Consider the following 131,730-nt stretch of genomic DNA (forward strand, 5'->3'; position numbering starts at 1 on the left):
AGTTCAGGTGGGTACCATTGCCATCATAAAAGAACAAGGGAAGCATTCATTGCAAGTCCCGGTACCTCTTTTTCTAGAAATATAGCGCTGATTAGCATATCCCAAAGAAATGTATTTTCCTGAACTTTCTCTTTGCACATTGTCAAAGCACTAAAAGTAACATCCGAAGCAGACATAATCCATCAGAGGTAATATAGCTGTACACATGGTTAGAACCATAGAATCATAGAGTTGGAAGAGACCACAAGGGCCATCGAGTCCAACCCCCTGCCAAGCAGGAAACAATTAAACCGTTGGTTTAAATTCTAGCTTGGCCCCTTCTAGGATTTAGAATTCTAATCTGGTAAAATATAATGATGTGTACAGGATTATATCCAATGTTTGTCATACTCACCCACCAAGATTAATGAACTCATTAATTAGGCTAATCAATTTCAGTGAGTCTGCTCAGAATAGAACTTGGTTAGATGATATTGTTGCCTCAAAGAACAGGCTGAGGAATCAGGGTGCTGAATTTAAGAAGGTTTGGCTTTGTAAACTTGACTGGATGAGAGACGTTGACTAGGGGGACACTAAATGAAAATTATAGCTGGCTACCCACCTGGCTTTTCATAATGCCTAGATCTGGTAGAACTTACCTGTGCCCTAATATCATTGTGCTCTTCATCTCACAGCCCCAGTCACTGTTCTTTTTATCTACCTGGAAAGTAACTTCTGCAGCAGAAAGCCTTTGAGATTAATGGATGCTCCCCATGCATTTCAGATCCTCAAATGTTCTCCAAATCCTTGTCTGTGGACCATGGCTTTACTCAAACTACTTGGGAAAGATAGTGGATTTTATACACAGTAATTTTAGTGCTGATACCCAGATATGTCATGAGTACGTTTTTTGACTATGCAAAATGGCTTTCTCTAGATCTGGCCTGTTGTTGTTCTTGTTTATTGAATTTATATACCGCCCTATACCTGGAGGTCTCAGGATGGACACTCAAATGGATTTTGATGGTTGGTGGCTATTTCCACCCACTTTGAGTGCATGCTCACCTCCCTAGATGGAAGTGAAGAGACTTCTTTTTTTGGAGCCTTGAATTGGGCTGTATTCTGGGAAACCTACTTTGGAGTTTGGAGAGAAGGTTGCTATAGGTTTTTAGTGGGCAGAAGCAATTCCTAGGAAATTTGGGTACAAGACTGATTGCCCACAGGCCAGCACTACCTGTGTGCAGCGGCAGAGCATATGCCCAGGGCAGGCGTGCTCCCAAGGGGGGCATGGTACACAGGGTGCCCTCCTGGGTGCAGGATGGTCGCTCGGGTGCCCAGAGCGGCGCACGCACCCTGCAGCCGGGGCGGAGCGAGCCACCCATGGCCGACATTTGGTGCGCCGCCAGCCCGCAACTTCCAAGCCTTCCCCAAGCTGTCAAAATGAAGGGGGAAGGGAGGAATGCCGCCAACAAAGCAGTGCAGCTCCCCCCCCCCTTATCCCGACAGCTTGGGGTAGGCTTGGGAGTCGCAGGCGGCGCGCAAAATGTCACCCCCCTCAGTGAGGGCACCCAGGGCAGCCCGCCCCCACCGGCCCCTTCCTACGCCCCTGCCTGTATGTTTGCTTGCCATCTGTTCAACCTGTACATTTCGGAATCATTTATTACAAAAGTTAAGGGACGCAGGTGGCGCTGTGGGTTAAGCCGATCAGAAGGTCGGCGGTTCGAATCCCCGCAACGGGGTGAGCTCCCGTTGCTCGGTCCCTGCTCCTGCCCACCTAGCAGTTCGAAAGCACGTCAAAGTGCAAGTAGATAAATAGGTACCACTCCAGTGGGAAGGTAAACGGCATTTCCGTGCGCTGCTCTGGTTTGCCAGAAGCGGCTTAGTCATGCTGGCCACATGACCCGGAAGCTGTACGCTGGCTCCCTCGGCCAATAAAGCGAGATGAGTGCCGCAACCCCAGAGTTGGCCACGACTGGACCTAATGGTCAGGGGTCCCTTTACCTTTACCTATTACAAACATTACTGTGATCTCCAGTACACTTTCTTCGCAAAGTAACTGAGCCTATGGAGCTGTACATGCTTCTTCCTACTGCTAAGAGAAGCAGTAAGACCAGTGATTTCCTCGTGTAAACAATGACAAAAAAATTCTAGTTTGAACAATTTCATTTTTAATAGAAGAAACAAAGTGACCACTTTTGTAAATAATTTATTTCTTAATATATTAGCCATTAAATAGCATAGTATACAGGAAAAGGTATCAGTTACACCATATTTGTTCATAGCTATACAGAAGGAAATCACAAAACATAAAAAGTGCTGACAAAATAAATCTTTGGTAGATAAGTCTAGTTAAAAACGCAAATTGTACATCAACAGTAGATACTATTTTCCCCCTTTACTATAAAATTAGGCAGGACATTTTAGAAATATTACTACATGAAAACTTTCACCACCCTAAAATTAAGTGCCTGCCTTTTTCTTTTGTATCAGTACAATGTTCTACTCAAGGAATGAATAAATCTTCATTTGTTTGGGGTATTTGGGAAAGCTTATACATGCTAGGAATGATTGCCAAAATGAAGAGTCCCAGCACAAAACATAGATTGTTAGTTTGGTATCTAATTAAAAAATGATTTTAAGCCGTGAACATGGGTAGATTTATCATGAGGTAGCATCAGAACTACTCCATCACTTCTTCACATTTTAAGTAGCTTTCCTGAAAAAGAACGAGACTATCAAATATAATAGTACGTTTTCATACATAAGGTCTTCATACTTAAAAAGCTACGGCAGATTGTAGACAACTGTTTTCTACCATAATGCGAAAAATGTTTCAGGCTCATTTCAATCCCCAAGGATTTCCCCCTTAGTTCCTAAGCAGTTATTAAGGTCTTAAGCAGAATTTCTCACCACCCGTTTCCCAGAAATAAGTCCCACTGAATTTGCTTCTAGACATGGTTAGGATTTCAGCCTTAGTGTCTCACTAAGCTAGGGTTGCCAGGTGGCTGGAATTTCACAGACACAGCCAGAATACTGCAGCTGGAACACTAAGCCCAGTGGGACTTACTTCCACGTAAATATGTATGTTGTTTAAAAGGGCCAATCAATGGGTTCCCAGGCAAGTCAGAATCATGTCATAGCTTATCTAAGGTCTTGCAAGAACTGAGTGGCCGAGTGCTTCTTAAGATGTCCTAGTCTGTAGTCTTTCCACTGTGTGGTCATTATGCAATGAAAGAACTCTGTCAGTCCAGATCCCTAGAAGTGTGGGGTTGCTTTTTTAAGTAACTGCTACTGTTGAATTATTGAATTCTAATAATTTTATTCCCACCTGCAATTATTTAAAACATACCATTTAAAAATGTTTGGCGCTAGTGGGGAAGAGGCAGACCTAAAGCAGTATAATTACCACAGCGCTATCATTTAATTTAATCTCACAGCAGTCCTGTGATATCGGTTAAAACGAGCCATTTGCTAGAAGCCAAATATGACTTAATGGCTGAGCCGAAATGGGGGCTTTGATGTCCAAAGCGCAGCAGCTTCGCCACTTTGCAGTTGCAGCAAAGTACAATATTTATTGGTCTGTTCCTTGAAGCTCACTTAGAAAGCAGAATTTCAGTCAAGAGACTTCAAGTGCCGTTTAACCCAGGCAAATGGAAAGCAATGACCTCAGGACTCCATCTTGTCTCCCATGCTTTTTAACGTTTGCATGAAACATTTGCTGAGAGAAGACGTTTAAAGGTTTGGGGCTACAGTGTCACTGGTGTGCAGATGCCACCCAGATCTACCCTTCTTTTCCTCCTACCGAGACCACATAACACCAGTCCTGAAAGACCTACATTGGCTCTCAGTGTGTTTCTGAGCACAATTCAAAGTGTTGGTGCTGACATTCAAAGCCCTAAATGGCCTTGGCCCAGTATACCTGAAGGAGCGTCTCCACTCCCATCATTCAGCCTGAACTCTGAGGTCCAGCTCCGAGGGCCTTCTGGCGGTTCCCTCCCTGCGAGAAGTGAGGTTACAGGGAACCAGGCAGAGGGCCTTCTCGGTAGTGGCACTTGCTCTGTGGAACACCCTCCAATCAGAAGTCAAGGAAATAAATAAATACCTTACTTTAAAAAGACAGCTGAAGGCAGCCCTGTTTAGGGAAGTTTTTAATGTTTAATGCTGTATTGTGTTTTTAATATTCAGTTGGGAGCCACCCAGAGAGGTTGGGGAAACCCAGCCAGATGGGCAGGGTATAAATAATAAATTATCATTATTACTACAGTTTTACCTTGGGTTAAGAACTTAATTCGTTCTGGAGGTCCATTTTTAACCTGAAACTGTTCTTAACGTGAGGTACCACTTTAGCTAATGGGGCCTCCCGCTGCCACCGCGCCGCTGCACAGTGATTTCTGTTCTCATCCTGAAGCAGAGTTCTTAACCCGAGGTACTATTTCTGGATTAGCGGAGTCTGTAACCTGAAGCCTCTGTAACCTGAAGCATCTGTAACCCGAGGTACCACTGTACTGATCCCAGGGGGACTGTAGAAGTCCTCAGTGGGTACCTGCAAATGGTTTTGAGGTGGAGGAACATGAAGAAGCTGAGGCTTTGACCACCTATGGCACAGGAAGCCAGCCAATCTGGATGGGGATATGCAAGTGGTTTTGGATGGTTTGCATTCTCCTTGAAAGAGCAAGTTTGCAGTTTGGGGGGGGTGTTTCCTCCTGCAAACAGAGCTGTCTATGGAGGCACAGGTGACACAGTCAGTGACTGGGATGCCTCAAACCAGCTCCAGCTGCTCTGCCAGCTACGAACCTCCAGAGGAAAAAATATCTTCCCTCACTTGTTTACGTCCTGGTTACAGACTAGCCCACTGTAATGCATTCTATATGAGGCTGTCTTTCAAAATGGTTTGGAAACTTCAACACAGAGAATGCAATTGCCTGTTGAGGGGCAAGTGTTTGGAACACGTAGCAATTAGACTGGTCTTTAATTATATAAGGTCTTTCATTACATTTAGACTGTTTCTGTTTTTGATTCTAATCTGATCTGAATTGCCGTGCTGAGCCGTTATCCTGTTTTTAAACTGCTTTTCTTTTTCTTCAAAGTTTTGTAATGAAAGGGCTTTACGTTTTATGATTTCGAATGTTTCTGTAAGCCTCCTCAGAAGAGCTTTGCTCTTGAAATGCTGTATATGAATACAGGAAACAAATGAATGAATACTGATTTTCCCCTAATAAGCTTTAAAACTTTACAAATGTTTGTTAAGAAGGTGAGCATCTTCCTAAGATGAACAGTTTTTTAAAAAAACACACAATAAAAAATAAACCTGGATAATAGATAAATAAATAGATTTAAAAGGCCGGCGACAGCCACATTTATAATCAATAGTCCCCAGAACACTTTACAGTGTGCAAAGTGCTTTACATGAGGTATGTACACAGGGAGAGTGTGTGAAGCCAGTGAAAGGAAGGAAAGAGGAGAATTATTTCTTTATCAAAAAGATGTATGAAAATAATATTATATGATGCTATGTAAAATATAACAAGTGTAATTCAGGGTTTTTTGAGAACATTCGGACGTCTATTTTAGGTCCTTTTAAATTTCTTGCATTCTTTTTCATTTATTTTTTTGCTGTATGGGATGGGATATAAATTGTAATATAGTATATTGCTGTATAATTTTGTGAAATATGTTTAATAAATATTTTTTTAAAAAAATTAAAAAGGATGGAAAGAGGAGAAACATCCCAAAGCTTCAACTTATCCAGAAGCAGGCAGGTGTAACAAAATAAACATTTTAAAAGATGTTTTAAAAATAATAATAATGGGGAAACACTATTAGTGGCTAGTGTTTTTCCCCCCAAGTGGCAGATTCTCCTTGATAGTATCTTCAGGATAATTAAGGGCTGAGTGGCAACTTTTCTAAAAATAATAATAATAATGAAAGATGCTGTTAAAATTAAATGAAAGACTTCTATTTCATTGACTTGGCTGGAGGAGTTAACACTTTAGTCCAATCATTCTCGAAGTGTGCATAGGGACACACACAAGTATGCCGCCCGAAATCACACAATGACATCCTCAGAGGTTTCTGTGTGGGCTCAAAATGCTCTCACACAGAGAAGAAGGCTGCTAGTTGCGTCTCTTGCATGATTTACTGCTCCCAGCTTTGCCTTCTTCCAACCTGCCTCCTGGGGAAGCGGGATATTAACTCCACGGTGCCCCTTCTGCAGATGGGATTGGATCATCCAGCCCATTCTTCTCAGCGCAGGCAAACACTCTCAGAAGGGGCTGCCCCTTGCAACTGAAAAGACGATCGATCGGCTGGCTGCTCAAATTGGCTATTCATGCAGAAACACTGAGGGCAGGGGAGATCCTCCATAGGCAGGCAATTCAAACTTCCACTCCAAAAAGTTAACCTTTTTCGTTGTAAGAGTGAAGCCAGATTAGATGTTATGTTACTTTATTCACATGATTACTGCTTGTGTATTTATTTGTATACAGTGGTACCTCGGGATGCGAACGGGATCTGTTCTGGAGCCCCGTTCACATCCCGAAGCGAACGTAACTCGTGTCTGCGGATCACGTTTTGGCGCTTCTGTGCATGCATGTGACGTCATTTTGATGGTCTATGCATGCGTGCACGGCGAAACCTGGAAGTAATGTGCTCCCTTACTTCCGGGTCGCCGTGGAGTGCAACCCGAAAATGCTTAACCCGAAGCGTATTCATCCTGAGGTACGACTGTACAGTGGTACCTTGGTTCTCAAACACCTTGCTACTCAAACAATTTGGAACCCAAACACCACAAACCCGGAAGTGTTCCGGTTTGTAGGCTTTTTCCGGAAGCCGAACGTGCTCTGTTTTGAGTATTATGCTTCCGATTGGAGTGTTACAGTGAGGTCTGTCTGTTTTTGCTATTTATTATGCGTTTTGTTTTTGCGGCTCTTTTTGTGTGTGACTGTGTAGAACCCAGTTCAGCTATTGATTGATTGATAGTGTGACTGCAGTACATTGTTTATTGCTTTCATTTTATGGATCAATGGTCTCGGTAGATAGTAAAATTCATGTTAAATTGCTTGTTTTAGGGGTTGTTTATAAAAGTCTGGAACGAATTAATCCATTTTGCATTACTTTCTATGGGAAAGCGTGCCTTGGTTTTGGAACGCTCTGGTTTTGGAACGGACTTCTGGAACAGATTAAGTTTGAGAGCCAAGGTACCACTGTACAAGTAAGAACCACGGTGGGCTGCAGTGGACTGCTAGCATTAACCCTTTGCCGCCACTGCTGTCTCAGTCCAGATTGGGGAGGAGGGCACCCCTAAAGCTGCTATTTGCCCCCAGAAAATAACCTGCTTTCTGAGAGCCTTCTTCCTGATTTAAGAGCTCTCCCCCAATGCCACTCTTCCAATCTGGTTCAGGGTATCCAATGCTGCTGTTTTAGTAAATAAAACAGAAAGCACTCCTCATATGTCACATCTAGTCTGGCCCTGAATTGTTCAACTAGTTTTAATCCATAAAAGGGTGCCTTGGGTTGCAATCCTAACCGTACAAGCCTGGGAGTAAGCCCCATTGAATTCAGTAGGACTTACCTCAGACCAGACATGCTTAGGATTGTTCTGTAAATCAACAAAAGTTTGGGGAATAGTGCCTTTGATGAATGTCTGAGAAGTAGGTGAAATATAATGTAGTCTTATTTCTCTTTCATTGTAAATAATCCAAATACAGTAGCAACCTGCTGCCTTATAAAAAGCAGTGGAACGGGTATCTTTCAATTAAACTGTGTTTCCCATTAGGAAACACTTCTTGGGCAATTTGATTAGTTCCACTTGTTAAATTTAAATTGTGTGTGTTTAAAATCCATTTCCGTCTTCCCACTGACTATAGCCAAATTTTAAACCCCCCCCCCAAAAAAAATCTACAAAACCAGAGTAAATAGCTGCTGTTCCTAAAAAATAATCAAATTTGAATGTGCGTCTTTTAAGATTCAAATGTCTGAAAAATTAAATAAGCAACCCTAGTTTATTTCTTCTGGCAATTTTGAATCAAACTGCAGCAGGTGTACTGGGCATGATTCATCCTCTCTTGGCTCATGTGTTTTCACTCTGAAAATATACCAAATATTTTTTGGTTTGATTTTCCAGTTGCTGCAAAGCAGAAAGAAAAAACTGGAAATGAGATGCAGACATAAGAGCAATGACGATGATTCATAACTTGCATGGCTGATGAAGGCAACAAAAATGAGTTAGCAGGGGGCTTAGGTACTGTTTTCACCTGAGGCAAAAAGATTTTTGAAAAATACGACAACCTCTGCTCCAGGGCTCAGTTTTCAGACCAAGACTGAAGGCAGGGATATGGTGCTCTATCTGGAGTCTGCTGCTGAAAGCAACTACATTTTAATGTTAGGATGGCCTTGACTTTTAAAACAATTTAAACTGAAGGTAAATTGAATCTTCAGTATACATTACTCAGAAGTTAAGAAATGGGCTTGCAGCCCTTCCTTCCACAAGCCTCCAAAAATGTGTGACATGAAGATTTTCCTCATACAGCTTTTCTCTGCAGTGGCCCAACTCATGTGTTTCTTTCCTTTTAGGAAAGGTAAGAGGAGATCATATCATAGCTGTCAACTTACAGATTTGAAAATAAGGGACCAGCAGCTTCGAAAATACGGGATCAGCAGCCAAAATAAGGGATTTTCCGGGCACAGGTATGTTCAACTTCTGAGCCCTTCCGAGCCAAAGCCAGAAAGCCCAGCCAGCAGCCAAACGAAGCCTCATCAATAAGGGACAGCAGCGGAACATGGCGCTGGGATAAGGGACTGTCCCACCAAATGAGGGACGCTTGACAGCTATGGATCACATGCAGCCCTCATGCCACACATTGCAGGAAACAAGGTAGAGAGGACTCACTCCACCACGGAAAAGGACTCCACAGCCCAATAACTGTATGAACTAGGTCTAGAAGTTACGTTGCTGCTCAGTCACCAGCTATTGGCTCCAATAACTCTCACCAATGTGTCATGGGTAGTTTTCTGTGGCCCATATCAAAGATACTTGGCCTTGAGATCAAAGCACTTTGTGGCAAGTAGAGTTGTTGGAATCCTGATCAACTTCCAGAGATTTGATATCCCTCTTTTTAAGTACTGAAAATTAGCATCTCCCAAAGAAACTGCTACACAAAATACATTCGTTAAAAGAGCAAAAGATATATATATAAATACTGTACATAGGCAGACAACCCACAACTTGTATAAAGAAGGGAAACTATCAAATTACTACCAGGAGGGCTACAGCCCCGACAAACAGCAGGTCACGGAGATGAGGCCTCTGACCAACACTCTGGGGCATTGCTGCTTGTGTTGGGAGAAGGGACCTCAGAGTCTTCAATGAGAGTCAAGTCTTCCATGCTTTCCAAACTTGGACTTGGCTGGAACAGTCCCAGTATCCTTCCCCGTGGATTTATCCCTGGCTGCTGCAGGCCTTGTTCCCCGAGCACCTTGACAAGGAAGTTGATGTACCTCATGGCTAAGCGGAGGGTCTCGTTCTTGCTGAGCTTTTTGTCCGGAGGGTGGGTGGGAATGAGCTTCCTCAGCTTGGCAAATGCGCTGTTGACGTTCTGCTGCCTCCACCTCTCCCTGCTGTTGGTGAAGATCTTTCTGGTCATTCTCAAGAACCGGCAGAACTAGAGGAAGAGAAAAGTAGAAAGGTCATCATGAAAGGACTAGCTGAACTGCAGACAGAGGATAGAAGTAAACATCTTTTTAAAAACCCTTCAATAAAGGTAAAGGTACCCCTGACCATTGGTGGCGCTGTGGGTTAAACCACAGAGCCTAGGACTTGCCGATCAGAAGGTTGGCGGTTTGAATCCCCACGACGGGGTGAGCTCCCGTTGCTCGGTCCCTGCTCCTGCCAACCTAGCAGTTCAAAAGCACGTCAAAGTGCAAGTAGATAAATAGGTACCGCTCCGACGGGAAGGTAAACGGCGTTTCCGTGCACTGCTGTGGTTCACCAGAAGCGGCTTAGTCATGCTGGCCACATGACCCGGAAGCTGTACGCCGGTTCCCTCAGCCAATAAAGCAAGATGAGCGCCACAACCCCAGAGTCGGCCACGACTGGACCTAATGGTCAGGGGTCCCTTTACCTTTACCCCTGACCATTAGGTCCAGTCGCAGACAACTCTGGGGTTGCAGTGCTCATCTCACTCTATAAGCTGAGGGAGCTGGGATTTGTCCACAGACAGCTTCCGGGTCATGTGGCCAGCATGACTGAGCTGCTTCTGGCGAACCAGAGCAGCACACAGAAACGCTGTTTACCTTCCCACCAGAGCGGTACCTATTTATCTACTTGCACTTTGACGTGCTTTTAAACTGCTAGGTTGGCAGGAGTTGGGACCAAGCAACAGGAGCTCACCCTGTTGCGGGGATTCGAACCGCCAACCTTCTGATCGGCAAGCCCTAGGCTCTGTTGTTTAGACCACAGCACCACCCGTGTCCCTAAAGCCTTCAATAAGATAGCTCAAACCTAGAGTCCAACTGCAAACCCAGTGCCTCTCTATTTCATTTCTGCTTTGTACGGGCCTGAAATGTTCCAGTAGACCAAAGGTCACTAGCGCCCCATTAGCTGATCACTCCAAGGGGAGCAGCAATATTTGTGAAAGGATAGCCAGAGTTGCCCTCTTCCTTTCTTTTGGTCTCTGCTTTTGTCAGCACAAGCTCTGTGAGCAAATAGCGACCTTTGTGGGTTTCTCCGTTAGATGGCATGCTTCAAAATGCATCCTTGTCTCTCTGACATTTGTACAATATCAGCAAACAGAGGCCCCCATCCACCCAAGGAATCCTTTTCAAATAGCTGACAGACTCCCAGTTTGTAGGTGGGGCATTTATTTATTTACAACCTCCCAACATGCAGCCCAATCCTAAGTATGTTTACTCAGAAATTCCACCATGTTCAGTTGTGGTTAAGTTAAGTGTCATGGGATTATTGCTCTTGTCTGTTTGCTTCACCTTAAAATGTCTTCTTAGCCCTACCTCAGGGAGCTGTGTTTTGAATCCTTTTGCCTCAGACCCTCATGCCTAAGTGTCCCTGTTTCCCAGGGACAGTCCCAGATTTACAGAAGCCATCCCAGTTTCTAATTTGATCCCAGAATGTCCCGCTTTCCCTTAGGATGTCCCTATTTTCATTGGAGAAATGTTGGAGGGAATGGAGTTATGTGACCTCCGAGCCAAGGAGATAAGTAACTATACAACCTTTAGAAGACATCTGAAGGCAGCCCTGCACAGTGGTACCTCTTGATACAAATGCTTCTGCTTGCACATGTGTTGGGTTATGAGCTACGCTAACCCAGAAGTAGTTGCTCCCAGATGCGAACTTTGCCCCAGGATGCGAGCAGAAATCGCATGCCAGAGGTGTGTGCGCAGCGGGAGGCACCCTTTCACTAATGGTGCCTCATGTTAAGAACAGTTTCAGGATAAGAACAGACCTCCAGAACGAATTAAGTTTGTAACCAGAGGTACCACTGTTCAGAGAATTTTTTAAAAAAAATAATCGTGTTTTATTATGTTTTTATAGATGCTGGAAGCTGCCCAGTGTGGCTGGGGCAACCCAGTCAGATGGGCAAGATATAAAAATTATTGTTGTTGTTACTACTATTGAATAGGACGTCCCTATTTTCAGCAGAGAAATGTTGGAGGGTCTGTTGTCAAGGTTAGCTTTGCAAACAGAAATCTCTTGAGTAAATATTCCATAATAATGCAATAAAAGCAGATCCACATCCGGGATCCAAAGTGGCCTGATTCAGATTCCCTACTTTGAGTCTTATTTGAAGCTGCTCTGTTACATATGGGCACTTTTAAATGTCCAAACATCATGAAAATGTGAGATTTAGGGTTTTCTTGTCTGTTAGGTGCAAGGATGGTCCATTCAGACAAAAAAGCTTTCATGTTTATGACTGAAATTGCTTCACAAACCATTATGTGAATGGTGTCAGAGAATGAACCCCAAAGAAAGGATCTGATATATATTTGTTGAAGTAAGTCTGGCTTTATATAATGTCTTCTCAGCCAGTAGGGTTTATTGGCGTAGTAAAAAATGTGGATAAAAATGATTATGACCACACCAGAATATAGAAATTATACAGCTGTACATTGTTGTCCAGGGTGTGTATACTCATATCACTGCTGTATGCAGTCAAACATATTTCATAGTGCTTCAAAGACTTGTAAGACCTATTTGACCAAAGTCAACAATAGGACAAAGATGTGAAAGATCATTACCTTCACCTCTTTGAAACTTCACACAGAATGAAGTCTGAGCAAACAAGTTAGAATCGAGAGCAGCACCTCAGAAGCCCCACCAAATACCCAAATGAACATGATGAACAAAGCTCACCCAAAGGCTACTACCATACAAAAGATTAACCAATGCAGGGAGCTACAAATGAAGATCTGTTTCTCAATAGCCAAGGCTTTGGGCAGCATCACTTAGTGAATCTATTCAGGCTGCTTAAGCATCACCAGCCGCAGCAGTTCCTCGCACAAAAGCTGCATTTCTGGTGCATCTATTACGCAAGAAATGGCCGCTCAAGCAGCAGTAACTCTCATAGGCTAGCAGAGAACCTCTGTAGAATCCAGTGGGAATGAGGGCTTACGAACAAGTAAAATTTAAAGAGATTCAGACCTCCAGGGTATATAAATAGCTTAGATTTGTATCTGGCCTGTATCGTGCATTTGCCTGCTCACCATGTTATGATGGCAGAATCTAGGGGTGCACGGATGACTAAGGCATAGCAGGTCAATTGCCCAGACAGACCTTCCATATCACCCCAACAATAGGCTTCTCAGTAGTGTCCGTTCACACATCGAGTGCAGCAACTATTGGGTGTATGGTCTAATCAAGGACAGATAGATCAAGCTGACGTATATGTACGTGTCAGCTCGCCTTTAGCATCCCCATCGTTGAACTTTGAAAAGAAGAAAATATTAGGGCCCCGATCCAGCTCTATAGCTACTGGCTATAGAGATAGAATTATAGAATTGTCAAGTTGGAAGGGACCCCAAAGGTCATCTCCCAAAACAACAACAACAAGATGGGCCAAGATACTTTATGTCCAAGTGTATTTATTTTATTTAACAGAATTTGTATCCCGCTTAATTACAGTGGTACCTCAGGTTAAGTACTTAATTCGTTCCGGAGGTCCATACTGAACCTGAAACTGTTCTTAACCTGAAGCACCACTTTAGCTAATGGGGCCTCCCGCTGCTGCCGCGCCACCGCCACCACGCAATTTCTGGTCTCATCCTGAAGCAAAGTTCTTAACCTGAAGCACTATTTCTGGGTTAGTGGAGTCTGTAACCTGAAGCGTATGTAACCCGAGGTACCACTGTATAAATAAATCTCTAAGAGTATGGTGAACAGAGGACTGTGTACAATGATCTCTCTCTCTCTCTCGCTCTCTCTCTCACACACACACCACTCCATATGTATTAGGAAATAGAAGATATCCAGCTCCAAGGACCTTCTGGCGATTCCCTTACTGTGAGATGTGAGGTTACAGGGAACCAGGCAGAGGGCCTTCTCGGTAGTGGCGCCTGCCCTGTGGAACGCCCTCCCTTCAGATGTCAAAGAAATGAACAACTATCTGACTTTTAGAAGACATCTGAAGGCAGCCCTGTTTAGGGAAGTTTTTAATGTTTGATGTTTTATGCTGTTTTTAATATTCTGTTGGGAGCAGCCCAGAGTGGCTGGGGAAACCCAGCCGGATGGGCGGGGTATAAATAAATACAGTGGTACCTCTGTTTGCAAACACTTCTGGTTGTGCCCCCTTCGGGTAACAAGCTCCGCTAACCCGGACGTACGTGCTCCTGGAAGCGAACTTTGCCCCCTGGATGTGAGAGGAAATTGCACGTGTGCCATTAGCGAAAGCACGCCTCAGGTTGAGAATGGTTTCCGGTTACAAACGGACCTCCGGAACGGATTAAGTTTGTAACCGGAGGTACCACTGTAAATTATTATTATTATTATTATTATTATTATTATTATTATTATTATTATTATTATTACCATCCACAAAGAGTCATTTAGACAAGGGTCTAGTAGGTATTGGACAAGGGACGAGGGAGAAGTAGGTATTGGAACAAAGAAACAGCCCCATTTAAGGTCTTATCTCATGGGAGATGAAGATTCCTGATGGATGCTACACTTTTGCTGCTGGGATCTTGCAACAGAAAGCAGTATATAGACATGAGCCCTCATCTGGCTGGGACTGGGAGTTTGACTCCCTGAAAGGAAGCAAGTAACCTACTCCAAGACACTGGTTTTCCCCTGGTGGCTTGGGACCCACCACTGGTGGCAGCAGCAGCAGTACTACCAGCATACAAATATAAAGGAAATTGTTCCAAACTGCATGTTTGGTTAAAGGGGGTGGTGGGTCCCAGGTCAGAAAATGTTGCTGCTCTTTCTCAGAGTCCAAATCTCCACCGCTTCAGAAATATTCACTAGTTGCAACTTGCCTTTGGAATTCAAAAGTAACACAGAAACTTAGGCTCCAAAATAAATGGCCGGTGGAAGCCCAGGATATTTTGCTATCTGAAGCAGAACTCAAATGGCTGCCCTCCCTTCCCAACTAGGCAAACGAAGCAATAAGGAATATGGTTCGTTCCAAGTGCAATGTGTTTCGAGGGTGTGTGAAACTTCGTCCTCAGTGGTACTGCAAATATAGAAGCAAATGGGATAGAGAGTTTAAAATAGAATAAAGTTTGGTTCCCTCTCACAATCTCATATTAAGTGAATAAAAGTTACCAATTACAGATAGGTAGCCGTGTTGGTCTGCCATAGTCAAAACAAAAAAAATTCCTTCCAGTAGCACCTTAAAGACCAACTAAGTTAGTTCTTGGTATGAGCTTTCGTGTGCATGCACACTTCTTCAGATATCTGAAGAAGTGTGCATGCACAAAAATGTTACCAAGTTAGTTTGTGGTGGGAAATTACAGGAACTTAGAATGTGTAGATATATGTATGTATTAGTATAGCCAACAAAATTCAAATTAAAGACAGATTCCCAAAAAAATGAGATAACCCCTCAGAACGGAAAAATGCCCAAACGCCTAATTAGTAAGACTCAAAATGTATCCTAAAGGTCTCTTTTAAAATGTATGAAGAAATATCTTACAAATGTAAGAAAGTAAACAAAGTTTCTAGCTGAAATTCTCTAAGTGGATACTCCCAGGCATGGCCAAACTTGTCCTTCCAGCTGTTTTTGGACTACAACTCCCATCATCCCTAGCTAACAGTGGTCAGGGATGATGGGAATTGTAGCCCCAAAACAGCTGGAGGGCCGAGTTTGGCCATTCCTACTAGTCACAGCCTTCCCCCACCTGGTTCTCTCCAAATGTTTTTGACTACAATTCCCATCAGCCCCTGCTTAGTGCTGTCTGGGGCTGAAGGATGCTGCTCAGCATCCAAAATGAGACTTTTAATATCAACTGGAGCTAATTGCCTCCCTAAGCAGCCCAGTATTATCAAGGAAGCAGGCAGAATCCGAGACCAGGGAGAAGAGTCATTGGAAGAAGACTGGAAGAAATTTAAAGTTTATTTACAGAAACATTGTAAAATTAAGGAATGTTAGAAGGATGTTGGAATGAAGTCATGTGGTTTTAGCAGAAATGTTATAAAGGATTAAGAAAAAATAGACTGTTAATTGGTGAAAGGAGGGAAAGTAAAGTTACATTATATTAAGATAAATTATAGGACAAAAACTGGGAAAGATGGAAAGGATGGAAAGAAAAAAGGGAGGTGTGAGGAGGTCAAGGAAACAAGCAAATGGAAGATAAGTTGTGGGAAGGTCTGTTGTGTTTTTTTTTTAATTGTTTCTATTTTTCTGTTTTTTTCTCTCTTTTATTTTTTATTATTGTGATGTGTTGTCCTGTTTTTGTGTAATTTGGTGTTTTATTTTTTTCTTTCTGCAACCTTTAAAACTTTAATAAATATTATTTTTTTAAAAAAAAAGTATTATCAAGGAAGCAGAATTTTGGAGGCCTTTAACAACTGCAATGCTTAAGACTGATAGAGTCGGCTCTTAACCCCTTAACAACATACATGTTCCTGGTTCTAAATAAGTTGGGAGTGGGCTGGAAAATCTCGAGTGGTTTTTTCCACCCCCATTGTGATCGGTAAAAGAAAATGGAGTAGTCCCATCTGAGCCACTCTGAGCTCCCCCTGGACAAACAGCACAATACAGATGTGATAATAAATAAATACTACCTCATTTTTAAAATAAACAAAGCCCTGTGTGGTGCAGACAATGGCATTTATTCTTTTCCACAGCAGAAAGACATTTAATCCACTAGCAGCAAGGCATGGACGTATTATTATGAGTTGTGTGTTTCTTAGCCAAGGAATCAATGAAGCAGACTTCCCCACTTAGTTCTGTGAAGGAAACCAGCACCCTAAAAAACCTAGAGCTCTACAAAAAAAAAACAACAGCCCCAGCAATGCAGCTGATGTGGTTCTAGCATTATCCGGGCGCCATTTTGAGCGAGGGAGCCGGAATGAGATTTTCCAAGCACGAAGGGATAAACTGCCCAACTTCTTTTGTTCTGTGTACTCACACCAAACCTACAGTCGTGCAACCACAAAAAAAAAATGGTTTCAGAAGATTATCTATGCTAGGGGTCAGCAATTTTTTTCAGCAGGGGGCCGGTCCACTGTCCCTCAGACCTTGTGGGGGGCCGGACTATATTTTGGGGGGGAAATATGAACAAATTCCTATGCCCCACAAATAACCCCCGAGATGCATTTTAAATAAAACCACACATTCTACTCATGTAAAAACACGCTGATTCCTGGACCATCCATGGGCTGGATTTAGAAGGTGATTTGGCCGGATCCGGCCCCCGGTCCTTAGTTTGCCTACTCATGATATATGGCATATGGATTTGCTCAACAATGGAAATGTGGGTCCATGGTGGGAATGGAGGCGTGTGAGAAAATATTTCTACCCTGCTTCACCTTCATTTTCAAAGCAGCCTACAACAACAACAACAAGAACAGCAACAACTAAACCCCTTACACAATTAAATCAGCCCCCGTTTGTTAAAGCAACAATAGAAACAGCAATTTAATATGGACTGCCTAGCTAAAACAAAACAAAAATGAAAGCCTTCCGTGACATACAGTCAGCGCTCCTAGACAGCACCATCACAGAAAATGGATGCTGTTTTCAAAGGTAGCACTTGACTTCTAGGTGCTCAAAGCTTGCTCACCTAGCCAAACATTCACTTTTTAAAGCCATGCTCTCGAATCTCAGATGCCTGAGAATTGATTGCAATTTTTCAGTAGCACACATAGAAAATGCACACTGCATATGGTCAGAGGCACTTTTCTGTTATTTTCCTGTTCCACTGAGTCAATTTGGAAAAGAGGTAATGGGCTGAAGAGGAATTGAGGGTTGTATCCAGTGCAGACACACTGAAGTAAATAGCTATGACTAACTTAATTTCAGTGAATCTACTCTAAGCAGAGCTGGACAGAACCCAAAGCTTTTCTTGAATTTTCGCAGCCCAATAAGCAGCGGCATTTCAATATTATTGTTGGTTTTGTGGATCCTTTAAAAGAATTATAATAAATAATATTTTTTTCAGGCAGATTGAAGTTTCTGGCCACTTGAACAACAAAATAAATGTATTCTTTTTTACTGAATCTGCATGTATTAGATCACTGCTGCAATATAATTAATGTATGCAAGCCCAAAAGATTAAAAAATTACACTATTTTGTTTATTTATTTATTAAAAAACAAAAGAAGTTTTCAAATGCACATAGGGCTAGTTTTGTCCATTTTAATTTGAGTAGTAGAGGAAAACAAAAGTACTGAGACGCAATTTTTTAGTATTGGTGCATACAATTCCTAGATGCAGTGGTCCCAGCTCAGAGGCTTCGATAACCATGCAAGTACTGCACTATTCACATGGAGTTCCCTTATGAGCAGAGGGTACCTCATTCACTTCAGTCGGTTGTGCGTAAGAACCCTTGTGGAATTTTGAATCAGGGTGATTATGCAGCAATTAAGCGCCACGGAAATTAATGGGCCTGCATTCTAAGTAATACATCGGTTTCGCTAATGAAGTCTGTTTTTATGTAAGAATTACCCCAAACACAGCAATTAGAAGGGGGGCCAAATAAACAACCTAAGATTAGTACCCCCAATTAAAAGCGCATTTAGGAAAAGGCATTGCCAAGAGTCATTTCCCCCCCCCCCCGAAATAAAGGTTGTCCCCTGATTTAATTCATTTTTTAAATATTCTCTCTCTCTCTCTCTCTCTCTCTCTCTCTCTCTCTGTGTGTGTGTGTGTGTGTGTGTGTGTAAAATCTAAGAGAGAAATAGCCAGAAAATATAAGGAAGGAAAGACAGACAGACAGACAGACAGACAGACAGAAAGCAGTTTTTTAAAGGAAAAAATTGCAGCTGCTGGGGAGGGGGGAGCAGTGGCGTAGCATGGGGGTGCAGGGGGGGCCGCCCTCACCGGGCGCAACATCTGGGGGTTAGGGAGCACAAATCCATGGGTTAGGGGGCGCAAATCCACGGATTAGGGGGTGCAAATTACTTGCCTTGCCCCGGGTGCTGACAACCCACGCTACGCCACTGGGGGGGAGGCACCTAGATCAGAACCACAGAACCCTTTCCCATCTCGTGTTTTTGCTAATCTAAAAGCCCCCCCCCCGAAGCTGCTATTAAGTTCAGGAGGCAAATAAAATTGTGCTAGGGAGGACTAAGCCTACCTTCACAGCACCTGTCTCAGACTGCATTGGGGGATCCCCAGTGGTTGCATTTGGCCTTAAAAAAAGGTACAGTACAGTAATAATGATATCCCACCGTCATATCCAGTTTAGGGTGAAATGAAATGAGACAACGGGGGATGTGCAAATAGCTCTTTGGACTCTGTGAACTTTTACGAACAGCTGTGGCACGAGGGGGGGTGTGTGCATCCAGATATAGGGCCACAACGGGGCAGAGACTGTTCATTGCTTCCCCCTCCACTGCATACAAAACTCCCCTTCCTATTGAGCTGCTATTTGCCCTGCAAGGAAAAAAGCACACATTTTCCTAACAAGCCAAATAACAGCTTGGGAGGTGGTGGCTATAAGGAACAGGGCAAGTTAACCCCCTCCCTCCCCGCACTGCTACATTCTCAAACGGATTGCCCGACCCCCTTGCTGCCAATATTTGCAAAGGTTTGCAGTTCTATTTTTCATTATTCTTATTTTATCGCCGAAAAGGATAACCACCTAAAATTTGGGAACCATGCAGATCCAGAATTAAATAACCACCCCCCAAGTCATCAAAGGAAAATAAGATCTAAATCACATGGGATGCTTGCTGTATAGTGTTAATTATATTTAATATTTATAAGCTGGTTTTCTATGTGTGTGCACACACAGGCTCGAGTATAAAGAGTTTTCTCTCTGCCCATATCCAGTTTGGCCTTTCTGATGAGAGAGGGCCAGTTCTGAGATTTTTCAGCCAAAAGGTGTTGGCAAATTCTAGCTATATCAAAGTACCTTTTTAAGGTTGGAAGAAATAAGTATGTGCTTAAATTTCTCCTGCTGATGTCAACAGTATTCAAAGGTGTTTCTCCTTATCTGGATTTTGCCCCACATCATAAAAACGTACATATATTATGGAACTCAAATCTGTATATAATAAGGTACTGCCCGTGCTTTTTGGGGGGTAAAAAATAAAAAATGAGGTGCCTTGATAAATGTGCTGTGGGTGCCAGCCCATAATAGCTGCCATGGGCAGGGAAAATAAGAGGTACTCTGTATTGGAAAGTAGGATCACAAAAAAAGCACTGGGTATTGCAATATGACCACAGAGAATTACATTTTGAGCTGATGTTTTCCACTGGACACTGTATTTATTTTAAGTGGGATGAAAGTCCAAGGACTCTGCTGTTGCTGTTGTTATTATCTTTTAAACGGTGTTTAGGAAAGAATCTACAAAGATAGCTAAATAGTTCATATATGTATGCACATGCAAAGAACTTGCAACCCAGGCAAGGAATTCCTAGCTGTCACTGTCATATGCACTCAAAGGGGAGGAAATTCAACAAGACCTGCAACCTGCTCCCAAACGCTTTATATGGAAATGCCATCAGAAGTCATTTAAATGGAAACATACCCACAGATTTCGGTAGGATAGTTCCATGTAGTATATGCTTAAGACAAGGAATGCAAAGCTACAGATCTGCCTCTTGGGGCACTGAGTGAATCTGTATTTATTAAACACTATAAAAATATTCCACAAGACACATAATGAGCTAGCTACCTTGCATGCTAAAGCATAAGAATCTGTTACCTGAATATTCCAAAAATAAATACGACAGAAACTGTTGAGGCTGCTGTGGTTTTAAAAAGTGGCCCTATCATGTTGTATACATCGCATGTAATGGCATGTAGAATGCAAAGGAAGTCTCAAAGTGTCCGGTTTAGTGGCATTTTCCACCTAGGGGTGTACGTGATTTTAACACACCACATGGTTTTAAATGCTAAACTCTTGAAAGCTTCCAGAATTTCACTCGGTTGTTGATATTCCCTGTTTCTTCACAATTGTCATTGTTATTATTATGCATTAAATTTGTATACTATCCTATACCAGAAGGTCTCAGGGCAGTTCACAACATAGAAACACAAAACACAAAATAAAAACAAAAAATGAGGACAACCCAATAATACCCCCTCCCCGCTGAATTCCATACAATCTCAGCTGTGGAATGTTATTCAGATGGACAAAATGAGAACAGCTCCACTGCCGGTCTCTTAACCGTAATGCTTATGCCACAATGTCAGCAGCATGCTTATGCCACAATGTCAGCAGCAATGTGGGAAAGAGTAGAGGATACAACCGTCACACTCCAGGTCTGAATTTAGTCACCTGTGAAAGAGCAGCCCTTTCCAGACATAGCCGGAGCCATGTGCCGCCACCACCTAATGAGTGTCAAAAGGAAGCTGTCAAGATTCTTACTCCTTCCCCAGCACAAAATTCAGCGCGGATGTCTAAAAAGGCATTCCAGGAAAACCACCCAGCAATGCCCACAAAGCCTTTTGGTTTTGGGAAAAGTGGGAATGTATGCACATTTGGGAAAGTTGCAGAAAGACTAAAATGCTTTAAAAATAATAAAAAAAAATAAATCTAAGAGAGGAAAAACCACACACACATAATAAGCAAAGTAACTTACCTTTTCCAAAGCTGATCTTGCAGAAGTCTTCGCCTGCAGCCCAAGTTCGCTCTGGCTGCTCCCGGTACTTTGCACTCCCAGCTCTGAGACGCAAGAGCTGCTCTCTCTCCTGACAATCCAGCCAATTGCCGGTCCCTGCCTGCTGCCTCCTTTATAGAATGCCACATCCTTTGTCTGGCGCGTGTCACCACTAGTGCTAGCGATCCAGGGAGCTTATTCCGTATCTCCTGGGAGATCCTTTTCATGCTGCAGCTACTTGCTCTTCCTAGAATTCTAGCCCATGCTAGAATAGGTGGACAAGACAGCTTTGGAGCTTTGTTCTGAAATGCCAAGATGTTTGGATTCAAATGCTAAGGGGGAAAAACACACCAGACAGGCTATTTTTGCAAAAGGCTGTAAGTGGCAACGTGATGCTTTCTATGTGTTGTTGGACTCCCATCAGCCCCCAGCCAGCATGACCAATGGTCAGGGATGATGGATGTTGGGGGGCACCATCTTGCCTACCCCAGCCATAGCCTAACGAACTCTGCAGGGTTTTATAGAAGCTGAGCTTCGTTTAAGTCTGGGCTTAGGAATCAGGCAGTGGGGGGCAGGGGGCTCAGACCTGGAATTGATTTCCAAGTGCCTGGAGTGTTAGCATGGCAAAGGAAGCACCTCTGAGCATGTGCAGAGTGTCCAGCAACCCCCAGCATCATTGTACGCCTGGCCTTTTGAGCGGGGAGAAGCTTGGAGACCAGTAAGGGCAGCTTGGAGTCACGCTCAGAAACCTGGCAATGCTCTTTTTAGAAACTAAACACAGGAATACAACACTTGTGGGAAAACACTGGTGTGGAAAATGCCTCGTGGGATGTCATTTTTTAAAAGGCAACAGGAATGGTTGTCGAAAAAAGCAAAACAAAGGAGACGCACACTACTCTGGAGACCCGCGGAGGCTGTTTGTAATCACAATGTTTTTCCGTGTATCGTTCAGTGATGTGTGCACCAAATATTTCACGTAACTGCAGCCCAGGGACACACGTACATAGGTATGCAGCTACGAACAGGGGAAGGGCTGCAGGTCTGTTCAAGCTCAGACCTTGTGTGGGGTAACTCCAGTTTCAAACCCTGGCACCCACATTTAAATGGGTTTGTGGGGGGGTCTAGGTATTCCTCTGGTCACAAACCCTCAACAACATGGGTAGGCAAATTAACGCCCGGGGGCCGGATCTGGCCCAATCACCTTCTAAATCTGGCCTGTGGACGGTCCAGGAATCAGCGTGTTTTTACATGAGTAGAATGTGTCCTTTTATTTAAAATGCATCTCTGGGTTATTTGTGGGTCCTGCTTGAAGTTTTTACATGAGTAGAATGTGTCCTTTTATTTAAAATGCATCTCTGGGTTATTTATGGGGCATAGGAATTCGTTCATTTTTTCCCCCTTCAAAATATAGTCTGGCCTCCCACAAGGTCTGAGGGACAGAGGACCACCCTTCTGCTGAAAAGGTTTGCTGACTCCTGCTCAAGAGCTTCTGCCACCTAGAGCGTAACTGAACGAGATGCACCGATTCCCTGACCTCCGGCTTATAGTATGGCAACTTCAAAATGTTCAGTCAATTACGACCGTCACACAACAACTCAGATGATAGCCACAACCCACCCTTGGTGACTGGCCTTTAGTCTACAGGGTTTAGATGTTGGTTGCAGCAAAGCATGAGAGGAGAAGGAACTTCCCTCCTCTCAGCCATCCTCTGTATTGTATTACTATGCTGTGGTGTTCAATGCTTGTAAAGGTAAAGGGACCATTAGATCCAGTTGTGACTGACTCTGGGGCTGAGGCGCTCATCTCACTTCACTGGCCGAAGGAGCCGGCGTACAGCTTCCGGGTCATGTGGCCAGCATGACTAAGCCGCTTCTGGCGAACCAGAGCAGCGCACGGAAACTCTATTTACCTTCCCGCCGGAGTGGTACCTATTTATCTACTTGCACTTTGACGTGCTTTCGAACTGCTAGGTTGGCAGGAGCAGGAACCGAGGAACGGGAGCTCACCCCGTTGCGGGAATTTGAACCACCGACCTTCTGATTGGCGAGTCCTAGGCTCTGTGGTTTAACCCACAGCGCCACCCGCATCCCTCAATGCTTGTAGAAGGGTGCTAATAGTTTTGTAAATAAGTCCAATAGGTAGACTGATACCTTGGATAAGGTCTGTTCTGAAGTGCCTTGAGGCAGACCTTCTCAACTGGCACACTCAGTTGAGTGAGCTTTGTCCTGCTACAATAGCTATAAAATTAACACAGGGTCCCTAAGTCTGGATGCTGGACTTAGAAATAATTTGCTTGGTTTATTCAAAAGGTGGTTGTTCCTCACCTGGCTAATGAACAAGGTGGTGAATTTGTTACCACAGTTGGTGGCCAGACAATGGAGGCTGGCCGGCACATGAGGGCAAATGGTGCATGCCTCACCAACCTCTCTGCTCTCAGGCAGCCCCCACCTGCTTGTCTTCTTACTTAAACCCAGATGAGGGGAAGTCGCTGGCTGTCAGTCTCAGTATTTCGCTGTACGGAAGCATACCCTCCAACATGCCTCAGATGACAATATGAAGATTTCTCACCCTCCCCAACTGCCCCTCCTCAATCTCCCATTTTTTGTCTTTCCCCCAGAGCATTTCCTATCAGAAACAGGGCAAGTGCCACCACCGCTTCACCAAAAGGTAAAAAAAAAGATAAAGGGCCCCTGGGCGGTTACATCCAGTCAAAGGCAACTATGGGGTTGCAGCGCTCATCTCGCTTTCAGGCCGAGGGGGCTGGCATTTGCCCACAGACAGCTTTCCATGTCATGTGGCCAGCATGACTAAACCGCTTCTGGCACAACACAACATCATGATGGAAACCAGAGCGCACAGAAATGCCGTTTACCTTCCCGTGACAGCGGTACCTATTTATCTACCGTACTTGCAGTGATGTGCTTTCGAACAGCTAGGTTGGCAGGAGCTGGGACAGAGCAATGGGAGCTCACTCCATCGCGGGGATTTGAACTGCCAACCTTCTGATCGGCGAGCCCAAGAGGCTCAGTGGTTTAGCGCCACTCTCATCCCTACACCGCTTCACCAATGGGACACAGCACACATGCCTTCCACCATCGTGAGAAAACCCCTTAACCTCAATTTTATTATTCTTTGGTAGATATACAAAAAGAAAAACACACACCCATAAATAAATTTTAGAAAGGGTCAAGATTAGACACGCCATTTTTTTTTTAATAAAGAAACTCCCCCTTTCTTCTCATCCAGGATGGTCCTGCTCTCTGCCTGCTCCCCAGAGGTGGCACGTCACATGGGGCTGAGCCTCAGGGTCAGCAGCCCCTCGTCTGTTTTGCTTGCTCTCCAGGAGTTGCTACAAGCTGCCCAAGGAAGGAGGCCGACAGCAGTCGCCATGGAGTGGCCTTGAAAATGATTCTCCCTTGCCACCACAGCTACTTGGGACAAGGGCCGGCTCATCTTCCTTCACAAGCTCAACAGCAGCAACACTGGAGGGGAGGGGACATTCTAGGATCAAATCAGAAGCCGGGATGGCTTTCGTAATTTCAGGACTGTCCCTGGAAAATCAGGACACTTGGAGGGAGGAGAGCAAAACTAGAATTAGCTGGCTCTGCCTGTCATTGGCCCCTGGCTCTAACCTGCTGTGGGTCTCCCAGTCTTAGCAGCTACAGTACCAGTCTCAAAGAACCCACAAGACGTAACCTGTTATGTACTGAAGTTCTCACCCTGGGCCAGCAGGGGGATACTGTAGATAGTTTTCACTCAGGTCCACATATGCAAATAAGGGATTGAAAGTGACATTCAGTGATTGGATAGTTACAGAAAGTGGTTACTGTTGCGTTGTAGTGGAGCTCTATAGAAGCAGGCTGGCTGAACCCTTCAGTTCAGTTCTGTTCTGGCCTGTGAATAAACAAGAGCTGTTTGAAGAATCGCTGTGTCGTCTGATATGTTCACCCACAACTTAACATAACCGGCTGTACTTTTGAATAAATAAGGTCTTGTCTTAGACTCTGTGAAAGGATTCTGTGGAACTGTAACAACCCTTCATGTGGATTATTGGACTCTATGAACAGACAGGTGGAATAGACACTTATACATGTATGGACCTTACGCATGAACTGACTAGACAATGAACTGGTCCACTGGGTCTTCTGCTTTTTTCGCTGAACTTTATGAGACTTCCGTTGAAATTTACAATTTGACACAATGGATAGTATACCTTATTTATTCAAAAGTACAGCCGGTTACGTCTCGTGTGTTTATTGAGTATGTTTCACGTAACCACAGGTTTGTTGTTGTTGTTTTACCAGTCTCAAAGGGCACCAGCCACCACTGCAGTTCCAGGTGCATGGCAGACTTCGCTGCCTCTGCTCCTTGCAACCCCCTGGCTTTTCTGACATGGGGCGGGAGGGGTGCAAATGAGCTGGCTCCCTCCTCTTGCTCCTTGAGCTGATGCTCATTGCGCAGAAACCAGCATGGAGATAAATAGCTAAATAAATAGATGTGATTGAACACGTTTGTATGCCTCTCTTCAGTTGGGGGGGGGGGGGGAGCCTGACACAGCTTACAAATATCAATAAGAAAACAGTCCCTGCTTTTCCCGCTTATAACCCATAAGACTTGGCGCAGAAGAAAAGAGGATGGGGAGAGAGGTGGTCAGACCCTGGATCTGAGTTACGGAGTGATTGTAACTCCAGCTGGAATGGAAAGAGGTCAAGGATAAGAGGAGCTGGAGGCTGCTGGTCTCTCTGCTGAGCTGATGGGGAGGCCCTGCATGCAGCCCAATCTCTCCTTCTTCTGCTGTAGCCTGACAGAGTGGCTGCTGTTACCTCTCCACACCGAACGGCTGCAAATGAAGCTGCTGCTCAAGGCACAACAGCAGAGGTCAGCTGAAAAGCAGGCTACCCCAGTGGCATATCGTGGATTGCCAGTGCCCGGAGCTGCATGAAGGGGATAGGAGGGAGGGAGAGGTCGCTTCCTGGTTATGGAGAAGCTGTTTTCAATGACACCCAGCAATGGAAGTGCCCAGCGGTACTGAGGCAGCACCAGGTGTTGAAATTTTGCTCCCCTAAAGTTTTTGTGCCCGGGGCAGCTGCCCCTGTGGCCCACCACCACGCTATGCCACTGGGGTACCCTATCTGATACTAAGCAGCTTGACACCTATTATTACTCCTACTCCTACTTCTCCTTCTTTGGCTGTCTTGCTTTTAATGCCCTTTTTTGTAGCCAAGCCTGCACACCTGGATTGGTCCATGGTCCACTTGACTGTTAGAATTCCTTCTCCATTATTGTAGTCATGGGATTTTTGTCTTTCACACGTTTTGACTCCACAGAGTGGGAAGTGATGGAGACAGGATGTTTGTGTTACTGTGTTCCGTGAAGTGGGACTATTGTCCTTTGTTTTTTTCTCTTTGCTTTCTGATGCTAGAGAGAGAGGGAGCGATGTTGCAGTGCTCTGTGTGTGTTTATATGTAAATAAAGTAGATTAGCCAAATTGCTGAGTTGCTGAGGTCTGTTATGCAAGCTGCGAAGACTCTGCAGATCCCTAAGTGTGCTGGTGTCTGTTGGCATCAGTCTCTGTGATGTTCGGGCTGAAGAAAGGTTTTGAAGCTTCCGAACGATCGACCAGAAGGGAGAGAACATGCCAATCGAACATGTGTCTCTGCTAGGGTCCTACTCGAGTGTAGGGCAAGCTCCTGACACTGACATCAATTGATCAACCTTTGATTTTCAGTCCTGAGCAGGCAGCAGAAGCACGGCTTACCGAGCCCCTGACAAGCTGCAAGACCTGGGTGGCAAGCCACATTCAGCTTGATGAATGACAAGTTGTGGCAGGCCGGCCCTGTGGTATGAAACAACTAGTCCTTAAGGTTCATTTCATCTGATCCTGACTCCCTTTTCACTATCATAAGTGCCCAGAAGATATCAGAGGCTTGGAAACTCAGGAAAAGTGCAGGAGAAGTTGAACCTGGCTTAGTTAGCATGTCCCAGAAACACAAACTATATTGTACTGCCTGGAAGCCCACACCTTACCATGATGTGCATACCAGACACACATTAAAACATGCATTTTGAAGCATGTAGCTGAATCCTACCAACTTCAAAAAAAGAGGTAAGCACAGACCCTCCAAGTGTTCCTATTTTCCAGGGATGTCCCTGATTTAGAGAAGCAATCACAGTTTCTGATTTGATCTTGGAATGTCCCACTTATCCTTAGGATGTCCCGTTTTCAATGGAGAAATGTTGGTGGCTGTGGAGTTATCTGACCCCCAAGCTGTCTGAAGGCAATCCTGGATAGGGAAAATTTTAAAATATTTAATGTTTTCTTATGTTTTATATATATATATATTGGAAGCTGCCCAGAGCAGCTGGGACAACCCAGTAAGATGTGCGGGGTATAAACAGTAAAATTATCACTAGGGAATGAGACCATCCCTAAGGCTGCCTTTAATTAGAAGGAGGAGAGTTGTCCTGACCATTGGATCCAGTCGTGGCCGACTCTGGGGTTGCGGCGCTCATCTCGCTTTATTGGCCGAGGGAGCCGGCGTCCAGCTTCTGGGTCATGTGGCCAGCATGACTAAGTCGCTTCTGGCGAACCAGAGCAGCGCACGGAAACGCCGTTTACCTTCCCGCCAGAGCGGTACCTATTTATCTACTTGCACTTTGACATGCTTTCGAACTGCTAGGTTGGCAGGAGCAGGGACCGAGCAATGGGAGCTCACCCCATTGCGGGGATTCAAACCACTGACCTTCTGATCGGCAAGTCCTAGGCTCTGTGGTTTAACCCACAGTGTAAGAGTTGACCATAAAAGCAGTATGATTGTAACATAATTTTGTAAACATTTCTGTTAGCTAAATACATGGAAAGTATTACATAGCAAACTTTCAAATAAGTTGTCCTAGTGGGCAACAAATAGCCAGAGAGAAAAATAATGGACCTTTCTCCTCCAAAACTGACCTAAAGCATTTAAGCTTCTTCGCTTCTTTTTAAAAGGGGTTGTTCTTTTGCAAGCTCTTTAAAGGAGAAAATGTTTCCTTCTTTTCAGAGAGGGAAGGGGTGGAAAAAAGAAAGTAGTGGAAAATAAGAAAAGCGACACTTCTTTGAAAGGAGTTGCAAAAGGAAGTTACCTCTGGAAAGACCTAAAGAAACTCAAAACAAATTCACTCTGGAAAGAGCTAAAGAAACTCAAAGCAAATTCACTCTGCAATCGTTTTGCATGTGTCCTGCCACCGAGTCCAAAGGGAGCTGCAATCCTATGTCACACTCATCAGGAAAGGTGAGATAGAACGGCAAGTTCGAGAATAAAAAGCAGGGCTTTATATTTATCTTTCTTTGGTCCGAGCATCCTGAATTGCTGCCTCTGCCGTGAAATAAAAAATAGTGAAGGCAGAATTGAAAACCCATCCACCTAGATCATTGAAATAAGTCACCCACGAAAGGGTTTAAATCATCTTGGTTTATTTTAACACTGCCCAGAATGTCAACACTTCAAATTTCAGTGGTTTGGAAATACAGGCCACACATTCTTGTGATTGCAAGTTCCTTCTCCTGCAGGACTAAATTGAGGCTGGTCTCTTTTCTCATGGTAAATTAGAGCAGCAGCTCTCCCCTCTGAAAGCTGTGTCAACTGCTTCATTTAGCACAAGTGTTATGTTAACTAATCCCCCACTAGCCCATTTGAAAAGGGCCTTTGGCCTCCACAGAAGCCTCATTTCCATCTAATTTACATTGGAAAGTTGCCAAAAGCACCTCCAGTGTGTAACCTCCTCCAGATCATTATTTACCCACAGCCTGCAGCGCTGAGATATTCCAGCCAGGAATATCTAATATGGGAGAGAAGGTTTGCTCTGTACGAAAAGAGATGGACAACCATTTGCATCTGTAAAATTGTGGGCGAGCAAATCTATCCTGCTTCCTGACGTCCCACAAGCAAAGGTTTCGACTTCTACTGAATCCGCTGAAATTATTTAAAACCACAAAAAATAAACTCAGGATCCGCTGAGATGATATGGTACTACAGTCGTACCTTGGTTTTCAAACAGCTTAGTTCTCAAACGTTTTGGCTCCCGAACACTGCCAACCGGGAAATGACTGTTCCGGTTTGCGAACTGTTTTTGGAAGCCAAACATCGAACAGGGCTTCCATGGCTTCCGATTGGCTGCAAGAGCTTCCTGCAGCCAATCAGAAGCCACGCTTTGGTTTCCAAACGTTTTGGAAGTCAAAAGGACTTCTGGAACGGATTCTGTTCGACTTCCAAGGTACGGCTGTACTTGTAAACATTTTGGCAGAAATCATGAAACACACTTAGCACTGATTAGAAGTGAAAAGGATTGCATTTTCTTCCTATAATGGAATTTTGAAGTTTTCCATGGGGACTAGTGTACTGTGGTGGTTGAGAGAAGGGTGGACAGACTAGGAAGTCTACAGTTCAAATCTTGCCTCTCTTCCAAGAACTGCCCAGGTAACCTCACACCAGGGGTCAGCAAGTGGCCCATGGGGTTGTTTAACCGGCCCATGGATCCTTGCCCCCCACTGCCTGCTCCGTCGGCTCCCATGCACCGTGCTAAACCGGCCTTGTGCGACGCTGGCCGGCTTCCCATTGGCTGCAGGAAGCTCCTGCAGCCAATGGGAAGCTGTGCACACCTCCTCCGCGCTGGAAGGAGCGCCAGAAATAGTGTTTGCGCACGCATGCATGCATGTGTGCACACACACACTCCGGTCCACCGCGGAGTCAGCGGGACTGTGAACCAGCCCAAGCCCCAAAACCTTTGCCAACCCTTGCCTTAGACTATATTTCAGTTCAGCTCAACCCTCAGTAATACCGGCGTAGAGGTTTGAAGTTTCAAAACTGGTTGGCGCCCATCTGTCTTGGGAGACAATGGAAGAGTGCACATTTGAGGATGAAGTCAAACTGCTGGGAGACTTACAGCGCCTGCCGTGGCTGTAGAGACCGATACGGGAGAGACATGTTTTGTTGCAGCTGGGGCAGATGAAGGCATCAGGTTGTACTGATGCATAGGTGGCAGCTCCTGAGGGCTAAGGCACTTTGGAGCCCCCAAATGTATTTTTTAAGGGGCCCGGGGCCCCTCAGTGTTCAGAGGGCATTTGGCTCTGCCCCCTGGCTCCTCATGACGTCACTCACGTAACATCAGGACGTTCTGCATGTGACGTCAGGATGTCCCATCGGGTCCTCTCAATCGTCTTGAGAAGCTGGCACCTCTGCGCTGATGCATGTGAATCACTGCATTTCTTCTTCCTGCACTTTCCCCAGATATCATTCCTCCCTCAGGTCACAAGGGATGCAAGACCTGAACGTCTGTCTCCAGGCACTGCAGTTGTCTGCAAGGTATTCCCACATGGCAGAGTTAACGCTGCCAGCCTTCATGTCGTGTTTGCAGGCAACTTTTGCTATGTAGCACCGGTGTGACTTCTTTACCTCTCTTTCCTTATTAATTTGTCACATACCGGCTTTGAAAAGCAACAGAAGCACACACAAAAATTCCTTAGTAATCATTTTTCCGCAGTTTGGCTTCTCATTGCTTCAGCTCTTTGAATGAGAACACCCAGCTCCTGTTCTTGTGCTACAATGGCATGCTCTATTGTCCATGTCGGAAGTGAATGTCAAGGGGAAGGGGCTATTGGCTTGCTTCTAGTTTTGTTTCATTATGTAGTTTGTGTTCTCATTTTGTATTTTTATGTTGTGAACTGTCCTGTGATCTTTGAGGAAAGGGCGGTTTACTAATTTAATCAATCAATTAAATTAATTACTAATTTACTAAATTAATTACTAAATTAGAAGGAAGGAAGGAAGGAAGGAAGGAAGGAAGGAAGGAAGGAAGGAAGGAAGGAAGGAAGGAAGGAAGGAAGGATAACCTCAGCCCTACCATAATCCATAATGATGGAGTAAGAGCAGTATTCACCCATCCAAGCATATTTTCCCTGCTCTCTTCTTAAATTAAAGGAATGCTTCACCCTAAGATTTCATTGCTATTTTACTGAAAAAGACTTTTTAAACATACGGTTATGGGTTGGATGTAACATGTCACCCCTTCCACATAGTGCAACTCTCTGTTGAACAGATGTTCTTTCGGTTCACAAATTGAAAATGTTGGATCCACTGGGAAATGATATACAATGAATTGAAGAAAATGTTGAAAATAACTTTTGTAAAAAAAAACAGAAGCCTTTTTGCTGGGTATTTTAGGCCAAGACATACTAAAAGTAATGAGGATGCGTGGTAACGGGCACTGCCTACCAAAGGAGGAAAGAGCACTTGCGCTGATTCACAAGCTCTGGGGCTGAGCTTGGAGCAATTCATTAGCAACAAGAGCTTGTTCAGGCTGAAGCTCAAGCCTGGCATCAACTCACGGGCTTCAACATTAATGTGCAGGATTGGAATTCTCCTCTCGTCATTCAGCAGTGCAGCACATGAATACTAGTAAGGAGGGAATTAAGATCTTTTTCTTTTTGTGATTGCTATGGATTCTCCATGGTTTGGAAGCTCCGTCCATAATAGACAGGTAGACTACCTATAAGGCAAACATGAAGCTTGCTGTTTGCCTTACACTCCCTGCCCCAATACACTGTCAAATGAAAACCCCAGTTGACAGGTACAGATAGGTAGCCGTGTTGGTCTGCCATAGTCAAAACAAAAAAAATTCCTTCCAGTAGCACCTTAAAGACCAACTAAGTCAGTTCTTGGTATGAGCTTTCGTGTGCATGCACACTTCTTCAGATACCCAGTTGACAGGAATACACTTCTCACAGGCGACAAATCCGACACATTGGTGGACTGAATTCATCCCTATCAAAACAGCGCCATCTGCATCACAACGTACCTCACATTAGCTTGCTTCAATTATCTTATTCATTAAATGCAGACGGGGATTTTTTTGCTATCTGGCAACATCGCATCAATGCAACGCCGTGTGGTTTCAGGAGGAACCAGGACACGCCTTCCTTGTTTTGTCTGGCTCACCCAGTGATTGGCTGCATCGCCTATACAGTCAAACCTTGGTCGTCAAACACAATCCGTTCCAGAAGACCGTTCAACTTCCAAAAAGCTCAACAACCGCAGCTTCCGATTGGTTGCAAGAGCTTCTTGCAATAAAGTGGAAGCCACGTCGGACTTTTGGGTTCTGAAAAATGTTCGGAAACCAGATCATTTACTTCATTGTTCGGGAGGCGAAATGTTCAAAAATGGAGCAGTTCGAGAACCTAGGTTTGATTGTAATTTCCCAGACTAGAAGATAGCAACCAAGCCGTACTGACTAGGGAGCAAGTATCATTAGGTTCACATACCCTCCAACATTTCTCCGATGAAAATAGGGATTTCCTATTCAATAATAATAATAATAATACAGTGGTACCTCGGGTTAAGAACTTAATTCGTTCTGGAGGTCCGTTCTTAACCTGAAACTGTTCTTAACCTGAGGTACCACTTTAGCTAATGGGGCCTCCCACTGCCGCCGCACGATTTCTGTCCTCATCCTGAAGCAAAGTTCTTAACCCGAGGTACTATTTCTGGGTTAGCAGAGTCTGTAACCTGAAGCGTCTGTAACTTGAAGTGTCTGTAACCCAAGGTACCACTGTAATAATAATAATAATTTTGTACTCCACCCCCTGACTGGATTGCCCCAGCCACTCAGAGGCTTCCAACACATGTAAAAACACAATAAAACATTTTTAAAAAACTTCCCTGCCTTCAGATATCTTCTACTTATCTCCTTGGCTCAGGGGTCGCATAACTCTATACCCTCCAACATTTCTCAGATGAATATAGGGACATCCTAGAGAAAAGCGGGACATTCCGGGATCAAATCAGAAACCAGGATGGCTTCTGTGAATCCAGGACTGCCCCTGGAAAATAGGGACACTTGGAGAGTCTGTCTATGGTCCTTCCCATTGGGTATCTGCTGAGACACTTGGCCCTGCAAGGGGTGCAATGGTCTTGATATGGAGTCTCCTGGTCCTGGTCCTCTTTTCTGTCACTGCCAGTCATCTCCAAGCATCTGCCTCTTTCAGACACTTGTGCTCTCCAAACCAAAACCAAGAAAGAACCTAAGAGTCATGCTTTCGGGTGTAGTTGTTAGGATATAGTTCCGTTCCACCTTAAGATGGACAGGCATGACTATCACATGCCTGTTTACTTCCAGCACAGTCTGCTGGGAACTTCCATTTTGTATATTGCTTTTGTATACTGCTGTTTGCTCTGACACAAAGGGAAGCAGACATGTTTTTCCTTTGTTCCTGCTGCTGAATAAATGCTGTAAATATGCTTACACAGGTCTCTGTCCACCACTTCTGTTGTGAGGATTTATTCACTCTGCTGATAAGAGCATGCATGGCTTCTAAAGGCTATCTATCTGAGGCCCGTGTCGCTGATTGATGCTGTACCGGAGATCGCTGTGCTGCCGGCCGGTGACTGGAGCAAGCTGGGGAACCTGCCAAATGCCCCCATCTCCCCAGCAGTATCCCAACAGTAGTAGCCTCCACATGAACTCCCTGTACCACATACTGCATTAGGTGAGTGTTGAAAGGGTGAGTAGAGTGTCTGAACCAGGATCAAGTCTCTACGGCAGGGTTTCCCCAAACTTGAGTCCTCCAGCTGTTTCTGGACTACAACTCCCATCATCCCTAGCTAGCAGGACCAGTGATCAGGGATCATGGGAACTGTTATGTACTGAAGTACAAGAGCTGTTTGAAGAATCGCTGTATCGTCTGATATGTTCACCCACAACTTAACAGGAACTGTAGTCCAAAAACAGCTGGAGACCCAAGTTTGCGAAGCCCTGCTCTAGCTGTTTGAAGAATCGCTGTATCGTCTGATATGTTCACCCACAACTTAACAGGAACTGTAGTCCAAAAACAGCTGGAGACCCAAGTTTGCGAAGCCCTGCTCTAGGTTACCACCACATCTTGCCATCTTCTGTCATTTAAAGTGGCCCAAGCTTTTATTATGGCATCCTCAAGGATAATCCAAAGAGATGAATTAAAGGTCACACACACACACACACACACACACACACACACACACACAGAGCAGTCCAACTTCGATGGCCACCTTCCTCCCTCTGCTTGGCCCTGCCTCGCCTGCACAGCCCCCACCTGCCATTCTTGAAGGGCTTGGCAGCCCTGCAGGTGCAGGTCTCTCTCTCTCCAGCGTGGTGAGAGCTATGAATAGTAAAGGTTTTTAGCTCAAGCACATGGAGGCTGTTTAGCAGCCATTGGATAATCCCCAGTTAATCAGATTATGCAAATTCTTCCTTCAAGCCCCCTCACCCTTCTCCCCCACTTTCTAAAATGAGAAATTTAGCCATGCTAAAGAAAAACCCCAAGTAGCATGAAGATTCGGCTCTGCCAACTCCACGCTTTCACCCACAAATGAATCCTCCCGCTATATATATATATATATGGTATATAATCACTATATATATATATATATATATATATATATATATATATATATATGGTATATAATCACTATATATATATATATATATATATATGGTATATAATCACCAGGTCTCTAAGAGAGATAGTAGCCACTCTGTAAGAATGAGCAACTAGAAGTCTTTGGGGGGAAACCCAGCCCCACGCTTTGTGCCCGAGTTGTGAGACAGGAGACAAAAGAGGTGCAAGGCAGGGGTGATGTCTATATTGGTATTAGTTACTATTTTTTAAAAAAAGATTTTTAAAATTGCTTGGCACAAGATATCAATGGAGCGCACAAGATAAAAGACAAAAGCTATAAAAGTCTAAAAACACACACATACCAAAACCCATCTCTATAGCTCTGCATCTAATATTTCACAAATGGCTACGCCTTCTCCGGCAGGAAGGTAAATGGCATTTCTGTGCACCGCTCTGGTTCGCCAGAAGCGGCTTAGTCATACTGGTCACATGACCCGGAAACTGTACACCGGTTCCCTCAGCTAATAAAGTGAGATGAGCACCGCAACCCCAGAGTCGTCCGCAACTGGACCTAATGGTCAGGGGTCCCTTTACCTTTACCTTTTCCTGAATAAGAAATGGATACAGTACACTCCTAAACATTAATTCGCTTTACACCTATCTGGCAACTCATTCCAGAGTGCTGGAGCTGCAGTACTAAAAGCCCAGTTTCTAATACAAACTAAGCACATCTCTGGGACATTTGGTACTCTCAGCAATGCCCTATCTCAGGGGTGTACCTGCTGGGCAGGGAGGCAGTCCTTAAGGTAACTTGGTCCCGAGTTATAGCACTGGAACTGGCAAACAGGATACCTGGAGCTCTAAGGTTACCAGATTTTCTTCAATGAATCCGGGGACACTTTTCAACTTCAATGGATTTTTGTATAAGGACTGGTTTGTAAATCCGGGGACGTCTGGTAACCATACATTACACCCCACTCATTTCTCAAAGAGTTACTCTGGCAAAAGTAGTTCCTGAAAGAGATCACTACAGTATAAAGAATTAGATCTGGCTCAAGAAGATATTATTCAGCTTTGTTTTACAGAACCTCACAGACGAAAGATCTATATCTATATATCTATCAATATCCATATCGGTTCCTGCTTATTTCCCCGTCGTTTATTTATTTGGGGAAAGATGCACAGTGTCCAAAGACTAACTAACAAACTGAGACCAGGTGAGCCCAGCATGCTGTAGGTTCAAGAGACTTCCAGCCCCCCGCCCTCCATATCATAATCTTGATTTGGTAAAGTCGATAACATTAGGATTATCACATCAAAACTTGGAGATTATCCCTGTATTTCTTGAAACAAGGTGATCAGACTGCTATAGCAATCTCCCCCTACCCCTGATGCAAGTCCTTTCCTCTGCTCAATCCTACCCCTGTTCATATACCGTATTTTTCGCGCTATAAGACGCACCAGACCACAAGATATTCTGAATCTCAGAAGCCAGAACAGCCACAGGGATCATTGCGCAGTGAAAGCAGCAATCCCTCTTGCTGTTCTGGCTTCTGTGATAGCTGCGCAGCCTGCATTCGCTCCATAAGACGCACACACATTTCCCCTTACTTTTTAGAAGGGAAAAAATGAGTCTTATAGAGCAAAAAATACGGTACCTGCTTGCAACAGCAGGTGGTGACTAGGCAGCAAAAGGTGAAGTAGATGCAGTTTCTTCATCTCCTGATTTCAGTACTAAACAGCTATAAGGGGAATCTCCAGATTACGATCTGGCAACCCTAAGCAACCCAAATTCTAATCAAAAATAGAATGATAATTATGCACACCTCAGACCAGTGGCCAAAATGATAGGTTTCTGTGCCTGGAAGATGAGTCTGCAAGACTTGAGAGGGTCAAAATAATCCAAAACCGTTGCTTAAAGCACACCTGCAACATCGGTGGGTGAATCCACAAAGCAATTGATCAAAAGATGTTTTGCATGTGCCAAAGGACAGTTGTCCCTTTGATTCATTTTTCTTGTTGTTTTGCACACAGCTATACTTTTTCATTTGTGCATGGAAATGTCCTTTGGTGTTGCGGTAAATTACTGGAGGGGCTACAACAGGTGCGGTTTGCAAATCCTGAGGTAAAGAGCCCTTGTTTTCCCTCCTCTTACTAGGAGGAATCTCAGAATTTTTCTATCCCAATTTAAGAAAAGGCATGGGGAACTCCAGGGACGTGGGTGGCGCTGTGGGTTAAACCACAGAGCCTAGGACTTGCTGATCAGGTCAGCGGTTCGAATCCCCACAACGGGGTGAGCTCCTGTTGCTCGGTCCCTGCTCCTGCCAACCTAGCAGTTCGAAAGCACATCAAAGTGCAAGTAGATAAATAGGTACTGCTCCAGTGGGAAGGTAAACAGCGTTTCCGTGCGCTGCTCTGGTTCACCAGAAGCAGCTTAGTCATGCTGGCCACATGACCCGGAAGCTGTATGCCGGCTCCCTCGGCCAATAAAGCGAGATGAGCGCCGCAACCCCAGAGTCGGTCACGACTGGACCTAATGGTCAGGGGTCCCTTTACCTTTACCTATGGGGAACTCCAGCATAGGAAAGCAGAAATGTGCCTGGTACATGCATGTGTACCTATACAAACACCCCTGCACTTCAGTGCCAGATTACCAAATAGGCAGAGTTGACACTGGCCTACGAGCCCCACTCCTAATTTAAATAATATTGATAGGCTCTTGCAAGAAAATTACAATGGAGTTTTCTTAGTTCAGTGCTATTCCACTAGAGCATGAGCACAAGAAACCTCCAGATACGAAGCTTTCTGTCAGTTAGTCTGTTGTGAGTTCCCATCGACTCCAGATCCTAGTAGAATATTCACAAGTAGAAGCATAAATATTGTTTGTCGTCGCTCTTGCGAGCGCTCCCGCCCCAAGATTTCAACTGCCTGGGGCCTCCACAGGGTTTAATCTGGCACTCCTGCACTTGAATATAAAGAATCTTTCTTACTGTAGTGCAGATCAACGGCTGCCACCTGCCTGAAGTGACTCTTTGGATTCCAGTTAATATACTTGCCACAAACCGTCCAACCATCCTCAGATAATGAGGAGGACATTTCTAACTCCCCACCTCTCCTTGACCCCCCATTTTCTGTCCTTCCCCACCCTGCACAGCATTTCCTATCAAAAGAAGAAAGGGCAAATGCCACCATTGTTGCACCAATGGGACACAGAACATGCACACCGTCCTCAGAAAACCCCATGACCCTGATTTGATTTTATTACAGTCGTACCTCGGTTTACGAACATTTCGGAAGTCGAACGCGTCGGATTTCAAATGCCGAAAACCCAAAGGTAAATGCTTCCATTTTCGAACGCACCTCAGAAGTCGAATGGCTTCTGCTGAGCCCCCCCATCCCATTTTCTCTATTGAATTTGCAGGCCGCCCTTTGCGCCTCGGTTTTCGAAGGTTTCGGAAGTCAAAAAGTCTTCTAGAACTGAGTACAGTGGTACCTCTAGTTGCGAACAGGATCTGTTCTGGAGGCCTGTTCGCAATATGAAAAGAACACAAGCCGCAGTAGCACATCTGCGCACGCACGATTTGCGATTCATCGCTTCTGTGCATACGTGTGACATCATTTTGCGCATCTGCGCATGCGTGAGCGGCAAAACCAGGAAGTAACCCTTTCCGGTAGTTCCGGGTCGCCGCAGGACGTAACCTGAAAGAACGTAACATGAAGTGAACGTAACATGAGGTATGACTGTATGTTCGAAAACCGAGGTGCCACTGTATTTGGTAGATTTGCAACAAACAAAAACAAAAAGGAAAACACACACCATTTTAGAAAGGGGCAAGATAAGCATTTGAAACCATAATAATCACAACTCCTTGCACTCTGCTCTGCCCATTCTTCCTGCCCGGGGCAGCCCTGCCCTCAACCTGCCCCTCATGTGGCTGGCACATGCTGTGGGGCTGGGGCTTAGCGGCAGCAGCCTCCCCCCCCTGCCTGCTCTCCAGCAGCCACTACAAGCTGCCGAAAGGAAGAGGCCGGCCCCAGCAACCGTGGAGAAGCAAGGAGATTCTCCCTCGCAGTGGCTGGCACCATCATGGTCGTCACTTGGGACAAACGCCGGCTCCTTCTCCTCCCGGAGCTCAGTGCTGGTAGCGCTGGCGGGGAAAATAGGGACCTCCCTGGATCAAACCAGAAACCAAGGTGGCTTTGATAATTCTGGGGCTGTCCCTGGAAAATCAGGACGCTTGGAGGATATGTTGTTCTATGCTAACTGGTTCATGCAGGAAAAGGGTATGTTTCAGTTACAGTTGTCCCATGCCATTTAAAGGTCGAAACCAACACTTTTAACTGCGCTCAGAAATGCTGGAGATCAGTGCCGCTGTTTAACAACCAGTGAGATGCTACCTACAACCAGATCCAGTTGCTGTATTGTGCACTAACTAAACAACCCGCACAGGCAGCCGTATGTGCAGGGCAGGGTACTAAACTTAGCGAGATGTTACCAGTGACTGTGGCTCTATCCGGCAGCAAGTACACGTTGGCTGAAATTAAATGAGTTCAAAAGAGCAGATTTTTCACTGCTCGTTGAGAGGCTAACAGCAACTGGGTCAGGACAGAGAGCATTCCAAAGTCACAGCTTCGCTGAGAAAGTTCTCTGGCAAGATTTGATTTAAAAATATAATAAAATATCCATAAAGCTAGGCCCCTACCAACCGGGTAGGTCTATAATGGATGACATGCTCTTGTATTAAGCTTCTCCCCGCATCCTTTTCCATACTAAATGCCAGCAACTTGCACATAAAAGGGGGAAAGGCTCCCATTGCTATTAAATAAATGCGGTTGGGCGGTGTATTATGTGTTTTCTGAGAAGTTCTCAGATGTCTTTTTATCCTCGGCCTCCCGCCTCCGATTGAGCCGAAGCCTACACAAGAGGCACAAAACCCACAGCAGATAAATAAAAGATTCCCTCGAACAGCAGGTACTCTTCGCACCATAAATTCTCAGCCCATGAAAAGCTGCAAACAACAGCCGTTGCTTCCTCACACCACACAGACACAGTCGCACACAAAGCTCCAGCGGCAGAGGTTGCCGTGCCAAGAAGCAGAGGCAGTTGCCAGCTAAGGGGTGGGCCTTTTCAAAGGGCATTGGCCAAGCGGCAGCGTTTGTGAGCTGCCCCTGTAATGCTGAAAACTGTCATTATTCCATTCCTGAAGGATTTACATGTAAAGGTCAGCTAGCATGAATCCGTCACCTGTTAATCTCGGTTCAGTCCTCTGCTAGGGTTGTGGTTTGAGTCTGGATCTGAGAAACTGCTGGATGACTATGAAGCAAAGTTGTCTCAGGGCAAGTCAATATGGATACAGTGGTACCTCAGGTTACATACGCTTCAGGTTGCAGACTCCGCTAACCCAGAAATAGTGCTTCAGGTTAAGAACTTTGCTTCAGGATGAGAACAGAAATTGTGCTTCGGTGGTGCGGTGGCAGCAGGAGGCCCCATTAGCTAAAGTGGTGCTTCAGGTTAAGAACAGACCTCCAGAACAAATTAAGTACTTAACCCAAGGTACCACTGTATAACAAATACCTACATGTGTTAAATAATCAGACATTTAACAGTTCTCAGGCTGTTTGAATTAGCTAGGTTGTGAAACTGTACTTTTCACATTCCTAAATCCTGTTTTGAGGATTAATTTCCCTGAAACGCACAAGCCAGTTCCTCACATTTCAGTAGCAATGCCGTAGTATTCCCCCTACTTTACAATTATCAGCTTCGCTTGTCATATTTAATGGCTCTTAACGCTTGCAAGTAATATTTGCATAATCAATGCAGCAACATTAATGCAATTAACATGAACATATGGCCTATTCACACAAAATTCCACAAACCAGCCTTCATAGGGAGAAGCCTCCAGGTGGCTGTAGCAGCTATCATAAGGTATAGCTAATACAGCAGCCTAAAGAAAGCCCTCTTCCACCCCTCACTCAGGAGCATCTCACTTGCTTGTTCATCAGCCATTCACCTTCCAAGAGCATCTGGCTCCCTGAAGCAGGAGACGGGAATAAGGACATTTCTGCAGCTTCCTTTTCGCTGTGACGTTCTTGTTCTTCTCTGCTTGCTACTGCTACAAGAAGCTGCATGCAACTTCTGAGCAGGTGCTACCAGAGGTTAAGCAAATGGATAAGTGGCAGCACTGCCAATGGCTCTCCACGTGTATATAGAGCAGCTGTCCAAACCAGTCACTGCTACAGTCACTTAGAGCCTTCTTCACACGTGAACCAGTCATAGTGACAGGATGATAAGAAGGCCGTCTGCTCTAAAGTACAGGAATTTCAATGGGAAACTGGAAAATGGGAATTACACGAACATCCTGCAAGCAAGCATGCAAATTATGAGATAGTTCAACAGTGATATTAGCACTGTAGATCATATACCTTTAAACGGATTGCTATGTTAAATACTATGTTAAATAACTAAATGTACAAGTGAGGGTTGTTAAACATCAGCACTAGTGCATTTTGGAGGAAATGTGAGAGAATTTACAATTAAATGAACAAAATGCACCTGCCATTTGGTATTAGAAGGAATTTTAAATATTTGCTTTTCCACTCTCTGTTGCTGACTAGAACAAAATAGCTGTGGAAAATAAACAAGTGTGCCTTTAACTGCAATCCATAACCCACACTGGCATCCTAATTGATGAATAAACTTAAGCTTGCAACTGTTTAAAAAAAAACACTTGACTTTTATAAAATGTCAGCTATGATACTGTTAAATCCAAAAACAGATGACAAGGTTTTGCTTTGTTTGTATGAGAACTAAACGTGATTTTAAGAGATTCTGTTTATTCACTTTTGCCTCTGATAAAGGTTTATGCACACAGGTGCCCAAGACATTTTTGCTTTCTGAACAGGACACACATGCACACACTCCCCCCCCAAAAAACCCCCACAAAATTACAGCACATAGTACCCAAACCGATCAATAAATTTTGTTACAATGAATTTCATAAGTGCCTCTCCCTGGGTGTCCAAAACACAATAAAAAATAGGCCATCAATGAAACACATAGCTTCCTTTTCAATGCGCCCAAAATCAGCTTACCTGAGATGGTCACCTCACTGAAAACCCAGAAGGCCCCTCCAGACATCTTTTTTTATTGTGCATTGATAATTATTGGAACTCATGTGGTATTGGGGTGGTTAGACATAATCCCTCTTTCAATACTGTTCGTGCCTGCAAATGTTGTGGGACAGGCCTACTGCTTCACGTCCCACCTGTCTATGCTCCACCGAGTCCTGCTGAAATCAGGCAACTCTGTATCCCACTAGTGTTTGGGCTTAATTTCTTTTCTCTGGCTTTCGTTGCACCATAGCACAAGATCCCCCTTCCAGATGGGAATATTGCCATGACACTGGCGAAGTGCTGCAGAGTGGTGTGTGAATGGTCCAGTATAAACGCACTATTAATTCAGTGATTTTGCATCAATTATCTGAGATCATAAGAAGAGCCAGGGGCGGACAAACTGGTGGGGGGGCGGAGGGGCGGGTCGCCCTGGGTGCCACTTGGGGGGGGGGTTGACACTATGGCCCCTGCCTCCTCCCAGCTGTACAGAGGCCGAGGGCACACACAGTCCGTACGGGATGCCGCTCTCACGTGCTGTCTATACACGTGTCCGTATGGGCTGCCACGCGTGCACACTCTGTAGGGGATACCGTACATGTGCAGTCCGTACGGGATTATGGTCGCCATGCATGTGCGGCATCCCGTAGGGTCGCTGCGCAGTTCATACTGTTGATATTTTCACCCCTCCCATTGCAAGAATCTCCTGATCCGATGTTTTGAGAAAGGATGGAGCGGAAACTGCTCTTCCGCTCCTGACTGACTGCCTGACTCTGTGTGTAGAGTCTTATCTATGTAGTAACTAGATGGCTGAGAGGGAGATGCAACTCTCATGCAAACCAGTAGTTCTTTAGTTTGTAGTAGTTATTAGAAATAAAAGGCGCTATGCTTCACAACTAGCTTCCGCATTATTTATACTCTGCATGAGTCTGGTGGCCTGGGATTCGGACTCGGAGGCTGAACCTGAGGAATCCCAGCCTGCACAGGAGTCCCCGCCTCCAGAACCAGCTGAGCCGTGACTGGGGCTTGGGCCTGAAGTGTCTTCACCTGTGCTGGATCCTCAGGTCCAGGCACCAGCTGAATCTGCTCTGGCTCCTGAGGTGATGGAAGGCCCATTGCCTGCAGGTGCTCCACTCTCAGCCCCGTCAGGGGAAGCTGAGGTTGCCTCTGGGTCCGGTAACCCTCCAGCCTCTCCGGAGCTGCAGAGGCTCAGGGCAGAGAGGTGGAGGGAACTAAGTTTCCGCAGGAGGAGTGCTCGCCTCCAGGCCAGGAGAGGTGAGTCACCTTTGGATAGGGGCCGCCCTATGCCTCAGGGCAGATAAAAGCCAGTCAGCCCCAGTCCCAGGATGCGGGAGCAACGTTGTTGGTAGCCTGTTCCTGCCTGCACCCTGTCCTGCTCTTCTGCCAGAGTTCCTGACCTCACCCGACTCCCTGCCTTGGACCCTGTTTCAGCTTTGACGGACAGCCTCCATACCGCACCATTGACCTCGGACTGGACTCGGACCTCACCTCTCGGTTAGCCCCAGGACCAGCACAGGTACTCACAATGCACAGTTGTGGGTCCAGTGCACTGAGACCTGCTTTCCAGGATTGGAAGGTCTCTGAAAGTGCTCCGGTCGCCTAGCCCAGTCGGGGCAGAACCAGTTACTGAGCCCATGCACTACACATCAATTGAAAGGCGTACTGACACATACGGGATGCCACACATGCGCACTCCGTATGGGCTGCCCCACCCCAGGTGCTAGAGAGGGCTCCTCCGCCACTGAGAAGAGCCTGCTGGACCCAGCCAGTGCCCCATCTATTTCACCCCACTCTTCTCACAGTGGCCAACCAGATGCTATGGGGAAGTCCGAAAACAGGACCAGAGTGGAACAACACAGCTTGCGGACTATCCTCACAACAAAACCACAATCATCAGCATGGAGAGGCCTTCTGCCTGACCAGAGATAACACCGGGGCAAAATAGGAAAGGGGGTATGAACAGGTTGGGAAGCAAAGCTTTTCTCAAAAACCGCCATCTCCAGTCTCAAAATGAATTTTGAGCATTTCTGGCTGTGAAATCGGTATGACATTCCCGTCGAAGATTTTGGGGCTCTGCTATACAGTATACTGGTGTGCATTCGTAGGCCCTCCAACTGTCCCAATTTTCCGGCTGTCACGGTTTCTAATTTGACCCTGGAATGTCCTGCTTTCCCTTAGGATGTCCCTATTTTCATCGGAGAAATGTTGGAGGGTATGGAGTTATGCCAAGGAGATAAGTAACTATACAACTATACCTTTAGAAGACATCTGAAGGCAGCCCTGTATCGGGAAGGTTTTATTAAAATATTTTTAATTAATTAAAATGTTTTATTACAATTTTTTTATATGTTGGAAGCCATATAGAGTGGTTAGGGTTACCCAGCCAAATGAGTGGGGTACAAATAAAATTTAATAATAATAATAACACAGTGGTACCTTGGTTCTCAAACTTAATCCATTCTGGGAGTCCGTTCGACTCCCAAAACCTTTCGACAACCAAGACATGGCTTCTGATTGGCTAGCTCCTGCAGCCAATTGGAAGCATCAGAAGCAGGGTCGGATGTTCAGCATCCAAAAAACGTTCACAAATTGGAACACTCACTACCGGGTTTGCCTAGTTGTTCGAGTACCAAGGTACCACTGTACTATTATTGAATAGGACATCCCTATTTTCATTGGAGAAATGTTGGAGGGCCTTCATTCAAATGTCTGGCTCCCCTTGTTTCTCTGTCTCATCCTTTACCTTCAGCTTGCCCTGAAAATGCGAAGCGACTGTTCAGAAAGCGTAAGGCAAGGCCTCCTGTTATATGACTTGAGAAATCAGAATCCCCATTCAGACTGTTGCCAGTAAATGGCAGCAATTGCTAGGGGATTTGGAGAGGGGGGGCAGGAGGGGGAGAGAGAGAATGGAGGGAGGAAGAGAAAGAGTGGAAGAAAAGGAGGGGCGGAAGAGGGTTTGCGTTTGGCTCTTCATTCTCTATTCATTGTGAAATGGGGATCACTCTAGCTAACTGGCCCAGAGAGATAAGGGTTTCAGACAATCTGCGTTAGACTGATAAGGACGGCTTGCATTGCGGAAAGATTATTTGTTAAGAACCTTGGTGGAGTAAAATATACAGTCAAAGGCCTTATCGCTGGAACTCATTACCAATTCACACACATGGTCACCGTCACCAATTTTGCTATAAACACAAATCATCCGCTTGTAGCCGAACAACACAGGGATGATATACATGCATTGGGTTGGGGGGAGGGGGAGACCAGAGATGGGGAAAGGAGGAGAGGAAATGAGCACATGCTTTGGGCTCCTACAGCCACCACCATTTGCCCCATTGTTTGAAGCCGCCATTCTCATTTAGCCATTTTTTAAAATAAAAGAGGATATATTCTTGTCCATCCTCGATGCTTCTTAACCACAGAGCTAGCTGAAGGTTGCTTTCCGCTATTCAGTTTTATCTGAATGGTATAGCTCACTCCAAAGGCAGTTCTTTTTCCTTGCGGCAAGAGTGAGTGCTAGAGATTTTCGGCATTTTACAATATCTGTTTCCTTATCAATATACAAGCTAATAGTGGCGCTGTGGGTTAAACCACAGAGCCTAGGACTTGCCGATCAGAAGGTCGGTAGTTCGAATCCCCACAACGGGGTGAGCTCCCGTTGCTCGGTCCCAGCTCCTGCCAACCTAGCAGTTCAAAAGCATGTCAAAGTTCAAGTAGATAAATAGGTACCACTCCGGTGGGAAGGTAAACTGTGTTTCTGTGCGCTGCTCTGGTTCGCCAGAAGCGGCTTAGTCATGCTGGCCACATGACCTGGAAGCTGTATGCCGGCTCCCTCGGCCAATAAAGCGAGTTGACCTAATGGTCAGGGGTCCCTTTATCTTTACGTTCCTGATTCGAGATAGCTTACAACTACAATTTTATTTCATTCCATGCGATAGGTCTTTTGAAAATTTTGATACCTCTATGGTAGTTTTGGTTTCGCTTTTGTTTTCAGAGCACCAATTGGGAACCGCTGTGCTAAACAACCTGGCTCTTTGACAACCTTTCAGGCTCAGCTGCATAAACCAACCAACCAAGAAGGCACTATATCTCTGCCTCACAAATGTACAAAACAAGGCCAGAGTCAACAATATGAGCTGTGTCCACCTTGAAACGTTTTTGTTCCTTTTCATGCTTATTTTGCCGATTTCCTATAGAGAAGACGGGCGATTTGGGGAACAGAAGCTGAAAGGCAAATAAATTCCCCAGGAGACCTGGCACCATATGCCTGATGAGCCCACTGAGTCAAACCTTGGACCTGTCCAAATGGTCGGGCTGGGCTTTTGTCTTTGGCGACATCTATTAAAAGCGGCTCTCCAATGTTTGCTCAGAGCATCCTCTTTCTAGGCAGCTGGGCAGAAACATGACAAAGCGGACAACCCAGGCCGATTAGAGGAGTCCAAAATGTAAACATGGAGACTTTTCATCCAAGAGAAACTGTCACAGAAGTGCAGATGAGGCTGCTAACACAGAGAGAGAGAGTGTGTGTGTATAATTGGGGTATAATGTCAGTTCAAGATGAGAGGCTACAAAAGTCAAACAAGCAGTTTGATGCTACTATATAGCTGCACTTAAGGGCCTTGACTTTCTATACCGCCTGAAAGGCCAAAAGCGGCATTAATTAGCTAATTTAGAAAGGGAGCAGGGGGGGCAATTCAATTTTGAAACAAGCCTAGGAATGGAAAGAAGTTAATAGGGGCTTTATGTTAGGACTGCCATTTCAAAGTTTCATTGTAAGGGTGGAGAGATTTCTGGGCGAGGGATCCACTCTTAAAATGTAATGGGAATTAAAAACGCCTTCAAAAAGTATTGGCTGCCTTTGATAGCTCATAACTACCAAATAGAAAGGTGTTCATGGGATCAGCTATGTGGGTTGACTGAAAAGAATGGCAGTGGTAGCAATGTCGGGTTGCCTCTCCTAAAATGACATCTTTGGGCATTGCCACTACAGTGGTACCTCAGGTTAAGTACTTAATTCGTTCTGGAGGTCCGTTCTTAACCTGAAACTGTACTTAACCTGAAGCACCACTTTAGCTAATGGGGCTCCCACTGCTGCCGCGCTGCCGAAGCACGATTTCTGTTCTCATCCTGAAGCAAAGTTCCTAACCTGAGGTACTGTTTCTGGGTTAGTGGAGTCTGTATCCAGAAGCGTATGTAACCTGAAGCGTATGTAACCCGAGGTACCACTGTACTTGAAAAGGACATCGCCGTAGCTTTCCAGCCAATATATTGCACAGAAAGGCAAAGTTTTCTAAGCAGAAGTAGGGCAACCACCTCAAGCTGTGTATTTGGGGTGCCATTGAAGGGTGCAGAGTACACCTGACAGAACTGCCTGCTCCATACCCTCCAACATTTCTCCGATGAAAATAGGGGCATCCTAAGGAAAAGCGGGGCAGTCCAGGATCAAATCAGAAACCCGGGGCAACTTCTGTAAATTTGAGACTGTCCCTGGGAAGTAGGGAAACTTGGAGGACCTATGAATGCACATTGGTATACTGTCTAGCAGAGCCACAAAATCTTCTGCTACTCAAATCCTTTGAAATTCTGTATAATTCTCCCTCACTGCAAGAAGTGAGGCTACAGGGAACCAGGCAGAGGGTCTTCTCGGCAGTGGCGCCCTCCCTGTGGAACGCCCTCCGGTCAGATGTCAGGGAAATAAAAAACTACACAACTTCTAGAAGACATCTGAATGAAAGCCCTGTATCAGGAAGTTTTTAATGTTTTACTATGTTTTTATATGTGCTGTGCTGCCCAGAGTGGCTGGGGGAACCCAGCAAGATGGGTGGGGTATGAATTATAAAATTATTGTTTTATTAAATTTGAATACTGCCCTTCATCTGTAGATTTCACAACGTAAGAATACAAAATTAAAAATAAAATAAGAGAGTCTTAGTCCTGCTCCATTTCCAAGGAACTGAATAAAACTGGTTTGTGGATGGATCCCTTCTAAAAAGAGACCCCTTTCACAATTAAATTGAGTCAACATCTGTATCATCAGATGACGTAACCACATTCATGGGCTCCTGCTTTACGTCAATAGTTAGTGCAAGCAGAGAAATGTATGCAATGACATAAATAATAATAATAATTTATTTCTGCCCAGCCCATCTGGCTGGGTTTCCCCAGCCACTCTGGGCGGCTTCCAACAAAAGATTAAAAATACATTAAAACATCAGTCCTTAAAAACTTCCCTAAACAGGCCTGCCTTCAGATGTCTTCTAAACATCAGATAGTTGTTTATTTCCTTGACATCTGATAGGAGGGCGTTCCACAGGGCGGGTGCCACCACCAAGAAGGCCCTCCGCCTGGTTCTCTGTAACCTCACTTCTCGCAGTGAGGGAACCACCAGAAGACCCTCAGAGCTGGACCTCAGCGCCTGGGCTGAGCGATGGGGGTGGAGACGCTCCTTCAGGTATACTGGGCGGAGGCCGTTTAGGGCATCACAACATGGCGGGTGAAAGCATTTTTAGATTTCTAAGGGCAGAAGGGGTAGGATTTTGGTGCACGGGTGACATTAGTACATGTAAAGGTAAAGGACCCCTGACCATTAGGTCCAGTCGTGACCGACTCTGGGGTTGCAGCGCTCATCTCGCTTTATTGGCCGAGGGAGCCGGCATACAGCTTCCGGGTCATGTGGCCAGCATGACTAAATCGCTTCTGGTGAACCAGAGCAGTGCATGGAAACGCCGTTTACCTTCCCACCGGAGTGATACCTATTTATCTACTTGCACTTTGATGTGCTTTCGAACTGCTAGGTTGGCAGGAGCAGGGACTGAGCAAGGGGAGCTCACCCCGTTGCGGGGATTCGAACTGCCAACCTTCTGATCAACAAGTCGTAGGCTCTGTGGTTTAACCCACAGCGCCACCCGCGTCCATGTACATGCAGCCATGCCCTAAATTAACTGCTCCTGAATCCACCCTCCTTTCAGTCCATTTGCTTGGTCCTTACAGAGAGCAGTATTTTTAGCAGGACACTGGAAAACCCCAGCAGTACCATATATTTAGATCCTGGACTCAGATTTGCATTTACAGCCAGCCTGTCTAAAGCATCTGGTGTCTCATGACAAATGAAAGTGTCGCTGTGCGCTGTGTGTTTTGCATAACCTCTCTCTCCCCGGAGCACCATTTTGAAATTCCTAGCAAGAAAGCCTTGTCTGTGGATATCAGATGTAAGCAAAACATGTGTACATCTATAGTAGATACTGAGAATACTGATGTAAACCGAAGCCAGGATATCTGGTTTCTTTACGTATTTGTATGGCGTTGATCTCAAATATTTAGCATTCAGAATGAAACTTTTTCAAATTATGCAAGGACGTATTCCCTTACCTGTGCTAGTTTCTCCCAGTACAGCTGTGGCGCAACAGAAATGGCACATACCAAACTGCCCGGAGTTTAAGGTGCTCTTACATTTTCCCTCCAGTGTTGACATCATTTTCTCAGTTCCTCAGTGGAAGGTGACCCGGAAACTACAACTAATCCAGAATGCCGCAACTAGACTGGTGACTGGTAGCAGCCGCTGAGACCACATAACACCAGTCTTGAAAGACCTACATTGGCTCCCAGTACGTTTCCAAACACAATTCAAAGTGTTGGTGCTGACCTTTAAAGCCCTAAATGGCCTCGGTCCAGCTCCGAGGGCCTTCTGGCAGTTCCCTCACTGCGAAAAGTGAGGTTACAGGGAACTAGGCAGAGGGCCTTCTCAGTAGTGGCGCCCACCCTGTGGAATGCCCTCCCATCAGATGTCAAAGAAATAAATGACTATCTGACATTTAGAAGACATCTGAAGGCAGTCCTGTATCAGGAAGTTTTAAATGACTGGCGGAAACCCAGCCAGATGGGCGGGGTATAAATAATAAATATTAATATTTATTATTCCTTAGGTTCCAGATTGCATAGCTGCCAAAACACTGCATTCGAGTACATTGGTACGTTGGGCTACATACGCTTCAGGTTACAGACTCCGCTAACCCAGAATTATTACCTTGGGTTAAGAACTTTGCTTCAGGATGAGAACAGTAATCGTGCAGCGGTGGCACAGCAGCAGCAGGAGGCCCCATTAGCTAAAGTTGTGCTTCAAGTTAAGAACAGTTTCAGGTTAAGAACAGACCTTTCTGGTTTTAAATCCCCCCTGAATTTCAGCATAATTGCTGAATTACCCTCACAAATATACTACCAAAGCTGAACACGCTTGGCTCCAGGGAGTGAGTCATGATACAACTGGTGAATACTCACCTGTCAGCATCATTTGACTGCCAACCAAAACAGAAAAGGCCTTCAAATATGTAAAAGAAACCATGTTGGCAGGCTATTATTTCAAATCTGGGAGACACCGAGCTCTACTTCAGTATGGTAATGATTTAAAAAATGGCTTCACTTTGAAACACAGTCATACCTTGGTTTTCGAACAGCTTAGTTCTTGAACGTTTTGGTTCCCAAAAGCCGCAAACCCGGAGGTGACTCTGTTCTGGTTTGCGAACTATTTTTGGAAGCCGAACGTCCGACGGGGCTTCCGACTGGCTGAAGGAGCTTCCCGCAGCCAACTGGAAGCCGTGCTTTGGTTTCTGAACGTTTTGGAAGTCGAACTGACTTCCGGAACGGATTCCGTTCGACTTCCAAGGTACGACTATAAAAGCAAGGAGGCTTCTTGAGGCCTGCCTCATGGGGGAAGTAGCTGTTGTGGTTAAAACTGGTTGCATAGTGAAGATGTGGAGATGATGTCATAGGTCACATGCATGGAACAGAGTTCATAAGCACAGGTGCTCTTCGATTTTCTCAGCCGGGTTACTAGGGTTGCAGGGGTGTGGCCAAGTTATGTTCTTTTCTGAGTCCTCCTTCCTTGCAAAGACACTATGCATACTTGAGCACTGCAGCTTTACAAAAAGCTCAGCACCTAACTAAACCGAAGTGTCTTCCTTTGGTTCAAAAGGTGTCCCTGCTGTCACAGTTGAAATTCATACAGAGGCCAAAGTCAAAACTCAAGTGCTAAAGACACCAGGTCTCTATGTCCAGATCAAAGGAAGTAATAGTACCACTCTATTCTGCCTTGCTGAGACCACACCTGGAATACCGTGTCCAATTCTGGGCACCATGATTAAGAAAGATGCTGACAAGCCAGAACGTGTGCAGAGAAGGGCAACCAAGATGATCGAGGTCTGGAAACCAAGCTTTACAAGGAGTGCTTGAAGGCAGCTGGGTATGTTTAGCCTGGAAAAGAGGAGATTGAGAGGACAGACGATAGCCATCTTCAAATATCTCAAGGGCTGTCACATGAAAGAGTGAACAAACTTGTTTTCTCCTGCTCTGGAGGGTAGGGCTCAAACCAGAACTTTCTGACAGTAAGAGCTGTTCAAGAGTGGAACGGTCTCCCTTGGGAGGTTGTAGACTCTCATTCCTTGGAGGTTTTTAAGCAGAGATTGGATGGCCATCTGTCATGGATGCTTTAGTTCAGTGTTTCCCAACCGGTGTTCCGCGGCACACTAGTGTGCCGCGAGACGTTGTCTGGTGTGCCGTGGGAGGGAGGCGGGCGAGTCGGGCGGCCTTTCCCGAGGTGCGCAGGCCGAGTGGCGGCCGGTGAGGGGCGGGCAGGAAGCAGCCGGGCAGCGGAGCTCCTCCCGGGCCGGACGGGGAGGGGCTGCGGGGACTCGCCCCGGCGCCCCGTCCGCGCCTCCAGGTGAGGCGGGTGGCCGGAGGGCTCGGCTGCCCTGACCGACCCAGTCGCCAGTTCCCGCTTGGCCCTTCCCGGAGGAGCGCCTCGCGCGCCCCTCGCGGAAAGACTTCCTCGGGAGTAAGCCCCACCCGCCGCCGCTGGAGTTGCTGCCGGGAGGAGGCGGCTTTCCCCTCGGTGGGGCGGGGCGCGCTTGGCGACGAGGAGGCGGCCCCCCGCTTCTCTTCAGGCGCGCTGCTCTTCGCTCCGGGACCAGAGGAGTGAGGTGCGCAGCGGCGGGCGAGGTTGCGCCGGGTGGAGGCCGGGCGACCCGGGGCTGCTCCGAAGAGGCGGCTCTGCCGGGCGAGGTAACCCTTGGGAGCGGAGCCTGGCGCTTCTCAAGCCACGCTTGCTAATTTATGAGCAGCCACATTAAAATAAATCCCCGGCGCGTCTTTTCGGGTGCCCTCCGCTCTCCATTTTCACTCCCTCGTTGGATTCCCCTCTCCCAGCGCAGAACCAGAAAAGTTGACATTTCTTCCCTCTCACCCTCGCCTTTTGTGGAAACCTCCCTTAGCGGGGTTGCTGTCTGAACAGACAATTGTTCCGATTTCATTTTGAACAGTAACTTTAAAATTAATGTGCCTTTTCCAAAATCTTTGGCTCCGAGGCGGTTAGTTCATTTTGGCATGCGGAGTGACCTGCTTATTTATTGGCGGCCGTGAGGGTGAGGATAAACGGGGAAACCTTCCTTCCCCCCATTCCAGCTTTCCCCTGGCAGTGCCCACTTCTTGCACTGAGAATTTGCCCTTGTTTTGGAAACTCTTTGCAGTAGCCGTGCTTGGGCAACAACATTTTCTAATGGTGGTGTGCCTCAAGATTTTTTTCATGAAACAAGTGTGCCTTTGCCCAAAAAAGGTTGGGAAACACTGCTTTAGTTGATGTTTCTTCATTGCAGGGGATTGGACTAGAACAGGGGTCGACAAGGTTTATCTTGCCTGGGCCGGATCAGTCCTGCTGAGATCCCTCTATGGGCTGGATCATGCATGCATGCATCTGCATGCCCTTGATTTTCGGCGTCTGCATGCCCTTGATTTTTGGCGCCGCAGAAGTGAGTCCCTGTGCTACGCTGCACTGGTTTAGTGCAGTGCGCGAGCGGGTGTTAGGTCGTTAGAGTGGGCCTTAGGTTGGTGATCCCTGGACTAGATGATCCTTGGTGGCCCTTCCAACTCTACAGTTCTATGATTTTGTATCAATCTCCAATTCTCCCATCTCGGCTCAGAGGCTTCTAGCATTAGCACAGAAACACATGCATGCCTTCTCTCTCTTCAAGTGTCTCAATCCATACTTCCAAATACTCATCAAAATCCAGTCATTAAATTAACAGCAAGGCAGTCCTCATTCAATCATCAAAATATATCAATCTTTGACTCTTGATTTAAACCAGTCGGTTAAATACAGTTCATTCGGCAATTTCCAAGGTTAGATTAAATTAATTCAAAATTGACCAGCAATAATAAATTCTTCTGCTATTAAAGTTCATCCAGAAATTAATTTCCTCATATGGATTTACTCTACAAATTCATTCATTCCATAATGGGCTCAGAAACCCTCAGCCAAGTAAATTAACTAAGCTCATTTTACCTGACAATCAAACGGAGGTGAGAAAAGCAAGATTTCTGTACTGTACCTTGACTGGTTCTTCGGGACAAAAATCTATACCTTGTTTTAAAACACACTAAATTTTAAAAATAGAAATTCAGCATTGCAGCCGCATTGGCACCAATAGCTGAAAAGGCAAGCTGGTAAAGGAAGCCTGATCTTACTTAGCATTATATTTTCAGAAATTAAGAAGATAAGGAGGACATATACAGCCTATACCGGGATATATAAAAGTTTAAGTATGTTGTTGTCTATCATGCTTGTGTTGTTGCTGTTTTTGTATATATGACAAATGTAACCTTAAAACAAGAACATTGCTGAGCACTAACTGCACATTATAAACATATTTGCCAAAGGCATAGATTTTGATCTTCCATATTCTGAATAAATGTGACATTTTCCTAAGTCTCTTTTCATAAGTTTATTTTAAAAATTCAGAACGTATGTATTAATTTTAAAGCCTCCTTCAGATTATTTTGTAGTGAGTAACATCCTGAAATCTAGGTTAAAAGCGTACCTCTGCATGACAAGTACATTCAAACCTTCGTCCCAAATCCAGAAAAGTTACTTGATACTAACTTGTCATATTGATTTCAATAGGACAGAAGGAACAACCAACTCTTCCTTGACAGGAGCCACCGACAAGAAGAGCATCATCATACATTGTACAAAACAGCAAACAACTTCGTCAATAAGTTAAAACACAATATTGTACGTGGATCATTTAAATACTATTCGTTTTAGTGAGGGGACATGCATTAGTACCTTCTCTCTTTTTCCTTATATACACAAGATAAATAGTGGTTTTTTTAAAAAAAAAATAAAAATCCCATTTTCTGCCCACAAATAGAAATGTCTGCATTATTGTGCTTTGTATAACAGAGCTCCAAACAATGCAAAACAGACTTCAGGCCACAGTGAGCCACGTACAAATAAAATATACTATGAGAACTTCTTCAGAGATAACAGTATTTCACTTTGTCCTGATCATCAAGTTTCAAATCTCTTTGAACTGCTGCCCATAAGGTATGTGAGAAATTATTTTTGATTTTTTTTTTGTACAATGCCCCCAGTTATCTCCTAATGATGGGGAAATGGCAGGAAAGTCTTGAACTGTGGTTAAAGGTCAACGATACACTATTAAAAGCAGTGCTATTTTTCTAGAAAAATAGATGCCCAAACTCACCATGAACTCACCTCGTTCTCTTAGAAAGGCAATGGTGCCCACCTGAGAGTTCCGGTGAGTTCCAGCCGGGGAAAAAAACCCTGATTAAAAGTAGTATGGGTTGCTATTTTCCCATGAGTGAAATCCCACTGGGAATATCTGTAAAAAGGAGCCACGTTGGTCCCCTTTTTAATGCTATATGAGAATAAGAGGAATTGCTCTTATGCCTCCGTGAGTCACCTACCCCTGCATCCTATTTCCTGTAATGACCAACTGGGAACCTCAAGGAAGTCCACAAGATCTTCTTTAATCCTTAATGCAATAGACCAAGGATGGCCAGCATCTGTATTCTGAGCGGCCATATTGCATTGCCAACGAGTAAGCTGCAAAGGACTCTCACCCGCCAGCGATGCTCCCTCAAAAGTGGTCCTGAGTGGGGCTCCAAGAAAAACTTGGATTCGAGAGGTTGGAAGGAAGCTATGAGCAATTTAGGTGAAAGGGGACCATTTGAGTCAGATGGCCATTCGAGTAGGTGACATCATTTCCTCCTACATCCATTAGCTCCTAAAGTGATATTGGACCCTGTAGATTCAAACACAGGCTTTAACTAACAACCCATCTGTGGGATGTGATACATAGATAGCAGTCAAATACAACATTCCTTGTTTTCCTAGAGTGGACTTGCAAGGGGATGTTTGGTCCAGCCAGTTGGAACTTCCTGTTTCCTCCTAGCCTGGAACATATTTCCTGTAGCATGTGACTAGAGGTGGGTGTGACCTTACCTGGGCAGGTAATAAAACCACAAGGCACACAGCCCTCCTCCCTCTCTTTTCCACCTTCCTTCTGTCGTGTGAACTGCAGTGACCATATGGGGGATATGGGGTAGATCCACATGTATATACTTTGTAACTAAGTCTGTAACTAAGTCTGCCTTCAGGGACAGGTTAGCTTGCAACAAGCTAACCACTGTGCATTTAAAAGGGGAATGTAAAACTCTGCTAAATTACAGAACTTGCTAGCACAAGTTAGGGAGGATATTATTAAACAATATATCCTCTCCTGCCTCCCTGAACATTCCCACAAAAACTTCCATTTCGACTAAGCACCCAAAGCCACTGCTAAATAGTCCATGGCTTGCCATACAACTGGTATCACCCACCTGCGTTTTTCCAGTTCTGGGCAGAGAGCAACACCCAGAGATTCAGCGAGCTGTGGTGTAGACATGAATGGTGGGCTGTATTTGGTGACCCTTAGTTTGGGCAGAATAGGCAGCTCTTTTCTTGACTTAGGGACATTTGCTGCAACAAATGTTCAAAATGGCCACCCGGCATTACTTTTTCCTTAAATACAACTTTTATGTAGCTTATTCCCCGCCCCACCCCCCATCCTCAGCTGTAGAAAAGAGTTTTTCAGAGTTCCTGAAGAAGGACGTCAATTTGCTTGTGCGTTGACCAACAGTGAATACATCATTTACAGCATCTCCTTTGGAAATTGCTGGAGCATTCCACAATCGAAGACGCCTTGTGGGCAACATAAATACATGTCATTGCTTTAGATTGGTCAGTAGAGTTGAATGACTTCTTCCCATTCGTTGATAGGCCAGATCCCATTGGGCTGGACGTTGGGTGGAGAGTTTTTCCAGTCCCACATCTTCACGGGTATCTTCCACTCTTTACCGTAGTTGGCTTCAATGTAGTGGAGAGTTTCACATGGCACACGTACCTTGAGTTCTACAAACTCAGTCCAACATAGTGTAAATTTGGGAAACAGATACCTATGTCACAGAAAAAGAACAGGAAGGTCAATGATGAAGGAAACGGGCTTTGTAATCCAATCAGTGAAATGTGGTGCGACTTCGTAGAATCTGCATACAGATAATGTTGTAAGAATTCTGGGATTGAGTAAAAGTGTCTGCATCCAGATTGCATACTGCAGAATTTGGGCTAAAATGGCTTCTACAACTACATACTAAACACCTTTGCATGACTTATAGAGTCGTACCTTGGTTTTCAAACAGCTTAGTTCTGCTTCCTGCAGCCAATCAGAAGCCGCACTTCGGTTTTTGAATGTTTTGGAAGTCGAACGGACTTCCGGGATGGATTCCGTTCAACTTCCAACGTACGACTGTACTGGCAAATTTGGGTTGCACAATTATAGTTAAGCAAGAGGGTCCTGCACAACAAACCCACTTCCCACAAATGCTTGAATTTTTGCAATGTGAAAACTCACTAGAAAACGTGGGGAAACGCTTGCCTAACCTCGCTGCAAACCAATCAGAATGAAATGCTCATTAAATAGCCAACAATGTCCATTCTCCCTGCAAACAAATCGAGATGAATGCTGAACAGGTCCCCAAAAAGTGGCTTGAAAGCCACTGGTGGTTTGAAAAAGTGGTCTGCAATTCCCTCGTGGTTTATCGTTTTTATATTGGTGGTAGAATGAAGCTGCACTACACTAATTGCTAAGAATATCTCACGCTGCAGTTTGTCAAGCTCTATTTCCTTCCCCCACAGACGCCAAGTCTGACTCATACTTGAATTTCTTGCCCGATTTGGCTTGAGTTCCGCCATTCCACACGTGGTCATCCTCTTCATAGAAGAAAAATATATCGAGTTTTACTTCATCCTCTCCTTGAAAGGAGAGCTCCAAGCTGTCTTCAACCTGTAAGGTAGACAGGAAAAAGGCACCTTATATGACACAGATAATATTAAAAGAGGCTGCAAAAGTCAAACACTGCAAACATACAAGAAGGACACATGCCAGGTCTTTGTGCAATGATTTTTAGGCACAAATGACATGATACATAATCCATGTTTGAGTTTTCTTTATTTTATTTTTTTCTGTTACAAAAGCATGCTTAAAATAAAGCAGCATCTGCTGTGGAGAACCCAATCTGCACCATGCTCCCCATCTGGATTGGGGATCCTGCACCAAGTCTCCTGTTGGAAACCTTCCCAGACGACTTGCCTACCCAAGTACTGCTTGCACTATATGGCACCCTAGGGGTTGGGGAACTAGCAGCCACGGCAGAGAAGGGTATGCTTTGGCAGGAAACAAGAGGCCAGTTGGGACCTCACTCCAGACTGAGAGCTGGCACTTCTTCAAAATAAAAGGAGATAGTTTAAGCATGCATTTTTTAAAAAATCATAACCTGTAACTGGGCTTTGTAAAGAAAATTAAGACTGTTCTAACAGTTTGGCTCTTTAGTCACACCAGGATTCAATGGCCTGTTTGAAACCACCTTATCCATATACAAATAAACATTTATTCATGGTTATCAGGTATACTGTATGAAAAGACTATTTATATATCCAGCCTTTCCCCCAAGAAGCTCAAGGCGGCATACATTTTTGCCGGGCCTGATGCTCAGGATGCCTAGAGGTCTGTGGAGTGGGGCGTGTCATTTAGGGGTTTGTGTTAAGGTCAAGATTTAATTTCGGAGAGCCTTCATTTTTTGCTGTTACTGGTATGAACGCTTTGCATCTTTATTGCTGGACGACTGCTTACTTTTATTGCATGCTCGTTTTCATCTATGGCTTATGACTGCTTTTGCAACTAAGTAAATCTTTTGGTGTGGTAAGCTGTGATATATCAATATATCGCCCAAAACCAGTTTGAAGTCCATATCGTGATATTGGTTCCACAATTTTTGACCCAGCAATATATCATGAATCAGGGTGTGTGTGGGTGTGTGTGTGTGCGCGCGCGCACGCGCTCTCTATGCAAAAATCACAATGTGAGGGAAGCTTTTAATGTTTGATGGATTACTGTATTTTAATATTTTGTTGGAAGCTGCCCAGAGTGCCTGGGGAAGCCCAGCCAGATGGGCGGGGTATAAATAATATTTATTATTATTATTATTATTAATGCCTCTACATAGCTTCATCCTTATTTCAGACATCGTGGTATATCAGTATATCACAATGTTTAGTTGCTGATATATCCCGATATAGAAAACCAGAAATTGCCCAGCCCTATAAGCCACGCGGGTGGCGCTGTGGGTTAAACCAAAGAGGCTAGGACTTGCTGATCAGAAGGTTGGCGGTTCGAATCCCCGCAATGGGGTGAGCTCCTGTTGCTCGGACCCTGCTCCTGCCAACCTAGCAGTTCGAAAGCACGTTAAAGTGCAAGTAGATCAATAGGTGCCGCTCCGGCGGGAAGATAAACAGCGTTTCCGTGCGCTGCTCTGGTTCGCCAGAATCGGCTTAGTCATGCTGGCCACATGACCTGGAAGCTGTACGCCAGCTCCCTTGGCCAGTAAAGTGAGATGAGCGCCGCAACCCCAGAGTCGGCCACGACTGGACCTTTACCTTTACCTTTATAAGCCTATAAGCCGGTTTGAGCATGGAAAGGCAGCATACAAATAAACAACGCTGTTGATACATGGTTCTGTCCTCCCACCCATTTTGTCCTTACAACAATCCTGCGAGGTAGGCTCACTAAGTGTATATTGACTGGTACCCTGGGTCACTCAGCAACCTTCATGAATGCGAAGAGATCTGAACCCAAATCTCCCCAGTCCAGCATCCACTGCTCCACGGTAGCTCTTCCAACACAATATTTTCTTCCTGTTAGAGCCTGGCATTGCAGACCCTGGAAAGGAGGGGTTACAAAGTGCCCAAGTCAGGTGTGTCATCCACCAACCTTGCCAAACTTGTGCTTTAGTGGCAATCCTGCCTTCTGAAATGCTGGAATGATATCTGGCTGGTAGTCTTGAATGAAAATCCCCAAGTCCACATCTTTGCTGTAAGGAATAATATTGCACTGCCTGTACCAACCTGAAAACACAACAGTTCGGTGAGTTTCATGGCAGAAAGCTGGCACAGTACAGACCCAAGCCCACAAAATCTACCAGCCTATGAAGATTTCTCCTAGTTTGCTGGGGACTTGCAGAGGGGGTGGCAAAGGCTGTAAGGATATGGTGGCGAAGTGGGGTTAGGGAGTGGAGCAAGTTAAGGGTGGCAGTGCCTAGTTCTCTCCCATCACTACATAAAGAAGACTGATGACCTTCTTTCCAGGGCCATTCCAAAATTTCAGTGAGTGCAGGGGTGTTTAAGGCTTAAGCCATTTAACCATACATGTTTCAAGCTGTTTTGGTTCATATTTCAGTTTTGGAATATGAAAATGTGTCTCTGCACGTATGTGGATTTTGCAGCACCTGTTAAGACACCCCTGAGTAACTGAATGCCTTCAGTTCTCAATCTTAGCGACCAAACGTGACCACAAGCTCCTTACCCAGGCAAGTTCCACTGCTCAGCCAGAATCTGACTCCTAAACTGTTTAATGTCAGAGAAGCAAGATGGAGCAAGGCCTTGGCTTTCTTTCTGAATTCGACAGCATCCAGAGATACATCATCAGGGTACAGCTGAAAAATAAAAGGGAAATTGTAAATGACTCTTGTATTATTTTCATACAGTCAGGTGTTTACAGCTCCCACCAAACTACTTTTTTCTGCTGTTCCAGTATTTTAACTTTTGTTATGTTTTAAAGTCGAGTTGTAATTTTCCTTGATTTTTCTAGTTTTATCTTTTTGTATATCGCTTTGAAGTCTTTTACAATCAAGTGGTATATACATTTTCTGAAATAAATAAATCAATATTTAATGAACTTCAAGATATGTTCAAACCCAGGTAAATAACCATTTTTAATACAGATTTTTTTCTATGCCAGTATCTACTGCCATAGCACAGAAGATACTATTATTTTCCTGCTTTCCTATATAAGATAGATTCACCTTTGTTTCCATGCACTGGATTTTCATTCTTTGGCGCCACCAAGTGTTAAAGGATTATAGCAAATCTTATTTATCAGTATTGTACTGTGGCTGGCTTCGGGACTATAATATTAAGCTACCAGTGGGCTGGATGGGTAAAAGGGTTCATAGATTTCAAGCTATTTCCATTAACATTTAAATCTGAAATAGGACTCTGGGGTCAGGAAGCAAAGAACCATGCAGATATTTCTATGTACCAAGGGGAGCTTTGACTTGTGATTCATGAACAGCACTCTTCCACAATTTACAGCAAACAATGTTTCTAACTGTAATTCATTGGACCTTGGAATACATATGAGTAAATAATTATTTAAACATGAGCCACTTAAGAGATCAGAAGCTAGCTTCACCACCATTGCTTATCTCTGGAGGTAAAAAAAAAAAGAAAAGGTAAAGGACCCCTGGATGGTTCAGTCCAGTCAAAGGCGACTATGGGATTGCGGCGCTCATCTCCACTTTCAGGCCGAGGGAGCCAGCATTTGTTAATAGACAGCTTTCCAGGTCATGTGGCAGCACGACTAAACTGCTTCTGGCGCAGCGGAGAACTGTGACGGAAACCAGAGCACACAGAAACGCTGTTTACCTTCCTGTCGAAGTGGTATCTATCTACTTGCACTGGTATACTTTCGAACTGCTAGGTTGCTGGGAAAGAGCAACAGGAGCTCGCCCCGTCGTGGGGATTCGAACCGCCGACCTTCTGATCAGCAAGCCCAAGAGGCTCAGTGGTTTAGACCACAGTGCCACTCACGTCTTATCTCTGTAGTATCCATATAGCATATATAAATCAGCAAGGCAGGAGGAGTTAAATCAGGATTGCACAAATCACAATCCAGCCATGTACCGAAACAGCTCACTGTCTGCTTGACTACAACCCTCTCCTTTTATTTTCACAATCAGAGGCAAGCCGTTTAGTAGGCCACTGCATGTGGCTCATAGACAGATTTGGGCTTGGTGGGTCATAGGGTGTGCAAGTCTGCAGTAGGATATTTTCATATGATTCTACAGTCTGGGAACAAAGGCATCCATCCACACAAGTCTAGATCAGTGTTTCCCAAACTTGGGCCCTCCATCTGTTTTTGGTTTTTCGGGACTACAACTCCCATCAACCCTAGCTAGCAGGACCAATGATCAGGGATGACGGGAATTTAGTCCAAAAAACAAACACAAACAAAAACAGCCAGTGACCCGAGTTTGGGAAACCCTGATCTAGATATACTAGCATTCCCATTCAAGCATGTTAACTCTGACAACAACAACCATTTTAACCCTGGGGTGGTGGGGGAAACCAGGCAAGCAACACTGGAAAATATTTCACATTTTGGGTGAAATGCTACTTGATAACCACTAACCTGGAAGAAAGATCGAGCTTCTCTGTACCTACATTCAATAAACCTGGAGTGGGACCTTTCCTCTAGGAACTGAGATGGCTCTTTTGGAATCTGGACTGTCAACCCATCAATGGAAACACTTATTAGTTCTAGCCTGTAACAAAGAAGGAAAGAGTTACATTAACCTGGCCAGAAAACAAGAGCAACTTTCATGTCTGGAAGGTGAAACGAAACGAAACACAGGAGCAGCTGCAGTCGCTTCATATGCAAAGGCTGCAAATTATCTATTTTCACCCAACTATTCCAAAATAACTCATTCCATTTGGACCAAGCGAGGTGTTCTGAAGCTGTTCAGCCTATCTGCACCAACAAGAAACAAATGCCTGCAATGGGAAGGCGGAATGGAAAAAGTAAAACAGCACCATGCTCTCATCCAGCTGAATCCCTTTAGCAAAATGGATCAAGGACTCTGCCATACAGTGGACTCTTAGGTTATGTTACCTTCGGGTAACATAACTTTCAGGTTGCGAACACGGCAAACCCGGAAGAGCACAGAAGCGCTCTGCGCGTCGTGCGGATGCACAGAAGCACTCTATTGCGCCGCACGTGTGCACAGAAGCAGTTCCACTAGACGCAGACTTTGGGGGGCACATAAGGACCCCCAGAATGAATTAAGTTCATATCCAGAGGGTCTGCTGTACTAGAAACAACCCATCAGATACAAGGGCAGAGGTACATTACTTGCCTAATGAAAGATTTATCTGAGTGCCTTTTCCCCTTGGGGAACCATACTTATTTTCAGCTACTTGCATTTAAGGCTGTGTTGCAACACGATGAGCAACAAGCTATTTATTTCCCAGATATTTCTTCTGTTTGGCCCCATTTTGAAGCCTCACAGGCCAGTGGCAAGCACCTCCTGGTGATACAGGATTTCCCAAGTTTAAGATGCATTTATCTGGCCTGGCCTGATTTTATGGCCAAACATCATCACTGCACGATTCCCTGTTCTAGTATCATGCATCAGGTTGGGAGAATAATATTGTCGGATCATGAATGTAAAACTTTTCTCCATTGCTGTAATCTCATTGACTTCAGAAATCCTGCACCTCTGATTTCATTCGTCGTTCAGCAAGGATACAAGGCAAGCCGGACAGCTGTGTGCTTTGCATGAAAAACTCGTGCATCAAATAGAAACAGAAAACACTGCCCTGCCATTTCTTACTTGTCGTAGGCTCCCGGGTAGTGGCCAAATGGCAACTTCCGAAAAGGTACAAACTTCCGGTCCATGTGTCGCTTCAGCCGCAGCTGTCCGTGCCAGAGGTAGTTCCCGCTCCTCTCATAAAAGACCACCAGATGGATGGCATGCGCTGCCAGTCTGAAAATGTAGTGTAAGGGAATCTCCGTCCCAGAAAGGTCGTCCATCCCTTCTAGTCGTGGGTCTTTGCTCTGAATCTTTAGCCACTGGAAACCCACTCTCTCAGCAGCTCGAAACAGGCCCACCTGAAATTGACACGCTGCATTTTGGCTCAGTATATTAAACACACACACACACACAGTCCTGTTTTGCAAAGCACTTGCTCTTCTGTTTCAAAATGAAACAGAAACCCCTCTCTATGGTAATGCAATTATTCTTACAATCTCCTTTTTAGTTCTAATAAATACACTTAACCAACTTACTTGGCTTCACACAGTTCTCTGAATACCACTTAGCATTTATTTTCACACACTTCTTTAAGTGTAAAAAGTGTATTAAAACCTCTTTTGTGCTTTTCTGCAGTTTTCCTCCTGAGTAACAATACCATCTGTTAAGATATGAAAGCCAAAACAAAAAAACCCACAACCTTCAAATACGAACCACAGAGAGACACACTTCAAGAGATCTGTTGCTGTTGTGCGGTACCTTCTAAGCAACATTTCCCTTGTGGTCAAGTCACTCGCCATGTGACTCCCCCTTTCTCAAAAATTCCTCAGAAATGCACCATAAATGTTTTGATATTTTGTCTCTATGCTTACTTGATCTAACAATTGCAAAATTTAGCATAGATAGGTAAATAAAGAAGAGACAAATTTACCTCAAGTTTCCAGGCTTTGTCCAGGACTGCAAAGGTGGTGAAGTCCCGTCGAGCACAGAAGTATCTGCATTCTGAGTGGCTGCTATCAGGAGACGTCCTGAGCTGCTTCAAGTCTGTGTCAATGAGTCCCAGAAGCAATGGATCAATCAGATGCACAGGTATGTTGTGACTGGACATCAAACTAATGAATTTCTTAACAACGTGCTGTGTAAAGAGACAGGAAAGGGGAAAAACATCTTTAAAAAGCTTTTGAAGACCCCTAAGTCAATAAAGTAACAATAATGGGTATCATACTGATCAAAGCAGCAAGAGATCTTACACATCTTATACTCAGGGCTGCCTCTGAAGACGGTTCAGAAACTTCAGCTAGTGGAGAATTCAGTGGCCACGCTGCTCACTGGAGCAAGATGGTTTGGGCATATTACACCGATCCTGGTCTGACTGCGCTGGCTACCAATTAGTTTCTGTGCCCAATTCAAAGTGCTGGTTTTGACCTATAAAGCCTTAAACGGCTCAGCACTGCAATACGTCTTTCATGTGCCTCCTCCTCGAGAGGCCCGGAGGGTGGCAGCATGAGAACAGGCCTTCTCTGCAGCGGCTGTGGAATGCTCTCCCCAGGGAAGTTTGCCTGGTGCCTTCATTATCCACCTTTAGGCGGCAGGCAAAAACATTCCATTTTAACCAGGCCTTTGGCTGACCTAATCAACATCCTATACCCTTTAAAATGTGGCTCTTTTAGGGGGGTATTATTGCATTATTGTTTTTATTTTTATTTCCTATATTATGACCTTTTTTGTGACCCGCCCTGAGACCTCCAGGTGTGGGGCGGTATATAAATTCAATAAATAATAATAATAATAAAATAATAAAAATACTTTCAGTGCAAAAGTACTTACCCACCGACTACCGTCTTGTCCTGCTTTGTTCCCTTTAATCTTGGGGAAAACAGCTCCATTCTAACAAAACCAAACAACAGAGAAGAGGCTTTGCAAGTCAAGTCCTAGTGCTACCATCAAGACAAATGAGAAGTGAAGCTTTGGTGATATTTTTCAAAAATATTGCATTTTTAAAAATATTTGAACTAATCTATTTTAAACTCGAAGAGTACACCCTTCCTCTGTTGACTAACCTTCTGACATACTACACTGGAATCAAACTATAAAGATAGTAATGGAGCTGGAAAGCTCCACTCCACTTGACCAGAAAATGGCCAAACCGTAACCTGGAACATATGAAATCTGACTTTAACCATGTTTACGCCATATTGATTTCATTGGAATTTACTACCAAGCAAGAATGCTCAATACCAAGCAAGTCTCAATCTCGCGTCTCCCATCTTATTTTAACAAATCACTATAAACACTTGTTTGGATTCGTTCTGCTGAATGTAGCTGTGTGGTGTTGTTGTTGTTTTTAAGTGAGCTGCCAGAGTTCTTACCCTTGGTGATAAATAGTATTTATAATAGTACAGCTGGAACAGGAGAAAGACTGAGCTTGTCAAAGTAAGAAGGCCCAAAACCACGTTCTTGTTAATTCTCTGCATTAGTCTTCAGGGCTCTCTTGACTATCAGTTGAAAGCAGGAGCTTCGTTCTTCTCATCTTTTCAAGTAGCCTACCAACGTCTCTCCAGTGGAAAATAAAGCTGGGGAAAAGGGGAGGGGGCGGAGTTGAATTCAATGAAGTGTTTGTAACAGTTTTATATCAACGAGAATCACTGATTTGTGCAAAGCACATTAATGCTTGTTCGAATTACTTTTAAGTCTCTTAACAATGAGAAACATCAAAGTGCTTGTGTGAATCCCCGTTAGTTAGTAGCATAACACAGCTAGGTTCTCAGATTCCCCCCTCCCCACTTTCTCCCAAAAGTGTTTGAAAAAGGAGGAGCTAACCTTTTTCGGGTGCTTGAAGACAGCATCCCTCTAGGGAACTGCACTATTCAGGGGGTTATATTCCCCTCCTGACTCATTCAGTGATCAATCTGATGACAGGGACAGAGAATTTGCATCCTCATAAGGGTGATGGGCAGAGCAGAGAGGGATAAACCTCTCCACCAAATCCCAGTGCCATGTCTACTTTTAATCACCCCTCCCTTTTAAATTATTACTGTCTCTGCTAAAAAATCAATGGGGTTTTGCTGGTGGTAGGGTCACACTGAGTAATTCCTACCTGCAACACACTATCAAGGGTACAAAGCAATCGTAAACCAAGTTTGTTATTTCGGGGCTTGTCAGGGGCTCCCACATCAGGCGTTTAAAGCACATTCAACGCACATCTCTCCCCCTGCCTCCAAAGAATCCTAGGAACTGTTGCTTAAAGGTGCTGGGAACTGTAGCTCAGTGGCGTAGCGTGGGTTGTCAGCACCCGGGGCAAGGCAAGTAATTTGCACCCCCTAACCCATGGATTTGCGCCCCCTAACCCTAACCCCCAGATGTTGCGCCCGGTGCGGCCGGCCCCCCCTGCACCCCCCACACTACGCCACTGCTGTAGCTTTCCCCTCACAGAGCTACAGTTCCCAGCAGCTTCTCACATACACACACCCTCCCATCAGATGTCAAGGAGATAAAGAACTACACAACTTTTAGAACACATATGAAGGAAAACCTTGTATCAGGAAGTTTTTAATGTTTGACGTTTTACTGTGTTTTCATATGTGCGGTGGAGCCCAGAGTGGCTGGGGAAACCCAGCCCCAGCCAGATGGGCAGGATGTGAATTATAAAATTATTATTTTATTTTATTACATTTGAATACCGCCCTTCATCTGCAGGTGCCACAATTTAAGAATACGAGATTAAAAAAAACCAAGGGGATAAACAACTGCACAACTTTTAGAAGACATCTGAAGGCAGCCCTGTTTAGGGAAGTTTTCAATGTTTTATCGTGTTTTTAATACTCTGTCGGAAGCCGCCTTAGAGTGGCGGCGGAAACCCAGTCAGACAGGCGGGGTATAGATAATAATTTATTATTAATAATAATAAGCTAAGCAGCCAAATGGCTCCTTAAACCAGGGTTACAGTGGCCAAAACACAATGCCTAGTTGCCATTTTGGAGCCGGATATTTCCAATACAACTTTTGGGGGTTTCCAATTGCGCAGATAAAAATATCGTGGATAGAATTCAACGGGATGTGATTTTAATGTGTGGAAACTGGCAAGATCCAAGGCAGGCATGCGCCTCCAAAGTGGCGAAATGCGCCTGGCGAATTTCGAACGCTGCCTGGGGGGGGGGCGGGGTTGGGCTAGATGACCCTCACGGGTCCCTCGCAACCTTGAAACTTCTCTCCTCCTCCTCAGCCTCTCAACATCTATCCGCGGGGCGGAAATCTCCCCGTTTAACTTTATTTAGCAGCTACATTATTTAATCTTGTCCCGCCCCCGCCAACCTTGTCCCTGGGGCAGAGTTAAAAGAGGAGCCAAAGGCGAGCCCAGCGAGAAAGCCGCCCCACTAAAAAAACAAACACGCCTCATAGGAACTGCCTTCCTCCCCGTCCCTCTTACCTGACGGTGCGCCAGGCAGGTAGGAGCCGAGCGACGGGCTTCTGCCGTAAAGCGAAGCCCGCCCTTTACGGCACCGGCCGCCTCAGGGCGGCGCGAGGAGAACATAGAGTTAAGACGGGAGGGAGGGAAGAGTCCGTTTACGAAGGCGCGCAGGTTGCCTTTTCCCCCTTGAAACCTCATTTCCGGTTCCCGTTTGAAGGGCCTCTCTGTTTGCAGGGAGGGACGGAAAGCGGGGGTGGGGTTGTGCCCCGCACTGTTCGGTGGGGAGCCGGAGGTGTTGCGTGGCTTCACTTGAGGCTCCGACCCCCTGGGGTGGGGGGAAGGAATTAAAGCTGGCGTATACGAAGGAGGACGCCCGGTGTGCGCGTGCGCGTGCGATGCTGCGTCCCCAGCTGTTCCCAACAAGCCGCAGCTCCCAACGTGTCTGAGGCTGCTGGGAGCATAAGGGTCCCTTCGGTTTGACTTCACCCCCGGAGGCGCACTGCGTTGCCTCTCGACGTAGATGGAGGCAGACATCAGGCTGACCTTTTGGTTACTTTTCATAGGTGTTCGACAACTGGATACACTAAAAATAAAATTAGTAATAATAATAATAAACTATATTAGCAAAGTTAAGAGGGGACACCCACCCTGCAATCTTGCACTCAGGAAGTATGTGTTTATTGTTGCACGTGCTGTGCGGAGTCCTGCAGCTCTTTTAACATGATGATAATAATAATGATGATAATAATTATTAATAATAATTATAATTAACACGGTGGAAAGCACCAGTTTGAAAATGGTAAACCCTCACATCGAAGCAGGTGCACCTCAGTTCATTCATTCATTCTGACCCTAGAATGGTATGAGTTGGAAGGATCCCAGAAGTTCTAGTCCAACCCCCTGCAATGCAGGAATCGACTAAAAAGCATCCCTGGAACGTGGCCATCCAACCTCCGATTTTAAAAAAACCAAAACCTTCAAGGAAGGAGAGTCCGCCACCTTCTGAGTCATTATTTTGTCATTTCATACGATTTTTATACCGCTTGACTTAAAAACAAAACAAAAACTCACACACCTCAAAGTGGTTTACTAAAAGATGAAAAAACATTGGGGGGCGGGCGACCCACAATCCTACTTTAAAAGCATGCAAGAGCTAAAATACTGAAACAGATTAAAATTACTTAAAACTTTCTAAGGTAGGTTCATCTAGACAATTTTTTCCGCAGGCATCGAAAGGAGCACAGCGAAGGGGCCTGCTTTCTTTCAATAGGCAGAATTTTTAAATTTATCAGGTGAGGTTGCAGCGCAAGGACTGGAAATGCTATTTGTAACAACTATATGCAAAAACAAAACCCACAACACTATGCAATCCTAGCAGCTGTTCTAAACTCAGGTCAAGCAGGACAGCTTCATCCTAGGCTAAAAAATGGAAGAGTCTAATCTACACTTAATTATTGACAAGCTGTGCCATAATAGTGGTTTAAAAAAACAAAACAAAAAAACTGTTTGGAACTAAATCGGTTTTTCTCATCTGATAGCTACTGGAAGCCTGATCCAGCACTGCCACTATACAAATATATGGTTCCCCAATACATATCTTTAAACTAGTTAAGCCCTATGTCTGAAAAGATTGATTATGTGCTCAGCAGCCTCATCGGCAATTACTATTAGCCCAACAATGTTTTCGGTTGTTTCCCCTTCACTATTACCTATGTTACTACCAATAGCACCATATATATTAAGCCATAGCTGTCAACTTTTCCCCTTTCTTGCGAGGAATCCTATTTGGAATAAGGGAATTTCCCTTTTAAAAGGGGAAACATTGACAGCTATGTATTAAGCACCATATCAATAACTCACATACATTAAAGACAGCAAGTGTCACTCTATTTTCAGATACAGTTGCCCTCTCTGATGAAAGAATGAAAAGGTGCAGGAATAATTCAACTAAATATTACTAGCCTCCCTATTATCCAAGTTTGCTTTATATGTCTGCTAAAACCGCCCAAGAGTTAAAGCATTGAGTTACAGCATTTACTATATATTGTTTTTCAGGCAGACCTCCCAAAGCAGTTTACATAAACATATTTTGTTGTAAAATATAATTACATTATATTAAAATACTTGTTTAGGAAAAGCTGTTACTGCTGCTTCTCCCCTCCCAAGGCAACAGCAATGTTCAGGCAAAGATCTTCCATACCCAAAGAAAGCTACTATAGCGTATTATCCTCAGAAAAAGCACGACAAAAGATGTATACGAGTTTTCAAAAGTTTATTAATACAAAACCCCTGCAAGATGTGTTTGACTTAAAGACACAGCAAATTAAAACACTCCATGGGCTCTAAGGCACCCCAGTTGTACAGTGTTGTGGTAGGTAGGGTTGTTGTCCGAGGGTACTTGACAAGGATGAAGAGTGAAGCACTGGGTACCTGAGGTCAGTGCACAATTTCCCCATTTAGGAAGTTCAGTGTGACAGCAGAATATCAATAAGCTTTCTTATCTCAATACCTTACACTAGGAGAGTAATAAGAGCCATTTTGAAAAGGCACATGCAGAAGTGTTTTACTGGTGGTGAAAACGAGCAGCCCACTTGCAGAGAGAAGCCGCTGATTTGTACAGTACTAAGGGAGGAAAACGCGGCTTAAGTTTCCCTTTCAAGTCAGTAGGCTTCCAGAACACTTCAGTTTAATTCCAAGGACAAAAGTAACGACCAGAAAATATAGGGTCAACCAAGTGTGCCAATCGCATAGTAACAAAGTCAGTTGATACACCACACCAAGTTCTCACTTGCATAATTAAAATGCCAACATTTGCCAAATTAGTTTGCCTCAAAACTGTTCCTACATCACAGAAAGGAATCCTGTCCTAAGAGACAAGGGAGAGAACTGGCAGCCTTATAGGAGTATTTCTGCTTCCTTTAATAAAAGGAGAATGTATTATGTTCATTACATAGCCCTCAAGCTTAAACTGCATTATTAAGACTGTATTGTATAGTCACTGTATAACCCTTCCACTCTTACACCCTTAAAATGCCATTCATAATACGGTTTTGTGACTTGGGCTTTCAGCTGCTCTTCAGAAACCTCTAAGCAGGTTCACATAGTTTTGGATTTAAACCCAATTGTGAATTACATTTGCTACTTTATTATACAAAAGGGAGTCAAGTTGTGTTACATGATTATGTCACAGTAGACAATTCCATAATTTCTGTAAACTAAATTAACAATACACGTTTTCTTCTTGCTGTAAATATACAAAAAAACCCACCTTTCATTAGCTACAAATACAAAAATACTTCAAATTTTACAATGAGTAAGCAGACAAATTATATACACACTATGCCTTGTTTGTAACCAATCTAGCATATCTACCTGAAGAGTAAACACAATCAAATAATTGTTTTGCTCAAAACCATCAAACTGAGTAATTTGCTTTGCTCAATTGCACCAATTTCTGCATGCTTGCCACAGAATGCAAACCTATCAATGTTGTTAGTTCAAGTTTCATAAACAATATCTAAAGTGCTTAAGGCATTTCCTCGTGTCACCATACTCTAATTCCTTAAACTGATATGGAACTACCCAGCTGGGCAGCCAACAGAAGCACCTATGCCTCAGATTGTTCCACTAGCAGTAATGTTCCTCCGATAAGGATAACCCACCGCTCCAAATGTATGTTTCCCAATACATGTCAAACCTCTAAACACTAGTACTGCATCTGGAATAAATATTGCAGATCCACTGAGTTGTGGAAAATTCACAGAGATGCCTGCATAATTCAGTAGAACTTGCAACTGTGAAGTATTCAGTCGATTCAGAGTCTGGATCACACTTGACAGTTAGCAGATGCAACCATTTTAAGACAGTTAAATGCCTCTATTAACTGTACATAGAACAAAGGCCTTATTCCAAAATATGTAATTCCGAGAGTATAGCAGCTTGATTCTGACTAGTTAGAAGCCCATTTATACTGGTCAAAGCATCATAAAGGTATTTACCACATTATATTTTCTTCCTAGAAGTAGTTGGCATGTTATCTGCATTGGGCATAACAAGCCAGTTATCAAAACATCTTTATTTCACAAATCAAATATGCAAAGAATAAAAATGTGAACTTAAGTGCTGCAAATACAAAGGTATACGAAGCAGAACTACATGAAGGGTTTTACAGAACAAACACATTATTACAATGGGATAAATACTGGGTTCCTTGATTGTTAGAAAACATGGTAAGACTGGGTAGAACATGGTGTTTAAGGAGTTCTTAGGACATGAGACATTTTACTGTGATTTGCTACTCTTTTGCAAGAGGGACAATTGAGTAAACAGACTGGATTAACGTAGCCATTCAGGGATTCTGAGGAAGCCATTTACATGGTTCAGGTGGGAAAGTTGAACATTCAAACTCAATTCTTAACACTTCAAAGACAACTGCAGGTATCCATTTCTCACGAGTGAAAAATGCTCAGATGCACTTTATTAAAAAGTTTGTTTCATACTATTCTGCGAAATTTCTCAAGAGTGAGACAGTAGATCACAGAATGTAAAAAACAACACCTGAAAACCCTAGTACCAGGTTCTATGATGGAGAAATTAATAGGGAGCCAAGCTCAAAATGTTCAAAGGTTGGAAGTTACCATAAAATCTGAACATGCCTCTACATTCTTAATATATGCTTCCGACATCACGCAGGAAACTCAGAACTTATGATGCCTTTAAAACTGGAATGTACAATCCACTTTCAAAATCTACAGGAAAAGTGCTTTAGAGGTTTGAAGATAACACCATTCCGGACATTTACCATGTTACAAAACTAAGATGTCTGATGCATCTAGCAGTTGACTAGGTACAGTATATTATTTTGAGCCTCTGGAGCAGTTTTCAGGGCACAGCCTAGAAACTAAAGATGTGGCAACAAGCCATTAACTCACAGATAAGAATGGCTGGCGAAACATGAATTAATTCTAAGCGTACACTTAACCTCAAAAAAGTGTACCATGTGAAGTACACACTGAAACTGGCTGACAATACAAAAAATGGGACTTAAACTGCCTCATTACTGAGCTCAGGTGATTTAACAGAGGAAAATGGAAGCACTTCGCAAAGCTCCTTAAGCTGACTAGTCAGAAATACTACAATCTCTTCCATTCCTCAAAGCCTTTTTCATGGTTAATGGACACTGTCCAAATACCAGTTTAAAATGCACTACTTGAGATGACTGTGTAGTTCTTGGCAATGTTATTCATGGTGCCCAACTGCATAAAAACTACCTTGAATCAAAGGACAGTGATCAAAACCTAAGTATTTGTACCACACACCACCACCACCTTTTCATTACACTGAGTCATGGAAAGTTAGACTGGCTTTTTTAGATGGCTCTCATTTTTAAAGCTTCTGTGTATTACCCTCCAGCTCAACTCCTTTTCTGGGGTCAAGGAGTGAGTGTTAGAAACCTAGAGAGAAGAAAAGCAAGGAAGGCCTTTTAGACCAAGATCATACTTGCCTTTGTTGCGTGTTATACTGAAGTTATCTGTCAAGAATCCGTAAGACAAGTAGTCAAACTTAGTCTAACAGTAGTAGATAGCTACAACCTCAAATACCCAATTCTCTTTTTTAAAAAAGATCAGTCTATTTTCCTATTACACTGCAGATTCACAGTACACTCCTGCTAACGTTTTGGTTCAGCCCCACTAGTGGTGCTTAGGCCTCAGAAGTAGCAGGAACACATTAAAGCATTGCTCAAAAACTCTTTGAGTAACACCTGCAAAGAAAAAGCAGTTAACATGAAGTGAAAATATCATTGGGCAACATTGGTTAGGCTGCTGGCTGAACCGCTTAATCCATTTTCGCTCTTCTGCAGTGTTTTCACGGCACTTGGCACCTGCAGTCCTGTTGTCAAGGTGAGACCACCACACCAAACCTAGAAAACCGATATATAAAAGATGAGGGGTCATCAGTGCTCTCTTCTTGCTCAGAGTCAATTAAAATCATGGCAATCACTGTATATCACAGCATTTTTCTGTCTGTTCCCCGAGTATGTTGAAACCCCTATCTTCTCTATAATTGGCCCTGTTTCACCAAAGAGCTGACCAGGAGAACAGTGAGAATGACAATGATTAACAGTGTTGTCACTTTTTGAAAAATTAAGAGGCTCAAATCCAGTTTAGCCATAGTTATATTCTGAAACAGTTGCTCTGAACTGCTTAAACAGTGTCACCTTTTCTACTTTTAAAAACTACTGTAAATATAAAAATAAAACTCAGGTGAGGAAATTCTCGCTATCTATATAGAGAGGAGACAGATTGTTTGGCATTTTCTTAAGTTTCTAACACAAGGTGGGGTGGGGCGGGAAGTCTAGTTTCAACAGTGTTCTATATTACACTCCAGCTCCCATTCAAGTTTGTTTTAAGGGAGAAAAATTCACAACCCTACTTTAAAAACATACAAATGTTAAAATACTAAAACAGATAAAATTACTTCAGCTTTCTAAGTATCTGGCTAGGCTCATCTAAACAGGAGAAGGTCTGTGATGTATATTCAGAACAAATATAAAATTCTGCTCCCAGGCAATTTTGTATAAGTTATGCAGATTGTTTTGCAGCTACGAGGGCTAGAGTTATAATACAATCCTTTTTTAAAAAGTGTGAGCTATAGATTTTCAGGGATCTGCGCATCTTGTCCTCCTCCAAATACTGCTGGACTCCAACTCCCATCAGCCCCAGACCGCATAGGGAAAGGTCAGGGATAATGGGAGTTACAGTCCAGCAACATTTGAAGGGTCACAGGTTAGCCACTCCTGCATTTCCCCATTAGAGGTTTCTCTTCTTCAGGCATATACAGAGCCCTGGAGTTGGTCATCAAAGTGGCTGCCAGTTTTTCCTGGAGCAACCAAGTTTAATAAGCATATAAACATGTTTAGAGGTCAGACAGTGACGCATCAATAACCCGAAAGCATCTGTGACATTCGATGCGAGTCTTTTCCACATTATGAAATTATTCCTAAAAGTAACTGTAGAAAAATAGCCCTTGAAGCAGAAATGATGGAATGAATTAAATTAGGTAGGTACTGACCATGAAACCTGGTAGTAGCGGCTGGGTGAATTTTGTTTTGAAGGTGTACAACAACTGCTTTGAGCTTGCGTTATAGAAAGAGAGCTGACCTGAAGAGATAAAAGCATGTTAATACTTCTAAAAGAGTTCAGCTTATGTGTAACATTTGTCTTTTCCTTAATACAAGGAGTAACACTATTTCAGCTCTCTCGTGCGTAGTTCTGAGGACTCCCAAGTTACCTCCATCAAAGTCGCAATAGACTCCTATCCTGTCTGGAACCAGGACATCTAGCGATTTTGCTTTGTTGTTGTGTTTGGCTGCAAATGTAGTCTGGAGCCAGTTGTTCACATGCACGCACCAGCTTGTATTAGTCTTCCCGAGCTGGTCAAATTTCCCCAAATTTTTATACGCTACTCCCACACTATAGGATTTGCAATCCTTCTGGGCTTTCACTTCCCAGTAGTGTTGCCCATTCTCAATAGTAGTATCTCCTGTAATGAAACAGAGAAGGAACAATGAACACTTCCAAATAAACTTGTGCTGCCTAGAGCTCAAGAGTAAACACAAATTGTTCAAGGGTAAGATCCATAACTGATTGAGTAGAGATTTCATTAGCCAGTGAAAATCCCCAATCTTTTTGGTGTTGTAGAAATCGGGCATAGGGAACCTTTGGCTCTCCAGATGTTGCAGAACTACAACTCCCAATATCCCCAGCCGTGCTTGATAAGAGTTGGCAAGAGCTGTAGTTCAACAACATGGGGAGAGGACCAAAGGTTTCCCACTCCAGTGCAGATCATAATGATAAAAACTAAGAAAGCTTACCCCCCCCCCAAAAAAAACCCCTTTCCCACAATGCACATGACAAGGAACTCCTAAGTCACTTACTCTCAGCAGCTAGAAATATCATAACCAGACCCTGGAAGGACCTATCAGGAGTGAACATAAACCACTGGTACCAAAAAGTATGGGAAACTGCCCTACCAGAAAAATTAACCAAAAAATGTAAAACTAGCATGGGGACAAGCAAAAGAGGACACCTTCGCCCCGGTGTGGCTTCCCTTTACCACATATACAGCACAACAAGATAATGACCTACCCCCCGCATACAAATTAATATGGCTAATCTGGACACAACAATCCTGCCCCCCCCCCAAACAAACCATACTGCAACCAACCAAACGCAAGCAAGCAAGCTTTGGGCCCTCCCATCTCTCAACATGACAATAAAACCCCCAAATAATTATATAAATAAAGGACCTACCCATGAGATGCTGCCACAGAAACTCTGCACTATACAATAGAATGAAAAGACCATTATCCTTCTCAACCCTCTTCCTCTTTTCTCCCAATGTCTAAGGAAATAGTGTCTCACACCAAATGTAAACAAACTGAAAAAGATTTTATGAATTGAAAGTGGAAGTGCTATATGTACTTTTTCTTGTTTGTTTGTTTTTTTGTATCACAAATAAAAATTTAATAATAATAATAATAATAATAATAATAATAATAATAATAATAATAAATTTAGAAGTATTATTTTTTAAAAAACCTTACCCAACACTGTGTACGATTCCCCAGTAAATCTATCTCTGCTGCCCCTTATCAAAGGTGAACGTGAGCTAACAGATGATCGCTTTGGGGAAGGAGTTCCACTTCTGTAAGATGACAAGAAATGAGTTTGTTCTGCACTGCACCAAGTTAGTATTTTTTAAATCCAGTTTTAGACTGTTTCACAGAAGCATTTATGGTCACAGATGGCTCACATGCTGTTAGAGGGGTCTGTTCAGGTAGCCATGCTCAAAGTCTCTATATACATACAAATAGCCATGCACAGGAGAGGATACCAGTAGAAAAAAACATGCTAAGACAACAGAAAAGTTACTATTACTGAAGACTAGGAGGGATATGTGCAGGGTAGGAATGAGTGAACTTGAAGTGTAATTCGGGGGGGGGGGGGGAGGTGTCCCATTGATCCGATTAGAAATGAGTTATTTTAAAATAAGATAGAAACCCAGTCCCAATACATTAGCCATCTTCCCCACACCTCTGGTCGCGTGAATGTTGAAGTGGCATGAATATAGCAGATATAGCATTTACTGTTTTCAGAATGAAGTTCTACTGTGAATTCTTAAGGCATTTAAACGCAACACTGAAAAGGCCTTTGAACAAACAAAACGTATTAAAGGAAAGTTACTTACCAAAAGAAAAAAAGAAATAAGTGAAAGCATGAAAAGACAGCAAAGCCAAGAAATTAAAAGCATATATTCAGAGGGGGAAAGGAAGGGGACACACCACAGTGTTTGACCCTACTCCAAGTACATTGTTACTAGGAAGCCTACTATTTTCTGATTTCTATCATAAAAGCAACACGTTAGGTTTGCTGCCAGGTTATGTTGAAAAATAGCATGTTTGTTCAAAAGATGCTGCAATTGATACAAGGAAGGCACAAACTCAGAATAACTTCCCGCTTCTACCAGATCTACCAAAATGCTGACATGCTATTTTTCAGGTAAGTGCTCCAAGTTCCCTTCACCCAGAAGATGTCCTTAATATTAGCAGCCTTTACAGGTACACAATTGCATTTATAATATTTTATATTTGGTACATTTGAAGACATGATTCAATACAAGCCGAATTCTCTGCGTTTAATTGTACAGTAGCAATGCCAACATGCATGCCGGTTTTGTTTTGATAAGCCACTGTGGAACTAACTAATGCAATTTCTATGGTGTTTTATTTGTTCATGTAACATCAAAAAATAGCAAGTTCTTTGGACAACGTGCATTCTCAAAAGAAAAACACACATTGTAATTGCAAAATGCCAAAATACTCGCTTGGCCCGGAAAGCCAGTCTAGCTTCCCATTCTGTATGCCTAACTCAAGTACCTGCATCTCCAGAGGGAAGAATACACAAGGGCTGAAATCTATACTGCAGGTGATACACGGAGACCAAATAGCCTTGTCCCCTTCTCTGGTAATGCTACAAAACAAAGCATCATGCTGCAAAATGATCCACCTCACTTGATTGGCTACTGCTTGCAGAGGTTGGGACCATGCAGTGCAAAAACTCAACGCTACTTCTTGAAATAAAATTACTTAAAGCAGAGAACTTAAGACTGAAGGGCAGGGTCAGAAAAAGCCAGAATCTGCCTTTAAAGATTGTGAAGGATTTCTGTATTTAAAGGATGCAGTTATGTCTATTTAGTGCTGGCAGAATCAAATATCCCCATTTACTGCAGACTACAAAGTTAGAGACTAGGCCTATGGTCCCATTACAATTGGGGACACAGCCCAGTGTGTACCATAAAATACCAGAGGCATTAGCTTGCTGGCAACTGGTGCATTTTGCGCTGCCTATGTTTAGTGTTAGCGGTTCTCATTTCTATAAATTGTCGAAACTTATATACTGGCTTGGTGATTTTACAGAAAGGCAGTTTGAACGGTAAATACAAAAGATGACAAATAAGTGGGGGAAAGAAAGATCTAAACAACAAACAGTGGCTTGTCTACTGGTAAAGGCTGCTGGATTGATTCATGCTAACTCTAGAGAGCAAGAATTGAAAGGAAAATATTGGAGAGTAAAAAGCTGAACCCTATGGCTATGAAGAGGCACACTGTCACCTTGTATTGTTCTTCAGAAGGGTAATCTGGCAACTGTCAGACAAAAATAGGTAATTAAAAAGCTACTTCGTGGCTACACACAGACTTATTTTTTAAAAATATATATATTAGTATTTAAAACCACTACAAAACTGTTCTGATAACTATTAATAAATGTATGCTGTTCACAGACTTACAAAAAGAAAACACCCACTTGCTTACAAATTGAAATTTAACCGAAATGGTTTAAGAAGGCTGCATAAAATAGGTTTGGAATCTATTAAGCCCTATTTGAGTTTTATAGCCTTTTTACCTCTTGAACATAATGTGTTACCACTTCCCTGTTCACAGCTGGGGTGGGGGTGACATGAAATACGTTCCTATTACTGAGACTATGGATGTATAAAGTTTCCCAGGCCTGGAGCCTCCTCCCTTTTATGGAAAATACTTCCTGGGAAGTAAAAAAGTGGTTTGGGTATTTGGAGTTGGCAATAGCTCACTTGACAAGAATACATCTACCTGCTCCCAGACAATAAGATTCTTATAGTGTAGAAAAGCACATCATTGTCACTTATGCAATACACTTATGCAACAGCTTAGTTGTCGAACAAATCAGCTCCTGAACACCAGTTTGTGAACATTTTCCGGAAGCCGAACATTCGACGCGCCTTCCGCTTGAGTGCAGGAAGCTCCTGCAGCCAAATGGAAGCCGTGCCTTGGTTTTCGAATTGTTTCGGGAGTCAAACAGACTCCCGGAACAGATTAAGTTCGAGAAACCAAGGTACCACTGTATTTTGCTATGTGGCAATTGTGGAAGCTTATGGTATGCCAACAAACCCCCAACATTTAAATCCACCTTGGAGGGGGAGAGGACAGAGGGTGAAGAAAGAGCCATGAGTGGAGATGGATCCTTTCCCCGTCCTCAGGACCCTCTGGGAAACTCAACTAACCTGGGTGGGGAGAGAGCAGCTGAATGGGACACAGGATGAGAGTGAGGATGTGCCAGAAGGAAAATGAATTGATATTGATTCATATATGTTAGTAACTTTGTACTAATGTAACCTTTTCATATGTAACTGAGATTTTGTAATATTTTGTTTAATTGGCTGTTGCTGCTCCTTTTTTTGTACAGCACCTAAGAGATGTTTTTAATATATTAAGTGGTGTAGAAGTTAAATAATCTAATCTATTTGGAGAACATAAATTATTCTTTAGACCAACACAATCATCTCAGAAAAGCTCCCCAACAGATTTTGTTTTTGCAGGCCAGACTTTCTAACTTGCTAGAAATATATCAAATGATTTTTTTTTTTACAAAAATAAATTAAATTTCATTTCTCTAATTTACACAGAAAAAGATGCTTCTAGAGGGCTCATGATTTGTGCATAGGTCATACGACTGAACCACATAAGGGTTAAATTCTTAACCCTAAGAAGAATATGACTGCTAGTATTTTTCAGCAGGGGTAATCGTTTTTAGTAATTTGCCCATGTTAGGGGAAAAACAAAACCAGAGCTACCTTGCAACACTGTCACTTTTTCCAGAAAAAGAAATTCCCCATTTCCAACACAGGTTTCAAGGTTATTCTCTTCAATAGCTGCCTCAAAACTTTACCAGCAAGTATGCTATAGTGCCAAATACATTAAGTTTAGTGTGAATGGATTCATTAAGTTTATAGCAAAATGAAAAATCTCTTTTGCATAGGAAGACTTCCTACCTGATAGACCAAACTTCTATTTGCTGCAACAGCCTTTAAATATGACATTTACAAGTTACTTGATTTGATCAGAGGAGGAGCTCAGTTTCCCTTACCTGCCTTTGTTCTCTTTTCCTTTAATTTTGTTTTCTTGGCTTTTGCCTCCTGTAGAATCCCACTCCACATAGGAATCTTCAACTTTCAAATTAAGATGAGACGATGAACCATCCAGGTTAAATATAAGAGCTGCCCAGAGAAAAGATGCAGATCAAAAGGTTAGTCACACCTTTTCTGAATGCAAAGAGTGAAGAAGTTAACATATTTAGATAGGCTGCCCAGGTTCCCTACCTAAGACAAGTCTACTCTGATGCTATACTTCTAATTATTATTTTTTAAATGCTTACTCCACCTGCCTGCTTTTATTTTTGAGAAAAATCAGCCCTAGTGCCCTAATTCAGAATATTGCATCATAGATCCACAGAATCATAGAGCTGAAGGGACTCTCAAGGGTCATCTAGTCTAACCCCCTGCAATGCACGTGGCCTGTATGGGAATTGAACCCATAACCTTGGCATTAACAGCACTACACTCTAACCAACTGAGCTAACTGCTGCTTGCTTTTGATCTGCATTGCATGGATTAATATTGCTCCCTCCCACTCTGCTCTGAACCCGCCCCCCCGCCCCCCCAAAAAACCTGATATCCACTACAAACACCACTTTGGGTGCAAACAGCCCTGTTTAGGGAAGCTTTTAATCTTTGATGTATTATAGTATTTTAATATTTTTTGGGAAGCCGCCCAGAGTGGCTGGGGAAGCCCAGCCAGATGGGCGGGGTATAAATAATTTATTATTATTATTATTATTATTATTATTATTATTATTATTATTAGTCTGGAAAGGGCTGTTTTCTGCAGTAAATCAGCACTGGAGCATGTTCTAGATTAGGGTCCCTTGGCTGCTTTGTCTCCATAGTATGAGCATGCTTTTTGAAAATGCTAACTAATGTCCTATGCAGTTTAATTTACAGTGCCAGGGTGTGCATCTTATTCTGAAAGGCAGAGCCTGTTATAGTTCTCTGTTTTAATCTGGGGAGGGGGGAAATCAGTATGTAGGGCAATTCTTTGTGTTAACTGTCAAGGTTGTCAGTTTGCCAGCAGAGCTGCATAGCAGGGACGGGGAAGCTGGGTCCAGCCAGGGGACCAGATCGTTCTCTCTCCCACTGTCCAAGGGTCCATCTGTCAATCACCTGACATCACAATGCCAGGTGACCTGCTTTTGTTCGCAAGGCTTGAAATCAAACTCAGTAGGTAGAGACACAGCCCACAAAGCAATGCTGATCAGCAGCCCCTGCAAAAACCCTTTCAGCTTAGCTCCACATCTGATATCATATATTGACACCAGGTACTGGGCAAATGGGCATGGCTTGGCTAAAAGGGAGGCCTGCAGGCTTGACGTCCCACAGCATTCTTCAAGTAATAGGTTTCCAAAAGTTCTTATGACTAAAGGCAGAATACAACAAGTTATTTTTAAAGCTAACTAAAAGATGCCACTATAAGCAAGCATGGTAATTTGATCGGCAGAGCATTATAAGATACATAGAGGTTAAAAAAAATGTACTAGCATCAAATCTTTCATGGGTGAAGCCAAATGTGTAACAGGCAGAACTTAATATATGGAGAGAATATAACAGAAATAGCTACGTTTTACCCAAGAGATATATTCAAGAAGCTTTCTAGCTTTTACTGACACTCAGAAAATGACGATGAGGTAGGTAGTAACTCTTCCAGAGAGTTTTTAATACAACAAAGCAGTCGGACTGAGTCACTGCTCCTCACTGGAATTTGTTGTGGGGTAAATTTAATCTTTGTTACTTGCCAACTAAGCAGAATAATTGAGGCTATGTTGCTGTGTTTGCCTTCATTTTTGGAAGCTAAACAATATGTGTCACACTAAACAGACTCTATTCAACTAGAATGCATTAGACACGGTTCTTTAGTATTTCACAGAATACAAGAATTGAAATTCCTCTGTGAAAGGTCAACAGTATGTTTAAGCAATGCTGAACTTGATGATTCTACCAGGCAAATGCTCACTAAGAGCACTGTAAACACATAGTTTTGAAGGTCAACTAGAAATGCTCACCTATCACCAAAACTCTAAGAGTGTCATACGTTGAAAAGGCTTGAATAGTTCCAGTTGTTACATAGCAGACATGGAAAGTTTTCCTAATGCCCAAAGATAGTAGATGTGAAGCTGAGCAATGCAACTCCCTAAAATGTATGGCAATAGTTCTAATTTTAGAAGTGCAACATTTGGTGATACAACCCATTACAAATATACATCTGCAAGCTCATTTGCCGACAAGCCAAGTTCTTTTTAAATATGGAGATTGTTATGGAGATTGTTGCCTTGCACTCTGTTTTTGCCTTGCTAGGATTATAATCCAGTGCTTCAAAGATGTCCTCTGACTTAAAAATTCAGAATGCTTTTTTTATACCTTACAGTAACAATTTACCACTGAAAGCTTTCTAGAATTTTTCTTTCACCAACGTGCAAGTACAGAGACACAACTGGTAATTTCATATGGCATAAGTAAACTGATCTGACTGATCTGTGCATTAGCCCTCTGCTGATGACATCTTTAGCACACTCACATGCAACCCAGGCTTGTGCAAGTTGTCATAAATTGAAAATAAATCCCAAAGCTGGTTGGGAGAACTGACCCCTTTTACTAGTGGTGCACTTTGCAAGCCACTCAATGACATCATTAAGAACACTTCTCATCTACTAGACTACACTGGCAGTGCTTCTGCATTTCAATGAATCGTCCTGCTATTTTTAAAAATATAAACATTAAAATAAATGAGCAATATAGGATCCGTGGGCAAACAATCTGCAGCTTCTTGACTTTTCTGAAGAAATATCCTGAGCATGATTCAATATGCTGGGAGGCTGCTTGCTACACTTCTAATATTTATGCAGCCATATATGCCACTCAGGTGGAACTGGTGATATATGTGTTTGTGTCACTCACAGGGTGAGAGGCATTTTAAGAATCAGCAGAACATAAGGTTTCAACACTTATGACAGAAAATGATCCCAATCTCTATCATGGGATAGGAAGAAAAGGTACCAGGCTCTTCACTGTTATGGCCTCATATTGGTGCATTTGATATAACAGGATAAAAGTCTGAGAAAGAATCAGGCACATCAGCAAAAAGCCATGTCGTTTTACCTGTCCTCAAGTAAGTGAGCTAACAGTGCGAATCTGCTTTGGCAACATACTCCAGTCTGCAGCACTGAGACTTCCTAAGATGGCAAGAAAGCCATTAATGCCTCCCTAGCAGCTGACTGGGACGCAGGTGGTGCTGTGGGTTAAACCACAGAGCCTAGGACTTGCCGATCGGAAGGTCGGCAGTTCGAATCCCCACGATGGGGTGAGCTCCCGTTGCTCGGTCTCTGCTCCTGCCAACCTAGCAGTTTGAAATTACGTCAAAGTGCAAGTAGATGAATAGGTACCACTCCAGCGGGAAGGGAAACGGCATTTCCATGTGCTGCTCTGGTTCGCCAGAAGTGACTTAGTCATGCTGGCCACATGACCCGGAAGCTGTACACCGGCTCCTTCGGCCAATAAAGCGAGATCAGTGCCGCAACCCCAGAGTCGGTCACGACTGGACCTAATGGTCAGGGGTCCCTTTACCTTCTTTAGCAGCTGACTCACTTGCAGGCCAGGAAAGCTAACAAAATCTCACTACTGTTTTGGCTCAACTATCACACCAAGAAAGCTAAAATATTTTATTGCTGCAGGGCCACAAACAAATCCACCATGTGCCTCACAATTGATATCCAAGTGGTTAAATGGTTGCATGGCTTTAAACAGATGGCTTAAAATTGGTATATTTTTGTCAACTGCGTATCACAGCACAGTTATTTACTGAAGGGCTTTAGGATGAAAAAATCTGCAGCGTTTATCAAGTGGGAGTGGCACTACTTAGCACTTCCATCTCTAATCAGTGCCATCTCCCTATGCTAGAATTTGTTTAGAAAGCGTTATGTGCCCTCAGGTTAGTGTTTCTCCTGGTACCATGTCAACAATTTTAAATAGCAGCTCTTTAGACAGTGCAAATACTATAGTCCTCTGCTTCAATCCTTTCCTCCAATTTACTTAAATTGGCTTTTGGGCCTAACGACTGGAGGTACATTAAGGTACACAGCTGCAGCTCTAAAACAACACTGTACATTTTATAGCCAAGATGGCATTTGAGCATGCATTTCCTATATTCAAGCCACTATATGGTCCTAGTTCTTAGCTATCCAGTTTTACCTTTCGTCTCTAAAGTCACTGGATCAGAATAATCCCCAGCCACGGCCTTGTTGCAAGCTCTGACACGGAAGTTCATGTATTTTGAGTCAAACCTCAGACCTGAAAGAGAGAAGGTCTTCAGACATCCACTACCATTAAAATGAACAACAACAACAAAAATAGCACTATAAGGAGGAAAGGTATATGAAAACTGTTTTAAAGTGCCACTTCTCCCAAGCTACAGACAAATTTAAGTACTATATCAATATTAGCTGAAGTGGAGGAAACTGAATGAGATCAGATCTCCATTTATCATGCTGGGAGTGCAAAACATTTGCAAATGCAGGCTTCACATTAGATGGGGGAGCTGCCATTAAAAGATTCCCATGAAAAAGTATGAAGCTCATGTTACAACTCAAGTCAACTTGGAGGGAACAGAAAAATAAAATTACCTGATAATGTATATTCAGTGCCCTTAATGTAGTCCACAGATTCCCAGCACCTCTCGTCCTTTATTCGAGGAAGCCCATCAAAGTTGGTTTTCCTGTATTCTAGTATATAGTGATCAATTTTGTTGTCTTCTTCTGTCATTTGCCATGAAATCGTTACAGAGTTGTCAGCCACAATACAATCTGCTAGAACTATCTCTGGAGCTCTGGGCACTGTTAAGGAAATAAAACAGATCACTGGTAAACCCAACTGCCACCCACATACTGATCTTGTACTCTTGGCAAGATCCAGATGGGTGAGCACTGACTTAAGCACAAAAAGACAGACTTAACTCAGCTAAGATTAAAAACAAAATCCTATGGCTAAGGTTTGACCTGATCACTTTTATGTACTGCCCGATCCTATGCATTAATATTTAGAACTAAATCCAGTGAAATGGTGTGTACACAGGATTGCAGTTCTAAACTATGTGCATTCGTTCTGTGATGAGTCTTAAAGTGTTTTTGCCTGCCTTAGTTATTGACTTCTATTTCAGGTTGACCTTTTTTAAAAGCGCACTCCAGTAAGGCTTGTGCTTAAGGGATCAAACAGCTACTGGAACAAATATGCAATGCCAAGGAACATTCCCCAAAATAGTTTTAAAGGTTTGGTGTTTGAGTGCCACCATGTGTGAGGAATGCAACATCCTCCTCTCATTCTCTCTCACACACAGAGAGGAAGAGGAGAGGTAGATGGGGAGGAGGAGGGAGAGAGAGCAAGGTTCCCTACAACTATTATAGCACAGCAGAGTAAGAGTGTCCCCTTCTTCAGGGGTAAAAGCCCCAAGACTTTTAGACTAGCTAAATATTTAATCCCAGAGATTACTATTTTCTCTTAATTGGGAAAGCTGAAAAAGAAGTTTGCTACATTCAAATTCAAACACGGGGTGGATAAAGGTCTGTTTCTGATATATATATATTTGTTTTCTGCTAGGGAGGGGGAGAAAGAGAAGCAGGAACAATGAAAAGCTGTCAAAGACACAAATCAATAAGTATTTTGACATTCTGGACTGAGGTGTCAGCAAGACAGTCAGTATGAACTGTCAAAAGTTAGGAATGTCAGAAGACTCACTTTGGGTTTCATCATTTAAAGCTGAGCTGTTTTAGCCATCAGTTAGAATTAGTATCCAATGCAAACACTCAGAACTGCACAAAGTCTTTATACCAAAGGATGCCAAACAATTCATCATCCACAAGATAAAATCAGATTTGAAATCCTGACAGTTTTAATTTGATATTTCAATACAAAGTCTTAGATTATCCTTGCATGAGCAAACTCAGGCACAAAAATACTATTTGCAGAGTGGCTGTGCAAAATAGGGGAACTTGTATCCTTGCCAAACCTCTGCAAAAGTACATTTGCAGCATCCAGAGTCTCAGTGGCCCAGAGTGCCTTCCATCAGCTTCAGCTGGTGATCCCACTATGCCCCTATACACCTTTAGGCAGCAGGCAAAAACGTTCCTTTTTAACCAGGCCTTTGGTTGCTTTGATTTTAAAATGTGGGCTGGGGGGGGTAGGCTATTGGGTTGTTATTTTGGTTATATATTTTGTGGTTTTATATTTTGTTCTTTGAACCGCCCTGAGACGTCCAGGTGTAGGGCAGTATACAAATTCAAAAAATAAATAATAAAATTAAGATAAATAAATAATAATAAAAATAATAATAATAATAATAATAGTAGTAGTAGTAGTAGTAGTAGTCTGATGGGCAGCTTAAGTAAGCTCCAGTATTATATCTGTGAGCTATGAGTTTAGACCCAGAGTGGCTAGCCCTTTTCTGGCAGAGGGTTGCCGTAATCTATGGACAAGACCCCAGCACCTGCATGTCAAAGCTGTCATGTTGAGAAATGAAGTTTTCAAGGATGCCTTCAAAAAGGCTCCCCCATCACCTATTTCAAATTGCTTCTCTTGTTCATTATTCGTGATAACTCAATGAAAAATAAATTTGAAGAACCTTAAAAATAAATTTGGGGAACTCAGCCGGGGGGTGGGGATTCCAAATCACTTTGGTTCGCTGCAGAGGACCCACAGAACAATCTGCTTTAAAAAAAAAAAATGAAGTTTTAAATGGAACAGACTTAGGGAGGATTTTCAGGTGCACAATAAACACAAGAACTATGGAAGCAATTAAGAAATAGTTAACCTTTTGGCATCAAAGCAGGGGAATCAGAGAAGTAGTCAATATTAAATAATATTCTTACTTTTTTCAAAAGTAAGAAATCTGGGGGGGATCATGGGGGCCACAAAAGACCTTTGGAGGGCCAGATACAGTCCACCAACTAACCACCTCTTGTTGAACTCTGCAAACTTACAAATGTATTTCTTGCTTGTCATCTACACAGCTACCAACCTCTCTGCCACTCTCCCTTCGCCGATATGTCCTATCTGGATGTGAAGTGAGGAGAGTGTTCACCTTTGTCCCACTCTCACTTTAAATATATACAAAACGATACACTGTGGGAAGTGGGAGGAGAGCATTTCACTCTCACCCATAGGCATCTTTACAGCAAAAGGGAAGATTATTCCTCACCTCTTTGGAAACACGGCAGCAGTATTCCAAAGAGCTCAATGCTGCGCAGACTTATTTTTACCTGGCAAAAACTTTAGAGCCTGGAGCATATGCCTTTCTTGAGAGAAGTCCACCATCAGGTGCGTCATGTTGTCACTCACTTTGGGTTTCAAGGACAGGCGGAACGCTGGAGCCATTGTGACTCTAAAGGGTAGAAATCAGGTAAAAATCATTCAGGCAGGAGCCAAAAACAACCGAATGTCTAGATAAATGTCTAGATAAAAAGTGAAGCCGATACTGGAGCTTGGCACTTCACCAAACTATACCAAAACCTTTATTTAGATTGACTACTGATGACAAGTTGAGTCAGAACAAATCTTTTGCGGGGCTTCAGGCTGGGGGATTTTCCGTAGACCTCTCAGCCACCCAAGCTACCATGCTGAGGGTTTGTCATTGTAACTATCCACTTCTGCTCCTGCAACATCTTAAGGATAGAGTGTCGGAAATCAAGCCTATATCGGGAGTAACTGGCAACACTCCCAGGCACCCGGCTTCATTCAAAACCACTCTGTGGAAGCTTCACAAGGCTTATAACTTCTGGACGCCTGCTGATGCTATGAGCAGCAACTTGGCAAGTTTCCAGGACCCCACTCTAAAGAGGCATGAAGGGCTCAATGTGATGGTCAAGTTGCACACAATGCCTCTAACCCGTTAACATAAGGTTGACTATCATCAGCTGGTGTTTTCTTGGCAGCATGCTCCTAGTAACCAATGCCTGGCTTGGCCCTTAATAGTCAAGACTCATTTCAGAAAGAGGAGTCCATACATGATAAAGCTTAAACATAAAAGTGAGCATATGAAAGAGCAGGGAGTCTTGGTATAACACAATAGTAAGTGAAGTGTCTATCAAGCAAAAGCTGAGAAATGTTCTTGAGTGCCACTGGAAGTCTTCTCAGTCCCTGCCCAAATTTGAGCATAATTCAGGTGTATGACATGGAAATATTATGTCTTACATGTAGCCTATCTTTCTCTATTCTTAGCCTGAGGTATTAGAATAATAACGAAGGTGAGCATTACAAGTTAAAACTGAAAAGTTTTACATTTCTGCACTTTGGATGTTTGGGGGCTGCACCAAATTCCAACTATACATATGTGAACGTGCTTCAATGGTTTTGGGAACAGATAAGGGACAAGTGTACCATTTTCTGATTTTTCTAGTAACCATGCTGTTTAACTAAAATCCAGCTCAAATTATGTTGCCTTAAGAAGTTATGATATCCCATAAGTGAGGCCTACATACCATATAAAACAAACATTGGCCTCCTGTGCCACTTCCAAATTAAATTTGAAATGGCACCTATTTTAAGGGATCAGCATTAAGAATCATTTTTTCCCCTTCCAAACACATTTGTTTAAAAATGTGCCTGTGTTCTTTTGTCGCTGAATGAAATTTCACACACCACACAGGGAGAAGGAAGTGTAAAGCCAAAACACAGCAGTGTTGTCCTATCAGCATGCAAAACTTAATTTAATATTTTAGTTGCATGAATCTTAAGTGAAAACTGTTAAGAATTACTTAGCCAGAATCTTCAACGACAATTATGGAAGACTAGGAACAGAAACAAATAAGTTGGTACTGTACCTATCCTTGATCTGTCTGGCAGCCTTGAGGTGCATCAGGAAGAAGAGAGAGAAGGTAATTAATAGTTTCATGCAAGTTTCATCTGCAGTAACATGCAAGAAAGAGTTAGAGTTATCAATCTCACAGATGTCCAGCTCGGTTTCAAAACCATCTCAGAATTTTACCACTGAAGACCTGCCTCATAAGCCATTGTTAATACAAAGTTATTAGAAATTCAGCAACAAGCAAAAAAAAAAAGAAAAAAAAAAGAATTTCAACAAGCCACGCTAAACTAATTCCGTATGACACTGTCATCAAATCTCTGTGCTCTATTTTTAATGTGATCGGGCCAAGTGACATTTGAGTGTTTCGTTGGGCATGTCAGCAATTAGGTAGTGAGTAAGTGTTAGATTTGTGCCAGAGTTGAACCATTTCCACCATACTCCTCCATGAATATTAAGCACAATATCTTTCCACAAACCGCCCTGATCAAAGGAATTTTTGAATTCAGGGAGTTTTATCATTCAACTGGTCCTAGGCAACAAAATGTTGTTAGATAGGGTTTCTTGTCTGGCCCACAGATAATTAATGTTTCAAAATAGTATAACAAGTAAGTGACACAACATAGAATCCGAATTAAGAAACTAAAACATCAGCTTCATATACGTTTAAAAGTTGTTTGCTATTACAACTATCACAAATACAGTAGAAATTAGGACATTGCCATCTCTGTTTGCCAACAAAAAATAAAGAGTTTTAAATTTTGATCTGCGGTCCCTTTCATGGCACGGGGGTACTTTGCAAACATTTTTATCTTCATTCCTTATGTACTGAACACAGGAAAAGACTATGTATTAAGATTTTATATGTTATCACCACAAACAGTGTCTTAGGTGATAAGATGACCAATCAGAACAAAACAGAAAATAAAACATCCTCACCTGTCATCTGAGATACTGTGAACCACAAGAACTTGCCCAAGATCACTAACTTCAAATTAGGGAAGCTGTTGCTTCCTGCATCTCAAACTCAATGCTATCTGCACCATGAATGAAAATGCTTCCACAATGTTTTCCTCTCCTATCTCCAACTAGACCATATTAAAATGCAAGTTACAAAACCAGAAGCAGATATTCTAAGCAAAGTCCCCCTGCAACCACCCAGAATGGTTGCTTAAGTTGCTTATTGCATAAATAATTAAAAGTTGTTAGATCAAAGTAGAGATTACTATAATGAATTTAGCTGGAAGGGAATGCAGTCTTCTGCAACAAGCGTTGTGTGTCTGCCACCTCAGCAGTTATACGTAGTGCAGTGTCTTTCATGGCAAATTTATTCACCATTTACTTTGATAGTCACAAGGTAAGGCTGAAGAGTAGCAATTATACATGACCATTGAAAGGTATTATAAAGTCCGTTTTCATGATAAGTCTTTACTCTGACCACAAAAGCAACAGCAATCCTTTTCTCCCTGAGCTACCCTATCCCTCAATTCAACCCAGGGCATTTTCAGAATTGCTTCCGAAAATCTCAGTATGAAATGGCTACCCTGAGAATTATTTGAGAGCCCAAATTAACCTTGTTACAGCAGGCAAGTATAATTTGGTCATAGTCCACAAATAACTTGCTAGTACAGAAAAGGCTGAAAAGCAACTTTTCAAACATGCAGACATGTATTTAAAAAGTTTACAAATCCAAGCTATTTTGTATCTATGGCTGTTTGGCAGGCACAAAAACATAGGGCAAAAAAAAATCCAATAATTAGGATTTGTTGTCGGGCATAGCAAGGTGGAAACAATCCAAGAACTGAGAACAAGGAACCTGGATGAAGTCCAGGGGAAACGGTGTAACAAATGGAAAGGAACTGTGATGAAACAGTGTAGCATCAGTTAACCCTAGTCAAAAACTAGGATAGGCATTAATGGTGAACAAACAGAACCTGAGGAGCAAGTTTTATAATTCTGTTTTTGCCTTGGGTTTAATTTCCAGGGAAATAACACAAACAACTTCAGATGAGCTTGTTAAAAGTATAAAAACAAAGTTCAAATGCAGCCCTTCAACACAAAGAGCAGAACAAATTCAGATTTTGATGGATTGTTTGGAATTCTTTCATATACTGTATCAGTTTAAGCATTGCCTGCCCTTGATTGGATCATTCAGCTTCCTTTCCAACCAATCTACAAGAAACATGGTCCGGAGTCAATGTAGCATAGCTAATGCACATCAGCTGGAGGCATGATGCACTGACTGGCAAAGCCAACGTAATAAATCTATTTAACACACAGAGGCAAGTTAATGCATTGCCAAGTTTGTGTTTCTAAAAGTAGATTATTTTGCCTACTATATTCCCATTTAGCAGTTAGTCAATCATTTTATTAGCTGGATCTACAGAAATGCCAGAAGGGGCCTTCTCCCTAAGGTCAGAAGGTTCTGCTGTTTTGAGAACCATCAAAAATATCAGGCAGGGGCACCTTCCAAGAGTGGAGAACACAGTCACAGAAGATGGCTCTGCCTAATTTGGGGGATTCCTCCTCCCCCAAGCCCACTCCATTCATGAAGGTTCCCTGATCCTGGTAGGGTAGGCAGAGGGCTGCTGGGAAGGGGTGCGGCAAAAAAAGTCACTCCCTTCTACCAGTGTTTCTCCAGATCCAACCATATAGCAGAGACAATACTGATGACCTACCAATATTGAGCACAACATGCTTGCTGTGTATAGATTTTCTATCAAGTATGTGAATAAACAGACGTAATTCTCTGCAGGTACCTAATAAAATTATGCAAGCATTTTGTCATCTTAATTTTCCTGTTATTTTTTTTTAGCAACTGAGCACTCTTAAAATTCTCTGAACTATAATTGCAAAGACCAATTCAGTTTCTATGGGTGTTAGCTTATGGGCAGTATCCAACTAAACAGTTCCACAAGCAAAGCACTTTTGGCTGTACAGTCGTACCTCGGTCTGAGAACAGTCCTGTTAACGAATGATTCGGGCAACGCACTCTACAAAAACCAGAAGTAGGTGTTACAGCTAGCGAACTTTGTCCCGGAAGACGAACAGAAGCCGACTGGTGGAAGGACACCGGTGGCAGGAAGTCTCATTGGGGAAAGTGCACCTCAGTTTAAGAACGTTTTTGGTGTACGAACAGACTTCCGGAACAGATTAAGTTCACAAACGAAGATACCACTGTACAATATAACTTCTCCTCCCACTCCTCAAACACACCCTATAGTTCTCATTTCATTCATGAAAACTACTACCTACTGATTACAAAACCAGTAATCAGAATACTACTATTATCCTGGGGTAGTCTGAATACATGTACTTGAAACGCTCAGAAGGTAACGTTGATCACTCCAGAGCTTCTAATCAGCTCCACAACAAGTCCTCCACAATGTTTACTACACAATCTGTAAGTAGTTGCAGGCAAATGGCATGCAATTAAATAGCATCTCTCCTTTTCTTCTTCATGTCAGGCACACTTTTATACCTTTGAAAATTCCTCAGGGTCCTTTATGTCCAGTGAACGAGCAGCAAATTCCAACAGTTCTTCAGAGTTCTCCAGGGCATTACTACATTGGCTAAGTTGATTCTAGGAAAATAACAGAAAGCTGTTCAGTAAGCCAGTCCATAGCAGGAGTTATTAAGAGAACAGGGCTATCTTCTCTCCACACACCCCCCCCCAAAAAAAATTCCAGATGCCCATTACTAGCAAATGAATGAGGCCCTTATGGAACTCAAACCTTGGCATATTTAGCATAGAGTGTAAACATAAAATATTAGCATGAAACACAATAAAAATAAACTAACATGCAGTATTGGGGGGGGAGAACCTTTCTGGCAGAGGAAAATAAGACAGTTCTCTCTATGGAACTCAGCTCCCTCAGGCCTCTGCAATCAGTTGCACACCCACACAGGTTTATTCCCCACCCACCCCATAAACATATGAACATAAAAAGACACTCCCGGCTGAGTACTATGTACTTTGGCATGCCAAGTTCAAGGTAACACAGCTGTTTATCTTAGCCTATGAAGAGTGAGGCTCGATAAAAGGTGTGATCTACTCCAGGAAGTGCACCAAGTGTAGGCTGGAGAAGTGGCTCTTAATTCTGAAGAAGTGTGTTTTAGAATGCCTGTTCTTGAGTTTTCACAGTTTTAGATCCCAGTGTCTTTACTCCCTTACGTGGTGCTGGATACGCGACTATAAGGTTCAGGGGGTGTCATAGGCTATTAGGTGACAGTATAGGCATACAATATTAAGGTTCCATGTCATGTTGCTCAATACAACAGTACAGTATTGACAAACAAGGTTTCCAACTATCTGAAAGTCTTGGCAATTCACGAAGCAGAGTTATTTTTCCTTGCATGGTGAGATTACCAGACATTTTACTATCTAACCCAGGGTGGTCCAGCTCATGGCCCATGAGGACTTTTTTGGTGCCCTCGGCAACATTCAATAAAAATCATATTGAAAGCTTGGGGGGGTGGAGTGTCATGCATTGTTACCGAAAGTGCATAAATCTGTTTGTGCATTAAACTTGTTTAAGAATTTAAAGGATATTTAAACACACCATTAACAGATTTAATTAAATATATTAACTGTGTATATCAAATAATAATATATTGCAAACATTTTAATTTACAACGTGGAAATTTAATTCAGTGTGGCCTATGAATTCCGTGTCGAAGTCTTGTTGCTCATGTTTGTTGGGACTGCCCTGATCAAACCAGATGCTGTTGGTGTGTTTTAATATTTCAAATACTGTATATTCATCACTGGAGAGACAGGTCAGCTGCTGTATCTGTATTGTCAAAAGCCACATGTGCACCAGTGATTTAAGAGGTGAAGTTATTTGACAGCATCTGGTACACCGAGATTCTGAATTATACCAAAATTCCATGATCAAGTTGAACTAACTAACTTTGTATACATTTAGCATGTTTTACTGTGTGATAAGCTTTAAGCTGTCAGAAGAAGGTAGAATTCTTTCAAGGAACAGGGTGAAAGAATCAGCTACGATGACTAACACAGCACAACAACTGTGGATACTTGCAAACCATGAAAAATTTTGCTCTACCAGGAACAGCTGGGATAATTCAGTTGGAAGAGCTTAATCTCAGGGTTGTGGGTTTGAGCCCCACGTTGGGCAAAAGATTCCTGCATTGCCATGGGCGGGACTAAATGACCCTTGTGGTCCCTTCCAATTCTAATATTTGATGATTCTTAGCTAGTACAAGCACATTCCAATTCTCCTTCGGTATGAGGCCTCACAGATTGCCAGGATTACAAAGAGAAGTCAGATGCCATGTTTCCAATACTGTTTTACACACACAGTGAAGCTGTAGACATGAGGAGCAAGAGCAGCCCAAATTAATATCACATTTACTAATTCCATACTGTACTTCCATCTGCTGGCCATACTTGGACTTCCAGCCCTGTGTCCATAAATCTCCAAATCTCTGAATCCATTCAAAAATAAGTTGGAGACATTAGGGAAACCTCCTTTCCTCACTTTCTGCCCAGCCTATATATTAGAGCAATGCTGCTCCATGTAAAAAACTGAAGAGTGTCCTTTCTGGACAGCCTTGGGACAGTTTTGTTTAACCACTATTGCAGGAAAATACTGGACTCCAATATGCTTTTTCCAAAAAGTTCTAAGCAGTTTGTTTTGTTTTCTGCCTTCTGTGGTTTGTCACATATTTTATTGAAACATGGGAAATGAGTATTTTAGCATGACACATAAAAATAGTTAAGGAAATCTAGGCAACTAAGCATCTGAATCAATTTGCTCCAAAAATTAAACATTACACGGAGCAGATTGAAGACAACTACCTCCCTGGATAGGTTACATGTGTAAAACTCAACTCAAAGAACAGAACTGGATGCAATCAATTTAAGTCTCATATCAAACTCTTAAAGCATAAGTGCTAATCAGAAGTCTGGAAAGTGTAACTGCTTTTCATATATGAAAACTGAACTGTGCAAGCTATCCAAGCCTACTGGCTTCTATTTCATTTAATTAATGTGCTGACAAAGGGGTTTTAAGCACGTTTGGTACAGAGAAAGGCTTTATACAATCTAATATTGGCAACTTAGTGTTGTTGGCTGCTTTGGTCATTGCTGTATTTTCCTTCAAGGATAATGCGGCATCAGCCAAAATAATTTGATTGAGATGTTAAAAATACGTGTATAAACCATGTACATTCAAACAGAAAGCATTCTGTACACTATGCCTATTAGCTAGCATTTTTCTTCATTTTTTAAGTCTGCCACAAAGCTTGAATTCAGAGTCCTGTTTTGTAGCCCAGCAACTAAAGAAACAAGAGTTACACATTCTTGCTGCCTACATGTAGCTGACAAGTCTTTCATGCAAGGCACACAGGGCCAAACCTGAAAGTCAATTTTTAAGGTTGCTATCTGTGCTTGTTGGTAGAATTAAAAACTCCAGGAGTCTAATAGGAAGAGGCATGCACCAAGGCATGTGAAGTAATCCTCACTTAGAGTGCTCCAGGAATTCCAAAGAACTGAGAGGGGTTGTGTGGTCATTTGCATGTCAACATTCAAAACGCAACCTACTTTTACAGAAGTACTAGTGACTGCAAAGCGACTGAAATGCTTGCACAAGCTTACAGAATTTAAAGTGTTTTAGAAAGCAAACTTGTGCTGCGTGCAAAGCTAATTAAGTGACAGTCTACTAATTTAATTAGCGCACATTTCCCTATTCTGACAGAGCTTGAGAGTTCTACTACAAAATCATCAGAAACCTAATTACCTGAAGTTCTTGGCTTTTATGAGCTTGTTCTTGCTTGATACTAGTTGACATGCTCTCCTTCATCTCGTCAAGTATTGCATATAAGCCATCAAACTCCTCATCCAACTCAGCAATTACATTGGAAGAATTAGCCTGTAAACAAAATTTCAGTTATGAGTTGTGCTGTCAGATTTCGTCTATTTCTTCGGCAGAAACTATAAAATGTAATAAGCATCATAGAACCTTGTTCTTATCACAGTAGCGTACTTCCATTTCCTTAATATAATAATAAAATTAAGGATACTGCAGATCAATATCAATACATATAGTAACAGTCACAGGCTTGCACTTTTTCTTTAGTCATCCTGGCCCAAAGAAATCACTATCACACTTGGGTCCCCGGCTGTTGTTGAACTACAACACCCATCATCCCTAGCTAGCAGGACCAGTGGTTAGGGATGATGGGGAGTTGTAGTCTAACGACAGCTGGGAAACCACTTGACTTAGCAGTATTATTGAATTAATTTATTTTGACACATTTTGCATACACACACACACACACATTTTAGTAAGAGGCATTTAAATTTAATTTTTAATTTTCTAAACTGCTTGATATAAAAGGAAAATCTTGGTGCTTGCTCCAATAATACAATTGCCTCATTTACATATTTAGTGCATTTGTATCCTCTTGCCCTTCTTCAAGGGACTTTGGGAAGTGTGCATGGGGTTATCCTCAGATATAACCACAGAACTGGAGAGTTGGAAGGGACACTCAATGGTCATCAAGTCCAACCCCTGCAAGGCAGGAAACATTTTGCCCAATGTGGGACTTGAAACCATGGCCCTGAGACTAAGATTTTTGTGCTCTACCAACTGAGCAAGGCTGGGAAAAGTTTTGAAGCCACTTCACCCAGTTTAAAAGCAACGCAAGAACCACCACAGAAAAAAAGACTTTAATGTGAGGCATGCTGACAGTGCAGCTCACTAGCTTCAAAGAATAAGGATGTGTACCCATGAATAAACTCACATGACTTGCACAGCCATTATCTAGATTTGGCCCTTGGCCTATATGCTTTGCAATTGCAGTATTAAAGAAAACGACACTGTTTAGAGAAGCCCTTTCAGCTTTGAATGCAATGAGCTCTACAACCTACCTGTACACCTTTTAAAGTGTGATTTAGAGTTTCAATGAAGTTTTGGATTTCATCATTTTTGTGGGCCAATGTGGAGATAATCCTCTGGAGAGCTTCCTAAAATTATAAGAGTAAATTTAATTAATATATGCAAGGTCATATTACTTTGGTATATATACCCTTCTTGCTTCTGTACTGTGCTTTTGCACTATACAAGCCTGTAACTGAAATAATTTCATTTGGTTACATTTATTGTTTGTAATGTTTAACAAAAACAATGGGAAAAACTGTTTGCTTCAATGCAGCAACACTGGTGAGGTCAGACAGACTTGCATGTTTAATAGCAAGTGGCTTAATAGCTACCATAGTCAGATGTAATTGGAACCAATACTATTCAGAGTTATTGACTTGTTTGTTTTTTGCAAATGATTCAGTCAAGACCTTTTTAAATTTAAAAGCATTTATAAACTGCTTAATATTTTAAAAATCTCTAAGCACCATAGAACATAAAAATGTATTATTAGAACAAATGTGGCACATAACTAGTAATATAAAGGCATATAAACACAAAAGCAAGAAGTCAGTGAATTCAGACAAAGAAAGACAGGGACCAATATTAAGCGTCAGGGAAAGCCTGGAGCAACCCGATGTGCTTTTACAAGACTTCTGAAGCAACCGACAGTTGTTGCTGCATGTATGTTGGAGACAAGGGAATTCCACAATACAGTGGTACCTTGGGTTACATACGCTTCAGGTTACATACACTTCAGGTTACAGACTCTGCTAACCCAGAAATAGTACCTCGGGTTAAGAACTTTGCTTCAGGATGAGAACAGAAATTGTGCTCTGGCGGTGCGGCAGCAGCAGGAGGCCCCATTAGCTAAAGTGGTGCTTCAGGTTAAGAACAGTTTCAGGTCAAGAACAGACCTCCAGAACGAATTAAGTACTTAACCCAAGGTACCACTGTACAGTGGCAACTGTGGAAGATGGCCATTTTTGGGTCACTGGCATATTATATCCTACAGGGTGCAGAACCAGTAGCAGAATTTCCCCAGGTGATCTAAGTGATATTACAGGTCTATATACCTCTTAGGTTAAGCCTTAGATCCTATAAGCATAGCTGTCAGTTTGTGCAAGTCAGAACATGCTCATCTGTTCTTATTTGGATTTATTAGAACCCATTTAGTCTTGCAACATAGAAATAGTTTTATATCCATATACAGAGAAGCAATAGCTAATTTGAGGGCAAAGATTTCTATTTGAAAGGTGACAAGACAGTTCATTGCACAGTCAACTCCTAAAATACAAACATACCATGTTGTGTTATTTTCACTTACCAACTGTCTCACCCTAAACAAGGTTTGAGAATGAAGCTTAAATTAGAAGATGAACTTCATCAAATGAAAGTAGACAATGAAGAACAACTTATTAAATTTCAATGCTGGTTTACTGTGAAAAACAGATGGAAATCCTACACTTAAGTGCTACTTAAGCAGAAAGTGGGCTAATTTGTCATTTTCATACATGCAGTAAAACAAATTTTTATAACAAAATGTACAGCATTATAAGCATATTGTTCATATTCTCTTAAATAGATCCAGCAATATTTTACTAGCTAGATTAGCACTGAAGTTATGTGTTCTAAATACAAGGAGCCACAAGTTAAGAGTGTCCAGTTCCCTCTTGACAGTTTGAGAAGAAAACGATTACCTCTGGATATATCTACTACTACTCATGCATTATGCTAGTAAGAGAACCAATAAATTCATTTGAAAAACCAGACATCAACCTCTGTACATAGGACCAGTCTAGGTTCTAATTCTAATTATTCATACTAAATATTAACCAAGTCTTAAAATTAATCCATATATTCATGATCACTTCAGAACAAAAAACTAGAGTTGTGGCCAATTTCCACATTAACTGGAATACAGAAACAACCAATATTTTTACAGTATAGAAAGTCATGCAGCTAGTATCAGACAGCAACTCACTTAATGTAACTATGCTTTTACCTGGGCAATTCCCAAGTTACATCCTCTTCCAGTGGTCTGATGGTAGCATATTTCTTCCTCTAGATGCACACATTTAACCTTGCTCAACTTGCTTTATACTGAATTATTAATAGGAGTTTCTTCTGTTGCCTAGCACACTGTCCTACTTTATCAGGTCAGCATATTCACATATAAACATGAGATTTAAAAAGATTTTGTAGGATTATATATGCAATGGTCTCCTTCACTGCGCAACTCAACTCTCACAAAATCTACCCCACACAGCTATAGTTATTTGTCTCATAAAGCCTCTGGGTCAAAGGGAATCAGAGTAGACATTTAATGCACTGTGTGTTTCCAAGACTATCATACAAATAGTTCAATCCTTTCTAAATTACAGTTTGATGATGTATCAAGTATAAATGGATTAGCAATTGAGTATTTTTCTTTATCCCAAAGTATCGGGCTCTCTTCCACCTCTTGATCTAAGACAATAACCATCAATTTTGTGCTCTCTGTACATATTGCACTCTTTGTTGGCCAAACACAGCAACAGCTAGGAAACATGTTTTATTTAAGTACATAATCACTACAAGATCTACTATGATGTGTGGTTAAGTGTGTTACACCATTGGTAGGAAGGAAACAGCATCCTATACAGAGCCTAGCAGCACAGGAATTTTAACCTTTTCTATGACTTTAAAAGGATGGTGCCACTTTGAGATGTTTTCTCCTGTGTACAAGGTAGAATAGCCAACACCACAATTACTCTACTGGATGAACAATCATGATCAATCAAGAGAAAAAAATTAAGCCAGTGCTGTATAGTTGAACAAGTATTATGAAGAATCCAGTATTAGAGATTTCAGGTGAACTGTCTAAATATTCATAGAGTAGGTTATGAAGTGATCCACATATATTCCCCAGCCTATGTCAGATGGTTGAAGGCAACATAAGCAGATTCATTTACCAGAAAGGTTGCTGATATATCTAACTGCTCTTTCCCCTACTTCCCCCTTTCCTTCTTGAAGAGGCAGAGTAAAGCATCTCGGTACTGAATGGTTCAGAACTAAACAAAATTAGACAATTAGATGTTTCAGGAGTCATCCCCCTGCCAATCCAGTCTACATCCACTTACTCTTTCCAACAAACTTCAAGCAGCATATATTAAGTTCTTACTACAAAGCAAATCCCTGTAATAGGATGCAAATAAATTTAGAGTAGTTGTTCATACTACAGAGCAAACCGATGTGGGAATAGAGAGGATGTCAACCACCACTTTTTCCAGCCACCAAAATTCACTTTAACATTTGAAAATTCTTACCCTCCTCTTCAGCTAAAAGGCTCCCAGAGTGGCTCAGATAGATCAAGTACAAGACAATACGTATTTAGTTATGTGCTTTAAAACACTGCTTAAATAATCTGCACAAAACACTAGTAACCCTTTGGTGTGTCCTTTCACCAGAAGTCTATATAGCCCCCCTTTGCTGACCTTTAGGGGGATTTTAACAATATTCATTCTGGTCTGCCTTTGGTTAATGTTAGTTCACCCTGTATGCTTTTACCTGAGGCTGTACCTGCTGCTATTCCAATATAACTATTTGTTGTTTTAATGTTTCATGTATTGAATCTTTACTGTTTTGAAGGTCTGTTTTGTATTTCACAGTGTGCTGTGATTTCCTTTGTGAGGACTTTTACCCTAAAAAGTAAACTAAAATTCTATTCAATAAAGAGACAGCCAGCTGTTTATGTCCTACTTGGGATTCACTTACCCCCCAAATAAGAATGTTATCCTCATTATACGTTGTATGTTTGGGAAGATTTATCTGTAATGAGGTTACAGCCAATTTTCAGTGCAAACCCAATATTCTGGGTTTAAGTTTACAATACCTTGTTAACCCACAGATTTCAAGTCACGCATCCAAATATGAATGTTTTGGTTACACAGCCTCAGAACAGCTACAGCCTGCATTTCTTGCCAATGGTTTAAATGAAATGCAAGGTGAATGGCCCTTACTGTAGGACAGAACATATGAGTGGAATGCTTGGGAAATTAGAGAAAGTCCTATTTAATATTGAAAAGTGTTTAACAAGTACTTTAAGGCAGGGGTTGTCAATACTGGCCCCTGCAAATGTTTTTGAATACAACTAATCAGACTCAGTCAACACATCTGATGATCAGGAATGATGGGAATTGTAGTTCAACAACATCTAGAGGGCAACACATTGGCGACTTCTGCTTTAGGGTCATAAATTAATTCATGCGAGAAGTGAAATTAGAACCAGTACTTCCTATCTCATTTTCTTACCCAGTATATTAAAATAACAGGTCAAATTACAGTTCAGTCCTATGCATGCCAACTCAGAATTCTGTTCCACTGAGTTTACTTCCAGGTAGTGAGTACAGGATTGCAGCCATACGTGAAATATTTGTATGCTGCTTTTTCAAAAAACAAAAACAAATTAAACTGACAAATAGTGACTGATTAGTCCCTCGTTTCCTCCTCCAGAACCTTCACATTGTCACCAACTACCCAAAAGGTTGTATTTAAAAAATGAACCTCAGAGGTTTACTTACGGTAAATCACATGGAAGTATTACAAAAGTACTTCCTATGTGCTGCTCCATGAAACTGGGGAAGCCACCAAGAATAAAATGATATTCCACTAAAATAATTAAGTCATCTTAACTAATAAGCAGTTCCATTTAAATTGCTCATGGCTCATGCATGTCAGTAAACTCAAAAAAAGTGACACTGTTGACAAATATTTTATGATTCATATGTACTGACACAGATGCATATTTTGAGAATTCTAATCCAACTTTATTTGAATACTTTTTGCAAGTTATAATGCGTAATTATTTTCTCCCTGTTTAGTGGAAGAAAAACTTTGCATCACTCTTCAGTTTTTTAAGAAAAAAGAAGAAGAGACAGGCAGCAGGAGGAGATTGGCAACCTAACTCAGAAACCTTACTGTGTTCAAGCGCACACAGACTTTGTAGTCCAACCGTGTTTACTCAAGAGTAAATTCAGCACGGCCTACTATGTAGTCAATGGATTTAGGATGGCAGTCTAGCACCGCAATCCTATGCATCCTTATTAACTTAGCACGCTGAACATAACGGTAGCAAGAAGGGAAAACAGTTGACATCATGCCTTTTATTGGGATCAACTGAAAAGCCACAAAAACGCTGAGCAAGCTGTTGTAATCACCGGAACTCTTTGTTAAGCCAAAAAAAAAAAAAAAAGACAAAGAAGTGCGGGGGGGGGGAGAGAAAGAAAGAAAGAAAGAAAAAAGGTACTGCTGTGCAGGGAAACGCCACGACATTTGCAGGGTTCAAAACAAACAGCTTTTAAAAGAGGTGGTTCCCCGCATTTCAGGTCAAGGAGGATAAAATAGGGTCCCCGAAAGGCGTGGGAAAGCCGAAGAAAGCGGGGGGGGGGGTTGGGAAAGAGGGCTAACAAGACAGAGGCAACCCGGCGACGACACGCCACTCATTCACACCCTCCCCTTTCCCTGCATGCACAATCCGCCCGCCTCGGACACCATCCACGGGGCTTGCTTGCTTAGCCTGCAAGGTGCAACGACAAGGAAGCCCGGCAGCTTGCATTGCTGGGGCGTGAGCGCGCGTATATACTCGCAGACAGCAACAACCATGGCAATTCCATTATTTTTGCAAGCCACCCGCGGCTGCCGCGTTCCCACGAGCATTTTGCACGCGTTAGGGGTTCCGCGTAAAAACAAAAAACGGGGGGGGGGGAGATATCCACCACAGTCGTCTGAAAGACTCCTCCAGACACTCGCGGGGTGGGGGGGGGAGTCCCCCTTTCTCCTCCTGAGGGGAAAAGGCGCCTCTTTTCCCTCAGAAACCAGAGCGGTGGGAAGAGCTCCTGCACAAGACGACGACGCCCACCACGACCAGCCCCTCAAACCCGCTCACCTTCTGCGCCTCCATGGTGCGGACGAGCAGGAGCTACTCCCGGGGGTTTACGGGGGGGGGGGAGCAGCGAAAGGACGAAGGCCGACCCGCCTCCCTGAGCCCTGACGGCGAATGCTTCACGGGAGAGGCGCGCAGGTCTACTAATAGCGGCAGCCGCGCGACCCCAGCAGCCTGAGGGCGGGCGTCAGAGCGCGCCACGCCCAGGACGACGGCGACGCCGCCGCCTTGCCCTCGCATGCGCAGTAGCGAGCGGCGCCGGGAAGGGAAGGAGGGAGAGTGGGACGCGCTGTGGAGAGCGCATGCGCGGGTGTGTGTTGTGCTTTTCTACTCCTTTGGTCTCGCTTCTCCCTACCTGATAGCGCTTTTTGTCTACTTGATGGTCCGATCTGAAAAATACAAATTTTTAGGTTGCAAAACTACATAAAAATAAAGAAAAATTAAGTTTGCAGAACAATAATTACCGTGTGGTTAGGATCAACGCGTCGGTGTCCACTTATTCCCCAGGGTAAATATGAAATTGCAAGATAACTATAGCATGTACGCGAAAATTGATTTCAGATTTGAAATCAGCATTGAAAGAACATATATGAACAGTTGAAAAATCTCATGCAACAGAAAATGGGGGAAAAAATTGTTCCCCAGTGTAGGCAAACGCAAAGGTCGGGCACCTGCCCTACCTGTCTGGTTACGAGAAGTGTTCTGTGCATGGAGACTTGCTGCTGCCGCTGCCCCCTTGCAGAACGGAACTGTTCCTAAGCCAACGAATAAATATTTAGATCAGTGGTTTCCAATGGGTGTAGCCCACACAGTGCAGGATTTACCTATAAGCTAAACAAGCTATAGCTTAGGGCCCCACTCTCTTGGGGACCCCCCAAAAAAATTAAAGGAAAAAAACTGGATGTACATTCCCAAAATATAAGATAAAAAACAAATAAAATAAAACCTACATACAGCAACAGTGGCCAATGGCTTTAGATACTTATTAGGTCCATAAATTACCATATAGCATATATGATTGTTGTTAGCCGCCCTGAGTCCAGCTTCGGCTGGGGAGGGCGGGATATAAATAAAAATTATTATTATTATTATTATTATTATTATTATTATTATTATATTCAACACAAAAAACAACAACAATTTGCTGTTCACAAAGGACAGCTGGGCATATAAAGGGCCCCATTACCTTCAGTAGCTTAGGGCCTCATCAATCCTAAATCCAGCCCTGAGCCCACCTATGGTGTCTGTGGTGTAACAGATACTACCATAGAGATATCAACATTTTCAAAAGTAGAGGGTCCATGGCTTGACTTTTTTTGGGGGGGGGGAAGGGGGTGTTCTACAGTACTGAGCTAATTGGGAACAGCTGTTTTCGAGTTTGGGTGGATACAGAAAAGACCCCAGCCCCATTGTTTTTATTATTATTATTTTAGATTTATATACAGCACTTTGTTACAAGATCTCAGGGCGGTTCACAAGATAGAAATACAAGGTAAAAGCACAAATAAATAGTTAAAATGAAAACAGTAAAACAATAGCACTCCCACAAACACACTTTAAAGGCAGATGGTTATTAAATCACCCAAAGTCCTGGTTGAAAAGGAATGTTTTTGCTTGGCCCCTAAAACTGTATAATGAAGAGGTGAATCTCGCTGGAGAGAGCATTCCACAAACGGAGCCACTGCAGGAAAGGCTTGTTCTTGAAAGATTGCATATTACTACTACTACTGAGGGACGCAGGTGGCGCTGTGGGTTAAACCACAGAGCCTAGGACCTGCTGATCAGAAGGTCGGCGGTTTGAATCCCCACGACGGGGTGAGCTCCCGTTGTTCGGTCCCACTCCTGCCAACCTAGCAGTTCAAAAGCACATCAAAGTGCAAGTAGATAAATAGGTACCACTCCGGCGGGAAGGTAAACAGCGTTTCCGTGCGCTGCTCTGGTTCGCCAGAAACAGCTTAGTCCTGCTGGTCACATGACCCGGAAGCTGTATGCCAGCTCCCTTGGCCAATAAAGCGAGATGAGCACCACAACCCCAGAGTCGGCCACAACTGGACCTAATGGTCAGGGGTCCCTTTACATTTACTACTTCTACTACTACTACTACTATTAAGTTTGTATTCCACCACTCAATTGTAGGTCACAGGGCGGTTTGCAACATAAACATACAAAATAAAAATGCACAATGCATAATAAAGCCAAAGCAAACCAATAACCAGCCGCCTCCCACAGGCATATTTCAAAGGTCATAGAATGCTAATCAGCCAAATGCCTGGTTGAAGAGAAACACTGTCACCAGCCATGAAGGTACCAGGTGAGCCTCCTTGGGGAGAGCATTCCACCAGTGTCATATTTTGTTATCATCATCATTAAATCCTGGCACGTTGTGAACACTGGCTGTGCAGCCAGCAAGGCACTCTTGGGGGCTGCTTTCCCCTTTAAACCTGCTGTGATACGACACAGTGGGCTGATGTTGCAGAAGCACAAGCACAACGCCCTCATGGGTGTGTGGAATTAAAGCACACCTTGGGTTCTGGCTATTAAGGGGGACAGGGAGGGGTGGGAGAATGATGTGACTTTATAATGGCAAGCTTGTTCAAGGCATTTTATATGTTCCTTAATCACTGGCATTTCTAAGTTGTGGGTATCAAGATAAACAAGAGATTCAACAGAACTAAGATTCCTTCTAGAGGACCTGGTCAAGGACAATCTGAGAAGACCGGTGGAAAGAGATAGTTTGAAACACAGCTGAAGAGCACTTAATAGTGGAAGTAAAGCAGCCTAGTCTTCTACAAGGAAGGAAATGCATTTGGGAAAAACATTGCCAAAGAACAGGCTTTTGCAAAAAATAAAAAAATGGCAGCTAGCTTTTCAGACTGGCAACCAGCAGCTAAGAGTCAACAGAAAATTGGGGGGGGGGTGTCAATAAACCTAACTGGAGATTATTAATGAGGGGAATGCTGCCAATAAGACATCATATAAAAGTGAAAATGGAAAACTATGCAAAAAAAGCCACATGGGCTACTCTTCATTTTCTTCCGCAGTTGCAGTTGATAATGACAAGATGCTTCTAGATGTTTTGTGGAATTGCTGCTCTTTGTTCACACAAAACTTTCACAGCATCCACACATCACCACTGGCACAAAAATGCCAGGCCATATTTGATTCAGATATATTTTAATGGAAAAGCAGATTTTTTGAAATAACAACAGCTGTCACCAATAACCCACTTGCAATTTCTGGGCAACCCATTTGCTATCAGAGACACGGAAATCCAGGAATAATACTGAATGTGACCATAGCACTTAATGGAGTCCTACTATTCAGCAAAATGAGAGTGAGAAGCAGAGAAGTCTACTTCACTGCTCTTGGAAACTAGAGACTGTGGTGACGACAGAGCTGATGAAACAGAAAATATGGATTGTGGCACAGTTGTGCTCCCTCACCGAGCCTGTCACTTAAGGATTTCCCAGTGCCTTGTCCTCCATTCCCTACAGGTAAAGGAGTCGCATCCAATTCCCAGTGCATATGTTGAGGAAAAGCTGCTGTCTGGCACCTTGACAGCCCACCCTCTCCTTGCCATGGCCACCTGCATCTTCTTGCCCCTGGCCATTTTCCTGGCTGGGTAGCATTCATTCTATTTGCTGGACAGAGCCACTTGCCCACCGTAACCCACCAGGGTAAAAGGCTCCTAAAACAAGTTATGTGCCAACATCCTTTTCTCTTGACCACCTCCATCTGCAACTGCTGCCAGAAGCTGCCAATGCCAGAGGTGACTGTTGAGAGTTAGTTTTGCTACCGGTATGTCATCTTGCATAGACCAAGATGCTGGTATTTGGTTTTATTTCCATTTTGATCTGCCTAGTGCTGTCCCTCCACATTTCCCTGTCCTGACATTTATCCAATGCAAAATAGGGATTTCCTATTCCATATTTTTATTTTTATAATTATTATACCCCACCCATCTGATTGGGTTGCCCCAGCCTAGGGCTGCCATACGTCCTCATTTTCCCAAATATGACCAGGATTTCATAGGCAGAACTGAAATGGCAATGAATCTCCAAAAGGTGGTGCTTATTGTAAAACACACACACACACACACACACAAAAAAACTCAACAACTTTCAGGATGTCCTGGTATTTACTTTTTGAAATATGGCAACCCTACTCCAGCCAGGCTTCCAAAATTAACAAAACATTAAACATTTAAAAACTTCCCTATACAGGGCTGCCTTCAGATGTCTTCTGAAGGTTGTATAGTTACTTATCTCCTTGGCTTGGGGGTTGCATAACTCCATACCCTCCAACATTTCTCCGATGAAATTAGGGATGTCCTAAGGGATGACTTCTGTAAATCCAGGACTGTCCCTGGAAAACAGGGACACTTGGAGGGTCTGGAATTGGATGTCTAGGCAGTTCTAGTTTCTGGACACACTTCAAGGCCTGCTGTTTCCCCCTGTTGCTCAGACCCACTGGGATATAAGACTGGTTGTTAAGGTGCCTGGGAGAGTAGGAAGGGAGACAGGCTCAAATTCCCAAGCAGGGGACTTGGAATTTCACCGGCTGTTTCCCTACTCCTGAGGAGACCACTGTGAGTCAATTGAAATCCAGTGCCCCATGCTCTGGCAAGCAAAGAGAGGGAGAAATAAAGGGCAGTGCCATCTGCTACTTGGACAAGAATATCAGTGGTACCGTTTCCACTAGAAAAGATGGAGGACATGAGACAACAAAGGTAGTTTCACAGCTGCAAGGAAGTAACCATCAACTTACCTATTATTACAGACCGTATGTGGCACAATAAATCAGCCTAGCAAAGTAGAGAATTTTTGAATCCGTTGCCAACCACCAGAAACAACACATTTATTTTCAGGGCTCTCAAAGCTTATTAAATGAAAACAGGAGAGTAGAAAATGTGACTTTAAAAACAGTTGTTACCCGGTTACTTTTCCTGAAAGCAACATTTCTTGTGATTTCTGTTCTAAGGGATATTTCTGTGTGAAGGATATCTCCTCATCAGATTTTATTTGGCCAGTTTTAAGTTGCTCTTATGACAACAAGGAGCTTTGCTTGTTGTTATCGTGAATTTCTGTGTGTTGTGTTTTGCCTGTACCTCCTGAATACTGCCCTGGTATCTCCGTAAATGAAGAGGAGCTTATTTTTAAAAAAACCATAATTGTCCTACAGCATGCTTTCAAAATACATCCCTGTTAATTGCACTGTATGAAACGGCAGTCTGCACACCATTGCATGATGCCTTTGTGTTTGTGCACATCCGCTTAATATGGGTGTGCTCTGGAGAGAGGATAATCCACTCCCTCCACTTAGAAATTTAACTTCTAGGATATACTGAGAGGCAGCTGAGCCCTGATGAATGACAACTTGAGCAACTCACACTAATAAGGTTTTAATGAGGTATCCCCAAAAGGCAGAAACAAAGGAGGAGGATTTACCAGTGACAAGGATCAGGAAAGAAGGACTGTCTTCGGCATATGGGGACAACATATGCAGCATGAGAACTGGCGCATCGAGCACCTCATAGCGCCATTAATGTTCGTGCCTGTTTATTTAAGGCAAAATAAGCATCAGTTGATAGCTCAAATGATTATTTCTTTTTCAAAACTGCAGGAGAGAAAAAAATACCATATTTTTTGCTCTATAAGACTCACTTTTCCCCTCCTAAAAAGTAAGGGGAAATGTGTGTGCGTCTTATGGAGCGAATGCAGGCTGCACAGCTATCCCAGAAGCCAGAACAGCAAGAGGGATTGCTGCTTTCACTGCGCAGCGATCCCTCTTGCTGTTCTGGCTTCTGAGATTCAGAATATTTTTTTTCTTGTTTTCCTCCTCCAAAAACTAGGTGCGTCTTGTGGTCTGGTGAGTCTTATAGAGTGAAAAATACGATACCTTCCCGAGTTCTGCAGAATGGCAATATCTTCTGCAAAAACATCTGTCCATCTGATATGGCCATGAGGACCTTAGTGCCTCTGAATCTATTGGCGGGGCCTAGCTGCCTCCGTGTTCTGAGCCTGGACTATATTTATAGAGAACGCTTTTGGATAAGGCTAAATTTGACCTCGCTTGTCGAGGGTGAAGGGCATCGTTGAGCTGCAATGCCCAGAGTATGGAAGAAAATGGGCCTTCAAAGTGTGGTTGACTTCCGTGGACATCAGGTTTCCTTAATGTAGCAAAAAACAAATGAATAAAAAACACTTATTGCCTGTTTCAATAACATATTTCAGGTGTGGACAATAGTTGGCACTGTGGCACATCCCAGTGGATTTACTCCTGAGGAAATATTAGCGGAATTATGCTGCATGGCCTAAACCACTCTCTTCCAAAGTTTCCCGCTCCCAGCACCGATTAAGCACCTCATAGTGCTCAACACCTCCATTAAACTGTATGACTTGAACAGTTAAGCAGAAACTTCCCACCATGTGTCTCTAGGCAGAAGGTTTTTCTGCTTTCTGTGCCAGAAATATGTACCAGTAAAAGCATGCAGACAGTTACAGTGGCATATATTTATAACACTGGGAGCAAATACAAAAATAAAACTGGCATTCTGTATGAATTTCTACATGCAGGTCTAAATATAAAATCAATTCCTGTTGATCTCAGCGTGTTTAGGATTGCAGCCTCAACTCCCAATCTGAAAAAGAAAAATTATAATGAACAAATGTGCCAGCACCTGCACACTGCCCTCTGCTGTTTGGACTATTCATTGGGCTCTGTGGTTATTTCAGTGGGGATTGCTTGATAATAAAGGTTCGCAGCCAGGCCTGGCCCACCCATGAGGCAAGGTGAGGCAGCTGCCTCAGGCGGCAGAATGAACAGGGGCAGCAGATCTGGCCTCCAAGGAATGCTTTGTCCACTTCCACAGTGGTAGTGATGGCTGTGGCGAGCTCCTTCCAGGTTGGATCTGCTGCCTTCTCAGCTGTATCCCACCCTTGTTCCTGATGTAGATCTTCCCTCACCCCTTCTTCCCTGGCCAGGGGTGGGGATGCCATTTTGTGGTTCGCCTCAGGTGCCAAAATGTATTGGGCTGGCCCTGTCCACAGCACTGCAAGTAATTCTTCCTGTCAGCCTTCTCTCTGCAACAGAAATATTTAAACAACCAATGACACCCAACGTCTGTTAAAAGTGTGTTGAGGAGGGATTATTGAGTTGCTCTTGTTTTTTGTAAATGTATTTTGTGTTTTTATTTTGCAATTTTATGTTGTGAACTGCCCTGAGACCAGCAGGTATAGGGCAGTATGCAGATTTTAACAACAGCAACAACTCTATAAGGTAGGTCAGTATTTAAGATTATTGAGAGACTGTGTAACTTGCTTAGAACACACTAAATGAATGCTACGGTAATTTTATGCATTGCCCTTTTCTTATATGGACAAAGTGCTTCAGGCACATTAGGAGATAAGTACTGTAACTATGCAACCTTTAGAAGACATCTGAAGGCATCCCTGTACTGGGAAGTTTTTTTTAAGGTTTAATGTCATATTATGTTTTTATATATGTTGGAATCTGCCCAGAGTGGCTGGGGCATCCCAGTCATGTTGTTGTTGTTGTTGTTGTTGTTGTTGTTGTTGTTGTTGTTGTTAAAATTTGTATACTGTCCTATTCCTGCAGGTCTCAAGGCGGGTCACAAAGGGCGTTGGATGTCAATCAGCCCAAGACCTAGTTAAAGAGGAGCGTTTTTGCCTAGTGCCTAAATATGCGGGGTATTATTACTATTATTATTATTATTAATGACATCCCTATTTTCATCAGAGAAATGTTGGAGGGTATGCATTATTTCAGTGATCTTCCCAACAGTCCTATAAGGGACACACGTATGAACAGCCACAGCAACCAGCATTACTCTCAGGAAGAAAAGAGTAGTATTCTAGCAATGATGAAACATGTCTGTGATATGAATGATGTGTAGGACTTTGCTTTCCATACAAGTCCAAACACTAGTGGGTGTGGAGTAAGACTGAGCAGAGGAACTGTGGCTTTCTCTTACGTGTGCTGTTAATATAAAACAAACTTGTTAAAATTAGTCATAAGACATCGCCCAGGACGATATCTACTTTTACCTCCCCATCCCCATTTTATGTTGTTATTTCTATGTATATTATGCTATGGCCACACGGCTAATGCAATAAAATCTATTCTATTCTACATCTTTCCATGCCTCTTACTCTTCCAACCCAGGGGAGGCGGGGCGTGGAGCATGAAGGATCTTCACATACATCATGGATGCCCAAATGCTAATATTCCTGTAGGGCCAATCTTGCTATTTGTGGCTTCCTTCAGTAAATAAACAGTCTCCAGCTGATGCTGCAGTACTAGGCTCTGGAAACAAATGTTTCAACCAATTAGAACACAGGATTTCCTAAAGCTATTATGCAACAAGGATTATCCTCTGTCCTGTTAACAGGCTGAAGCCACTCTAATCTTATTCTTGCCCTGCAGGCCAGCTCCTCAACCTCTTGAACAACGGAGAAGCTAAATATATGTATTTGAGCTGTGCATATAAAGAGCTGTTGAGCTAGGATACGATCTAAACTAAAGCAAAATAGGAGACAGGATGCCTGTTTTTTGTTTTGTTTTGTTTTTGCACCCGTGCCCGTTTAGAGTTCCCCAAAGCTTCTCATCAGGCTATAAAACTTAAAGAAGACATATAAAGAATTGAAAGTACTATATTTTCTGAATCTCATTTTTCTATCTTTCTCTTTTTACCTCTTTTCTACTCTTATTTGTTTATTTCTTTTTCTTTCTCTCCCCCCACCCCCGACTTTTTGTGTTTTTATTGTATCTAGATAAAAGTCTTGGTTTGGTTAAAAAAAGGGGGGAGATATTAAACTTTGTATTTTTCTCTATAAACCTTAATAATTTTTTAAGGCTATAATACTTAAAGCAGAGGTTTGTGAAGCTTGAAAAGCTTTAGCACTGTATTGTCATATTTAACAATACAGGGGTGTCTCAGTATACAAACTTAATCCGTTCCTGAAGTCCATTCTTAAACTGAAACCGTTCTTAAACTGAGGGGTGCTTTCCCTAATGAGGCCTCCCACCGCTGGTGCCCTTCCACCGTTCGGCTTCTGTTCTTAGACCACGGTAAAGTTCACAAACCGGGACACTACTTCCGGTTTTGCAGAGTTCCTAAACCGAATAGTTCATAAACAAGGCTGTTCTTAAACCGAGGTACTATACAGGGAAGTTTTTAATGTATGTCGTCTTAAAGGTAAAGGTAAAGGGACCCCTGACCATTAGGTCCAGTCGTGGCCGACTCTGGGGTTGCAGCGCTCATCTTGCTTTATTGGCCGAGGGAGCCGGCATACAGCTTCCAGGTCATGTGGCCAGCATGACTAAGCCGCTTCTGGTGAACCAAAGCAGCACACGGAAATGCTGTTTACCTTCCCGCCAGAGTGGTACCTATTTATCTACTTGCACTTTGACGTGCTTTCGAACTGCTAGGTTGGCAGGAGCAGGGACCTTCTAAATCTGGCCTGTGGACGGTCCAGGAATCAGTGTGTTTTTACATGAGTAGAATGTGTCCTTTTATTTAAAATGCATCTCTGGGTTATTTATGGGGCATAGGAATTTGTTCATTCCCCCCCCTTCAAAATATAGTCTGGCCCCCCACAAGGTCTGAGGGACAATGGGCCGGCCCCCTGCTGAAAAGGTTTGCTGACCCCTGCTCAAGAGCTTCTGCCACCTAGACCGTAACTGAACGAGATGCACCGATTCCCTGACCTCCGGCTTATAGTATGGCAACTTCAAAATGTTCAGTCAGTTACAACCGTCACACCACAACTCAGACGATAGCCACAACCCACCCTTGGTGACTGGCCTTTAGTCTACAGGGTTTAGATGTTGGTTGCAGCAAAGCATGAGAGAGGAAAAAGAACTTCTCTCCTCTCAGCCATCCTCTGTATTGTATTACTATGCTGTGGTGTTCAATGCTTGTAAAGGTAAAGGGACCATTAGATCCAGTTGTGACTGACTCTGGGGCTGAGGCGCTCATCTCACTTTACTGGCCGAAGGAGCCGGCGTACAGCTTCCGGGTCATGTGGCCAGCATGACTAAGCCACTTCTGGCGAACCAGAGCAGCGCACGGAAACTCTTTTACCTTCCCGCCGGAGTGGTACCTATTTATCTACTTGCACTTTGACGTGCTTTCGAACTGCTAGGTTGGCAGGAGCAGGAACCGAGGAACAGGAGCTCACCCCGTCGCGGGGATTCGAACCATCGACCTTCTGATTGGCGAGTCCTAGGCTCTGTGGTTTAACCCACAGCGCCACCCGGGTCTCTTCAAGATCGAGTAGTTGTAGACAAAACACGTTATCTATTAGCCTCCCCTGTCCCTTATTTTGGGGTCTTCCTCAATATGTCTTGGGTTGCTAGTTGGCGTCTTCATTGTGCGCTTTGCCGCTGTTGTGATTACATGATTGTGGAGCAGGTTCAACTGTTATAGGTCCCTGGCAATTTATGAGCCTTGAACTACCGCTTAACATTTCAACCAGCACTGTAGTGAAACCCTTAGGGGGAAATGCAGGCTGTCTTAAGAAATTTGTCACAGGGGAAGTTACTTCTACTTGGGCAGCCGTAGCTCTTGTACAGTGCCTTCCAGCCTTTGCCGATGTACTGAAATGTTCATTCCTCTGATGTTGTCGTTATCCTAAACCTAGAGCTCAGGTGATAAATGAAAACCGGAGTAACCTTTTCGGCAACCAATGTTTACCTTTTTAAAAAAGTCCCATCAAGTACAGTGAGAGTGTCAGATGAAATTGTGCTTACCAGCAAAATCCTTTACATGTCTTCTCAGAAGTGACTCTCAGACTTACGTCTAGGTAAGTGTGCATAGCATTGTAGCCTAAATCTGACATGTGTAGGATTTAACTTTGGCCGGCTAGTGCTTCAGATAATAATGTTATTGTTTGTTCCCTGCCCATCTAACTGGGTTGCCCCCAAATAAATAACATAGGATAGTCAGGGGAATTTAGAGTTTCTCAGACAATAAAATGTTTTATAAGACAATGGAGGGAATTTGATGGCTCCATGAAATGTCAAACAGATTGCACAATTTATTTCAGGTTTAAACTCCTTTTTAACCTCCCACTCCACCAGTGGTGCCAACTTGAATGAAATATTTTGGGGGCAGCAGGTAACCCCCTCCCCGGCATAATTGATCACATGATGTAGTGCATGCACACCATTTGAATAACAATGCTTATCAACTTTGGGGGGGCAAAGACCCCTCCACCTCTGGGAGTTGGCTCCTATGCACCCCAAATAATAATAATAATAATAATAATAATAATAATAATAATAATAATAATAATAATAAATAATAAATAATAGTAATAGTAATGTGTTATTTTACCCCACCCACCTGGCTGGGTTTCCCCACCCACTCATTAGATCCATACAAATAATATTTTCTTATTATCACAACAGCTTTACGAGGGAGATCACTGCCCCTCCCAATTTTTAGCTAGACAATTAAGCCTGAGATAGTGAATGCATTCAGGCTTAACAGCAGAGCTAACCCTAGTTTATTGATATATGTTCAGGAAACCATGAGCCTTTTAGTCTGCATGGATGCTCCTTCCCTTTCCTTCCTCTGTATATAAGGGGCGAAAATTGGAAGCATTTGCTTTTCACAAACAGGAAACTATACTTTGTTGTTGTGTCTGAATGTGGCAAACTATGCTTTGTACAAAGCAGAATCAAATCAAGGTTTGGGGTCCTGATTTCTGGCAATCTGTGTGGAATCTATGGTTTGTACTTGCCATAGTTTATTGCATTCGAATGCAGTGACAAACTACGGTAGTTGCAACTAAGTAGAAGTTGGAGTTTTTAGTCTCATGCATGGGGGAAGGGAGGAGGGATCAGTAAGCGTGAGACATTTCTTGTGCAAGAACTGGCAACTTATTGTTTGCTGCTAAGTCCAAATGCAGCTAGTAACTTTTGCCCCTTAATTCCTCCAAGTAAGGCTGAAATCCTCTACCCACATACCTAGGCACAAGCCCTACTGAACCTAATTGGACTTAATTCTGAATATACATGAATGGGATTCAGAGGAACAGTATATTGTCTCCAACAGGGGAGGGGGAGCATAGCCACTGTGGCTGGTAGCCCCCAATGGCCGTATCCCTCCGTGAATTTGCCTATTCAAGCCCATCCAAGTTGGGGGGCTCCTCCCCAACAGCTTGTGTGTTTGGGGAGCATATTATAGATTCAGCATTTGATATTGCAGAGTTTATGGTGTCCTTTCTGGACTCTGCAGTGGATTCCTCATCCAAGATGTGCTAGGTGCCAACTCTTTCGTTTGTTTGGATAGCAGGTTAGAACACGGTTGTTTGCCTAGGCTTTTGGAAACGACTAGTGTGTGGCTGGGATTTTTACAGAGATGGTAGTTTTAAGCAACTTTATAATTTTATCTGTTTGAATGTTTAGCATTATGCACTTGTCCGTTTACGTACGTTTTATTGTACCCTGCCCTCAGATCATGTTGGGCTATGAATATTTAAAATAAAATTATCAGACAATAAGACAAATACCCAGCAGAGGGTGCTATGAGATTACAACTTTAATCTTGGTAGGTAGTTCATTGCTCATTTTGGGTTTTCCAGGAATTGTGGACTTTAAAAAATGTAGTAATCAGAGGTGGCCAACGTGGCACGTTGTCCCAGATGTTGTCAGACTACAGTTTCCACCGTCCCTCACTATTGGCCATACTAGCAAGAACTGATGGGAACTGCAGCACCCCGGATATGTCTAGTGAAATGGATCTCCTCATTTCTAGCTCTCTGTTGACTTCTCATGGTGGCCTGAGCATTAAAGGTAAAGGTAAAGGGACCCCTGACCATTAGGTCCAGTCGTGGCCGACTCTGGGGTTGCGGCGCTCATCTCGCTTTATTGGCCGAGGGAGCCGGCGTACAGCTTCCAGGTCATGTGGCCAGCATGACTAAGCCGCTTCTGACGAACCAGAGCAGTGAACGGAAACGCTGTTTACCTTCCCACCGGAGTGGTACCTATTTATCTACTTGCACTTTGACGTGCTTTCGAACTGCTAGGTTGGCAGGAACAGGGACCGAGCAACGGGAGCTCACCCCGTCGCGGGGATTTGAACCGCTGACCTTATGATCAGCAAGTCCTAGGCTCTGTGGTTTAACCCACAGTGCCACCCGCGTCCCAGCTTGAGCATTAGGAATATATAAAAGGTTTCTCAAAAACCTAAACTGATGGTCTGTCTTGTTAACCACCTGATTGCTTCCTTGAGCAAAATCTCACTGGATGAACTAGGATCCTTCATCTCATTTAGAAAGCTCAGACTCAGGTGGATGTACAAGGGGAAAATTCTCAGCACTTTTACTCCTTCGAGTAACAGGGCTAGAATGGAGGCAGACAGGGTTTGCTTCGTTCAGCAGGATCTCTGCTGCAGCCTGCAGGGGGCAAGCGCTGACTTCAGTGCCACTGCAGCAGCTGTAGCCTTGATGATGTTGATTTAAGCATCCAGAGACCATGCAGTCTTCTGATAAACTAACAGACCTGGTCAAGGACAGTGAAAGAGGCCAGGTCATGTCCCCGCACAGCTATTGCAAGGAGAATGATGAATTCTCTCCTGATCTTGTGTCAGGCCAGTCACTGAGCAGGATCTTATCTGCTCTGGATACTTCCAGCTCCCATAGGGTCCTTGATGGTCTGGCTAGGGCTCAGATCAGGCACTTGGACAATTGTCAGTGGGAAACAAATATTGACAGTTAACCCTTTCTAAAACGGGAGTAGACCGGAATTGGGTCAATGACTCGTAGGAATTATAGTGTACAAAAAAACAACAACTGCTGAGTCTGCCAATGTCCTACCAGATGATACAAGCCCAGCGGTCTGTCTGCTACATTACTCTGGATTACTGACGTTCATAAAAGCTTGTGCCAGAATTAACATTTTTGTTGTTATGGGTTTTGATAAACACATGACGGATGTAAGGAAGTTGCAGTTTTCAGCACTTTATATTATAATTTATTTATTTTTTTAAAAAAGAAGTCTAGTGCTTCCAAGACAAGGACCTTGATATTGCAAATATGAGTCAGTCAGTACACAGTGTTTTCTACGTATGTTTATGACAGTCTCGGCGTTTTCTGGGGGCGCAATCCAACGTTGCACAAAAGCGATAGTCCCATCATTTCTGCTTGCCAGATGGATCAACCTCTCTTCTGCCGGTATGCCCTTTGGTAGCTGTTATGAGAATTATAAGGTCTAAGTTATAAAATAAATGTTCATAAATGTACCAGGCAAACACATACAGTGGTACCTCGGGTTAAGTACTTAATTTGTTCCAGAGGTCCGTACTTAACCTGAAACTGTTCCTAACCTGAAGCACCACTTTACCTAATGGGGCCTCCCGCTGCCGCCATGCCGTCACCACGCGATTTCTGTTCTCATCCTGAAGCAAAGTTCTTAACCTGAAGCACTATTTCTGGCTTAGTGGAGTGTGTAACCTGAAGCGTATGTAACCTGAAGCGTATGTAACCCAAGCTACCACTGTACATAAATATATATACCATATGTCTGAAACACTACAGGAAAACAGTCCTAAAGCCATTTTGACTCTTTCAGTGACCTCAAATATTCCTCTGCAGTTTGGATGGAAATGAGAAAAGCCTCTCCATTGTCTCTGTGCTCACAAATCCTGCCTTAAGGGCACATTTGGCTATGAACAGGGTGAGCCTGTGACTTGGTCTCAGGAATTAAGTATTTATCATCACAAAAGGATGGCCAGGGTGTCCAGGTAAACCCATTAACAGCTTTCCTGCCAGACAGGATTCTGCTGTAGACTGCTCCTTCTGCGATGTATTGCAGGGTGGTCTTGAGCTACAGGGTGGCAATTTCAAAAGTCTATATAAGGGCTTGCACACCATTGTTCTGGGTTCCTCCTCCCTCCTGCGTGGGAAGGGGGGCGGTGAGACCCTGTTGCATCAGTTTAATAAAGATCAGGCTTACTAGCTGCTTTGCTTCTCAGTATTCTCTGGTTGGTCTCTGTTATTTTCTCCTACCAATAGGGAACCCACTTAAGGACTCTATACGGCTCTTGGGTACGCCATAAGGGAAAAGGAACAGTTTTTTTTTTCTTATAACAGTAGCCTTTTCCTCCATGAGTTTGCCTAATTTCACAGCTGTCCAAACTGGTGACTGTCACTATAACCTGTGGGGGCAAATGCCATTGGCTGTGCAACTGTGTGACAAGTAAGTCGATAAGTCGATCCGAGACTTCCTCTAGGTTTCTCTTCATGGAAATGTCCTGTCCAGGGAGCATAGACAGAGTTGCATGAAGACCTAGAGTTACCCAGAGTTCTTGGGTTGTGGTGGACTATAACGCTAAAAGGGGGGAAGAAGGGGGGCTGTTAGACAGAACCAAAATAACTTGGCCTCCTTTGATTACAGAGATACGGTGAAAAGCAGGCATAGGCAAACTCTGCCTTCCAGATGTTTTGGGATTACAACTCCCACCATCCCTGACCACTGGTCCTGTTAGCTAGGGATGATGGGAGTTGTAGTCCCAAAACATCTGGAGAGCCAAGTTTGCCTATCCCTGGTGAAGAGGGTGAATAGGATTTTTCTCTCTATGTCCAGCTAATGCATTTCGTTTGCCTGTGGTCAGCCAGCCAAGGACAGGCAAAGTTTGGCTTTGTGTTTGCCACCTGACAAAGCATGTCTAGAATCCGGACACTTCAATGCTCAATTCTCAGTGTGTTGCTAACCGGCTATTTTACAACTTAATTTGCAAAGGCTCATTGCCTCATTCACACTTGCGGTTTATCCCTACTGATCTGCCATTCAGTCTTAGCTGGAGTGTGAACACAGCTGCTCAGGCAATTGACACTTAATGCCACATGCATGCAAGATCCGGCAGCTTTTCTCCCCAGATTAATTAACCTGAAATAACTTGGGAGACCCATTACATATTGGCATGCACCAAACAGGTGGACTGTCTAGGCAGCTCCTTAGCTTGTCTTTAAGGTGCAAAACCATACAAACTTACCTAGGAGCAAGCCCTGTTCAACCCAGTGGGACTTATTTCTGAGTAGGCAAGCATAGGATTAGGCTGTTAAATGCCGTTTTAGGAGACTTTGATCTTTCATATTATTTTTTTCGGCTGAATTCTGCCTTTCCTCCAAAGGGCTCTGGGTGGTGTGCCGTGTGTTATTCCATTTCATCCTAATGATCTTATGAGGTGAGCTAAGGTTCGCCAGAAGTGGCTTAGTCATGCTGGCCACATGACCCGGAAGCTGTACGCCGGCTCCCTCAGCCAGTAAAGCGAGATGAGCACCACAACCCCAGAGTCATCCGCGACTGGACCTAACAGTCAGGGGTCCCTTTACCTTTTTTAAGGTGAAAAACAGAGACTAGTTCTTTATCTCTCTCCTTCCACCCAAAAGCTGCGATAAGGTGGTGAGAAATCATGACCAGCAGTAGAATGAGCAAGAAGGGCCTTCTCTGTAGTGGCGCCCTCCCCGTGGAACACCTTCCCTTCAGATGTCAAGGAAATAAACAACTATCTGACTTTTAGAAGACATCTGAAGGCAGCCCTGCATTGGGAAGTTTTTAATGTTTGATGTTTTAGTATGTTCTGATATATGCTGTGAGCCACCCAGAGTGGCTGGGGAAACCCAGGCAGGTGGGTGGGGTATAAACAATGAATTATTTTTATTATTTTTATTAATTATTACCCTTTCACCTCACACACAGCGTTCCCAATGCAAATTGTGCCCCTTTACATTTTGGGGGCTGGGAAAGAACCCAGACTTACAGGCTGCTAGAAGACTCGAAGCAGCAGAGTTCTGCTGCTTCTACCTTAAAGAGGAATTCCATGAATTGTTATTTGGAAAGGCAGCATTTACATACTTTAAAATAAATAGATTTGGTGCTGCTATGTTGTCCACAACTAGAAGCAGAGAGGTAGAAAGTTGTTCTGGGAAGCATGTGTCTAAGTCTGCATATTTAAAACACGTGACTTTTCCAAAGGAATCCTGGGAATTGTGCCCTTTGAGGGGTAAACTATAGTTCCCATGATTCGGGGGGGGGGGGACACTACTTTGTAATTTGGCTCTGGGTAATCCACAAATTGTTTTGTGCAAATACACAGCCAGTGGCGCCGTCAAAGTGAAGCTTTTTGAGAAGATGTGTTTGGGTCACATCTTCACTCAATGCATCAGGACTGACTGACAACATCTTGTAAATAATGGTCTTACAAGGGCCTCTCCGCTTAAGTCCAGAGTGGAAAAGAGGGGTGGGGAACCTTTGCTTCAGCACTCTATAAATGAAGGTGGTGCCTTGGTAGACTTAAGTAATTTTAGAACCTTTGCACACATACACCCCATATGTTTCTGAACTACAACTCCCATCAGCCCTAGCAAGCAAGGCCGTATGCAAGCTTTTGATTTCTCCAGCATTCTTCAACAGGCTAAATAGCAAATAAATGGGCCAGTTATGTGTGTGGTTTTGACTGATGGTAATGCTAAATCCCTGTCTGCCTCCTGTAAGTATCTTAAGATGGATAGACTGGGAAACAGCAGACATTCAAATTATGCTGCATTGGGTACCGTTTAGTATAAATGATGTTGCATTAGAAGATCAAACCTATCCATTCTGAAGGAAATCAGGCCTGAGTGCTCACTGGAAGGACAGATCCTGAAGCTGAGGCTCCAATACTTTGGCCACCTCATTAGAAGAGAAGACTCCCTGGAAAAGACCCGAAGTTGGGAAAGATGGAAGGCACAAGGAGAAGGGGACGACAGAGGACGAGGTGGCTGGACAGTGTTCTCGAAGCTACCAGCATGAGTTTGACCAAACTGTGGGAGGCAGTGGAAGACTGGAGTGCCTGGCGTGCTCTGGTCCATGGGGTCACAAAGAGTCGGACATGACTAAACGACTAAACAACAACAATGTTGTATTATGTGCTATTAAGGCATCATGTTGCACTGATATCTCTTCTTGAGAAACAGAAGCATGCAGAAGACTGTTTCCCTAGCTGGGCAAATACAAAACCCTGCACTTATCTAGGCCTCCTGTTCTGAAGGTGAAAAACACAGGCTCCTTTGGAGGTGGATAAAAAGAGAACAGAGAAACTAGCTTTTGTGTTATCAAAGGTAGACCTTAATTGTAGGTGGACTGGATGTGTTACGAAAAAACAAACAAACCCAAATGAAACCAAACTCAGTAGCTTTACTTAGCAGGTGGAGGAAATTAACATAGTTAAACTGGTTAGGTATTTGCAGCAATGAGGTTGGTTGTATTGGAACCACCACAATTAACCCTCTCTCACCTGTTTGCCATCAAGCCTGCCGAGGAGTTTTGGAGACCTTGGAATCTTGAACATAATTCTGTGATGTTGTGGCCATCCAATTAAAGGCATCACCCTAATGTGAAGTTTTCAGAGCAGCCGAGTCACTTCGCTTTCCCTTTCCTTTCCATGCTTCAATTTTGTGTCAGTAATTGCCATCTAAGGCTACAAACTATTTATTTCATGCCCACTTGCAATGCAGTGATTGGCTAATCTAGCCATTTCGCTGGAATCTTTGTAATTCTCCGAGCTTTTTAGCATCGCCAGACACTGTGATTACTGGACCAAGGAAATGATTTGAGATTAAGCTGTGCCGATTTGAAAACACCACGATGCGCAGGCCTAATCGCATTTGCCCTAAGACTGCTGAATATTGGGAACACGCATTCAGATAGTTGTACACAACTGACCCCCTCACACCCAGACTGGTTTCTTTCCCAGGCAGAATATTTTTATAAATAATATCTGTATCACATCAAGTTTACAACTGATTTACACTGCTTACTTTCTCCTATGACAACTTTTGGTAGCTGCCACCACACTGTTGACTTTCCCTGCGATTACATACCCTTCAACATTTCTCTGATGAAAATAGGGACGTCCTATTCCATTATTAGGACGCGGGTGGCCCTGTGGGTTAAACCACAGAGCCTAGGACTTGTCGATCAGAAGGTTGGCGGTTTGAATCCCCGCGACGGGGTGAGCTCCCGTTGCTCGGTCCCTGCTCCTGTCAACCTAGCAGTTTGAAAGCACGTCAAAGTGTAAGTAGATAAATAGGTACCGCTCTGGTGGGAAGGTAAACAGCATTTCTGTGCGCTGCTCTGGTTTGCCAGAAGCAGCTTAGTCATGCTGGCCACATGACCTGGAAGCTGAACGCCGGCTCCCTCGGCCAATAAAGCGAGATGAGTGCCGCAATCCCAGAGTCGGTCACGACTGGACCTAATGGTCAGGGGTCCCTTTACCTTTACCTATTCCATTATTAATACACTGCCCATCTGACTGGGTTGCCCCAGCCACTCTGGGTGGCCTCCAACATATATAAAAATGTAATAAAACGTGAAACATTAAAAACATTAAGCCACCTTTCCTATACAGGGTTGCCTTCAGATGGCTAGGTGGGCAAATAACTCCATACCCTCCAACATTTCTCCAATGAAAATAGGGATGTACTAGGGAAAAGCGGGACATTCTGGGATCAAATCAGAAACTGGGATGGCTTCTGTAAATCTGGGAATGTCCCTGGAAAATTCGGACACTTGGGAGAGTCTGAGGGTGGGGCCTGGAAAGAGGCCCAGGGGCCAGATAGGGCACATTTGGCCCCACTCCTGTTCTACCAACTTGCCACTTTGCTTTTCTCCTCTTTTGAGGAATCTTGCAGCCTCTCTCCTCATCCTAAAGACCGAGAAGTGGAGCAGGAAGAGTGGAGGGTAGCTTTCATTTCTTCCTTAGATTAAGCCATAAAGTAACTATCAATTAGGTAATTAGCAATTAAAATAGCTGCTCATTATGTAATACATTCTTTTCCGTATGAAATATTTAGGCAATGCTTTCAAGGTTAAAAAAGAAAAGCAGACATTAGCTTGCCTGTAGACTTAGGAAGAACAGCAGCCTCTGTAGAGCGACACCTTTGCAGTTCCCCTGTGGGCTGTTGGCTTCTTGCCTAAAGCATATTAAGTTACTACGGAGGCACTACTACACGAATTCTAAGGTGTCAAAAACAATAAAATAAATGTTCATAAATACACAGCGTGGGCACACATACATAAGGTACATAAACCATATTCTGAAATGGTGCAGGCCAGCAATCCGGAAGCCATTTTGACTCTCTTAAATGACCCCAGGTATTTCTCTGCAGTAGAAGGATGTATCCGGGAAAGAATGCCTTTCCAAAATAGTTCTTTTGTCTGTAAATCCTGTAAATAAATAAATTGCTATAAACTGCTTGGGTTTAAGGGACTTATCCCTCTGCAAAACTGAGTCTGGCAAGTATCTGTTAAGTGGAGCAGACATGTCAATAGAGCATCTTTCTGTGTATTAATAGGTGTAAATTTATGAATGGGGATTCAGGAACTAAGGTATTTCCCATTTCGAAAGGATGGCCCAGATTGGCTAAGATAGGGCAATCAGCAAACCTTATCGGATATCTTGACAGACAGGAGACAAGCCACACTCTCAAATTTCTGTTGCAGACTGCCTCTTTCTGTGACAAGTGTCTGATGCTCTTTGGGTGGTCCCAAAGACAAGTGTCTGATGCTCTTTGGGTGGTACTTGACTAAGGGGCAGGGCAATTTCTGAAGCCTTTAGAGTTCTTGCATACCTTTGTTCAGGGTCCACCTCCTACCAAAGGACAGGGAAACTTGTTGCAACAGAATAATAAAGATCTGCCTTGCTTTCACCAGATCCCATCTCAGCTCATTGGTCTGACCGAAAATAAACTTGGAAAAATCTGACTGATGCCTATCTGGAGGCATGGTATGGAATGCCTTGAAGTGAAAAGGAATCTTCTCCTGTGTGGTGTGCATGTAAAACTGGGGCCATAGGAACAAGTTGTTTCAATGCTATCCTTCTTTTGGACAGTGTTGGTCAAAAATGGCCATATTTAGCTCCAGGATCTTGGGAAATTTTCTAGGCAAAGCACTAATGCTCAAACTGCAACATTGGGAAATGGCTGCAGCTCAGGCCTAGAGATATGTTCTGATGTAAACAAAATCTGCTCCTTTTCCTTTATGGCGTGTCCAAGAGCCCATATAGAGTCCTTAAGTGGGTTCCCAACAGTAGGAGAAAATAACAGAGGCCAACCAGAGAATATTGAGAAGCAAGGCAGCTAGTAAGCCTCAGTGGCGTAGCGTGGGTTGCCAGCACCCGGGGCAAGGCAAGTAATTTGCACCCCCTAACCTGTGGATTTGCGCCCCCTAACCCTAACCCCCAGATGTTGCGCCCGGTGCGGCCTGCCCCCCCTGCACCCCCCACGCTACGCCACTGGTAAGCCTGATCTTTATTGAACTGTTGCAACAGGGTCCTCACTCACCACATGCAGGAGGGAGGAGGAATCCAGAACAGTGGTGCGCAAGCCCTTATATAAACTTTTGAAATTGCCACCTGTAGCCCAAGACCACCCCAAAAAACACCATACATACATCACAGAAGGGGTGGTCTAAAGCAGAATCCTGTCTGGCAAGAAACCTGTTTAGGGTCAATGATTGGATTACCTGGGCAGTCTGGCCATTCTTTTGTGATGGTTAATACTTTAGTTCTTGAATCCAGGTCACAGGCTCACCCTATTCATACCCAAATGTGCTCTTAAGGCAGGATTTGTGAGCACAGATACAATGGGGAGGCTTTTCCCATTTCCACCCAAACTGCAGAGGAATATTTGAGGTCACTGAAAGAGTCAAAATGGTTTTCCTATACTGTTTCAGACATGTGGTTTATATATTTATATATGCCTGGTACATTTATAAACATTTAATTTATATATTTGAGACCTTACATTCTTATAACAATTATTTAAAAACAAAATAAGTGGAATGCTTCCAGTTTTACTGCCATCCATTGAACCAGGTATCAGAAGCAAGTGTAACATGTCAACAAGGCCTAAAGACTGCAGCCTCTAGCTGGCCCTGCCTTCCAAGATGTTGCCTTTGTAATTAATAGTACCAGATATGCTGCTGTGTTTCTAGAAAGCTGGCAGGGCTGAAGTTGACAGAGCCAAGTGGTTTCAGCCTTGACAAACTGTGAATGACTTCCGAACCTAAATAGAAATCTCCTCAGGGCACCATTGTACAAATTAGAAGGCACTGAGACTTGAAGCAAAGATAAATGGCATTGTTTGGGCCACGGAGAACTTACAAGGCTGTGCAGAAGCTGGAATCCTCTACCTCACATCTGATGGAGGGGTCTCTAGCCCACAAAAAGCGATGCCTATTGGTGGTTAAGGGGCCACAAGACAATGGCCTTTGCCACCCATTTTATTATGTTAATAGTAATGTTGTTGTTGGCGTCAATCTGTCTCCAGAGACAATGGAGACTCTGGGAGTGAAGTCAAATGTCTGCATTAGCAGCAGCGAAGTGAAGCAGACCTGGGCGGTGTGTATGGATGTCCTGGGCTGCCCAGATGCCAATGATGCTGGGCCTCATTGATGTGGTCCAAAGGAAAGCAGAGCAATATGTTTGGCACTAGCTTGGCTGCAAGGAGTTGCTGGAAGGAGGTTACCATCCAAAGCACCAGCCAATTGTCTTAGGGACCCCAATCTGGATTTCTGTAGGGTTCGCCAAACTTGGCCCTCCAGATGTTTTGGGACTGCAACTCCCATCATCCCTAGCTAATAGGACAGGTCAGGGATGATGGGAATTGTAGTCCCAAAACATCTGGAGGGCCAAGTTGGGCTATGCCTGGTTTAGCCTTTTATTCTCCCTAAGTGGAGGTGTCGTAGTCCTATGCTGTCAGCCATGGCAGAGCTCAGTGGAGGGAGAAGCCAGCCAACCAGTCGAGTCTCAGGGGGATACTTGCCTGGAGGCAGAGTCTGTATACAAGGTGCAGTCCAATCCTATCCTAAGGTCAGGAGTACCTCAGTTCACATAGTCAGATGATTGGGGCCAAAAAAGCCAAAGGTCCAAGTCACAAGAAGTAGCAAGGTCTGGCCAGGGATGATGAATGTTGTTTCCAGCAACTAACTGAGGCTGGAAACCCTGCTTAAGAAAGCTGGAGCCAGCTGGTTCTCATGAGGAGCAAGAAGGCTGATCAGCAGCAGGTGGAGTCACTTCTGAGCAGGTGAAGCCGACTCCTGGCCCATGGCAGGAGGCAAGGCAGTGGGTAAGGATTTTTCCTTAGCCATTCTTTCCTGAAGCCTTTCTCGTGGATGAGTATGGCCACAAGGTAGTGGAGGTTTAGTATCGGAGTTTTTCTTCTCCTAGATGGGCTACCTTCCCAGGTTGATGAGCCCCATCTGCTCCTCTACATGCAGAAACCACCACCTTGGACCTACTATTGGTCTTGTCCATCCAATCTGCTGGAGCCTCTTTTCACATACAGGGGATGTCTCTAACTCACCAAGGGTTTGAGAACCACTGGCTATCCTCTCTTGGTTTAGCTAGCCTGTCAAAGCCATTCCTGGGGTGCGGTCACCGTTGCATGCTGGCAGCTTCTAGGAGCCACAGATGCATGTTCAGTGCAAGGTGAGGACCAAAGGTGGACAAACTACCCCAGAAGGAGCACGATGTGTCCCCCACCAGAGGTACTACCCCTCCTCTGACACCCCATATACCCAATGTTGATAGTAGTAATAACAATAATCCTAACCGTATTTTAAACTTTTGCCCTTGGCTGATGTAAAAGGTCCATTGGTAAAAATCTGCATTATATATATATATATATTTATAATAATATTTATTAAAGATTTTCTTAATACAATAGCAAAAACATACAAAATAACATATAATTTTTCAATATCCACATTTCCTTCACTTCATCGGACTTCCTCACAACTCTCGTTCCTGCGTTCCAAATTTTCAAGCTTTACCCAGCAATTTATTACCTTGTTTCAATTCTTATATTATAATTTTCCAATATTGTATCCCTAATTTTAGATAATTTAGACCCCAACCTTAAAAGCTTAATTTTAACATAATATTTATCCAAAATTTATCTTTTCTTGTACTTACATTTATCTTCATATTCCTTTTAACTACCTTATTGGCGCCATATTGTTGCTACTCTTACATCTTTCTTAACATTCATACAATTTACAGTGTTTTTGTAAATAGTCCTTAAATTTCTTCCAATCCTCCTCCACAACCTCTTCTCCCAGGTCTCGGATTCTGCCAGTCATTTCCGCCAGTTCCATATAGTCTATCAGTTGCATCTGCCATTCTTCCAGTGTGGGCAAATCTTGGGTTTTCCAGTGTTTGGCGACAAGTATCCTTGCTGCTGTGGTAAAAATCTGCATTATAAAGGCCCATTCCTAAGCTCTGTCACATGATAGCAACAATAGCAATAAAAATGAAGGAACCATAAAGTTGAGGGCTATACTACAGCAAGGATGGTCCACGATGGTGCTCATGACATTCTAGACAGGGACAAAACCTGCAATCACAAGGGGCACATTTAGTCTGCATCTCAGGGCTGATCTTAAGTATAACCTTTGGCTTTCATGGGACAAAGTAGAAAATGATTGCAATCTAGACCTTGAAACCTGATGAAAACTAACCGTTTCCCCCCAAAACTTGATGTTCCGGACACCAGGAAGACATTCAGCATTTACAGAGGCCATCTAACAAGACTAAAATGACATGGGCCCCTATAACTTCAAGCAGGCTTCAAAAGTCGCCGTCTTTTCCACCCCAAACATCACTGCTTAACTGGTCATCATTCCTCTCTGTCCCAGCATTGAAGTACAGATAGTACACTAGCCAGGACTGAAGTTGGTACCAGGTGCGCTGAATAAGGTTGAATGTGATTTCCCCCTCCCCCTTTTTGCATGATATGGGCCTTGGTATTTGGGAAACAAGTGATAACTGCAAGTTCACCACCTAAGAGGTCTGTGACGTGTCTCTGTGCTCATCACTACACTGGATGCCCTAGGTTCTTTGCGGTACATTGGCCCTTGCCGTACCCTGGGGTGGAAAGCCTTATATTCTGTCAAGTGTCACATTCCTTCTGCAGAGAGGGAGAGAGAGAAGTGATCTGTTGGACAGAACCATGAGCATCAAGGCAGAAGCCAGCAGGGGCACAACCAGAGCCAATAGTACAGTGGTACTTTGGTACTTGAACGGCTTGGCTCCTGAACAAATCGGTGCCTGAAACCTGGAAACGTTCCAGTTTGCAAACGTTTTTCTTTCGATTGAGTGCAGGAAGCTCCTGCAACCAATCGGAAGCCGTGCCTTGGTTTTCAAACGGTTTCGGGAGTCGAACGGACTCCTGGAACGTATTTAGTTTGAGAACCAAGGTACCACTGTATGTGTCGTCTTCTTGTTCATCCCTCTCTTTTCACCATCCCTTCCCTCTTTCTTCTTTGGGGATGGCCAATCATTTTGCCAAGGATCTGAACTAATCATTTGGCCAAGAACCAGAGCTTTTTCCCCCCAGCCCGAACTCTCTAGAACTCAGTTCTGGCACTTCTCAGGTGGTGGACACCATTGCCATTCTAAGAGAACAAGGGATGTGTCCATGTTGAGTTCCAGCACTTCTTTTTCTAGAAAGCTAGCACTGCCAGGAACTGCAGGCTACCCTTCCTCCTTGAATCCTGTACTTCATCAGCCACCACTGGACATTTTGAAAGTTCAGTTTAAACTCACTTCCACTTTCTATCTCATATTTTTAAAATTGCTTATGAAAACACCCTCTGGTCTCGGTCCCCCCCTCTCCAAAATGGTAATTGTATTGCACTCCGGAATGCTGTGTGCCTCAAACCACCACCCTAAAAATGACATTTGACAGATGAAATAAACTCATTTAGGAGTAGTTCAAAAAAACGAAGATCATGGCCACTGGTCCCATCACCTCCTGGCAAATAGAAGGGGAAGAAATGGAGGTAGTGAGAGATTTTACTTTCTTGGGCTCAATGATCACTGCAGATGGTGACAGCAGCCACGAAATTAAAAGACGCCTGCTTCTTGGGAGAAGGGCAATGACAGGCCTAGACAGCATCTTGAGAAGTAGAGACATCACCTTGCCAACAAAGGTTCGTATAGTTAAAGCTATGGTTTTCCCAGTAGTGATGTATGGAAGTGAGAGCTGGACCATAAAGAAGGCTGATCGCCGAAGAATTGATGCTTTTGAATTATGGTGCTGGAGGAGACTCTTGAGAGTCCCATGGACTGCAAGAAGTTCAAACCTCTCCATACTGAAGGAAATCAACCCTGAGTGCTCACTGGAAGGACAGATTGTGAAGCTGAGGCTCCAGTACTTTGGCCACCTCATGAGAAGAGAAGACTCCCTGGAGAAGACCCTGATGTTGGGAAAGATGGAGGGCACAAGGAGAAGGGGGCGACAGAGGACGAGATGGTTGGATAGTGTTTTCGAGGCTACCAGCATGAGTTTGACCAAACTGCGGGAGGCAGTAGAGGACAGAGGTGCCTGGCGTTCTCTGGTCCATGGGGTCACGAAGAGTCGGACACGACTAAACGACTAAACAACAACAAAGGAGTAGTTAGTTCCACAGCATGTGGTTCCCCAACATATGCAGGAGGCCTGAGTTGCTTGACTGGTGTGATGAAAACTATCCATAATTCAGCGGATTTTCGCAATGGTCTGGACTGCACGCAACACTCTCCGATAAATTAAAACCCCTTAGGTGAGAAATCCTTGCTTAAGTGGCTTGCGGTAAACAAAGGAGGCAGGAGATGGCTCCGCTCAGCTTGCTCCAGTTAATTAGACCATTTGGGAGGAGCAAATGGAGCAAACATACACCAGAAAGGTTGACAGAAATGCCCTACAGAGCAGACAGCGCTACACGGATGGGAGATGTGCAAGTCTTTCTCTGATTGGGCTGCAACAGAGCCAAACTCTTTGCCCTGCAAATCAGTGAATAGCTTGGTTCATTGCCAAACCAATTCAGGTAGCTGCTCAAAACAGAGCACAGCAAAGTGAGGGAGACAGCGCTCTGGAGCTGCTTTGAAAAGTTTATGCCTGGAAAACTCTGGATGGGGCCCAAAGCCCATCCCATCCCCTTGGGTTGCGGGGAGCAATTTACACTTAGGGCTTCTTGCAGGGCGCTGGCTTTTAAAGTGCACCTGCTATCTGCCCTCTAGCAAACTCACAAAGACCTTGGGAGGGCAGATAGGCTTTCTGCTTGTTAAAGATGAAAGGCAAAATCAATCCAAGTTGCTTCACAGAGCTGATTGAAGGCAGCTAAGAATACTACCTCATCAAGCTCTTCCCTCTCTGCCCACTTGCAAACTACAGAGCCAGATCCTTAGATGCAATCAAGGAAAGCAGCTCATCAGATGGTGGAATTGTTCCTGGACTGTACCACTTCAGGCCGAAGGTGGTCACTTACATGAGTAACCAAACAAGCCCATTCGTGGAAAACTAGATGGTCCAAGAGAATGGCTCAAGTCTAGCTTTATTCCCAGTGTGTTATCTTTCCATATTTTCCATGCAGAAGCCTGAAAATGCCACCCCTTATCTGCAGTCTGAAGTAGTTCAGCCTGGAAAAGTTTTAGCATGTCGTTAACCTATTATATAGACCAGGTTTGCACCAGGGGAGCTACTCTGCTCAAGGCTTTTTCTCTAGGTGGTTTAGTTTGGTCAGAATCCAGTATACACTTACCAGAAGTAAATACATAAAAAGATAAAAAAACCCTGTCCAGTAGCACCTTAGAGACCAACTAAGTTTGTTCATGGTATAAGCTTTTGTGTGCATGCACACTTCTTCAGATACACTCTAAGCTTTTCGTGCATGTACACGAAAGCTTATACCAAGAAGAAACTTAGTTGGTCTCTAAGGTGCTACTGGACAATTTTTTTATTTTGTTATATATTTCGACTGCATCAGACCAACATGGCAACCTCCCTGAATCCAGAAGTAAATATATTACTTCTGGTAAATGAGCCACCATAGCCATGAAAAATTGTGTCTTGGGCTTTTTAGACTCATCTGCCCACTTAGTATCTGAAACCAAAGGGCCAGATGTGAATTTTGTCCCAGCTCTCCTACCCTACTGAGAAAACACAGAAGGGCTGCAATATTTAATTGTTCTAATCATTAGATTATGAATCTTAAACTTTAAGCGATTAATTGGAAAGGGCTGAGACTTAAGGACACACAAGTTAAGGGCACACATTTCTTTTTTAAAACAACTTTCTTAACACCAAACACATAGCTGTTCTGCCCTCTGATGTTCCTGGGATGGGCTGAAGTCTTACAGAATACAGCCCCTCTTGAAATTACTAATATTTGATTGGTTACGGTTCTAATACATTAATACTTGGCCAAGTATACTGATATGCCTACACTCAGAAGTGTATCTGAGAAGTGTCCGGGCTTCAGGTAGCATGACCAGATCACCTGCACATGGATGAACACCTGGGGGCATGGGTTCACACATCAGCTGCCATTTGCACAGTAGCGTCTTTTGAAGATTGAAGCTGCCTGAGGGAAGTAATAGCCACAAAACTTTTTAAACACCATGTTAAGAAACCAAATTTATTTGTAAAACAGGACCTGTATATAAAAATGCTGCACAATCAAGGTATACAAAAATACAAAATTTTTGTTTCTGATTACAATTCTAGTTGCAAGTTCAAACTCCGGAAATGCATCTCTCTTTTCCCAGGGCTTCCGACAAGCAGGGAACACAAGCTGGTGGAACCTGGCGACGCAGGTGTTCGGATGATGTCCAAGGTGAGCCAAATCCAAGCCTCCCGTCTCGAGTGATCCTTTCTAAAACAGGTTAACAGCAGTTAACCTCAGAGGAGCTGCATATAAGTGACCCATTTTCCTTGCTTTGGGATCCAGCCTCTGTGGTTTTCAACCTGCTGAGCCCAGGTCTTCTTCCCACTGTTGTTGCCATACTCCCAGTGACCGAAGCAAACGGTGTCCAAAACCCAGTGCCACGGCACTTCCTCCAACAAATTAAGGCTCCTCTTAATTCTCCTCCTAAATATCCTTACAGTAACATGTAATATATACATTAAAAGAGACTTAAAGCAGTGCTCTAGTTTAAGCCTAGACTAACGCCTTGGTTCCTGCTAACACACATGCATTCAACGTTGATTCATGTCAAAACACCTAATGAAGATTTCATGGCAATAATTATGTTGGAAAAGTTAAGCACGTTGGGTTATAGTGTTAGCAGGAACAGAGGCTAATCTAGTTTCCTAGTCTTAAAATGTACTTCCATGATTGGTTTCTGTGACCGACTGAGAAAGGATTATTGCCCCCCCCCATTTTTTTTAAACTTGTCCTGAAATTTATTGCAAGTAGTCTGAAAAGGTTTTAAGATGTCAGATGATTTATAAAAATGAAACTGAAGCGTTTAGTTACACAGCAAAGACCACCGATTAATTACAGAATGCTATGTTTCCTTCAGCAGCAATTTTAAAAGGTCTGATCCTTTGAAAGGAAGCACAGAATCAAAACAGCCATTTATAATAAAAAAAATTGGTGGCCATTCAACTCTACTGGGTGTCTGCACCCGTTTAGCTAAGCTTATCTAGAACAATAGCTCTCTTTTTCCAAAAAAGAAAGAAAGAAAAAGATTCTCTTAAGGAGTGATCCATCCATTGAGGCATTACCGTACTTCTCTCTCTCTCCCTCCCCACATTTGCATTTAGTGCAATAAAGTTTAAAAATTCTGCTCTGAAATATTTAACTTTACATTAACAAAAATAGTTCTTTTAAAAAAATTGTAACAAAACGGAATATATCGCATAAACAGATCATGAAATTATTCTCTGCAATTACACTGTAAGCATTTACTATT

The 131,730-nt window shown here is 43.4% G+C and overlaps 3 protein-coding genes and 1 long non-coding RNA gene across 8 annotated transcripts in view; all 4 read right to left on the minus strand.

Moving 5' to 3' along the window:
* The window catches only part of TAL2 (TAL bHLH transcription factor 2), a 137,230-nt gene extending 115,695 nt beyond the window's left edge, over window positions 1-21,535 (minus strand). Inside the window, exons 1-2 of the mRNA XM_081894973.1 lie at window positions 21,186-21,535; window positions 8,890-9,638 (exon numbers count right to left, since the gene is read on the minus strand). Of these exons, the coding sequence (XP_081751099.1) occupies window positions 9,267-9,620 (354 nt within the window). The 5' untranslated portion in view covers window positions 9,621-9,638; window positions 21,186-21,535 and the 3' untranslated portion in view covers window positions 8,890-9,266. The remainder of the gene's footprint in view (window positions 1-8,889; window positions 9,639-21,185) is intronic.
* A 34,237-nt stretch (window positions 21,536-55,772) lies between these two features.
* On the minus strand, window positions 55,773-67,044 carry FKTN (fukutin). 3 transcript variants are annotated; one of them, XM_081894465.1, is made up of 11 exons: window positions 66,920-66,970; window positions 65,314-65,402; window positions 64,863-65,066; window positions 64,321-64,380; window positions 63,425-63,628; window positions 62,575-62,852; window positions 61,374-61,506; window positions 59,487-59,616; window positions 58,896-59,029; window positions 56,785-56,912; window positions 55,773-56,025 (listed from the first exon to the last, which is right to left on the minus strand). In XM_081894465.1, the coding sequence occupies exons 3-11, from the start codon at window positions 64,965-64,967 to the stop codon at window positions 55,812-55,814; spliced, it is 1,386 nt and encodes a 461-aa protein (XP_081750591.1). In that variant the 5' UTR covers window positions 64,968-65,066; window positions 65,314-65,402; window positions 66,920-66,970; the 3' UTR covers window positions 55,773-55,811. The 3 variants fall into 3 exon arrangements, with proteins under 3 accessions (XP_081750591.1, XP_081750590.1, XP_081750589.1); XM_081894464.1 differs by lacking the exon at window positions 66,920-66,970 and adding an exon at window positions 65,899-66,012 and having other exon boundaries at window positions 65,314-65,743; XM_081894463.1 differs by lacking the exon at window positions 65,314-65,402 and having other exon boundaries at window positions 66,920-67,044.
* A 2,112-nt stretch (window positions 67,045-69,156) lies between these two features.
* FSD1L (fibronectin type III and SPRY domain containing 1 like) lies at window positions 69,157-102,177 on the minus strand. 3 transcript variants are annotated; one of them, XM_081894387.1, is made up of 14 exons: window positions 101,988-102,177; window positions 96,073-96,168; window positions 94,940-95,071; window positions 91,657-91,758; window positions 88,195-88,217; window positions 86,635-86,756; window positions 84,007-84,216; window positions 83,576-83,674; window positions 79,366-79,495; window positions 77,574-77,606; window positions 75,507-75,607; window positions 74,192-74,443; window positions 73,973-74,061; window positions 69,157-72,821 (listed from the first exon to the last, which is right to left on the minus strand). In XM_081894387.1, the coding sequence occupies exons 1-14, from the start codon at window positions 102,000-102,002 to the stop codon at window positions 72,699-72,701; spliced, it is 1,527 nt and encodes a 508-aa protein (XP_081750513.1). In that variant the 5' UTR covers window positions 102,003-102,177; the 3' UTR covers window positions 69,157-72,698. The 3 variants fall into 3 exon arrangements, with proteins under 3 accessions (XP_081750513.1, XP_081750515.1, XP_081750514.1); XM_081894389.1 differs by lacking the exon at window positions 77,574-77,606 and having other exon boundaries at window positions 75,507-75,604; XM_081894388.1 differs by lacking the exon at window positions 77,574-77,606.
* LOC309360380 lies at window positions 86,820-88,188 on the minus strand. Its single transcript, XR_014164078.1, has 2 exons — window positions 87,117-88,188; window positions 86,820-87,064 (listed from the first exon to the last, which is right to left on the minus strand). It is a non-coding gene; the product is annotated as an uncharacterized lncRNA (long non-coding RNA).
* Window positions 102,178-131,730: the final 29,553 nt, after the last annotated feature.

Source organism: Podarcis melisellensis (assembly GCF_964234715.1).
Source record: "Podarcis melisellensis genome assembly, chromosome: 17".
NCBI lineage: Eukaryota > Metazoa > Chordata > Lepidosauria > Squamata > Lacertidae > Podarcis > Podarcis melisellensis.

Excerpts from the sequence above, each read along its gene's own strand:
- FKTN (XM_081894463.1), bottom strand. The coding sequence starts at position 64,967 with ATGCAGAGAATTAACAAGAACGTGGTTTTGGGCCTTCTTACTTTGACA. Across the intron at positions 61,507-62,574 it reads TACCCGGGAGCCTACGACAA|GCTAGAACTAATAAGTGTTT; the intron begins GTAAGAAATGGC and ends TCTTTGTTACAG. Across the intron at positions 56,913-58,895 it reads TAAAGCACAAGTTTGGCAAG|GTTGAAGACAGCTTGGAGCT; the intron begins GTTGGTGGATGA and ends TCTACCTTACAG.
- FSD1L (XM_081894387.1), bottom strand. Across the intron at positions 79,496-83,575 it reads AGTGACTTTAGAGACGAAAG|CTCTTATATTTAACCTGGAT; the intron begins GTAAAACTGGAT and ends TTCTCTGGGCAG. Across the intron at positions 74,062-74,191 it reads CTATTGCGACTTTGATGGAG|GTCAGCTCTCTTTCTATAAC; the intron begins GTAACTTGGGAG and ends TTATCTCTTCAG.